This window comes from Delphinus delphis, chromosome 2 (genome assembly GCF_949987515.2).
Source record: "Delphinus delphis chromosome 2, mDelDel1.2, whole genome shotgun sequence".
NCBI lineage: Eukaryota > Metazoa > Chordata > Mammalia > Artiodactyla > Delphinidae > Delphinus > Delphinus delphis.
In genome coordinates, this window is record NC_082684.1 from 169,671,530 (window position 1) to 169,808,900 (window position 137,371).

Genomic DNA, 137,371 nt, shown 5'->3' on the forward strand with positions numbered 1-137,371 from the left:
CCAAACATCTAATATCTGCAACTGGGTGAAGGTGGACGATATGCGTTGACATGCAGGACGAAGAGGAAAAATCCACTTGTCCAAGACAGTGAATTCAGGAGTTATAACGCGTTGATTTTGAGATGCTTTAAAGGACTGCCAGCGAGCAGCTGATGACCCAGGCCTGAAGCCTGGGGAGGGTGTGAGCAGGACACTGAGAGCAAGTAAGATGGTCCAGGGTCAGGAAGGAGAGCATGACAGCGTGCTGAGGAGAAATGTCGGGAACACAAAGACTTCAGCTGAGACGGAGGCCAGAAGGAGCGCTCAGAGCAGCCTGAAAAGCACATAAAGCCAAGCGCGTGATCACAGGTGTCAGACGCAGCCGGGGGGTCCGTACGATAACTCGAAGTATTTACAAGTGATACACCCCACTCCACCGTCTTGGGGTGCAAAAATGGTGTTTCTTTAGTGTTCAAACCACAGTCACACTGAGTACCCAGCTCTCTAATTGCTGGCAGCCCATCCTAACGTGCTTAGGGCTCCTGTGTCATGTGAGGCTGAGGGCCCCAGTGTGAATACACTGTGCAGATGTCTGTCCCAGGAAATGTCATCTTACAGAGAAGGGGCAGGAAGGTGGTGAGTCCTCCATGTGTCTCCGCTAAAAGCCCCCAGTTCTGTGCCGGGAGACACTCGAAAGCAAGCATTGCTGAGGCTGCAGCCCCACCATATGGGATGCAGGAGGCAAGGATGCCTGTGTCCTTGGTGATTCCATGAGCCACGGTGCTACACGCCAAAGCAGGCCATAGCTCCAAGGTGCCACTCTGCACCCGCACACACACACACACACACACACACACACACAGACACACACACAGGCACAGACACAAAGACACACACAGACACACACAGACACGCACAGACACACACACAGACACACACAGACACACACACACAGGCACAGACACAAAGACACACACAGACACACACACACAGACACAGACACGCACAGACACACACAGACACACACAGACATGCACACAGGCACAGACACAAAGACACACACACACACACACACACACACACACAGGCACAGACACAAAGACACACACAGACACACACACACACACACACAGATACACAGGCACAGACACAAAGACACACACAGACACACACACACAGACACACACAGACATGCACAGACACACACACAGACACACACAGACACACACAGACATGCACACACACACAGACAGGCACACACACACAGACAGGCACAGACACACACAGACATGCACACACACAGACACACACAGACATGCACAGACACACACAGACACACACAGACATGCACACAGACACACACAGACGTGCACACACACAGACATGCACAGACACACACAGACGTGCACACAGGCACAGACACACACAGACACACACAGACATGCACACACACACAGACATGCGCGCACACACAGACATGCACACAGGCACATACATACACACAGACAGACAGACACACACACCCAGACACACACAGACATGCACACACACAGAGACATGCACAAACATGCACAAACACACATAGATATACACACAAACACACACAGGCACACACACAGATATGCATACACACAGACACACAGGCACTCACAAATATATACAGACATGCACACACATGCAGACACATACAGACATATACATACAGATACACACAAACACACATACAGACACACAGACATGCACGTACGCAGACAGGCAGACACACACACACAACACACACACACACACACACACACACACACACACACACAGCCATTCCCTCAAGGACCCCCACAGTGCTGAGTCGTCTGGAAGGAGAGCAGTCACAGCATCAGTTACCTGCTCTGCGTGGAAAGCTCTCCCGCCCGGGGAGCCCCAGGATCCCCTCCCAGCAGCTGACCTTAGTCCAGGTCTACCTGCTTCATTAGTGGCGCTAATACATTGCAAGGGGACTCATCTTCCCCTTACGGGTGTTTCCTCCAGGGAGGGGAGGCAGGGCTCACTGGGGCTACCCTCCTACCTCTCTCTGCCCCTTCACTTACATTTGGGGGGACTTATGTGACTGGTACATTTGGGAAGGATCAACTGGGCACATGTATTCCCCCCTCACTTTCCTATTGGGAATGACCTGTCCCAAAGAGCATGAGGTCCTCTTGGCCGGGGCCCTGCCTGGGTGGATAGTCGGTAAAATACTCGAGCTGGACTTTAGCTCCCCAGTGGGTAAGCCACACCCCTCCAGGCAAGCCTTCATCAATCTTAAAGGAAAATGGTCATCTTCCATCTGCCTTTCTCTTTTGTCTTTTTTCTCAATTTGTTCAGAAGCCATGCAGAAAAGGAAGAGGGCTATTTTCTGAGCCCCCTCTAAGACCCTGACAGAACGACAAAGAGAAAGTTTGAAGTGTCAGTTTCCTCCACCGCCACAGAGCTCTCTGACCGCCAGGCAAAGTGCCATGACCATGTCACAACCACAAGACATGGATCAAAGCAGAGGCCTGCCTCGAGCCAGCGTCCCAGCCCTCGCCAAGGAAAAATCCATGAAGGTGTGCTTGTGCACACCCACCCCAAAACACTACAGTGAGGGGCCCTGAAGTGGCTCTTCCCAGAACAAAGAAGGTCTGCTCCAAGATGACTTGGGGCCCCCATGCTACAAAGAGAAATGGCCAGCAACTTTGACTTGTCAGCATCTTGTGCTAAAAACAAGTCTACACCATGTGACACATCCACTGAATTTAGCAACGGGAGGTCTTTAGTGATCTTGGACAGAGCAAAGCGTTCTCAGCCAAAAGCATTCAGGAAGCGCCGACCTCCGTGTGAATCACGCAGATTCTAAAGGCCTCGGAAAGCAGAGATTCTCCTAAATGTTGCTGCATGGAGACTTTTTGACCCACAACCCCCATTTTCAGTCTAAAAATCTATGGACAGTCCGTAAAATATTGGAAATTCAAGGAGTCAAATATCACCTAAGACATCTGAGGGCAAAGGAAATGAACTAGAACAGATGATTGTAAAGAGAAAAGAAGAACCAAGGAAAGGTTTATGTATCTAGTGATGGAGTTATTTTTAGAATGGTAGGGACTTCCTTATGTTTCTAGGTCAAAGGAGGGTGGCCCAGGAAAGGGAAAGTGACCAACAGGAGAAGCAGAGAGTAATTTTTGGAGCAAATCCCTCAAGGAGTTTATAATCAAGTAGCTTTTACTTGGTAAATACATCCTATATCAATGATAAATGAAAGAAAGTGAAACCCAAAACTTGTAAGCTTTTTTTTCTTTTTCTTTTTTGATTTGAAGTATAGTTGATGTACAACATTATATGTTCTAGGTATACGACAGTGATTCACAGTTTTTAAAGGTTACACTCCATTTATAGTTATTATACATGTTGGCCATACTCCCCGTGTTGTCCAATATATACTTGTAGTTTATTTATTTTATACATAGTAGTTTGTACGACTTCATCCCCACCCCATCTTGCCCCTCCCCCATTTCCCTCTCCCACTAGTAACCACGAGTTCGTTCTCTATGTCTCTGAATCTGTTTCTTTTTTGTTCTATTCACTAGTCTGTTGTATTTTTTAGATTCCACATATAAGTGATATCATACACTATCTATCTTTCTCTGTCTGACTTTAAGCAAAACTTGTAAGTTTTAAATACAGCATAGATGGGTAATCATGCTTTTAAGATATTTCCAAAGAAGTTGGCATAACAATTCCAAGTCACTCTTATTGTCAATATTAAAACTTACCCAAAAAAGGGGGTGGGGACTTCCCTGGCGGTCCAGTGGTTAGGACTCCATGCTTCCACAGCAGGGGACCTGTGTTCGATCCTTGGTTGGAGAACTAAGACTCTACAAGCCACACAGGATGGCCCAAAAAACCCCAAAAAACAAAAGCAAACAAACAAAACTTACAGCATTTGTTCTTAATATTTGGGGAATTATGGATAAAACTCTGAATCTCTACAAAAGGCTCTACAACGAGCACATGGAGGTTCACCACTAGCTCTCAGGTTTCTCTCTAGAGCTGTGGTCCAAGGTATCAGAAGCTGCAGCTTCCACCCAGAGGTCAGTAAAATGCAGAAAACCACTGCCGATGGTCACAGATGCCCACAGTCCTGGGCTGAGAATGGTCCAGGGAACACGAGAGGGGCTGCAAATCCATCTGCTGAAGCCCTTGCTGCAGCCATGGCACAGGTGCCCCTTCTCAGCCCTGTCCTGGAGCCTCAGAAATCTAGTCCCCAGGCTGCTGCCTCTGTGACATCAGGGAGTAGGGGCTGTGCTGACAGTCTCTGACACTGCCTCTTTGGTCCTCTGCCTTCTCCATGCCCACCTCTGCTCCTCTACCTATCAGGAATCAAGAACAGGGCACCCAGTAACAGAAGACCAGATGGAAAGCCTGAGAACCAGCACAAGACGAGTCAAGACCCTGGAAGTGGGGTGGGTGAGAGAAAGGCACAGAAGGTTTATGTGCAGTGGGAGGGGAAAACAGGAGGTCCAAAGGGGAGAGCCTTTCCTCCTTCTTATAAGATAGCGGCCATGTTGGAGACAGAAGTATGGTTTGGTGCCAGTGGAGAATCTGGAGCAGGGAACTAGTCCTGTAGAGCAGAGGATCTGTGGCTGCAAGTCCCTTATGAATGAACTCTGTGGTGGGCTGGGATGTACAGCTGGGACCTGAAGATAAGATTTATATGTTTTCCAGACTTTCTAGGTGTGCTCCCATTAAGACCGTTTGGGCAAGGTCTGTACTGCTCCCTCCCTTTCGTGATAGCATTGTAGGCTGAGGAGCTGTGTAAAACGATAAGATTCAGGACTCTGCTGGTCGATAAAGGGCCTTTGTGTGAACTAGAATAAGGAGTTGTGTCCCTGGAAAGATCCAGCCCCACACCAAAGCATGTGGCTTAATGAGTGTACTGCCAGCTGCACCTCAGCCCGTATTCATCCCCATTGTGCAGTGAGTAGCCTGCACAACCGTACATAGCAGCCTCAATCAAATCCTAGCAAGAGGAAACCATAGTAAATTCATGTTAGCAAATATATATACAGGAAGTCTGGGCAGTCTTATTCACCATTTAGTCATCTTAATTGGCTTTTTTTATTGGTTCTTAGTTATCATAAAAAGACTCAACAGTTTAGAAATAGTGCTGTGGAGGATAGAAAGGATCTACATGCATCTCCAAAGACAGAAAGATTCCAATTCCATAGGAGAGAGACAAATCTTAGAATAAATGGAGGAGAGATATGAATTGACTAAACCAGTGTTTACAAACAAGAAAGAGACAACATAAGATGACATCCCCTAAAAGCCAGCAATGTCCGTATCAACTATAATTAGCACAAGCCTCCAGGTAGAATGAATAACATTGAGAAATAGATTGTTGATCTTGAAAGATCTCAAAAAGGAATCAGGGATGAAAACTAAGCTGCAGATCTCCCAGAGATGACATATTACCAATAATCGGGGACTTCTCTGGTGGTCCAGTGGGTAAGACTCTGCGCTCTCAATGCAGGGGTCCGGGTTCGATCCCTGGTCGGGGAACTAGATCCCACATGCGTGCCGCAACTAAGAGTCCGCATGCTGCAACTAAAGATCCCACATGCCGCAACAAAGATCCCGTGTGCTGCAACTAAGACCAGGCACAGCCTAAATAAATAAATAAATAAATATTTTTAAAAATAATAATGATAATAATCGAAGCCACCGAGTGAATGATTCAGACAGGTTGCCTGTCACCTGCTTGCCCTCATCTCCAAAAAATTAGGCAAAAGAAGGAAATGATGCATTAAACAGCATCAGGGAGACAAGATGGGAAGGAGGGAAGAAATGTTTTAGCAACTGTAAAAATTGTAGAATTAGGTTTAGAACAAATTTGCCCCTCAAATTCTCCAGGGTCTGGTTCAGGTCCAAGAAATACATAGCTGACCATATAAAACTCAGTATACAATGGCCAACTCTTTGGAAAGTCATTTTTCACATAATGAGTATATTATTTAACACTTGGTTATGGACATATTTAGTCACATAAAGAACACAAGTAAACAACTTTGTGTTATTGTTTTGTTCTTTTGAAGTCGATGGGAACTGATTGCCTGAAGTCTTCAAATCTCAAATCTACTCTTCTGCTCCTGCCTTTATGATGGCTCTGTGGCCTTTGAAAATTTCAATGGCTCCTTCTTCCCTACACTTTTCCTCCCCCGACTTCTGGGACATGGCACAGTTTCCCTTTTTCCCCTCTGTCCGCTCCCTTTGCCTCCTCTTCAACTTTCTATTTCCTTGGAGCACCTCTTAAATGGAGGAACTTTCTAGAATTCAACCTTTGCTGATGAGATCTCTGAGGATGACTCCTAAGGCCATATTTCCAAGCCTAATCTCTCTCCTGAGGTTCAGACCCATTTTCCCAAATGGTTGGACATCACACACCTGGCCCACATGTACTTCATTCAGCTGTCCAACAGGTACTTCAAATTCCTCAGACAGGACGAATGATCTTCCCACCAGCACTGCTGCCCATCCTGTGTCTCTCTTCTCAGCTAATGGTCCTACCATCTGTCCAGTCACCCAGGCAGAAATTCTTAATACTCTTCAATAACTTCTTTTTCTCACCTGTCATATCTAGTCATCCTGAAATTCTGTCCACTCCACCTGTATAAAACCTCCCAAATGTATCTCCTTTTTTTCTGACAGAGTCCAATATATGGCTTCTTTTGAAGCTGAGATGGAGGTTCCCTATATGTCTGATTTCAAGATTACTGGGAAGGGCCCAACCCCCAAAAAAATTCCTCCCTGAAATGGTGGATCCCTGAAATTCCTCTAACAGACAAGGTTTTTATTACAGAATTAGAAATCATCTTAAATGCAAAAGGCTCTGGAAAGGTGACATCTTATATTGAAAACACACGAAAGTGTCACTGCTGTATCATACAGCCTTCCAGTGGGAAAGTTGATGCGACACACAGAGAGTAAGGGTGTAAATTGGAGGGTGAGGGATAAGAGCAGGGAAGAAAATGTGCAGGGGGCAGAGAGTAGTCACTGGGGTGACAGTTCATGAACATACAGACAAAGAAACTATGCTTGACCAACCAAGGCAGAATCAACTAAAATATACTTTTGCACTGAAAGGTAAATTTAAAAACTCACAAGGATGGGAGCCAAGGTAGATAGGAAATTGTTTTATAAAAAGATTCACAGACACTCTTCTCCTGTTTCTACAATAAACAGAATGGAGCAGTTTCCCATTATTGGGTCTTGTTACAATAAGACCCAATGAATGTGAAAGTTCTAAATTTATGTGAGATCTCTGAAATTACTGCAGTGGGAAATACTGCCGAAGCACTTCCAAGTTCACAAATAGATCTTCCTCTTGGAGTTTTCACAGCCAGCTCTTCGAAACTTGGCCACCTTTGCCGTAATATTCCATGAAAATCCAGTCGTCAAGAAATGTATTTTGGCTGGGACTTTTTCCAGCTCCCTGGGGTCGGATCAAATTAATTTAGGTGAGAATTTCTTTATGTGAATTCCACACTGGAATAACTACTATATATTCCATTCCTAACTCATTTTCCTTCCTTAGTTCCCAGTGGAACCAGAAAGAGAAATTAATGAGGTCAAGAATAACAATGGGGTAACAGGCTGTAAATTGTTTTTTCTAGGTTTCTTTTTTATTATTTTTCTTTAAACAATTGCCAAGACTGGAATCAAAGATAAAGAGAAGGCACAACAGTTTTGCTCTGGTTTTGTGTCATTCAGATTTTAAAATTTTTTTTGTTTTTTTTTTCTTTTTTACAAATACAAATTAAACATGAAAAAACTCTACTTCAGAAAGAATCTAACAGGGTTTCCCTGGTGGCGCAGTGGTTGAGAGTCCGCCTGCCGATGCAGGGGACATGGGTTCGTGCCCCGGTCCGGGAAGATCCCACATGCCACGGAGCGGCTGGGCCCGTGAGCCATGGCTGCTGAGCCTGCGCGTCCGGAGCCTGTGCTCCGCAACGGGATAGGCCACAACAGTGAGAGGGCCACATACCGCAAAAAAAAACAAAACAAAAAACAAAAAAAAAGAATCTAACAGTTCAGGAAAAGCTTATCAGTTGCATACTAGACATTTAAAACCTATCTCACAATTTAAATTTCAGTGGTAAAAACAGTAGGTTTTGGAACTGTTTTGTGATCACGTATCCAAAGAAAAGCTCCACTAGCACTCCTTTTATTCAGGTTTTAAACATACCAGAGAGAATCTAAACTGTCAATTTTTCCAACAGCAAATTTTCCACACCAGAAGGTAGTCATGACTCTCAAAGAAGAGACAATTTGGGGTTTTCCTGCCTTCAAAATATTTATCAAATCCTGTTAATTCTCACAGTCTTTTGAAACATGTAGAAAATAAGTAAGAAATATTCCAGCCTTCCCTGGTGGTGCAGCGGTTAAGAATCCACCTGCCAATGCAGGGGACACGGGTTCGAGCCCTGGTCCGGGAAGATCCCACATGCTGCAGAGCAGCTAGGCCTGGGGGCTACAACTACTGAGCCTGCGCTCTAGGGCCCGCAAGCCACAGCTACTGAGCCCATGCACCACAACTAGTGAAGCCTGCACGCCTACAGCCCATGCTCCACAACAAGAGAAGCCACTGCAATGAGAAGCCCGTCAACACAACTAGAGAAAGCCCACACGCAGCAATGAAGACTCAACACAGCCAAAAATAAATAAATAAAATAAATAAAATTTTTAAAAAAAGAAATATTCCAATGAATGAAACATACCAAATGTCAGTAATAAGCAAGACACATTCCTTTGGGGAAACTGTTAAAAAAAAAATCCAGTCTGTATATGCAAATAAAGCAAGGAAATGCAGTCTTTTTTTTTTCCTTCTTCTTTAAAAATCCATTTCTCCTAAAATATCATTCCACAAAATTGGAAGTGAAGGACTAAAATGGGGTGAGGGGGGAGGAAGGAGCACACACCATTAACACAAAAAGTAAAACTGTACAAACTTAAGCAGTTTATGATAGACTAGGATCAGATTCCAAGATACCAAAAGTTGGCTGAAGAAATTCACCATTCTGTGGGAGCTAGGGTTTGTACTGCTGCCTGAAGATCGGTGAAGAGCAATTCACTGCCTCGGAGCACTGCCCTGGAGCATTGCCCCTTCCCACTCCAAATCCTGGGTTTTGCACCATGCCTCCGCGGGGGGGCGCCTCTCATCCCACCACCCAACCCGCCTTGAGGGCCTCTAGGTCCCTGCAGGCGGTTATCTCGGCGGTCCCCTTCCTGGGCGGCTCCAGTCTTCTTTTCTTCCACATTCAGGCAGACCTCACCTCTGAACATGATGGGCCTGTTGCGAAGCACCTTCTGAACAGGCTCAGAATCATCAAACAAAACGAACCCAAATTGGGTAATTTCCCACCACTGTTAATATGCAGCTCCACCACATTCCCATAATTTTGAAAAAAATCTTTAAGTTCTACTCCACCTCATGAGGCAGGTTGCCAATAAAGAGCTGGTGGCCGTCAGGGTGTCTCACGGGGTTCAACATCACCTGCTCACCAGCCTCACAGACTGCTCTAGGTTCCCTCTGGGGAGGAACATTTATTCACTGTTCTCGCACCCTTTGATCCCTCTGAGGCCTCTGTGGTGGAATCTGAGATTCAGGCTTAGACTCTGGACGAGGCTGTGAAGCTGGTAGTTTAACAGCATGAGGTGGTATCCCAGTAACTGGAACAGCTCCACTGGGTGGAAGGCTCTTGCTGGTCACAGATGCCCAAGAAAAGCTTCTCAAGTCCTCCTGCACTGTCTGGGCTATGTCTGCAGGCGCTGGAGAAGAACTCTTCTGAGCATTCTTAGGAGTAGTTTCTTCCAATACACTCAGGCATTTCCTCTTGGACCACAGACGCAGGTTCTTGCTCCGGTTCTGGTTCAGGATCAGGCTCTGGTTCAGCAACAGGTTCTTCTAAATGTCCTTCTAAGTCATTGCTGACAGTTGGATCATAGAAAGTTCCAGAATCATCAGGTACCACCTCAGTGGTCTGCTGTCTTTCTTCAGGTTCCTCTGCTTCTTCTTCAGATTCTTCCTGAGGCTCAGTGACTAAGCCACCAAAGACCTCATCTTGGTATCTGAAGATATCATTGTGAACATAAAAATTATTTGCAGCAGAGCCCTCAGGAGCAAGGACAAAGGTCTCATGAATGTCCTCAAAGCCTGGTTGTTATTAGAGAGCAAGCCTATCACCTGGACCACCACACCGTCATTCAGAGTGGCATGAGTGTCGACATGACGGATCTTAGTGCGGCAATTCGTGAAGTTTTGTGACATCACTTTCCTATGGATTTCTTTCTGTCCGTAGACCACATCTGCTGGCTTTCCATTTGAATCCAATCCCCCATGGACATAAGAAGAGTTCTTTCCATAAAATTTGTGTAGCATGTCTGCGGCCTGGTTCAGCAGTGTGTAATACTGTCTCACAAATTCTCACCTGACCAGCAGGGGACTAGGCTTCTCCATAAGCATAGCTTTGGTCAATTCAACCTGCATGGCTGAGCGGGAGAGGAACGAGCTCTGCTCCACACACGGCAAAAAGCAAAAAACCCCTCACTCAACTGCATCAGCACCAGTTGCAAAACTTAAAGCTATATCAGCTGGAGAATTGAACCATGGACCTTAGAAAAGAAAGAGGTATGCTCCTGGTATCCAGTTGTGAAGAGCGGAGGGGACCAGCCCCAGAGAAACCTGTATTACTGCTCATCAGGGCATTATGTCTATAAATCTAATAACTGTCTATTGGTCTGTGACAAGAGAAATGGGAACTGTGTCCACAAAATCAGAAAAGGGGTAACGTAGTCTGGTGAGGGGAACACTGAGGTTTTGTGGGACAAAAGATCATGGGCAATCCAGCTAAGGTTTTGTATCCAGTTTTATAATAGTCTATTTGAAAGCCATATATGAATACATTTTCTCATGAAAACAGGGGACTTGTAACTTTTCAAATTGCAAAATCACTTCTGATAATTTAACTAGCCACGCCTTAAGTCAGGGTCTATAGAAGTACAATGGTTAATTTTATGTGTCAACTTGAATGGGCCATGGGGGACCCAGACATTTGGAAAAACATTATTCTGGGTATTTCCATAAAGGAGTTTTTGGATCAGTTTAAAATTTAATTTCATAAGGCTGAATAAAGCAGATTGTTCTCCCTAATGTGGGTGGGCCTCATCCAATCAGTTGAAGGCCTGAATAGAACTGGAGGCTGACTCTCCCCCAAATAAGAGGAAATTCTTCCTGTTTGGCTGCCTTGAGCTGGGACATCAGATTTTTTCCTGCCTTCAGGTTCAAACTGAAACATTGACTTCATGGTTCTCAAGCCTGCCAGCTTTTGGCCTGGGACCACAGCTTCAGCTCTCCATCACACCCAATCCTGCCTCTCAAGCTGGCCAGTGGCAGCCTCCATGATCATATGAGCCAATTTTTCATAATAAATCCATCATTCTCTCTCTTCCTCTCTCTCTCTCTCGATATATATATATATATATATGTATTTCAAACTGTAAAATCAAGATAAAATTATATATAATACATAATTATATCATATAAATATAATCTATAATATAAATATATTATATAATATAATTATATATTAATATAGCATAATATATAATATCGATATATAAAGCATATAAAGTATAATATAATTATATAGTATAAATATAATATGATATATAACATATATAATAATATACAAAAATATATAAGATATATAAAATATATAGTCTGACACCCAGGCCTGTGCCCCCCCATTCCCCCATGCACTTCTGAGAAGTGAGACATCTCATTTTGGAAGAATAAGGGAGATGAGAAAAGGAGAAATCATGTCCTTCAACACTGACAGATGAATTATTTAATCAGAAGCAAGAAACTGTGTAGAAAGTGAGACACCGAGGCAATTTCTCACTCCTCAGGCACACAAAGAAGAGGATGGCAATGCTTTTCAGACCATGACGACGAAGAATTGTGGTGTCTCATTGTGATAATTTTCCCAAATCAATGGGCACCGGCTAATTAATACTTCAACAGGAAATTTTGCTCCAGGAACTGTTAACACTTTTAAAGTAAAACAAAGAAACAAGAATTTTTTTTAACATCTTTATTGGAGTATAATTGCTTTACAATGGTGTGTTAGTTTCTGCTGTATAACGAAGTGAATCAGCTATACATATACATATATCCCCATTTCTCCTCCCTGTCTCCCTCCCACCCTCCTTATCCCACTCCTCTAGGTGATCACAAAGCACCGAGCTGATCTCCCTGTGCTATGCGGCTGCTTCCCACTAGCTATCTATTTTACATTTGCTAGTATATATAAGTCCATGCCACTCTCTCACTTCGTCCCAGCTCACCTTTCCCCGTCCCCGTGTCCTCAAGTCCATTCTCTATGTCTGTGTCTTTGTTCCTGTCCTGCCCCTAGGTTCTTCAAAAGCATTTTTTTTTTAGATTCCATATGTATGTGTTCGCATATGGTATTTGTTTTTCTCTTTCTGACTTACTTCACTCTGTATGACAGAGTCTAGGTCCATCCACCTCACTACAAATAACTCAATTCCGTTTCTTTTTATGGCTGAGTAATAGTCCATTGTATATACGTGCCACATCAAGAAACAAGAATTCAGTGTTCCTCCATGCTCTGCTTTGACTTGATGGAAAAGGTGGCAGGGAGTATGACAGCGTCTGTGTTCACACAATGGGAAGCAGCAGGAAGTAGCAGTATTATTGTGGTCTTCTTATTCAATGTTCACAGAGGACTGAAGATCACCTAAAAGATAAACACCCAGCTTCTCCCCAATGAGTTTACTGTTTCAAGGTCTAGAGCTGGGGGGCAAAGGAGAGGAAGGAAGTAGAGACCACATACACACGCACACACAAACACACACACACTTGCTCCGGCTTTTCTCAAAGCGGAGGCATTGTTCCTGGGACTCCAGATACTTGTCTGAGGCTGCTGCTAAATGGGCGACAGAGTAGCCCCTAATGCCAGAGCCTGGCTCTGACGGAAGCCTCACTCCTCATCCAGGGAGTTGCTGCAACACCAGGTATCAGTAAGAGGGAAGCGACCTATTAGAGGCATTTACACGCACTCGCCTGAGTCCCTGTTTCCAGTTCTTCGGGGTGTATACCTAGGAGTAGAATTGCTGGGTTATATGGTAATTCTGTTGAACTTTTTTTGAGGAAGCCATCCTCAGAATATTTGGAGCCAATCGGGAACTGAATCTAACTAAAGCTCAAACGAAGCCCAGACCCAGCTCAGCTACAGAGTAGATGACTGACACAGCCACTTCACCGCCGGCCCAACAGAAGAAGGGGCGTACGCTTTACTGGATAGCATGGTGATTTACTTCTGGTATTATTTTTGGTGGTTTTTTGTGTTGTTGTTATTTTGGTTTTCTGGGGGTGGGGGTGGGCGGGCGGGCTGCGCCACGCAGCCTGTGGGATCTTAGTTCCCTGACCAGGGATCGAACCCATGCCCTCAGCAGTGAAAGCGTGGAGTCCTAACCACTGGACCGCCAGGGAATTCCCTCGGTGTTGTTTTTGCAGCTCTACTGAGATATGATTTACATACCTTAAAATTCACCCATTGTAAGTGTACAATTCAATAATCTTTATGCTGAGAGAGTTGTGCAATCCTCACTACAAACCAGTTTTAGAATATTTTCCTCAATCCCCCAAAATTCCCGCGAGCTTGTTTGCAGTCCAAGCCACTCCCAGCCCCAGGCAACCACAAGTGTGCTTTCCGTCTATGCTTTCCTTTTCTAGGCATTTCATATATATGGAGTCATAGTATAGGTAGATCATAGTTTAGGTAGTCTTTGGATCTGGTATCCCAAGCGTGTATCTTTTTCTACCAGTAGCTCAGATATGCACAAATATGTTACATATCTTTACTTTCTGTGCACCCAGCCCTTGCCCTGTAGGAGTGTAGTGAAATCCACTCTTGAGCATCACTGAGGCCTTGAGTGGAGGCTCTCCTTCCCTGGGGTCATGGAAAAATCCAGGAGGGCTTTTGGCATCCACTGGAGTTAGGGCCATTTATTCCTCAGCCCGTTAAGTTGATCAGTCCATTGATGCTGGTATCCTCACCATCTACCGTAAAGCTTCTTCTAAGGAGAGGGCAGGTTGCTCTGTTATTTCCAGTGACAAGCCAGCATTCCAGAATCTGCAGAAGCTGTGAGAACAAGTCCCCAAGGTCCAATAGATGTCTCATATAGCTGTGTCACTCCAAGAGCTGGCCACGTGTCCTGCTGCTGCAGGGGCTGAGGCTTGGGTCCTTGATGCTCAGGAGATCGCCAACCTCCACCCCCTTCCCATTCGCCCAAATGCTGTGAAAGCCCCCCACCCCACCTGGGTTCTCAGCTCTCTCCCTCCAGGACATCTGGGGTAGATGATGATTGGGCTTTCTCAAGAGATAAGAAGAAAGGTTGGTCTTCCAAGAATCTTGCAAATACCCTTGTGATAGGAAACACAAAGGGATTAGCTGTATTCTCCAAACAAAGCGGGTGGGTAGGGAGGGGCACAGAAAGCACGACACAAATGAGTATCTCACTAAATAGCCTACCACGCTGCTTTGCATTAACCTACCGCAAAACCACATCAGTGAACAGCAGAGAGCATGTCATAATTTCAGTTTCCTTAGCTGCACTTAGATTCTATCTACTAATGGAAGTGTGAGAGAGGAAGGAGGCACCCCGCTGGACTATTCAGGCTAAGAAACAGAATTGGTTCTTTTTATTATTATTATTTTATTTTTTTATTTATTTTGGGCTGCATTGGGTCTTCGTTGCGGTGCGCAGGCTTCTCCCCGTGGTGGCTTCTCTTGTTGCGGAGCACAGGCTGGCCTGTGGGCTTCAGTAGTTGTGGCTCTCAGGCTCTAGAGCACGGGCTCAGTAGTCGTGGTGCACTGGCTTATGGGATCTTCCTGGACCAGGGCTTGAACCTGTGTCCCCTGCATTGGCAGGAGGACTCTTAACCACTGTGCCACCAGGGAAGTCCCCAGAGTTGGTTCTAACACTAGCAGTAAGAAGAGCAACTAACATTGTGCATCAGGCATTGTTCTGAGTGTTTTACATGTATTATCCCTTAATCATCACAGTGACCTTAGGCAGTAAGCTCTGTATTTCCAAATCCTTTATTTAAAGCCTTTGGCATGAACTCTATTTCAGAACTCAGAATGTTTTGGATTTCAGGAAGGTAATAAGGTGCATGTAATTTACATAATATAACTCCCCAAGAGGGTCTGAAACAGATCTCATGCAATCTAATTAAGGTGGCTTCAGTGAAACAAATAATCATATTAAGTGATGTAAATAAAGAATGTAAATAACTTTGCATCGGTTTGGGTCTGGTTCTGCCACCAAATGAACCGAGAAAGGCTTTGGATTCTCAGACCTTTGGAATTTTGGACCTGTATTAGAGGCCCCATTTTACAGATAAAGAGAATGAGGCTCATCGAGATTAGGTAACTTGTCCAAGGTCACACAGCTAAGAAGTGGTGGGAGTGCTCAACGTTTCAGGAGCAAGTGGGTCTGGAGAAAACGACCCTGACCACTTTCTCTACCAGAAGCTCACCCACCCTCAACCTTCTCACTCTACAGCTGGTGGCAGCCTTGTGTATGACGCCTCCCCCCACCCCTAACTATCCCACCCCATCCCATCCCATCCCTGCTCCGAGCTTCTCTAATACTCATTTAAGCTCTCCTTTAACATGGTTTAAAATACCGGAAGTGAGCCCGTAGAGTTGACTCGCCCCAGGCACCCCTAACAAGCCCAGGAGGGGCCCTCCAGAATTGGGTCTGGGGCACGTACTGACTTGCTAGCCCTCTTTGCCTTGAGCAGGGGGTTAGTCTCTGGGTGGTGTTAAGGGTCGGGCAGGAAGAGCTGGCCTGGAGCAGGCGGTCTAAATAGAGGAGTTGAATCCTTCAGGATACCAGGAGAGGGCGCGTCCCCCCTTTCCTATTTCGATTAGGGTTTTTTTTTTCCGTTTCCGTCTAACCAGCAAGCAGTTCGGGTGAGCAGCAACGTGCTTGGTATCCCGCTGATTTGAGCAGCGTCAGCCTCTTCATTCGTAAATCAAGCTTCTTCCCACGTGCGACGCGTCCTTCTTACTCTTCAGCACAAACCTGCTCCCAGACTCTCTCTCCCCCACCTCCTGGGACGCCGCCCAAATTTGTTTTATCTTACACGAGTGGCCTGTTACCCGGAGAACCGGCCGCACCGGCTTCGCCGAGACCTGGACCTCGCGATCAGACGCCTTGTGTGTCCTGTGTCTGCGTCCTTGCTTATCCCTCTTCGCGGTGCTTAGGATGCAAACTAGGGCGGCTCTCCCTCCTTCCTCGTCTTGTTTCCTCACTTTTCACGCTGTCTAGTCTGGAGGCAACCACCCTCCTCCGGTCCAGTAGATCAATACTTCTGCCTTCCAGGTACAGTCCAGGTCGATCTAGTAATCCCACCTGCCTGGAGCACCTGAAACCTCCGAGTGTCAACGGCTGGCCTGTTCCCCGGGAACAAGAGCCCCGGAAGCATCCGGCAGGCTTTGTGTTTTTAATTAAAGGTCTATTTCAAGGGCAAAATCGGGTGGAAAGCCGTGAGTGCTCAATTAACTCTATCTAAATGTAAGGCCTTTAACAGAGGTTGAGGTCTCGTCCCAAGGATGCCTGGGACCGTCGCCCTCTTTCGGTGGGGCGCAGCGGCCCCCGTGGCTCTGGACTGCTACAGGCACCCCCTGCGGCGAAGACCGACACCTCACACTCCATTTAATTAACAGTGTTTTAATTAACGCCGTCCGTCAGAGCAGTCACACTGGCTTAATGCGCAACCCGCATTAACCCGCGTCCGGGTCTGCACCCTGGGAGAACTGCGGGGCTAGCAGGGAGGCTGTGGGCTGGCCCACGAGACAGGCAGGGAAGAGAGTTGGGGCGGGGCCTGCGGGGGGAGCGGCCTGCCGAGGGGCGGGCGTTGGCGTGGGGCCTGCGGCGGGCGGGGCCCGGGAAATTCCCGGGCGGAGGTGAGGAGGCTGGCGCGACTGTCAGCTGAGCAGCGCTGGGTGGGGTCGCGAGGCCGCGCGTCCGCCAGAGGCTCCCCAGTCCCCGCCGCCGCCGCCGCCGCCCCCGGCCGGTCCCCTGGTCGGCGTCTGCATCCGGGTCCAGAGCCCTCTCCCAGCGGTAACGATGCCGAGGAGGCAGTGACCCCGAGGGAGGCCAGAACCCGGGCGGCGGGTGAGCCGGGGCAGGGGGCGGGTAGGGGCTCCCTCTCCGCCCTGGAAGCGGTTCCCGTAGCCGCCTTCCCTGCGACCCGGAGCCAGTAGGGACGTGGGTGGAGAGGGTGGGGCGTCCCCTCGGGTGGGTCGGCTGAGCTCGCTGGGAGGGTTTCCGGGCCCTGGCGATCCTGACCTGGTGCGGAAGGGCAGCGGGGGCGTCCAGCCCAAAACGCCCCTTCCCCCTTTTTTACCCTCCAGGCTGGCCGCAGGTGCCTTCCCCTGTAGGTCATGAAGGTGGTCTGAGGCTGACATCCTTCCGCAGGTTGGGAATGATTGTACAGCCAGTTCCTCATTATTAAGGGAAGGGGTTAAGGACACACCTTTGGAAGACGTGCAAACTACTCTAGCTTTACGAGATGGCCCAGGACACTGAAGAACCGGTGACCGCTCTCTAAGGTGGCGGTATTACTGAACAGCTGAAAAGAATCTTCATAAACCGTTGTGTCTAGGAGGGCATGTATGTATGTATGTGTTTGTGTGTGTTTATAGATACATAGAGAATATGAATATGTGATGAGGCCGAGAACCCCAAAGGGATTGTTTCTATCGTGTAAGCTGCAAGCAATGAGCATCGCTAAGAGAAAATGTAACCCAGGTTCCGTCTAGCCTCCTTCCTCCACCAGGAAGACTGCTGTATGGAAATTATATGCCACAGCACTGCTTAAGGATGAAACGGAAAACCAAAACTTAAAACATCAAAAGCCTGGGATCTGGTTAAGCAAACGCACTGTTAACAGAAGAACCCCTCACCCTTGCTCTTTGCCGGAAGGAGAGAAGAGCTAGGGGGCCCTGGCCACCCCGCCCAGGATATGCCCAGTTTGGAGTGGGCTGGGGAGGTCCAGTAGCAGAGGCCAGTCCAGGGACTGCCCCGTAATGCCCTGGGCAAGACAAGTCGAAATGTAGCCTGTAGAGAGGACAGTAATTAGAGTCTTCCGGGTGATTGGCCAGTTCTTCTACTGGGCCAATTTTAGTTTTTCATTATAAAAGTAGTATTTTTTTTTTTTTTGGTAACTGACCTCAAGTTGCATATTAATGTTATGGGTTCCAACTAAACTCTCCGAAAAAACAAAAACAAACATTCTTGAAAGGAATTGGTCACTGTTTTACCCTCCCATGGAATCCCCACCCTTAGGTAGGGGCACATGGGTATTCTCTTCTCCAAGCCTCACTTTTTCTGAATTTTATAGAGACTTGGACTGTGTGATATGTTCTTTGGAATCTATGGAATAGTAAATCCAAAGGAAAAGGAAGAAATTAAACTGTGTTTTGAAAATAAAATCTGTTTCACTGAGAAAGAAAAAAATTATATTGAAAGTTCTTGTTTTCACTTTGACCTATTATGTGGGTTGAGTAATAGAATATGTGTTATGAAATGACATCCAGATACCTTTGTAGTAGTGATATTTTAAAAGTGGTACTAATTTTCAAAATAAATTGAGTTCAAGAATCCGGAAATGAGTGCCACTGAACTGTAGAAAAACTCATAATACTAGTATGTCGGGTTTGTGTTTTACAAGTGTATGACTTTACCTCTTACACTATAGCTTCATTTCATTTCAGCAGACATTTCCTGAGAGCCTGCTCTCAGTGTGCCAGTCTGCAGGAAGAATAAAATAGAGACCTTGACTTAGGTTTGATGGGAACATAGACTGGCATGGTGTGATCACAGTACTTTACATAAAAGGACCAAGGGGGTGGAACACACAAAGCGCTGTTGGGTGCTCAGAGGAAAGAACAGGTCATTTTACACAGGACATCTGTTCGAGCTGGCATTGAACTGTCCAGTGGGAGTTTGCCAGGGTAAAAGCAGATCCAGGCATCTCGGGGAAGGGTAGAAGAGCAAAAGAAGGCCAAGAACTGTGAGCTCTTTAATGTGCCTCCGGCATGAGTGGCATTGGTGACAGGAGATGATACTCCTGGGTAAGTGGGGGCCAGTCTCTGAAAGGCCATGTTTGTCTTGCTCGGGAGCTGGAACTCTGTCTGTGTGGGAGGGGTTTAAGCAGGGGGATGCCCTGGTATTAGGAAAGAAACCATGGAGGTAGTGGGGCTGCAGTGGAAGGAGATGAGTCCAGCCATGGAGGAAGCTATGCAAATTCATTCAGCAAGTATTTGTTGAACCCCTATATATGTCGCGTAATGTTCTAGGTGCTAGGGACACGGCAGTGGACAAAACAGACGAAAGTCCCGTACTCTGTGGGCCAGACAAGACAAGAAGGGCCTGACCTAAGCTGGTGGGGATTGAGAGGAGGTGGGAGTGACAGGACTCGGTGACCCATTAGACTTGGGGGAAGAGCAAATAGGAAGAATCAAGCATAACTCTCAGGTTCCTGCCTTGGGTGATGAGGCTGTCTATTTCCATTTTCTGTATGTTTGCACTTACGAAAGTCAGAGTACCATTTCTGGCATAAAAGCTAAGTCTTCTTTTACCCCCTTAATAGGATATGTACTTTGAGTTCTTTTTCCGGGATGGTGATGAGTTTAGTTGATGCAATCTTGGAATGTTACTCAATCCCCTTGAAAACCCAAACCAGGATTTGCCAATAGCCAGCAATTGTCTCTGATCAGGAAATAGGTTTTCACTGTTTAAAACTAATGTATCCATGTGGGGATTGAACCTGTGAATACTTAATCAGCAGGTTCGGAGAATCAGCCACACCAGGGTAAGGACCTGGGTTTATTCTGTATTATTCTTGATGGTCCAACGACCAATGGAGAGAAGTCAGTGTAAGGCAGATTTCTGTTGGATACAAAACAGCTTTCTGGCAGTCAGAGCCATCCTGGAATAGAATGGGCAGTTGCCTGCTAAGGTCATGTGCTCATTTTTTCTGTCATTGAAGTCATTCGAGCCTGGTCTATATGACCATCTGCCATGGAAACCGGACAGGACATTCCTGCATTGAATAAGTTCGGCTGGGTCATTTTTAAGGCCAACTCAGAAACAAGATTTAAGCTCCTGCCTACGAAGTCAAGTCACTGCTGTAATTACTTGACCTCTGGAATTAAGAACAATAATTATAATCAGGAATTTGAATAGCAGATCCAGGGATAAAATCTAGGAGATTTTGCTTTTGATCTTCCACCTTCCAGGTGGTTCCTATTTTTCCTCATTGGTGAAATCTTGACAAATCCTGTGCTAAATTAATTCACCCTTCTGTAGTTAAAAATAAAACACCTTTGTTTAGAAATGATGCATTTCTGATCATTGGTTGGATTTTTATGAGAAATTCTGTTATTAGACAGAATCTTGGAGTAAATGGCTTAGTTCCTTCGTTCATAACCTTTGAGGATGTGTGCAAGGATTTATAATACATCCCTGCATTTTCTCAATTGAAAATATTTCAAGGTGATGCTAAACATTTAGAGAGTTCAGCTTTCTCTACCTGGCATTCTACCAGTAGACATCTCATATACGCACTGTACTGTGATAGGTTGTAATGACGCCCCCCAAATATTCTAAAATCATAAAATGCACTTTGAGTCACCAAAAATCAATTAAATCGCTTTTGGTAAAATTTTGTTTATAAGTATTTATGTGCTTATGTTTGGCATTTATGTTAACTTCTTATATACTATGACATTTGAATTACCAAATAGTTTTCCTAACAATGCTGCGTAGCAAAGAGCTCACTATAATCGGGACGGGCGTATGTATTAGTGAGAGAGGGCAGCATGGCTATGAGGGTGCTGGGGTGTACGTGCTGGACAGTGCGGGTTGGACTGTGATCTTGCTAGAAGCTTAATACTTTTCATAGGGCTTTTGAGCTGAAAGCAGCTATAGTGATCATCATTTGCTAGGCAAGTCAGTAAATCATCACAGAGGTCAGATGAGTTCTCAAGGTCACGTGTCTGGTTAGTGGCACCCGGTTTATTTTTCTACCGTCTCCCTCAGCATAACCCTGTTTGTTTTTTTTTTCTCTCATGTCCTTCTAAAATCTGGGCAACCAGAAAAAGTTGATAAGTAGAATCGGTTTTAACTGTTACAGTTGTGCCTCAAGTCTTGGTGGAGATATAACGGAAAGTCAAGGAGGAAAAATACCGGAAGGAACAGTCTCTCTTTTCTCCCCTCCCCCTTCCCTTCTCTCCCCTCCCCCTTCCCCTACTCTTCCCTCCCTCTGCTTTAGATACTTTAAAAACAAATCTGTTAAAGGTCTCCAAAGTATAGTCTAATCCTTGAATACCTGAGGAAATTTAATATTGACAAGTGAATGACACACGTTACAAGGATTTTATCTTTGTCAATTACTTAGAATTTTAGTATTCTTTGCAAAATAGATAGGAGCACTGTTATTTAGTAAAAACCCATTTTTATGAAATTTTAGCGCCAACATAGTACTATGCAAAAATGAGTTTTATGGAAAGTCAGAAACTGGCTTTATCCAAATTATTTTATGCAAAATAATCCAAATTACTTTATTGGGGAAAACAAGAGCAGTCTATTCTGGTCACCTAATGCTAAGAGATAGCACACTTTAGCAGTGTACTTCTTTCTAAATGAATCAGGATATGCTTTCAAAAGGCTCAAAATGCTTTATCCGTGTTTTTCACTTCACAGACTTGCCGTCCTCATTAAAGAATTCCATGAGGATGCCTTTCCTGTGCCAGCGGCTCTAGAGGAATCACACAGGCCACAGTGCTGGGGGCCGGCTGTCCCCTCAGCAGCACTGTCTCTGATTTCCTACAGGTCCTTTATTTTATTTATTTTTTAAACATCTTTATTGGAGTATAATTGCTTTACAGTGGTGTGTTAGTTTCTGCTGTATAACAAAGTGAATCAGCTACACATATACATATATCCCCATATCTCCTCCCTCTTGCGTCTCCCACCCTCCCAATCCCACCCCTCTAGGTGGTCACAAAGCACTGAGCTGATCTCCCTGTGCTATGCGGCTGCTTCCCACTAGCTATTTTACATTTGCTAGTATTTGTAAGTCCATGCCGCTCTCTCACTTCATCCCAGCTCACCTTACAGGTCCTTTAGACCAAAAGCAGGTCACCAGGCTCTCAGTTCCAGGAGACCTCCAGAGAGCCGAGGGATTGCCTCCTGCCAGTGGGAAAGAAGCACCGCTCTGCACCCCAAGGGTTTGGTGCATTAATATACGGGCGTTAATACATGGTGGTTTCCCCAGCTTCTGCCCTAACATGCGCAGGGACTTAACAACAAAAACCATAACTGAAGCTTCCCTTGCAGCCTCTTAGAGAGAGAGTCATTTGTTCTCTGCCTTCCTGTCGGCAGTGGCAGGTTCTATCGGCACACGTGGGAACTTCTCACAGGGACGAGGTTCTTTGGACGCAGTGAAAATTTGTTAGTAACTTGTTTGTAAGCAGTTCGTTGACTGTTATTGCTAAGAAGTAAGAAGAAAAAATCCTTCCGGCAGCCTTGGTTATTTCTTTAAGATTTCTGGCAGTGTGCGATGGATGGGTGAAGTGGAATCTGAACTCTGGGTGAGGTGAATGGGCCCGCCTTCCATGTTTATCTATAGAGCACACCCAGAGGTTATACAGCAATAGATCAGAGAGCACTTCTCTCTCCTCAGCTTCCAGTGACTGATGCCGTAACTCTGCAATTCCTCATGAAAAGGTATATCATCATCTTTGTGAAATGTGTAAAGGAAAATGTTTGCCCACAGCATTTGATTTCTGTGTTTGCCCAGGTGGTAGGCCATACAGAAGTACAGTTGGGATACGCCCATCTATCTTATTTATGGTCACACTGACCCCTCGACAAATAAAGTGGTATGCTTAAAGTATTCTCAGAATATGCAACAACTAAGCAAGACTTTCTTAGTCTTTTAGAACGCTTTGCAAAAGTATCGACTATGGAAGCCTAAGTATTCAGTGCTGCCTTCACTGTATGACAGGGCTGGGTTTTGGAATCATCCTTAATGCTCGGTTGTGCCCTTCATTGAGTGACCTTGGATGAGCTATAAAACCTCTGTGAACTCAGCTCTGTCACCAGGAAAATGGCTGTCTAGTTGAGTTTTAGTGAGGATTAGAAACTGACAGTCTGGTGCAGTGATCAAGAGCATAGTAAGCATTCGAAATATGTTAGTTCTCCCTTTCCTCTCAGCCAAATATACAAGAAATAAAGAGATTTTGTAACAATTAATTATTGAGATATAATTCACATACCATACAATTGCACCCAAAATAGGAAGATTTGAGCTTAAAGATTTTTCTGGGGAAAAATCCATTTAATAATACTTTGCCAACATCTACAAATGTATACATGGAAAGCCTCTTGAACTCCCCACGTTAGGATTCCTGATCATCGTGGTATCATGTCCGTCTCTCCCTCCTCTATCCCCCATCTCCTCGCTGTACCCCTTTATACACACTTATACACAGACATACACATACAAACTAAAGCTAGGATGTACCTTTTTTGTTTAAAAAGGAAGAATCAAGGTTGTTCAAAATATAATGGGAGAGGGCTGCCCTGGTGGCGCGGTGGTTGAGAGTCTGCCTGCCAATGCAGGGGACGTGGGTTCGTGCCCCGGTCCGGGAGAATCCCACATGCCGCGGAGCGGCTGGGCCCGTGAGCCATGGCCGCTGAGCCTGCACGTCCGGAGCCTGTGCTCCGCAACGGGAGAGGCCACAACAGTGAGAGGCCCGCGTACGGCAAAAAAAAAAAAAAAAAAAAAAAAAAAAAAAAAATATATATATATATATATATATATATGTAATGGGAGAGAAAGCACCTTGTAGAATACTTATTAGCACTTGCACATGGGCTTGTGGGACTCATGAGGACGCCATGCAGAGGGGAACAGTTATATTTTTGGTTTGTGACTTTTCCATAGGAACTGCTGCCATGTCCCACCAACCAGTTAGCTGCCTGACTGAAAAGGGGGACAGCCCCAACGAAACCACAGGAAATGGACCCCCCAGTCTGGCTCACCCGAACCTGGACACGTTCACCCCGCATGAGCTGCTGCAGCAGATGAGAGAGCTTCTAATTGAGAACCATCAGCTGAAAGGTGAGCAGCACCGGCCCCATGTTTCTTCATTCACGCTGGGCCTTCGGGAATGCCATCCTTTGGTAATAGCTTATAGGTGAATCCCTGTCTCTGCGCCTGGTTCCTTGGGGGAAGAAAGAGCACAGAATTAGCTCTGAGTAAGGCTAAAGCTGTTTCCATTGTTTACTTTTGGATACAGGTAAAAATAAAGAGTATGCATCTCTGGGAAATGGTATAATGACATTTAGCCCATTTAAAAGGAAAAAGAAAACAAGGCTGCTATTATTACAGAGTTAGTCCTAAATATTACCTTAAAAGAAAGCATTCTAATATCTCCAGCCATGGTTTTTGGGAGAACCAGTGTTCGAATCCAGGAGTGATGGACCTCAGTCTATGTAGTTATTAATAGACATTTTGTTATAATAAGTCAATAAAATCAATTTTATTTTCTTGAGACTCTTCAGGACTAGAGACGACATTAGACTCTGCTAGTCCTGTCTGGAAGTGGAAACCACTCACTCATCTTGCTTCGCAGTCTTTCCGGCTGACCCCGGGGCCCAGGTGGGTTCCATTCATGTCCCCAAGTCCAGTCCCCTGGTGTGACACTCTCCCTCTGCACCCCATGCAGAAGCCATGAAGCTGAACAATCAAGCTATGAAAGGGCGATTTGAGGAGCTTTCAGCCTGGACAGAAAAGCAGAAGGAAGAACGCCTTTTTTTTGAGACCCAGAGCAAAGAAGCCAAAGAGCGCCTAACGGCACTGAGTCTTGAAAATGAAAAACTGAAGCAGGACCTCGGAAAACTAAAAGGGAAAACTGAAAGGTCATTCGAGGTGAGCAGACTGACCACTTGTGATTTTACTCTGTTCGTATCTGTAGTGCAGTCTTACTTGACCAGACGTCTAGATCAAAACCTTTCACGGTGCAGGCTAGATGGGTGCTTTGCATTATCTTGAAAGAAGTGTGCTTGATGAGAACATTGGTTACAATTTTAAGGGTCATGGATAATCTCTGGTGAAGGAAAGAAATGGGTGAAGCTTTGACCATATTGATTATAGTCAAAAGAGTGTTACGGTTATAAGTCAGTATTTTGTATTCATTATAGATGGTACGGAAGGACCTCTGCCTAGAACCATCCAAGTGTTAGTCGTCAGTTTATGTCTTTGGTGTAGAATTACACTTTAGAAATCTGTCACTCAGAATTTTCACTCATTGACCTTGTCCTTTCTCTCCATCTAAAATAGATTCCTCGCTTTATGTTTTACATTTACTTCTGAAAACTGGTTTGACAAATGTCATGTGATATGAGGCTGTAGGGTTGCCACATTTCCACTGACCCAAAGAACCCAAGAAGTGTGCTCACACCTGAGAACGAGTATCAAAGATGTGAGTGAAAAAGAAAATCAGAGCACATTTGAAGCCTCTGCCCATATTCTAAGGCTCACTGGGTATTATTTGTTTAGATGGACATCTGCAGTTCATTTTCTTCCAAACCTAGAACTTAACAGCTTTAGGGAGGATGGAACACTGGGTTAATTCTTGGATATCAGTGATTTTCTTTCCTTATTTTTTTTTTCAGTTCATTTACAATATTGTGTTAGTTCAGGTATGCAGCAAAGTGATTCAGTTATATAAATTTTTTTCAGTTTCTTTTCCATTATAGGTTATTACAAGATACATACTATAGTTCCACGTGCTAAACAGTAAATCCTTGTTGCTTATCTATTTTATGTACAGTAGTTTGTATCTGTTCCCTTATTTTTTTTCTTTTCCATCATGGTTTATTACAGGAAGTAGTTTGTATCTGTCAATTCCATACTCCTCATTTATCCCTCCCCTCATCAGTGATTTTTCTTGAGACTTTACCTTGAACTTTGTTGATGTCTAATTTCTTAAATAGGTAAAGAATACAAACAAAGAAATAAAATAAGGAAAAGAGAAATATGGAATAATCTAAAGAATGAAAAGTTGTTTAGAAAAATATCATAGTTTATATCAATGATCTTACTCATCGACTCCTGCTCATGGGACAATGAAAACATTCAGCTTTAATAAATTTGTATTTGCATTGCAAATGTTTCATTATTGATAAGAGTTATCATGTCTGATGCTTCAGTTTGTCTTACAGTTCAAAGGGCATTAAGTCACTTCTTTGGGCGAAACCTCTCATTGTCTAAATATTTTTGAGGTAGAATACTCTGAAGAAATGATCACTGGGATATATGGGTAATTTTCTACTTGCTGGAAGAAAATATCTCACTTTGTTTTCCTCCCTTGGCTTTTGGGATGTGGGCTGACAGTTGGCTTCAGCCTGCGGGGGCCTAGCACTTTGAAGCCAAAAAGGAAGCTTCCAGAAGCAGTTTGTCTGCCTGAGATAGTCTGCCTGTAGGTTTTCCAAAAATGTCCCAGTATTGGAAGAAGTTGAGATCAGAAGCTGGAGCTCTGGACAGCTTCTTTCAGACGATCAGCTGAAGCAAACTACAAGCAGGACTCAGAAATGAGTCCTTGGGACAAAGTGACGTTTAGGACTCTTAAAAACCCTTGGTCATCAGCTGTATCCCCCCAAACTGTACCTCCCAGGTCCACCCCTTGCCCCCCCTGCCTCTTCTGTAATGTTTGTCCCCTGGACCACTTGTGTTGTTGTTGTTGTTTTTTGGTTTAAAAAAAATTTTTTTTTAATTTATTTAATTTATTTATTTTTGGATGCACTGGGTCTTCGTTGCTGCGTGCGGGCTTTCTCTAATTGCGGCGAGCGGGGGCAGTGCAATGGGCTTCTCACTGCAGTGGCTTCTCTTGTTGCAGAGCACGGGCTCTAGGCACGCGGGCTCAGTAGTTGTGGCTCGCGGGCTCTAGAGCGCAGGCTCAGTAATTGTGGCACACGGGCTCAGTAGTTGTGACGCACAGGCTTAGTTGCTCCGCGGCATGTGGGATCTTCCCGGACTAGGGCTCAAACTCATGTCCCCTGCATTGGCAGGCGGATCCTTAACCACTGCGCCACCAGGGAAGCCCAGTTGTTTTTAATTTAGACCCTCATCTTCCTGATTTACTAAAGCTCTCAAGGCCTCAGATTTTCCTCACTCATGCTGGCCTGTCTTTGCTGCTGCTTCTGCAGGATGCGCCCCTCCTCCCCACTCACCCACCCCCACAAGCCATCAGGGCCTCTCCTGTGGTCTGTGTCACACAAGGGAAGGGAGCAGGGAATTTCCTTCGGAAATCTGCCTCTGATCTTTAGGGTGAGGCCGAGGCATTACTGGTTCTGTCCAGTTTCACTGAATTATACATCGTAATGATCTCTAAAGAGTACTTTTTAACTTTTAACTACAAATGGCCAGGCAAAGGTCATTAGATAGACTCTTGTTTTTGGATTATAAAATGGCATATCATCCTGGGCACATTTCCAGGACAATATAAGCACAGAAAAAGACAGAGAAATTGTTGTGTCACGAAGGCTAATCAGTGCTAAGTGCTCAAAACTGATGAAACGCATAACAAATAATGGAGCTGGGCTTGAGATCCAGAGAATAAGCCCTGGAAGTTTAGTCCGGGAAGACGATGCACAGAGCCTTAACAGGTGAAATGAAGAGAAATTTAAAGTGTCACCTCATAAGGTGTTTTATAGCCAAATAAGCGGATCCGTAATTTCCCCAGGGTAGTTAAGAGATCCGCACAGTTGCATAAAAGAAAACTAACCTGACATCTGAGATTCTAGAGTCATGGCCTTATATCCCTGGTCGTCAGACCCTTGTTTAAAACTCTTATTTCCTTCCTTAAAAGTCCATTCTTCACAGTGTACTCAGGGAGGGCAAGAGGGTGGATGTGAAAATCCCTCACAGAGCATAGTCTTGCCCTTCCCCGCCTGCTTCCTAGTACCAGGCTAGGCAGTACATTTTCTTTTATGTTTTCGTGCCTTTAAATATACATTTCTTTGGTCTGAGTCATTACCAGGAGAGACTGCACAGGCTTCTAACCTTTCCTTACAGACCTAACCCTTCAGTTTTACAACACGTTGCTTTTTGTAACGCTTGTGGGAGTTTCCTAGCAAGACGATGGTCCAAATGAAGGCAGAGCATGATTCCACTGGTGTGAGGGGCATTTCCATGCTGCCAGTTACTACCAAGCCCTCTCTTCTTAATACTTCATGGACTAGCTGGTTTATGGTCCGTGCACAAGCCTTTCTGATAATTTTTTGGTTTTACTATAAGCCTTTGGGCCTGTTTACCATTCCTTAGGAGATCTGTCATAGGGTGTGTGTGTGTGTGTGTGTGTGTGTGTGTGTGTGTGAGAATTTTCTGTGTGTTGCAATCCTCTGATAATCTCAAGTGTATGTGTTTCTGGTGGTACCATGTCCATAAGAGCAGTGAGGGAAGAAATCAGAGAGGCTAAGAAGGTCACGACTGGAAGAGACCACAGAGACCATGTGGTACCACGTCTTTCTTTCTGAGCCGAGAAAACTGAAGCCAAGACATGGAGTGAATCTGCTCAAGGTGACGCGTGCTCTGATTAGCAGAGTGTGGACTAGAATCTGCTCTCCCTTCTCCCAAGTAAAAACACCACATGTCCACAGGCTCTTTCTCTTATGACTTTGTCATATGTAGTAACTGCAACAGGATGAACACAGCAGGTACTCAGGGAAATATTAATGTTTATTATTAATTTTTATAGAGGCAGAAATTTAATTTTTCCACCCTTGGTACCAGCCTCTGAATTTTCAGTTTTCTTATTTCTCACCAGACTTATTTTTAGCAACCTTAAAACATGAGCATAGAGTACTGTAGCAACCAGACTACATACCTGGGAGAATTTCGTTGTGTTTTGTTATTACTATAACATTATGCCCTTGGTGCTCTGGCTTCTGAGTAGACATGACAAGAATGGGGAGAGTAGGGGTGGGTATGCATTTGTAGGGGGGAGAAAAAGGCAAGAGGTTGAGTTGTGGCAGTTCTTTGTGGAATTCGGGACTAGAATTTACAAGTCTACCATTGCCAAAGTCTGGCTGGTTACTTTCATGGCATCAGATTATTTCAGCATGCTGAGGAAGCCTTTCTTGTCATGAGGTTATTTTAACTTCCACTTGTTTGCATATGATAAAATAATGTAAGCTTTTCCATTTTAATTGGCATGTCAAAATAAATGGCTAAGGATAAGCTAGAATATCCTACTGTAAAGCATAGCTGTCTTGCCAGTGGGTATGGAGACACTCGAGTCTGATGGCCAAGTCCCTAGCGTGATTCATTAATTCACTTTGCTCCTCGTCCCCGAGGTCCCCAAGGCAGAAGCAGAACAGGAAGTGGAACAGCTGAAGACCCAGGTGGCACGCCTTCAAGCTGAAAAGGTCGATCTGCTGGGCATCGTGTCTGAATTACAACTCAAGCTGAACTCAGGTGGCCCCTCCGAAGACTCCTTTGTTGAAATCAGGATGGCCGTAAGTGTGTTGGTTTGGGTTTTGTTTTAAGCAAGTTACAGAAACCTCACCTGGACAGCTGCTACAAATACCACCATTTCCTTTCAACATGAGGTAGCCAGATAGTGGGGAAACTTCAGCGTAGTCAGCGTAAATGTATAACATGATGCTTGTGGCTATCATAGCTGAAATGGAAAATACTGATTACCTTTTATGACCAAAGAGATAGTCCTTTTTCTTCCAGTATGTCCTGACAAGAGATAGTCCTTTTTCTTCCAGTATGTCCTGACAAATTTATGTGACTGACCTAAAAAGAAAAAAAAGGCATAAACTTTTTCAGCCCAGGACTCAAAGCTGTGTTCAGCATTTCACTTAGGTAAGCGGAGTTGTGATCAGATGCGGTAAAATCAAAAGGCTTTAAAACACTTACTAATAACAGAACCCTCTTTTCAAGCAAAGTCTTACGAGGAACGTTGGTATATTAAAACTAAGAAGTGGAGAAAAGAAAGAGCAGAGCGGTTCTGGTTGTACCCTCAGGGAATACCCTGGCTTGTCCCTGCCCTCTAACGGCAGCTGCTAGGGAACCCCCGAGAACAGGGTTTGAAGGCAGGGTGGTCTAACTGGCATGTATGTGCAACCCCAAATGACGCGAGCTGGGCGAGGCAGCATGTGCCGGCCCATCCCTGGTGGGAAGCATGTGTCGGGGTAGCTGGCGTGCAGGCAGTCCTGCTAAAGAGCACAGAAGGTAAGTGAAGCCCAGAGGGACCTCTCCTCTGCTACTAGAAAAAAACTGCATACAGGGTGAGGGAGACAAGCCCAGGAGGAGAAAATCCTCCCTCACACACACAGTCACTCCGGCTTTGTTGGAGTACACGTCTGATACAGGCAGAGAGGTTACCTGTGTCTCTGAAAGAGAAAACTCGACTTTGTAGGTAAGTGGGAGTGGGGTGGGGTGAGGGGCACCTTACGAAAGCTTAATAACTAATGGATGTGTCTGAAATGGTCGAGTGCGACTTTACCTTCTCATTTATTCGCTGTGCACAAGGTGAACAGAGTTGCAGAATGGCTCTTAATAGCCCTACCACCCACGCCCCTCATAAATTTTCGATGAAGGGGGGCTGAAGTCAAGCGAAGTAAAATACTAATCAGGAAGTACACTAATGTCAGAGGACTCTTTCTGCAAGTGAGCAAAGATTATGAAAACACAGCGTTGATCAAAGCGTTAACCTTCTGCAGATAGCTGATAAAATTCAGGAAGCCCAAGGAGCGTATCAGAAGTTTCCAAATGAGGCTTCTTTCTTTGGGATGAATGGTTAGCATAATATTCTCCCTCACTGACGAGTGACAGTTATTTCTAGTGTCAACATGTTTTTCTTGCCTTGCTTCTGTGAACAGAAAAACACTGCCCAAGATTTAGGAATGGTGTGCACACACAGAATTGTCTAGAACCATCTCTGTATTTTTGGAAGATCTTTCTGCTAGCTCACTGGAATAGAAATGTCTTTCAAGGGACTTCCCTGGTGGTCCAGTGGTTAAGAATCTGCCTTCTGATGCCGGGGATGCCGGTTTGTTTCCTGGTCAGGGACCTAAGATCCCACATGCTGCAGGGCAATGAAGCCCACGTGCCACAACTAGAGAGAAGCCCGTACGCTGCAACGAAAGATCCCGCATGCCTCAACTAAGACCCGACGCAGCCAAATAAATATTAAAAAAAAGAAAAAGAAAAAGAAACGTCTTTCAAATCATTTAAGTGTCTGAGTCTTCCTGTTCCCTAAGTGGCCCGACATGCATGCAGATTTCTAATAGGAGCCATCCTATGCTTGTGAGCCTGGCCCGCAGAAAACAGCCTTCTTTTCAACGTGGCTTCAGCAAGTTCTAACATTTTGCATGTTAAAGGACTGTGTGGGAAAGGTATGTGGAACTGTCACTAGCTCTGTGTGACCTTAATCTGGTCGGGGAGAAGGGAACTGCCAAGGAGAAAGAGAAGAAGATAAGCTTTCCTGTGCTGGCGGTCAGGTTGACTGCTGAATGAGAGGAGCCCGACCTTCTCGACCTTCTCGTCTTCGCCTGGATGTTTATAGTCCTGACGGGGAGTGCAGGTTGAGGGAAGGGTAAATTTCCATTACATTTGAGTGACCGAATTTAAACGTCTCACATTTCCACGTTTGATAGTTTCCTTGGGTTGTGTGTCATCCAAATTCCTGCTCTTTTGCCTTTTTCTCTTTTGATAAGGAATTTGTCTTGCAGACATACTATGTTAAATCCCTTTCATTTCTGCTTTTACAGGAGGGAGAAGCAGATGTGGCAACGAAAGAAATCAAGCCAAGTCCTGGGCCCACAAGAACTGATTCCACTGACATGTATGTGAAGACAGACTAGGGCTTTCAGACAGACACGCTGGGCAGTCTTGTCACTTTCAGCTCTCCCCTGGGAGGCCAAACATGGTGGGCTGAAAAAGCCACTTATTAATTTATACCGGGACCTTTCAAGAATGTTCCATTTGAATTGCTATTTAATGTTGCAGCCCCAACTGGTGGAGAAGAAAAACTATGTTTGGTGCCTTTGTCGGTGAACTGACCCCTCACCACTCTGTGTAGAGGTGTTTCGTCTCCATCAGATGGGCAGTGAAAACAAGCTTCTTCTCAATTAAGAGACCCATGTTTCCTGATTTGTTTACCGGTGCAGTCTGATCCGGACCAGGCTGCCCAGCTGATAAGGGGGAAGTTTCCATTTCGTCTTCCCTGTTCATTCCCGAGTACAAGCCAAGGTGACTAATTCAGGATAATCTTCCATAGCAATGACTGTTGTTGCTCTGAGTGACGGTGGCTGTTTTTTGAAAGTGCCCAGATATCTTACCTGGTGAACTGCAAGTAGACTTGTGACAAGTAGATATTAGGAAGCCGACATCTTAAGAGGTGGGGGGACCTTGAGGAGGAGACGGCAGGGGAACTGGGCACCTGAGTCTCTTGCAAGCAGCTCTGACCCAGAATGCGCTGTCAGCTCATCCTCTGTAAGCAGGTTCCTACTGCATGACTCTGCTTAAGAAGAGTTATCTGAAAATTTCCCTAAGGATCTCTTCCCTCATAGGCTTTTAGTATCTTTTTTCTATAACTTGATGAATGTACTTATAAAACATAAAAGTGGGTTATTTTTTTTTTCAGTTATGCTCCCAAGCCTTTGTATAAGGGAGAAAATCAGGATTAGATAATATTTTTTCATCAAACAGGGCAGTTGGCAGAAATGAAAGTTACTCCCTTTTTTAGTTAGAAATTCCTCAGCTTCCCCCTTTCCCCTATTGCTTTTTTTAAAAAATTTATTTATTTATATTTATTTATCTTTGTCTGCATTGGGTCTTTGTTGCTGCGCGCAGGCTTTCTCTAGTTGCAGCGAGCGGGGGCTACTCTTTGTTGTGGTGCAAGGGCTTCTCTCTAGTTGTGGCGTGTGGGTTTTCTCTTCTCTAGCTGTGGCGCGCAGGCTCTAGGGCGTGTGAGTTCTGTAGTTGTGGTGCAGGTCCAGAGCACTTGGGCTCTGTAGTTTGCAGCAGGCGGGCTCTGGTTGAGGTGCGCCAGCTCAGTAGTTGTGGTGCACAGGCTTAGTTGCCCCGCACCATGTGGGATCTTAGTTCCCCGACCAGGGATCGAACCCGCGTCCTCTGCATTGTAAGGCTGATTCTTTACCACTGGACCACCAGGGAAGTCCCCACACAGCTATTTTTTAATAACAGCTTCCTTACCCTGTTTGAAAGTATTTTAAGGAGTCAGAGATGGATTTCTAGGTTCAGAGTTTGAGCTTTGGCGATGGGAACTGGGATTGAATCCTGGCTTTTTGTTAGATGTGTGACCTTGAGTAGGTTACTGAAAGAGCAGCTGCTGTTGGCATCAGCATAGCTGTCCAGAATGTTTAGTTGCTGCAGTGCTCGTTGTGGTTTTCTTCATCATTGAACTGCCTCTTGATTTAATCTGAGTTGGAAATCAAGAAAAATATTTGACATGCCAACAGTGCCTACATTTCTCTTCTCTAATTGTTTGAAACCAGAAACAAAAATGATTTTCTTCTCCTGACTAGAGAACGTGGTGGTTTCAGTCGAGATGGAGAAAGGCCGGTGGTCTGCATGTCACCATGGGCAGCACACATGCTTGTGCCCTTTGTATGACTGTGGTCTTCCTGGAGATTAGTCCTCTAGAAAAGCCGGACACCAAAAACCAGGGCTACCTCTGCCCCACTGTTTCGGTGGGTCCTGTGGTCTGGTGCCGTGGAAATGGTGACCATTTGGAGGAAGCGAGCACGTGCAGTGTAAATCGAGCCTACCCATCAGTCCCCACTCCTTCCCTGGAAAGCATGGAGGAGTGAGGCACTGGTGGTCACTGGGCCAGCTGTGCTTGGTCTGTAAATGAGAATTAACTAGAGAATATTCTGGAAAGCAGTTCCTTTAAACCGGTTCCAGTAATATTCGTAGACTCTGACATTTTTGTTTTCTCATGAAAACCTTTTAACCTCTATGCTGTCCTGATGTAGGAGCAAATCTGCAGAAGGTGCCAGGAATTATTTGGAATTTGAGGAATTAACTGTGAGCCAGCTCCTGCTTTGTCTAAGGGAAGGAAACCAGAAGGTGGAGAGACTTGAACTTGCCCTCAAGGAAGCCAAAGAAAGGTATGAAATAGGCAATGCGAAATATGCATACATTGCTTTTTTTTTTTTTAAGAAGATGTTGGGGGTAGGAGTTTATTAATTAATTTATTTTTGCTGTGTTGTGTCTTCGTTTCTGTGCGAGGGCTTTCTCTAGTTGTGGCGAGCAGGGGCCACTCTTCATCGTGGTGCTCAGGCCTCTCACTGTCGCGGCCTCTCTTGTTGCGGAGCACAGGCTCCAGACACGCAGCCTCAGTAGTTGTGGCTCACGGGCCTAGTTGCTCCGTGGCATGTGGGATCCTCCCAAACCAGGGCTCGAACCCGTGTCCCCTGCATTAGCAGGCAGATTCTCAACCACTGCGCCACCAGGGAAGCCCCATACGTTGCTTTTTTAACAGTTTTATTGAGATATAATTAAGATACCATACAATTCATCCATTTGAAGTGTACGTTTCAATTTTTTTTCTTAGAATATTCACAGAGTTATGTAGCCTTTACCACATTATAATTTTAGAACATTTTTCCTTCCAAATAAGCAACCAATACCTGTTAGCACTCACTCCCCATCCCTCCTAGTAATTCTACTTTCTGTCTCCATAGACTTACCTTTTCTGGACACTTCATACAAATGGAATCATACAACATGTAGTCTTTTGTGATTGGCTTATTTTATTTAGCATAATGTTTTCAAAGTTTATCCATGATGTAGCATGTGTCAGTTCTTTTCTCCTTTTTGTTGCCAAATAATATTCCGTGACGTAACTAGACAACGTTTTGTTTATCTCTTCATCATTTGATGAACATTGGGGTTGTTCCCACTTTTTTCCCATTATGAATAATATTTGCTCTCAACATTCATGCACAATATTTTGTGTGGACATATCTTTTTAATTCTCTGGGTATATCCCTAGGAGCTGAATTGCTGGGTCACATGGTTACTGTTGAATATTTTGAGGAACTACCAAACTGTTTTCCACAGTGGCTGCACCATTTTACATTCTCACCAGCAATGTATGAGGGTTCCACTTATTCCACATCCACATGAACACCACTGTTGTGTATCTTTTTGATTATGACCATCCTCGTGGATGTGAAGTGGTATCTTATTGTGATTTTGATTCTGTTTCCCCAATGGCTAATAATGTTGGGCATCTTTTCATGTTGGCCATTTGTATATCTTCTTCTTTGCCCATTTAAAAAAATTGGATTGTCTTTTAATTATTGAATGGTAAGAGTTCATTAATATTCTGGATACAAGTCCTTTATGAGGTATATGGTTTGCAAATATTTTCTCCCAGTCTGTGACTTATCTTTTCACTTCCTTGTTGCCATCATTTGCCAAAAAAATAAATTTTTTTTATTTTGATCTAGTCCTGTTTATCTGTTTGGTTTTTTGTCCCTTCTGCTTTTGGTGTTGTATCTAAGAAACCATTGCCTAACCCAAGGTTACAAAGATTCACCCCCTGTGTTTTTTCCTAAGAGTTTTATACTTTTAGCTCTTACGTTTAAGTCTGTGATCCATATTGAGTACATTTTTGTGCATGGTGTGAGGTAAGGGTCCAGCTACATTCTTGCATATGTAGATATACTGCTGTCCCACACCATTTGTTGAAAAGATAATTCTTTTCCTCACTGAACTGTCTTGACACCCCTGGTGTAGATCAGTTGACCATAAATGTAAAGATTAATTCCTAAAGGCTCAGTTTTATTCACTTGATCTACATGTCTATCCTTATGTCAGTACTACACAGTCTTGATTACTTTAGTTCTGTAGTAAATTTTGAAATTGGGAAATGCAAGTCCTCCAATTTTGTTATTCTTTTAAAAGATTGTTTTGACTATTCTGGGTCCCTTGTTTTTTTTTTTTATGTAATTCTTAGGATAAGTTTGTTAATTTGGGGGAAAAAGCCAGCTGGGAGTTTGTTAGGGATTGCATTGAATCTGGAGATGGATTTGGGAAGCATTGCCATCTTAACAATATTAAGCCTTCTGATCCATAAACATGGGTGTCTTTCCATTTACTTAGGTCATCCTTAATTTCTTTCAATGATGTGCTGTAGTTTTCAGCATACAGGTCTTGCACTTCTTTTTCAAAATTTATTCCTTTGTATTCTAGTCTTTTTGGTGCTATTATACATGAAATTGTTTTCTTAATTTCATTTTTGGATTATTCATTGCTAGTGTAGAGAAATACAACTGATTTTTTTTTTTTTTTTGCGGTACGCGGGCCTCTCACTGTTGTGGCCTCTCCCGTTGCGGAGCACAGGCTCCGGACGTGCAGGCTCAGCAGCCATGGCTCACAGGCCTAGCCACTCTGCGGCATGTGGGATCTTCCCGGACCGGGGCACGAACCCGTGTCCCCTGCATCGGCAGGCGGACTCTCAACCACTGCACCACCAGGGAAGCCCCTACAACTGATTTTTGTATATTGATCTTGTAGCCTGCAACCTTGCTGAATTCATTTATTAGTGCTAATCATTTTTTTAGTGGATTCCTTAGGATTTTCTGTAAACAAGATCATGTCATTTGCAAAGAAATAGTGTTACTTCTTCCTTACCAACCAGGATTCCTTTTATTTCTTTTTTTTGCATAATTGCCCTGGCTAGACTTCCCGTACAGTGTTAAATAAAAGAGGAGAAAGTAGACATCCTTGTCTTGTTCCTGATCTTGGAAGAGAACGCTTTCAGTCTTTCACCATTAAGCTGGTATTACCTTTGTTTTTCATAGATGCTTTTATCAAGTTGAGAAGCTCCCTTCTATTTCTAGTTGCAATTTTTATCATGAAAGGGTTTTGGATTTTGTTAAATGCTTGTTCTGAGTCTATGAAGATGATTGTATGGGTTTTTTTTTTAATATTTACCTTTATTTATTTGGCTGTGCCAGGTCTTCACTGCAGCATGGGAGATCTTTTTAGTTGCGGCATGCGGGCTCTTAGTTGTGGCATGCAGACTCTTAGCTGTGGCAGGCATATGGGCTCTAGTTCCCTGACCATGGATCGAACCCGAGCCCCCTGCATTGGATCACAGAGTCTTAACCACTGGCCCACCAGGGAAGTCCCTGTATGGGTTTTTTTTAACCTCTATTAATATAATGTATTACATCGATTGATTTTCCAATGTCAAACTAACTTTTCACCCCTGGATAAATCCCACTTGGTCATGACGTATGATCTTTTTTATATGTTGCTGGTTTGGATTGCTAGTCTTTTGTTAAGGATCTTTGCATCTGTATACCTAAGGGGTACTGGTCCGTAGTTTTCTTTTCTTATGTTGTCTTTGTCTGGCTTTGGTATAAGGGAAATACTGGCCTCATAGAATGTGGTATACACACGCACTTTAGGATAAAATTTATTTACCTCATAGAGTTGTGAAGTCAATGAATTTCTACGTGTGAATGAACTTTTTATGAAGGCAAAGTGCGAAATCACATAAGACGGGGGAGATAATGCAACAGTTTTAGGGTTCCATTGATTGCAACATTTAATAATAAATATACTATAAATAGAATATACTATAATATACATAAATATATTATGTCTGAGACATAATTAATTCTCTCAGACATTATAAATGGCTCATTAATCTTAAAATTATAGCACTATAAGAAGCACTTTCTAACTGAAGCAGTTGAAATTTTTAACTATAAGATCTGTTTTTAAAATATGAAGCGTAAGTTATTTATTCAGAATGAGGGTAACCTAGAATATTCAGTGTTTGTCCAATGACTTATTTGATCGTCAGCTCTTTTCAGAGGTGAAAAAGGTATGATAGCTATGAATCGTAGGTTTTTACCCCATATCCTACCACTGTCCCTTAGAAAAGTTCAGAGGTTAACTTCCAGGAAACTAGTACCATGTATTCTAATGGAGTAAAATATTCATCCTGCCTTTTTGACAAGTCCCAAAATCTAGTACTAATGCACAGAAAAATAATTAAGTAAAAGCATTCTTTTTACACCTTAATTATTCCAGCCAATTTTTAAAGGGAAGATGTTTTGCTTTGAAAAAGACCCTTAATAGTCATAAGTAATCAGTGTGTTTCTGTTTCATTGGCACGTTTACCCTCCTGAGTTCTGCACACCATTCTAAGAAGTCAAGTTTAGCCAGTAATTCATCCTTCCTCAGATAACATGATTAGCTTTAATGATAAAAGTATAAACTTAGGAATTTTCTGATTATACGTCCGGATCTTTCATATAATCTAGTATATATTTCCTGCTTTCAAAATAATGATAGCTCTCTGTCTGGAGGTATAGCTTTTCAGATTGCAGCTAGGAAGTCAGGCCTGCCTTTGAGATGGGTTTTTCCCTCTCTCACCCTGAGCTCCCTGTAAAGGATCCCTTTCTCAATAGCATTAAATTTCCATTTTGTGAGTCAGCCTTCTCGCAGTATTTAACACCTGGCAAGTCAGTGACTGGTTGCCAAGAGTAATGTTCCCCGTGTGGGTATATTAGGATGACCTCCTGGCTAAGGTCGGACTGAAATCAAGAAATAAAATCACTGATTCCTGGACAACCTGGCTTGATTTACTATGTGGGATATGATGGAAAGACGTTCCAAGACCTAACATGTCTTCTTCTCAAATACATAAGTCAGTCTTCAACCATTTTCATGAGAAATAGGGGTAACAGACAGTTTAAAATTTACTCTGAAAAGTTTTAGGGATTTGTGGGGACAGCGGACAACAGACTTGCCTTTCTTCCATTGTTTGCCAGGATTCATATTTCGTGCAATTTGTGTCTTCTAAACAAACTTAAACTGATAGCCAGGAAGGAGAGGGAAAGTATACATGAAGTGTGACCCGGGATAATCAAGAGGTAGTAGGGAAAAGTCAGCCGAGATGAAAATTTGCCCTACAAAATTAAGTTGAAATTCAAATGTAGGTCAGAAGCCTGCGTCATATGTGAGTGGCGTGATAACGGCCCATCCTTCAACCCTGCACCAACCAGCTCTTGGCCCATTGATTTGCTTAGCTAGAAACAGTGCCTGTGCACCAGTTAGGTTGGGCAGTTTGCAACAGATACTAATGCTGTTTGTTTATTTGTTATTATCACTAAGTTTTTAATTTTTAAAAAATTTTTTAATTGTTTTTTTTCGGTACGCGGGCCTCTCACTGTTGTGGCCTCTCCTGCTGTGGAGCAGAGGCTCCGGACGTGCAGGCTCAGCGGCCATGGCTCACGGGCCCAGCCGTTCCACGGCATGTGGGATCTTCCCGGACCGGGGCACGAACCCGTGTCCCCTGCATCGGCAGGCGGACTCTCAGCCACTGCACCACCAGGGAAGCCCCTATCACTAAGTTTTTTAAAAATCAGGTTTGAATTCACATAGTTTAAAGAATTGGTTCCACAAGCTTTTTATGGAAAAACAGTAATTCTTTGACCAACCCCCCTCCACCCCCCACCTCCTTTTCCTGCTTCTCAGACAACCACTTGCAACATATTTAGCTGGTTCTTTTGATACATACTCCCATATATCAAGATTAAATTGCTACTTAAATTTTGTTTCCTATTTTAGACATAATCTATTGACCTCCCGCTATGAAGGATGAGGATTTAACTGCCTTTCACCCTCACCGTTGTCACTCCACACACTTCTGGACCCTTCTTCCCACCCCACTCCAAAACTGATTATATTGACATTCAGTTAGGTCACTACTGTTGATTATTATTTTGCGTACATACCCATGCACACATACAGTTCTCTGTTGAGCTGTGCTCTATGCTTTGACCACTTTTCCTTTTTTATACTTTAAAAAAAATCTCTGTGCAGAATTACCTTTACAAAAATTTGCTTAGTTTCACCATACTCTTCTCCAGTGAGGAAATCTCAATTACATTCAAACATGTTAGTAGTCTAATAGTTTTCCCTTGAAGACTTTTCTCCTGGAGTCAGCCTGGTTGTTATCTAGGTCCTGCTGTATTGCAGTCATCTTGGAATCTCCCTTTGTCATTGTCCTGTGGAATTCCTTCATCTCTACTGTGTTGGATCACCTGTTTACTGAATCCAATGCCTTTCTCATTCCCTAAATATCTTTAAATATCTCCACTAACTTACTAAGAAAGAATATATGGGAAGGGTATTTTCTGAGAACTGCATATCTGAAAATGTCTGTTTCTACCTTTTTATACTTAATGGATAATTTGGCTAGATATAGAAATCTGTATTGGATATAATTTTCCCTCCAAATTTTGAAAGCATTACTTCATCGTATTCTAGCTTTTGGTGTTAATGTTGAAAAACTCATTGCCATTCTGATTCTTAATCTTTTGGTTTAAAACTTCTTTTGTTTTTCCTCTCCCCCAAAGGTTCTGTGCTCTGTCCCAAGTTTTCTGACATTTCACATGTGCTTTGGTGTGACCTTGTTTTCATCCATTTGTTCTGGAGATTCTTGGCCTCTTTCTTTCTGCAAACTCATGTCCTTCAGTTCTCAAAAAATGATCTTGAAATAATTCAGGGATAATCTCTTATCCTCAGTTTTCTCTGTTCTCTCATTCTAGCACTACTGTTATTTTTAATTGGACCTCCTGGACCAGTCCTCTGACTTTCTCAACTGGGTGTTCCTCTTTTCCATTTTTCTCTCTCTCCTTATCTCTCTCTTTCTCTCCATCCCCCCTTCACTCTTGCTCTTCCTCTTTTTCTGCTTTCTGATACATTTGATCAACTTTCATCTTCTTTGTGGGGCGGGGGACAGTTCCTTTGAATGTTCCTCTTCCATTTTATTATGGTGGTAATACGTTTCCTTCTGTCCCTATTAATGATAGGTTTTTTGTGTTTTATTTGAAGTTCTTCCCCTTGGCATATTCTAATTTCAGTAAGTTGTTTTACTTTCTGGTTTACTTTGTCTGTTTCATTTTAAGGTTTTCCTGAAATGTCTGGTAATCTTTACTGTTTGATTGGATTTAAGACTGGGGGGTTAGATGCTGATCAAAGTGCTGTGTGGGGCTTCCCTGGTGGTGCAGTGGTTGAGAATCCGCCTGCCAATGCAGGGGACACGGGTTTGAGCCCTGGTCCAGGAAGATCCCACATGCCGCGGAGCAACTAAGCCCATGCGCCACAACTACTGAGTCTGCGCTCTAGAACCTGTGAGCCACGACTGCTGAAGCCCGCACACCTAGAGCCCATGCTCTGCAACAAGAGAAGCCACCGCCATGAGAAGCCCGCACACCTAACAAAGAGTAGCCCCCGCTCGCCGCAACTAGAGAAAAGCCCGCACGCAGCAACGAAGACCCAACACAGCCTAAAATAAATAAATAAATAAATTTATTTAAAAACAAAGTGCTGTGTGCATGTGTAGGGAGATCTGGCCGGGAGGTTTCCTTGGGGAAGTCTTAGGTCAGAAACTTTAAATCTTTTCCTTTTCCTGATCAAATTCTCCAGAGGAGACTTTTCCAGTCTCCTGTCTGAAGGGTACTTTTCTAGATGCCAGCATTCTGGAGATGAGTAGGAACAGAAGGCTGAGGGTCTTAGTATTCTGTAAGTTCCCCTCTTTTCAGTAGGGAACCCAACCCCTCTACTCTGATTAATGACTCTGAGTCAAGAGACCCTTTATTTTATGACCTTCTAGTCATTCTTAAACAGGTCCCAACTTTATCCCCACGTCCAGAGGTACCTGGTGTCACTGATTCCTGAGCCTTTGGGGTCCCACAGTATGAAGTGGGTTCCATCTTGGCTCTCCCTACTGGTGGCTCAGATCCAGTCCTCTTGGGCTATCTAGTCAGTTCCCACTCATACCTAATGCTTCCCAAATCTTCTTGCTATTATCTCCTCTCCCTTTCTCTTTGTTCTTGTAGGTATGTGGTTTTTAAAAGTCATTTTAGTGGCATTCAAGGTGGGAGAAAAATTACACGCGTATATTTAAATCTACCGTCTTTAACCACAAGTCTCTTTATTTCATTTGTATCGGGATGGCTTTCATATGATTATGATTCAGTGTAAGAATGTTGCTATATTTGTTTGTTTTCAGGACCTCATAAACTTATATGGGTCCCAAAAAACAAGTCTTTCCCTCTCTGCCGGATCCTTATAAAGGGACACCCACTCTCATGTAGCACATATGCATGCACATGTGTACAAACATAAAAACACAAATTTAAAAAATATTTCTGTGCATGACAATGACGTGAAAAGAGGCAGTATTTTTCAGTGTTCAAGATAAATTATACATATCTTATACCTCCATGTGCATTCATCCCTTAAATCAATTCTAGCCAATATCAGATTGAAAGCAAAACCAGAGCTAATATAGAGAATGCGAAGAGATTTTGAAAACATTGATCTTTTATCCAGATTTTGAACAGTGTTCTTTTCAGTGCTTCCGCAATTGTTTTTCCTCTGGAAGCCAAAGAGAAAGTAACTTTTCTATATTCTTTAATTTTTCAGAATTTCTGATTTTGAAAAGAAAGCGAAGGATCATTGTGAGATTGAGACCCAGACAGAGGGGCGCACAGAACAAGAGAAAGAAGAGGAGAAAGGCACGGAAACTGTGGGTACTAAGAGTCTAAGACTGTTACCATACCCCCGGTGGACAGAGAGTAGTGCAGGCGCTGGAGTCGCGTCTTGTGATGTGTTATTGGCTTTAGCAGTAGAGAAATAATTTCCATGTTGAGTATTTTCTATTTCTCTCATATTTCCTTGTCCTGATCTGAATTTCATTCATTGTAAATTGTACTGAGATGTATTCCTGTCCTAGTGATTCTAGGAAATCACGTCTCTCTCTCTTCTTGGCTGATTTTCTCTCCAGAATTCCTAAGTGGACAGGCCCACTAATTGAGAAAGGAATTTTGTCCAATTTATAATAAGATCATTTGAGGATGTGACCCAGAAACGTAAGGTAGCATTGAAAGATCTTGGTTCTATCCCACTACTGGTTTGAACAAAATAGTATGAACAAAAAAGGCTCATTTTTATATACATGCTCTTATACATTTCTGTTCTGTGGCAACTCAGAGACGTGCCTCGTAGCCTGTCCGAAGCTTGGGGAAAGGTGATGAAGGTAGGAAGTTGTAAGACCCATAGTAGCCCGTGAGAAAGGCATTTACATAAAATACTTCGGCTACTTTATTTATTCAGCAAGTATATATCAAATGCCTACTGTATGCCATGCTCTGGGCTGAGTCTCCTACTTTCAAGAGAATGGAGAATATTTTAAAAACTGAGATGAAGAGAACACCTGTGAGTAGTAGTACCCTATTGACTACAACTAATCGCTAACTAATAATAGAGAAGTACTGAGACTTCCATGGCACCATAAAACTCACTGACAAAAATTCTAGAGCTGCCAGGGAAAAGGCAGTACAGTGAAAATAGTTGAGTAAACTAGAAAAATAAATCAGCCAGGGAATATGGGCATGAGTTGCTAGCTGGATAAATTAGATTGTGCTTTGACATCACTGTGATCTATGATCCCTTGAACAATGATCAGGATTCTTTTTTTTTTTTTAATTTATTTATTTTTGGCCGCTTTGGGTCTTTGTTACTGCGTGCGGCCTTTTCTCCAGTTGCGTCGAGCAGGGGCTACTCTTCATTGCAGTGCACGGGCTTCTCATTGTGGTGGCTTCTCTTATTGTGGAGCATGGGCTGTAGGCGCGTGGGCTTCAGTAGTTGTGGCTCACGGCTCTAGAGCACAGGCTCAGTAGTTGTGGTGCACGGGCTTAATTGCTCCATGGCATGTGGGATCTTCCTGGACCAGGGCTCTAACCTGTGTCCCCTGCGTTGGCAGGCAGATTCTTAACCACTGCACAACCAGGGAAGTCCAGGATTCATTTTAATTAAGATAAAGACATTATCACAAGTGCATCCAAACTGATCAGTTAATGATCTATAATGAAACAGAGTTGTACCCAAAGCTTTTTTTTTCCATACAAGATATTTGGGGCGTTAATTGCCAAAAGTTTAATCAATTCAGCAGTCTTATTTAGACACCAGTGGTTCACACTGTTTTCTCACAAAGAGGTTCATTTAGCCTCTGATAAATGCGTGTTTGTGGTTGCCTGGATGACAGGTTGGAAGTGAAGTGGAAACGCTGAACCTTCAGGTGACAACCCTGTTTAAGGAGCTTCAGGAGGCTCACACGAAACTCAGTGAGGCTGACCTGATGAAGAAGAGACTTCAGGAGAAGTAAGAATGAGAGATGAATTTTATCCTCCTTCGAAAAGTGTACAGTTTTACAAAATATGTTAATATACAAAAATATAGTTTTATTACTGTTTTACTGAGTAAAAGAAAAAGAGACCTAATTAAAATATGAATTCAGAAAACACTAATGTTCAGGTTAATATAGAAACATATTAAGAAGTCCTTGTAGTAATATGGGGGAATGGGCCCAAGGGACTCTGATTCTGCTGTCTGGGGACATTTGTTAAGCGTATATGAAGACCTGGAAAAAGCAGTGAGCCAGACTTCCTGTGACTTACGTGAGCTGACAACATTGATGTGAACAAACATAAGAGCTACAAAGGGCAAGAAGAACTTGAGTGAGATTTACTTAGGAAAAAAAAATTGATTTTCAATCAGTTATGAAGTCTAATTTATAAATTGGGAGAATTTTGCATTTGCTTGTTTCTCTTGATGTAAGAAGTTATCCCAAATTTAGGAAAGCTAAGTTGATGTTCTTTTGGATTAGTTAGCAAACATATTTCCAGCCCAATATACAAGTGTATGTTTCCACGGAGTTACACTGACCAAGGTTGTACAGTATTAATGGTTATCTAGTACAGCATAGCAGCTGATGCTAAGGACTTTGGATAAACAGACCTAAGGGTGAAATATGGATCTACGCCTTATTTGTGGTATTACCCTGGACAAGTTATTTATTTAACCTCTCTGAGTCTCAGTTTTATCATTTGTAAACTGTGTGTCATAATTCTGACTTTGTATTAAGTAAGCTAATGTTTAACATGCTTTGCGTTTATATTTGCTGTTATATTGAAATTTTCTCTCTGATCTTTAAGAGGACTGAAAGCATTTCCTTCTCCCCTATTGAATCTTTGTCAGAAGTCATATTTTTTATGCTTAACAGAGCCCATAGTTTTAAAAATACTAAAGATATCCATGGATCACTATATGAGAAGCACCTCTAGCCAATTACTAGTTTGGTCTGTATCTAAATCACAGAAATATATTTGCATGACTAGTTGAAACAATTACTCCAGGTAGACAGTAGCTTGTGTGATCTTAGATCTGTACTTGTTTATGCTAGGCATAACGGTTCAGAAATATGGAAATTTCTTTTACAAAAATCTGTATTTTTTTATATTCAGGCATAATGGTTCAGAAATATTACTTACTTCTAGTAAAGAAGCAGGGAGGATAAAATATTTAATTTTGTACTGTTAAATTTTTGAAAAATGTAATCCTAAAATTCTTTGCATTTGCTACATAATCTGGGGATTCGTTTAAAAGCCACTGAGAAATGAAGTATTGTTTTGTCCTCATGAAATTTTGCTCTTTCTTAGATGTCAGGCCCTTGAAAGGAAAAATTCTCCAAACCCATCAGAGCTGAATGAAAAGCAAGAGCTTGTTTATAATAACAGAAAGTTAGAGCTCCAAGTAGAAAGCATGCGATCAGAAATCAAAATGGAGCAAGCAAAAACAGAAGATGAAAAGTGAGTATGCTGTGACTGAATGGCTACTTGCTAAAAGAAGATAGAATAGCTCTTTTATGCAGATTGGAATCAGGATTTAAGAATAAATTTAAAATTTTTTTCTCTTTTATTTATTTGAAGGCGTACTAGTAGACTTTTCTGAGGAGATAAATGTTAAGTTTTATAATAACAATTATGAAAATTATTTGTAATCTATCTTGACTGGGGAGGGGGGAATTGTTTTCTTTGCAAGTAAGAACATGCTAGTAGGTGGTGGGATGATAAGGGTGGGAGGGAAGATTTTGTCACCTGAGTGTTCAGAAGAGGGTTGGGAGGTAAGACTAAGCTTCTATGATATTTTTCCCAAGATTCCATTTTAAAATTTCTTTCTAAATAGGTCCAAATTAGCCACTCTACAGTTGACACACAACAGGCTTCTTCAAGAATACAATAATGCACTGAAAACAACTGAGGAACTAAAAAGAAGAGAGGTACTCATAGAAAAAAAATTACTTTCATAGCCATTTAACATTTTATGTAAATATCTAAAGTAGTTGTGTTAATCCTTAACTAGGTCTGGTTTCAAGGGTTGTTTTTCCATTTGTAATTGATTTCTTGTGTCTAAGTGTTTATAACATTTTATAACTCCTGATATTCCACACATGTATAATGTGCCTTGTGTACAGAGGTGATGTGCATGTCCTATGGTCGGAGTACAGTTTTAGCATTTTTTAAATAAATTTATTTACTTATTTATTATTTATTTTTGGCTGCATTGGGTCTTTGTTGCTGTGCGCGGGCTTTCTCTAGTTGCAGTGAGTGGGGGCTACTCTTCGTTGCTGTGCACGAGCTTCTCATTGCAGTGGCTTCTCTTGTTGCAGAGTGCGGGCTCTAAGCACGCAGGCTTCAGTAATTGTGGCACACAGGCTCAGTAGTTGTGGCTCGCGGGCTCTAGAGCACGAGCCCTAGAGTACAGGCTCAGTAATTGTGGCGCCTGGGCTTACTTGCTCCGTGGCTAAGCTTTTAGCATTTCTAACAGTGGATGGGTTTGTAGGAGAGCTGAGCCTGGGCTCCTGCATGAGTAATGACTGTATAGTGAGACTGCTGCCTGGAGCTATCACAGGGCTAGCTTGCCTGCTGTCAGTGAACTTGAGGCCTTGGACTTATCCGGCTGCATCTTAAATTATTGTAATAGTAATAGTAATAATGCCCCCAGAATGGTGTGATAATTTAAACACCATGGATAGAGATGTCAGGTGATAGATGTAGTAATTAACCCGATGGTGGGAATCCTTTCACGATGTATATGTATATCAAATCATCACATTGTACACTTTAAATATTTTACAATTTTATTTGGCAGTTTTACCTCAATAAAGCTGGAATAAATAAAGACCACAGGAGCTTTGAATTAGAAGGGGTCTTTGAGTTTATATTCTTAGAAATATATTTTCTGTTTTTCATTTACTTTTACTAGAATATTGTTCCTCTCTAGGACCTAGTAAATTTTTAACTCAAACATTCCACTGACTTCATAAAGTTAAGAGTAATGTGAGTGAAAGAATAGGAGTATCAGCAGCTTACACCCGCCCTGAGATAGGGTTTACTATTTTCTCCCTTATTTTAGTGTTTTCTTTTTATAAATCATTATTTTAAATTAGGAAATTATTATCTTCAAGGTGTAAATTCAGTGCATGAAAGTTGCCGAATAAGTTATCACTGCTGATTACCAGAATAGTTTACAGCCAGTCATTTTTTAAAAAATAAACCTTCATCTAATATTTTACTAAAATAGGTTGAATTATTTCAAAACCATGTCTAGAATAAGTTTGTCTTTTTCAGTCGGAAAAAGTGGATAAGGTGGTGCTGCAGGAACTGAGTGGAAAGCTGGAACTGGCAGAGAAAGCCCTGGCTTCCAAGCAGCTCCAAATGGATGAGATGAAGCAGACCATCGCCAAGCAGGAGAAGGACCTGGAAACCATGGCTGTTCTCAGGGCTCAGGTAGGCTTCGTTCCCAAATGTGAGCCGAGGCAGGCCAACCCCGATTATATTCTCTAACAGGAAAGTGATAGTGCTTAAAATATCTGTTTTGATTTTATACTATTTCCACCAGTATATTTTTAAAAACCTTTTTACTGAAGTATATCACAGGTGGAAAGTGCACCACACTTTTAAGGGTATTACTCACTGAATTTACCCATTCTACAGTTTATAGACAGCTGGATTGTTTCCAGTTTGGGGCTTTGTGTTTAATGTTGCTCTGTCATTCTTACGCGCGTCTCTTTGTTCACCTGTGCATTCGTTTCTGTTGGGTACACACCTAGGAGTGGAACTGCTTGTTCATAGAGTATGCATGTTACCCAGCTTTAACAGATAATGCCAAAGAGGTTTCCAAAGTGGACCAGTTTTCACTCCCACCAACAGAGAGTTCCTGTTGCTCTATATCCTTACCCATACTTGTATTAGAATTTTTAACGATTCTAGTGGGTTTATGATGGTGTCTCATTAAATCTGCATTTCCCTGATGGTATGAGAGTGAGTACTTTTTCAGATGTTTACGGCCTTCTAAGCATCCCCTTTTGTGAAGAGCCTGACCAGGTCTTTGCCCAGTTTTCTTCTGGTTTTCTGGCTTTTTCTTCAATTTATAGGAGTTCTTTATATATTCCACATACAAGCCCTTGCCAGTTATACTTTTTGCAGATTTCTTCACTCTATGATTTGCCTTTCCACTCTCATGAAGGTGTCTGTTGAACGAAAATTCTTAATTTTAATGCAATCCAGTTTATGAGTCTTTATTTATGATTATAGTACTTTTTGTGTCCTGTTTAAAAACTTTCACTATCTCAGGGCCATGAACATATTCTCCTATGTTGTCTTCTAAAAGTTTTATGGTTTTGCCTTTTACATTAAGATCTAGAAACCATCTGGAATTAGCTTTTCTATATGGAGTGAGGTAAGGGTAAAGATTCATATTTTTTTCTGCATGAATATCCTGTTCATTTGGCACCATTTATTTAAAAGGTCATCTTAAGGACTCTGATGCCCTCTTTGTCACATATTGTGTCCAGGTACCCACGGGTCTATTTCTGGATTCTATACTGTTCCATTGGGCTATTTGTACATCCTTGCTCTGGTACCATACTGTCTTATTATAAAGAATCAAATGCTTTGATATCTGGTAGCAAGTCTTCCTACCTCATTGAGATTCTTCAAGAGGACCTTAGGTTTTCCTTTTCTTATAAATTTCAGAATTCGCTTGATATTTTCTACACAGAAAAAAACCCCTGGGATTTTGATTAGAATTTTATTAAATATATAAAAATCAATTTGGAGATGATTGGCAACTTTACATCATTGACTCTTCCAGTCCACAAACATGACATATCTTCTTTAATTATTTTCAGTCATATTTTTAATCTTCTTAGTAAAGGTTTTGCTCATCTTTTATTAGATTATTCCTAGATATTTTCTATTTTTTTGATATTTTCTATTTTTATGATAGTTTTATAAATAGCATTTTTAAAACTTCATTTTCTAATTGTTGCTGCTATATAGAAATACAATTGATTCCTAATATTGACTTTCCATGCAGTAAACTTACTCAACTCACATTTTAATTCTAATAATATTTCTAAATATTCCTTTGGACTTGGTACACTAAGATCAGTTAAATAATGACAGTTTTTTTTTTTTCCTTTCCAGTTCATTATATTTTTTTTCTTTCTTTTTCTTGCCTTATTGCACTGGCTGGGACCCCAGTGCAATGCTGTGTAACAGTGGAGAGAGCAGGCAGCCTTGCCTTGCTCTCAGTCTCAGTGGCAGTGTTTCCAACATTTCACTGTTGAGTGTGTGGTGTTTGGTATAGGCTTTTCATGGGTATCACTTACTAGATTAAGAAAATTCCCTTCTCTTCCTTGTTTGCCAAAAATGTTTATTTTGAGTGGATGTTGAATTTTATTTAGGAAATGTTTTTCTTCGTATAATGATATAATTAGATAATTATATGCCTTTTTCCTTTAATTTGTTAATGTGGTAAATCACACTGATTTTTAAAATATTAAACTTTGCCTTTCTTGAATTATTCTCTGTATATATTGTTGGATTTGGTTTGCTTATATTTTGCTTAGGATTTTTGTATCCATATTCTTGAGTAAGATTGGCCTAGAATTTTCTTTCTGCTCATGTCCTTGTTGGGTTTGGATTTCAGGGTTTTACTGGCCTCATAAAAACAAGTTGGGGCACATTTCTTCTCTCACTGTTCTCTGGAAGAATTTGTGTACAATTGGCTGGTTGTGACTGTTTTGGCCCACTTTTCATACCGGTGGGTGGAGTCCTTAGAGAAGAGTTTTATTAGTGAATATACATCCTGCCTGAGATGTAAAATCACCAAAAAAGTGGGGGGAAACCTTTTTTTGTTTGTTTTTATTTTGTTTGCTTAATTAAAAGTGGGATCATGCCATACATTTTGCACTACTTTTTCATTCATGATATATCTTGGATATCTCTCCATGTTATTACTCACAGCCATATGTAGTTTTTTTTAACAGTTGTATGGTGTCCAAAGTGTACATTGCCATGACAGGTTTAACCAGTCCTCTATTAATGGACCTGTAGGTTGTACCAGTATTTTTGCTATTATCAACAATGCTGAACTGAACATTCTTGTATCTGTGTCTTTGTGCACTTGTGGAATCTCTAGTAAGATACAGAAATGGAATGGTTGGGTCATTGGATATGACTGTTTTTAAGTTAAATAAGTATTACCAAGTTGTCTTCCAAAAATGCATAATGAAAATTATTCTCTTACCCGAAGTAGATGAGAGCTCCTATTTCCCCACATCCTTGCATCACTCTTTTAAATGTTTGCCAATCTGAAGAAGATAAACAGATTATTTGTAGTGTAACAATGCCAGAAGTTTATTATTCCCTATATACATACTCAGTACCAGCTGCCCAGAGTGGCTGGCCCAGTGAAATATGGAAGTGGTTGACTGAACTTATGGTTTTAGTTTTATTTCGACAGGAATAGAATTTCAACCTGAGCTCTTTAAGGCATTTCCTTTGTTTGTGCATGATACTGTAGTCATGTACTTTTGCCATGTTCTGTACAGAGACATTTGTTTTGATGGATACTCTTGTTCATTCATTCAACAACTCTTTTTTGAGCACTTTATGTCAGACACTGTTCTCACTGCTGGGGATATAGGAATGGACAAAACAAAGGCCCAGTTCTTACTGGCTCAAAGCTCATAACTGATGGAGGTGAGACTCTAACTCAGATTTAGGTCTGACTCAAAAAAAAGCCCATAATCTATCAATGATAACCATAAAATGTTGGATTACTCACAAATGGCAGAAGTCCCTTAAAATGATCTATTTCATACTTTTTTGGTAACTACAGTGTGATTAGAATATTTAAATTTTTATTAATTTTACTTTTTAAAGTAATGGATAAAAATTTGTATCCGAAAAAATAAATAATAAATAAATTTGTATCCGAGAACCACTAAATTTGAAATGAAAAACCCAATTTTAAATATAGGAAGTTAAAAACTGGTATTGAAATAATGCTCAATTCACTATTAAGGCATTCATTTTCACTTTATAATTTTTGTAACAGTGAAGAAACTACATATTATGGCATATTTACTTTTTTATAGGTAACAAATTATTCTCCAAACGTAGCAGCTAAAACAACAAGCATTTGTTATCTCACACAGTTGCTATGGATCAGGAATCCAAGAGCAGCTTAGCAGGGTGATTCTGACTCGGGGTCTCTCATGAGGCTGCACTCAGGATGGACTGAAAGATCTATTTCCAAGATGACTCATTCTCATGGCTATGGGCGGGAGGCCTCAGTTCCTGACCATGTGTGCCTCTCCATAGGGCTGCTTGAATACCCTCATGACATGGCAACTAGCTTCCCCCAGAGCAAGTGATCCATGAGAGAACAAGGCAGAAGCCATGGTGTCCTTTATGACCTAGTTTCAGAAGCCACACACCATTACTTCTGTAATATCCTAGTGGTTACACAGGTTGGCCCATTCACTGTGGGAGGGGACCACATGAGGGTATGATTACCAAGAGGTAAGGATCACTGGCGCCATCTTGGAGGCTGGCTACCACTGTGGAAAGCAGTATGGTAAATGGAAGCGTCCATGGTACATGGGCTTCAATCCGGGTTCAAATGCTGGTTTGAGCACTTAACTAATTTCCCCAAGATTAAGAGCTATTAAATTTATAAATGTAAGATGAGCATAGCAATTCTGCCTTCCCAGGAGGAAATAAAATGGTCAATAAGGGCACCAAACATAGGACACTGCAGATGTTTGGAATTCAATAAATAGCATCTATATATTGTTGTTATTTTAAATTTAGCTTAAGGCCAGCCTTCATAAATATACCTGACAGGGTAAATAAACCATTTACCATATTAAGCTAGTACTGAATATTATTTTTAAAAAAGAGACCAGAGAATTTTACTGAACTAATGGTACACACAGTATTTAAACTACCTATATCTATGTAATTGCTGGGCTCTGATAGTTTAAAGCACACACACACACACACACACACACACACACGTAACTTGTGTCTTCTCTTTGAAGGTAGTTGGAAAGTCATGGTGATTACACTGGTTTCTAGCAGGGACAAGTACCTGTTATTTGCAAGACAATGTCACAGGATGCAGCACTACCTCTTCACCTTATCAGCAGGTGAGCTGTAGAGAATCCACATTTGTCTGGGTGGTAACTTCTGTCTCTTTTTTTCCTCTAACAGATGGAGGTTTATTGTTCTGACTTTCATGCAGAAAGAGCAGCAAGAGAGAAGATTCATGAAGAAAAGGAGCAAATGGCATTGCAGCTGGCAATTCTGCTGAAAGAGAATAATGCTTTTGAAGATGAAGGCAGGTGAATGAGGGGAAGACTTAGAGCACATATCACCCGGTCTGTGGGAGAGGTGACCCACAGTGTTTCCTAATTTGAGCTATAAGAATTGCTCTGGGGCTTCCCTGGTGGCGCAGTGCTTGAGAGTCCGCCTGCCGACGCAGGGGACACGCGTTCGTGCCCTGGTCTGGGAAGATCCCACATGCCGCGGAGCGGCTGGCCCCGTGAGCCATGGCCGCGGAGCAGCTGGGCCTGCGTGTCAGGAGCCTGTCCACAACAGTGAGAGAGAGGCCTGCGTACCGCAAAAAAAAAAAAAAAAAAAAGAATCGCTCTGAGCACACTTTGCCTGACGGTGTCCCTAACACTTAGTTTGCCCTGCAAGGCCTGGCAGCATCTTGTGGGAACCTGATCGAGTTCTTTTAGATAAATTGTAAAAACGTGACATTATGTGTTCCGAAGTCATATCCTGCCATTGTCATGGATGAAATATTCCTAACACTTTAAATAATTCTGTAATGTTTTCAAAGAAAATACTGCTAAAATTACTTCTATCTTTAAAATTTTCATTTTGATAAAAAACTGAAATATTGAGGAATAGAAAATAGAAAAATACAGAGAATAAAATAATACACACCAATATGTATCCATCCAGAATCGACAGTTACTAATATTTGTTTTATTTTCTTCAAGTATATATATATATATATTTTTTCCCTTTGCCGTACGTGGGCCTCTCACTGCCGTGACCTCTCCTGTTGCGGAGCACAGGCTCCGGACGCACAGGCTCAGTGGCCATGGCTCACGGGCCCAGCCGCTCCGCGGCACGTGGGATCTTCCTGGACCGGGGCACGAACCCGTGTCCCCTGCATCGGCAGGCGGACTCTCAACCACTGTGCCACCAGGGAAGCCCCAAGTATATTTTTATTAAAAGAAAAAGGAGTTGTAGATGAAGTTGCAGTCTTCTCCCCACACCCCCTGCCATTATAGTCCTCTCTCCCTTCCCCACACTGCCTGCAACAGCATCCCCAGCTGTTTTGTACTTTTGCGTATATACACATCTATATAATATCTTAAAACAAGGTAATATTAATTTCTTAAAACAAGGTGCCTAGGTTATAAAACGGTCACTATAGGTATTATTCTGCAACTTGCTTTACATAACTAATTTTGAACTCTGTGTGTGTGTATATATATATATGTAGATTTACTTCACTCTGTTTAATTGCTCTGTTGTGTCTTGTTTTAGAAATATGCCACTTTTTTCTAATCTTTTCCCCTGTCAATTGACATTTTGTTTGTTTCCTGATTTTTAAAAATCTTATTTACTTTTACTACATTGTGTCCTAGTGCCAGTAATATTTAAAGCTCAAATTACTCTTAAGTTCTGGTTTCTATGAACCTTGGCTTTGTAGTTTAGGTCTTTTTTTCTCGTACTTCTGTTGAGTGCCTGCTCAACGTTGTCGTATTTCAGGGTTTCACATATAGTGCTGCTTTTCATCCCAGCAGGCAGTCCCTGATGGAAATGCAGAGCCGTCATGGGGCGAGAGCAAGTGACGCTGACCAGCAGGCTTATCTCGTTCAAAGAGGTGAGTCACGTGTGATTCTAGGTTGTCAGGGCTCCCGGGGTTAGCTATCCTATGAAGAAGATGCTTGAAGAAAAATTCCACTATACATCTATACAATGGATTCCAAATCAAGCTACCAAAAATGTAGCACCTATCAGTCTTTTTTCCACAGTACCTCAAACTCCATCTACTCTCTACTGAATCCAGACCAGACTCTTCACACTAGCAGTTAAGGCCTGGCATAGCCAAACTTTTGAGCCTTCTCTCACTCTGTTCCCCTATAGATATTAGCCAGTGGAATCACTTCCTGTTCCTTGAACTTATCCTAAGCTTATATAGCTACATATACTTGCTTATGCGGTATCCTTCACGTAGATGCCCTTCCCTCATTCATATCTCTCTTCCTACAGTCTCTTTCCAATGAACTCTTACCCCATTATTTATGTGTTCTAAATATGCATTTAAGTACTCTAATAAATAAGCTCCCTTGGAGCTTATATGCTCACCTGCTTCCTGTTTTGCACATAGTAATGTTACCATTTATTGAGAGTTGACTATGCATGGATGCTGTGCTGATCCCTTCATACATATTATTTCATGTGATCCTCAAAAATTCCACGAGGTATATAGTATCACCATCTTCCAGAAGACAAGGTTAAATAACCCAGGATCACGAGGATTTTTAGGCACAGAACTGGACATGGGACCCAAGGTTATCTGACTGTTCACCACTACATGGTACTGCATGTAATAGACTGGCACTAATTATGTACTACATCCAGATTTTAATTCCCTGAGTGAAATTGATCATGACACTCATTCAAAGTACGGTGCTTTGTTTATTGCGTGGTTTTAATACTCTAGTAATAATGTTCCGTCATTTACAGTAAATTACATCACTGAAAGGGAAGTATTTTCCTTGAGTCTAGACATGAAAAAACATAAAATACACAGGATCAAAGACTGACATAGCTAGATGAAAAGTTAATAGCAATGCCACTAAGAAGAATCAGGGTGTTAGATGTTATCCAAAAAAAAAAAGAGAGAGCGAGAGAGAGATGTTATCCACATTTCACATAACTGGTTCTTTAACTTTTTTTAAATGCTGGCTGAGTCTAAGTCCCTTCCACATACCAACAGACTATTGAAATGGAACTATCACAGTGTTATCAACAGCAAGGAAGCAATATTAGTATGTATAGTTAACTATTAAATCCTAGGGAAATTTCTGAGTATCCCTTTTACCTCCTAACTCCACCGATGCCCCTGCCAGAGTTCTTTTACAGGAAAAATTAGGTTAAAGTAAATATTAGAGGTAGTAATTCAGGTTAAAAATACACATAGAAAAAAAATTCCACAAAAAATAATACACATGGTATTCATGGGGCATATGCAGAAGCAGCACAGGGACTGACATAAATATTAGCCTCAGGCATTTTCTAGCATCAGCAGGTAAAGCTGTGTTCTCTGAAGGCTGCATCTACCCACATGAGCACCACCAGGCCTTGTCTCTAACGTGAATTTAAATATCCTATAGCAACATCCATATACCCCATACCTAGAAGTGCCTCCAAGATTGTTTTGGTTCAAAAAACGGACAATCTCTTGCACCTGGATTTCTTAGGGGAAGATATAAGGCAAATATCTATTTACACTTAAAAAAAAAAAAAAACTGGTCAAACACTCTTTGACTTATAATCTAAAAATTGCCACAGAGGGGCTTCCCTGGTGGCGCAGTGGTTGAGAGTCTGCCTGCCGATGCAGGGGACACGGGTTCGTGCCCCAGTCCGGGAAGATCCCACATGCCGCAGAGTGGCTGGGCCCGTGAGCCATGGCCGCGGGGCCTGTGCTCCGCAACGGGAGAGGCAACAGCAGTGAGAGGCCCGCATACCACAAAAAAAACAAACAAAAAAAATTGCCACAGAGTGCAAGTGTATTCTTAATTATCCTAATAAGCTTTTTTGTCTTATAAAAAACAATATTCCAAACAGATTGTCTTAAGATTTTTTGTTTGTTTCCTAACAAAGCTGCCTTAAACAATAGCTCCCCTCAGTATATTTCATCATGGTTGTCCTCTGCCGTCTGCAGCCGTCTAAGTGTCTACTCTGGTCTGGGCGCTTGACTGAACACGAGGGAACAAAGGGGCATAAGGCATGGTCAGATCCGTGAAGGCCTATGGTTTAGTTGGAGAGACAGGATGTGCACATAAAAAGATGAATTCATAATACAAGATAACAAGTAAGGAATAGAAATAACAGTGCTGGAGATAAGAGGAAAGGATAACCCCTAAGGGCCAGGGGGGTTGAGAAAGGGCTTGGAAAGATGTGACTTTAAGCTTGACCTGGAAGCCAGGATTTAGATAACTTCTGTATGAGAATAAAAGGGCAAAGGCAGAAATGAGTGTGATGTGTTAATAATGAAAACTGACTAAGCTTATTTTATAGTGAAGAGCCAGGAGGCAGAGGGAACCCATTAGCTGACTGATAAAACAGCCCCAGTCTGCATCTTGAAACCTAGACCAGGACAAAAATAAAGGCACAGACAGATGCAATAAAGTTTAAAGGGATGAATTAACAGTCCCTGATAAGTGGCAGATTGTCATCTAGAGCAGGGTTTGGTAAACTGCAGCCCACGGGCCAAATCTGGCCTGTCACATGTTTGCATAAGTAAAGTTTTATTGCAGCATAGTCATGCCCTCTTATTGACATATTGTCTGGCTACTTTCATGCTACAGTGGCAGACTTGAGTAGTTATGACCAAAATTTATGACCTGTAAAGCCTAAAATATTTACTGTCTGGCCCTTTACAGAAAGTTACTGACCCCTGATCTGAAACAATGAGACTGTTAGAAAGCTCCCTGCTTCAGAAATCATGCTTTGCGATCAGTATTTCTGTTCAAGGGTGCTTCTAAAGTTTGCTTAACACAAACTATCCGTAACAGTCTCCCATGTTAGTGAATTCAAATAATATGCTCAGAAGCAAAAAACCATACTAAAAGTTACCTCGGGCTTCCCTGGTGGCGTAGTGGTTAAGAGTCCGCCTGCCAATGCAGGGGACATGGGTTCAAGCCCTGGTCCGGGAAGATCCCACATGCCGCGGAGCAACTAAGCCCGTGCACCACAACTACTGAGCCTGCACTCTAGGGCCCGTGAGTCACAACTCCTGAGCCCACGTGCCACAACTACTGAAGCCCGCGCGCCTAGAGCTCGTGCTCCGCAACAAGAGAAGCCACCGCAATGAGAAGCCCGCGCACCGCAACAAAGAGCAGCCCCTGCTCGCCGCAACTAGAGAAAGCCCACGTGCAGCTACGAAGACCCAACATAGCCAAAAATAAATTAATTAATCAAAAAAAAAGTTACCTCCACTATCATCTGCAAAAACAAACATTTTGGGGGCTGAATAAAAATCTAGAGACCTGGGTGGAGACGCTGAAAAACTAAAATGCTTTGCATCGGTGCAGAAAGATCAGATCAATGAGGTGCTCTGGGAACTAGAAACCATTTCCTGTACTGAGCACGGTCTGCACACAGGGGACCTGCTGAGAGCCCTGACTTCTTCAGAGCGTTCTTTGATTTAAGACTTGAACCTCAGTCCAACTCCAGAATTGGGGGAAACAATAGGACTGATTCTTCAATTCCTTCTCCTCACTTCCTTTATCTGGATAACTCTTGTTCATTCTTAAGACTCCTCTCAAGTGGAGCTGGTCTCATCAGGGGGCCTGTCTGCACCGAGCAGTCTGAGCCAGGCGCCCTTTCCTGCCCTCCCCAACAAAACCACTTTGTGTCTGACACAGCCTCAGTGCTTCCCTCACGTCGTGCCACTGTCTCTTTTTCTTGCCTGATGTCCCCACCACGTCTGTATCCCTCTCTCCCATCTCCCAAGTGCTCAAAAGCATCTACTGAATGGCCGTAATTGTTGTCTCTGCTCCTGAGAAGGTCCCTGCTGTTCCAGGGTCCCTCTCCATGCTCTGCGCACTGTCCAAATTCTCTCCTTCTCCTTAGCTTACATCCTCATCTATCCTTTTCTTCTCTCAAAGATTCTAGTTTTTACTAGAACATGTATCATCCTGTACCTAAAACCAAAACCACATATTTTCACATACCTAGAACCTGGAACAGAGCCTAAATCCTAAAACATGATAGGGAAGCAGGTATTACTTTTGGAGATTTTTTTCTATGTGTGTCGATTACTTCAGTTAAAGACCAAAATAAAACCTGTATTCATTTCCCACGAGGTATTGATTACCAAGTTTAACTGATGTTAAAATTAAAATTTACCATCTGTTTTTAAAAACTGCTTGCAACATGGAAGGAATGGATTAACATTTCATTTAATGCTTATTCCCAGGAGCTGAGGATAGAAACTGGATGCAGCAGGAACAACAGAATATTCCAATTCATTCTTGCCCCAAATGTGGAGAAGTTCTGCCCGACATAGATACACTACTGATTCATGTTACAGACTGCATCATTTAAGTGTTGACCTTTCACCTCCCCCAAACTGTTGGTAAATGTCAGATTTTTTCCTCCAAGAGTTGTACTTTTGTGTCATTTGTTTCACTCAAATATTTTGGCTCATTATTTTAGGAGAAAGAAAACCATTATGTTCTAAAAAGGACATTTTTTGGTGCATTCCCACAAACTCGCAAAATAGAATCCTTAACGTACCACTCTTCTGATAAGAGGTCTGTTTTTTTTTTAATATTGTTGATGTGAGCACTGAACTGTCCATGCGGGTTATGAGTGTGTGACATCGTGGATAGAGTAAATGTGGTAATAAGATGGAAGAAGCCTCACTGATTAAGAACTTTCTAAGGAGGCAGGAAAAATGAAGTGGTCACAGATTTAATCAAGAAGTGTCTTTGAAGTATTTTTAAATAAATTACATTGTTATTTTTCTTTATTCATTTAAGATAGATCTATCTGGGGTTGTGTATGTGTGTATACCTTACAGTTTTATTTCAGCCACAGCACCAAAATTATGATGTGGCTCTTTTCAGATGAGCCCTGTGACCTTTTACTTGATCCTCAGGACAAGTGAAAAAATACTGACCTACATGAAGCGGATATATTAGGTTCACTGGATGTCACGTAATCATCCACAGTGTAAAGTTTTCTTTTTCTTTTGTTGTGCTGCAGGTATATGTTTATCAACTATACAGTAAATAGTGTATAAATTTCTAAAAAGAATAGCTATCTATTAATTTTCTTCCTGGATCAGGCTCTATATTCATAATCACAAAAATAGTTATTGCAAAAAAAAAGTTATTGCAAAATAAAATTTTGCTTATGAATCTTTCACATTGTTCATATATGACTAGCTAATTTCATAGGATGTGTTTTCTGTATTCAGCTTCATATAAGCTTAATACTTATTCAGAACCATTTTGTTAATTCCGTGAATATGAGCAAATCCCTTTACTAGATACCAGTAAGTGGTGTTTGAATTAGAAACTGTTCTTTCTAAGGAGGTGAAAAGATAGGGATTTGCCGTATTTTGTAAACCTACAGTTTACCAGCCATAAAAGTTAGCAATGTCCTTATGTATCTATATCCTAAAATATTTAAGAGAAAAATTTTAAATCTCCTCTGTTTGACTTTGTCATAAGAATCTCTCCTACACAAACTTGACTTGTGTGTGCCTATGTGTGTAGGTATATATATTTTTTAAAACAGGAATCAAAACAGTTAATTACAGCTTCATGCCAGGAGAACACACTGCACAAATTCAACAGTAATTTAGATCCCCCCCCCACCCCAGGGGGTTTGTTAAAGACATTTCTAAAATAACTATGAAATTTTTACTTTTAATTTCTTGTTTATAGTTTCTAGTTTAAATTCTTTTCCCTTACTATCTTATATTGGAGAAGATAGATTTCTACAGTATCCTAAATAAAAAAGCAAACCAAATGGTTCTACACTTATGATATTGGGAATATCCTTTTACTTTGTTCAAGTAAAAATATCAACCTGATCCCAATGTGAAATAGCAGTGTGAATGTGCTGATTAAGCCTGTTACCAAATTGTTTCCTTGCTAATTAGATGGATTGTAAATGAAGGCAAGTTCATATGGTCAATTTAAATTGAGGCTATTGTTTTGGGGGAATCAAACAGTTTGGTAAACAACTTGTAAAGTCTGTGCATGTCTTATCCAGTTAATTTAGTCTTCAAGGCCTTGTTCCATGTTACCAGTTAACTACACCTCATCAGAATTTAGGTCCCTCTTCTAGGGCCAGCCATGCTGTATTCTTGTGTGGCTAATGGGAACAACAGAAAGATGGCAAATGTGAAGAAATATGAGGGAGCAAAAGAAACTTTTACAGCTAATAATTTTACACAATTAAGTCTTTAAATATTATGTTAAAAATAATTTTGGTCTGGCATGTAAGGAGCTTGGACGTCATCACTCCTATCCTTATAATAAGAAAAACGCCGAACAAACTTAAAATCGTCAACTCTTTTAAATCTTTCAGAGAACTGAGGTCACAGGGTAAACCTCTGCCCCCAAACTGGAGAGACAAACAGGGAGATACAGAGAGTCGCTGATGACCAGACCACAGTCTCAGGAGCAGAAACCACAGTAGGAGCCAGTACCTGAGTAGGAAAATGTACACTGTAATTGAAGAATTGCTAAAGTCTCAGTGTGGATGAGCTTGAGAGTTAAAAACTCCAGGGGGAGCCCAGTCTTAGGGGGAACCCTGCACTTTCATGAGTTTTACCTCCACAGATCCTACCAGATTCCCACAGTAAAGATTAGAAAAAACTCCCCCATAATTCCAGCAGGGCTGGGGGGCAGGTGGGAGTAGACATTTTGAAATACACCAGAGCATTCTGTTCTTCTTAAGAAGTTTCCTCAGGGAAACTTTTTTACCAGAGCCTTACTTGCTGGGATATTATCAGAGCCTGACCAACCTGGGGGAACAGATACACCCAACTTATGCCCCCTTATTCTTAGCACCTAAGGAGGAGGGAAAAAACCTGTAAAGGTCACAGCCCAGAGGCACAAGCTCACGAAAAGACTAACCATAGACCTATAGAATGCTTCCCCTCCCCGCTACCCCTCACCACCACATCAACAGGGCTTCTGTATAATAACAAGGGATTACAACGGAAACAACTGCACATCTTAGACTTTCTCTAAGAAGTCTATAGGGAAACCCAAAGACAATAGTGGAGACAAAAACAAGGACACCAGAGGAAATTTCAGCATATGACACAGCTGCAGCAAACACTAATAGTCCAACTCCTAACCAGATAAACAAAAACCCCACACCAAAGGCCTATTTACCACAGTTCCTTTTACCTAGTACATCATGTTCAGTTTTCAACAAAAAATTATAAGGCATACTAAAAGACCAAAAAACAGTTTTTAAAGATAAAGAAAGCATCATAACCAGACTCAGACATAATGGATAGATATAAAATGGAATTTGAAACAACTGTGATTAACATCCTAAGAGCTCTAATGGAAAAAGTGACAATATGCAGGAACAGAGGGGTAATGTAAGCAGAGAGATGGAAACTCTAAGAAAAACTCAAAAGGGAATACTACAAATCAAAAAGCCTGTAACAGAAATAAAGAATGCCTATGATGAGATCATGAGTAGACTGACCATGGCTGAGAAAAGAATCAGTGAGCTTGAAGAAATGGCATGAGAAACTTCCAAAACTGAAAAGCAATTTTAAAAAAAGAATGAAGAAGAACAGAATATTCAAGAACTGTGAGGCAGTTATAGAAAGTGTACAATGAGAATACCAGAAGGAGAGAAGGGGACAGAGGAATGTTTGAAGTAATAATGGCTGAGAATTTTCAAAAATTAATGACAGGTACAAACCACAGATCTGGGAAACTCAGAGAACACCACACAGGATAAATGCCAAAAAAGTCTTCACCTAAGTGTATCATGGGCAAAAAGCAGAAAATCAAAAACAAAAAAAATTTTTTTGAAAGAAGCCAAAAGGGAAAAATAACTTACCTGTAGAAGAGCAAGGATAAGAAATATATCAGACCTCTCTTCAGAAACCATGCAAGCAAGAAGACAGTTGAGAGAGAAGAACCACCAGCCTATAATTCTGTGTCCATGGAAATTATTCTTCAAAAGTGAAGGAGCAGTAGACTATCTTAGACAAACAAAAGTTGATGGAATTTGTTGCCAGTAGACCTGCCTTGCCAGAAATGTAAGCTCCTCAGAGAAGGTCAAAAACTCAGATCTATAAAAAGAAAAGAAAAGCGTTAGAGAAAGGATACATGAAGATAAAGTCTTTTATTTTTCTTATTCTTCATGAACAGATAATAGGTTTTCTCGTTTTTTGTTTTTTGGTGTTTTTTTTTGGCTGTGCTGCATGGCTTGTGGGATCTTAGTTCCCCGACCAGGGATCGAACCCAGGCCCTGGCAGTGAAAGCATGGAGTCCTAACCACTGGACTGCCAGGGAATTCCCAAATAGAATACAGTTTGTTCAAAGTAACAACAGCCACATGTATTTGGTGATTATAGCTAATGGATAAATGAAATAAATGACAACAGTGTTATAAGGGATAGGAGGGAAGAATTGGGGATACTCTGTTACAGGGTATTTTCCCTACCCATGAAGTGATATAGTATTCTTTGAAAGTGAACTTGGATTAGTAGTCGATGTATATTGCAAACTCTAGGGCAACACCACCCCACGCCCCAAAAAAAAGTTTTAGAAAGTATAATTGATACGCTAAGAGAAGTGAGAAAATGGAATAACATAAAATGTTCCATTAAAACCAGGAAAGTCAGAAATAGAATGAAAGACAATAGAAGAAACAAAGAACAAGGGCAGTGAACAGAAAACAGTAACAAATATGGTAGATGTTAATCCAGTTATATCAGTAATCACTTTAAACATCATTGGTCTCAATATACCAATTAAAAGACAGAAACTTTGAGAATGGATAAAAAAGCAAGACTCATCTATATGCTCTCTACCCACTTTAAATATAAAGACACATATAGATAAAATGTAAAGAGATGGAGAAAGATACAGCATGCCAACACTAATCAAAAGAAAGAGTAGCTATGTTAATTTCAGACAAGATTTCAAAGCAAGGGAAATTATCAGGGATAAAGGGGCATTACAAATGATATAGGGATCAATTCTCCAAGAAGACATAAAAATCCCTACTGTATATGTGCCTAAAAACACAGCATCAAAATACGTAAGGCAAAAACTACAGGGAAAAATATACCAATCCACTAGTATAGCTGGAGACTTGAAAATCCCTCTATCAGTGATTAACAGACCCAATAGGCAAAAAACTCATTAAGAACATAGCTGAACTGAACGGCATCAATCAACTACATCTAACTGACATTTATAGAATACTTCATAGTGTACATATGACAGAATACACATTCTTCTCAGGCTCTTAGAGGACATTTACCATGACAGACCACATTCTGAGCCATTAAACACAGAAATTTAAATTTAATTTCAGAAATTTAAAACAACAGAAATCATACACAGTATGTTCTCATACCACAGTGGAACTAAACTAGAAATCAATAACACAAAGATACCTGGAAACCCTCAAAACACTTGGAGATTAAATACACTTTGTAAATTATACATGGATTAAGTAAGTCTCAAGAGAAATTTAAATATATTTTAAACTAAATGAAATAAAATATAACATCAAAATTTGGGGATGAAATGAAAGCAGGGCTTAGCAGGAAATGTGTAGCATTGACTGCATATATAGAAAAGAAGATCTAAAAGCAATAGTTAACGCTTCTTTAAAAAAAATAAAACTAGAAAAAGAATGGCAAGTTAAACGCAAAATAAACAGAAGAAAATAATACAACTGAGGCCAGAAATTGATGAAATTTAAACCAGGAACTCAATAGAGAAAATCAATGAAACCGAAAGCTGGTTCTTTGAAACAATTGATAAAATTGATAAACCTCTACCCATGTTAACTAAGAAAAGAGAAGACACAGATTACCAATATCAGTGTGCCATGAATAATTGGAACTTGAAATTAAAAAAACACGATAACATCTATATTAACACCCCAAAATGAAATGCTTAGTTATAAATCCAATAAAATATGTATAAGATCTGATGAAAGAAATAAAAGAAATAAATGGAGAGATATTCCATGTTTATGTATAGGGAAACTCCATATTGTTAAGGTATCAGTTCTTCCTAACCTGATCTACAGATTCAATGCAATTACAATCAAAATCCCAAGTTATTTTGTGGCTATCAACAAACTGATTCTAAAGTTTATATGGAGAAGCAAAAGACCTAGAATAGCCAACACGCTATTGAATGAAAAGAACAAAGTTGGAAGGTGGACACTACCCAACTTTATGACTTACTATAAAACTACAGTAATCAGGACAGTGTGGTACTGGTGAAAGAATAGACAAATACATGAATGGAACAGAACAGAGAGCCCAGAAATAGACCCAGAGAGTCTTTGACAAAGGGGCAAAAGCAATTCAGTGGAGAAAGGATAGTATTTTCAACAAATGGTGCCGGCACAACTGAACATCCACATTCAAAAAGAAAAATAATAATAATAATCTAGTTGCAGACCTTATTACACCTTTCACAAAAACTAACTCAAGCCACAGACTGGGAATAAATCTTTACAAAACACAGATCTGAGAAAGAACTGGTATCAAAATATCCAAAGAACTCTTAAAATGCAACAATAAGAAAACAACCCAATTTTTTAAAGGTCAAAAGATAATGGATACCTCACCAAAGATGTAGAGTTGGCAAATAAACATATGAAAAGATGCTAAACCGCATATGTCTTTAGGGGATTGCAAATTTCAACGATACCATCTCACACTTATTAGAATGGCTACAATTCAAAACAATAACACCACCAAGTGCTCGGGAGGATGTGGAACAACAGGAATTCTCATTCACTGCTGATGGAAATGCAGAATGGTACTTTGGAAGACAGATTGGCAATTTGTTGCAAAACTAAGCACACAATCCTTGGAATTTACCCAAATGTATTGAAAACTTACATCCATACAAAACCTGCACATGAATGTTCATAATAGCTTTACTCATAACTGCCAAAACTTGGAAGCAACCAAGATGTCCTTCAACAGATAAATGGATAATCAAACTGTGGTGTACATCCATGTGATGGAATATTATTCAGTGCTAAAAAGAAATAAGCTATCAAACCACAAAAAAAAAAAACATGCAGAGACCTTAAATGCATATTGCTAAGTGAAAGAAACCAATCCGAAAAGACTACACACTGTATGACTTGAACTGTATAATGCTCTGGAAAAAGCAAAATTACGGAGACAGTAAAGAAGGTCAGAGGTTGCCAGAGGTTTGGTGGAGGGATGAGGGGTTAAGAGCACAGAAGATTTTTAGGGCAGTGAAACTATTCTGCATAATACTGTAATGGTGGATACCTCTGTCACAACCTATTGAATGTGTAACAAAGAGTGAACCCTAATGTAAACTATAGACTTTAGTTAATAATGTATCAATATTGGCTCATCAATTGTAACAGAAAGTCCCATACTAATGCAAGATGTTAATAATAAAATTGTGTGTGTGCCAAAGAAAACATACAGATGGCCAAGGGGCACATGAAAAGATGCTCAACATCACTAATTATTAGAGAAATGCAAATCAAAACTACAATGAGGTATCACCCCACACCAGTCAGAATGGCCATTATCAAAAAATCTAGAAACAAAAATGCTGGAAAGTGTGTGGTGAAAAAGGGAACCCTCCTACACTGTTGGTGGGAATGTAAATTGGTACAGCCACTATGGAGAACAGTATGAAGGTTCCTTAAAAAACTAAAAACAGAACTACCATATGACCCAGCAATCCCACTATTGGGCATATACCCTGAGAAAACCGTAATTCAGAAAGAGACATGTGCGACTTCCCTGGTGGCGCAGTGGTTAAGAATCTGCCTGCCAATGCAGGGGACATGGGATTGAGCCCTGGTCTGGGAAGATCCCACATGCCGCAGAGCAACTAAGCCCATACACCTCAACTACTGAGCCTGCGCTCTAGAGCCCGCAAGCCACAACTACTGAAGCCCGCGCTCCTAGAGCCTGTGCTCTGCAACAAGAGAAGCCCCCGCTTCCTTAAACTAGAGAAAGCCCGCACACAGCAACGAAGACCCAATGGAGCCAAAAAATAAATAAATTTTAAAAAAGAGGACGTACCACAATGTCCACGGCAGCACTATTTACAATAGCCAGGACATGGAACCAACCTAAATGTCCATCGACAGGTGAATGGATAAAGAAGATGTGGTGTATATATACAATGGAATATTACTCAGCCATAAAAAGAAACGAAACTGAGTTATCTGTAGTGAGGTGGATGGACCTAGAGTCTGTCATACAGAGTGAAGTAAGTCAGAAAGAGAAAAACAAATATCATATGCTAACACATATGTATGGAATCTCAAAAAAAAAAAAAAAGGTACTGATGAACCTAGGGGCAGGACAGGAATAAAGACGCAGATGTAGAGAATGAACTTGAGGACACGGGGAGGGGGAAGCTGGGACGAAGTGAGAGAGTGGCATGGACATATATACACTACAGAATGTAAAACAGATAGCTAGTGGGAAGCAGCTGCATAGCACAGGGAGGTCAGCTCCGTGCTTTGTGTCCACCTAGAGGGGTGGGATAGGGAGGGAGGGAGGAGATATGGGGATATATGTATGCATATGGCTGATTCACTTTGTTGTACAACAGAAACTAACACAGTACTGTGAAGCAATTATACTCCAATAAAGATCTACTAAAAAAAGTTGTGTGTGTGGAAGGGGCTATATGGGAACTCTGTTCTTTCCACACAATTTTTCTGTAATCCTAAAATTGCTCTAAAAAAATAAAGTCTATTATTTTCTTTAAAAATGAAAAAAAAACCTTTTAACTATATATAAGATTATTTAATATGAACACATATAAAATTGTTCACATTAAATCATAAAATCAAGATTATGGTGAAAATTGACCAACAATTTCATTTGACCCATAATGAAAGGGCTAAGTTGGAATTGCTTTTAATGAAATATCAGATTTATTATGCAACCATTAATTCAATGGAAGAAGGCTGATAGAACAGCTAGTTGCAGCTTTGAAGTGTAATAGGAATCAAGTATATGGACCAATATTCAAATGTTTTAGTGAAAGGACAGGTACCAAAACTGCTTTGCTATGAAAGCAAAAAGTAGAAGTAATTTTACCATCTTCTTTGGTATCCTTTGACTTACAGAGTTCGTCATTTTAAAAATTATTGAAATAACATTATGTTCTCTTTGTGAAGATATTGGTCATCACTGAGTATTGCAAGTGTTCTTTTTTTCTAGGTAAGTAATTGCAAAGATATGAAGTATAATACAAAAAAATATTGGCTTAGGAACTCTCAGTAAGCTGATAGGTTTATGTAGCAATTTTGTCCTTTAGACATATGGAGCCATAATCACGGGTAGAATTTATTCTGCATGGAGTATGTATTGTAGTTATTAACTCAGCAATCCAATGAAGAAATGTGTTGAGCATTCTCATGAATTAATTAAAACCAGCAAGGCTAGAGTTTTTTTTATTGGCTTCTCTTTGCAAAGCATCAGTTGAGATGGAGGAACATACCCTGTTGCTTGAAGTAACCTCTAGATTGTTTGAAAAGCAATAGACATTTATTTGGGCAACAAAGACAATATTCTGTTAGGAAAATTAAGGAGGCTGGGTTTTCCTTTCTCAGGAGGGCCATTCATCTTCAAGTAGAGAACTGCCTCTGAGGAAGGATGACAGTTTTCTCAGTAAAGCGTTTTTGTTCAGTTAGTTGGGCAAATTCAAGTTTGGGATAAGACTCTAGAGAATTCTGTGCCATAAAGCATGAGATGTGAAGGCAGATGTAAACAGATGTCTACAGGGAGGTGGTGTGGGTGCTTTGGAAACCGGCTGTTAATTCCAACAAAAGATCTGATTTTCTGATTTTTTTTTTTTTTTTTTTTTTTTGCGGTACGCGGGCCTCTCACTGTTGTGGCCTCTCCCGTTGCGGAGCACAGGATCCGGACGCGCAGGCTCAGCGGCCATGGCTCACGGGCCCAGCCGCTCCGCGGCATGTGGGATCTTCCCGGACCGGGGCACGAGCCCGTGTCCACTGTATCGGCAGGCGGACTCTCAACCACTGCGCCACCATGGAAGCCCTGATTTTCTGATTTTGAATAGCATTGTTTCCTGCTGGGCCGAAAGGTGGAAGCATCGATTTAATCTTCTGGTGCATTAACCCTGGAAACATACTCAAAGATATTCTGCTTCTACAATCTCTACTTTAGAGAACTCAACTGCACTCACTAAGCCTACACCTGCAGCCCTGATATGTCCCCTTGGCTTGGGTCACATATCTAAAAGTAGCGCTGAAATCTCCCCACCATCGCCTCAGGCTGAACTCACATCTCTACCCTGTCCAAAGCAAGCTCCTCCTCTGTAAGTCAGCCGTCTCTCAGCTGTTGCAACCTGGCCATCGTCCTCTCCTTTTCCTGCCAAAGGTAACTTTCCTCTGGTCAGTTACCAAAGCAGATAAGTTTCCCTCGTAAAGTGCTTCCAATTCGTCCCTTCCCTTCAGCTCTCACAGTCTGGGACTATCACGATCTATCAAGCTTCTTTGTCTTCAATTTCTGGTGTATCCAGTTCCTGAGCACCTATCTTTTGAATTTTTTTTCTTTTTGGCCGCACTGTGCGGCTTGCAGAATCTTAGTTCCCTGACCAGGGACTGAACCTGGGGCCACGGCAGAGAAAGCACCAAGTCCTAACCACTGGGCCGCCAGGGAATTCTCCCGAGCACCTATCTTTGTTAGCTTAATCGTCCTAAGCATTGCCTTATAAAGTAGTAAGAATAAAAGTTATTACACTTTTAATGCTTACATGTGCTGGGCACACTCTGCATATTTTCAAGTTTTTCTCATGAATCCTCACAATACCCTATGAAATAACTATGACTGTCCTTGTTTTGAACATGAGTAAGTTGAGGCTCAGAGAGGTTAAGTAACTTAGCCGAGGTTGCACAGTTAGCATGTGGCAATTAAAAATCATGCAGTCTTAACTGCATAGTCTGGGCACTTAGCCACACCTTTCTCTATCCATCTACCTTCCTCCCCCACCTGCTCAAACGGGGTCTCTTTACCGCTTACAGAATATTCATCATCTGCCACCCTATTTGTTTTACCTACATTTTAAAATGTTTCCACCTCATCTTTCCACCTATCTTTTACCTCCTCATCAGCAAGACTGGTGCTCCCTGGTAGTCACCTTATGTTATTTGTCTTTTATGCATAGATCACATCTCCCAAACTAGACTAAATGCCTACAATATGGACCTTGTCTTTGTCCAAACATGTACACCTGAGGCACTAAGATTATGGCTGATAACCAGTGTGTGAAAAGGTACTGGAAATTCTCATTTGATCCTTCCTGAAACCCTCTAGTTATCGCTATTATCAGCACTTTACGGATGAAGAAATTGACCCCCCGCCCCGCCCCCGCCAAAGCTAAGTGCCTTGTTCAGGAGCACATACTCTATTCTACTTTTTCTCTCTGTAAACATTTATTGTGTGCCAGGCACCAACAGCAAGAGAAAAGACAGAGGAAGAGCTAGGAAGATGAAAAAGACACGGTCCCCTGGTCTCCCGATGCTGACATTTTGGTGGGAAGAAGCAGAAAACAGTTATTCCCAACTCTGACGCAATTAAAGTCCACGGACCACGAACTCCTCCGCAAACAGTGGTTTCTACTGGGTCTAAGAATCTCATCTAGTCTTTCCTTCTCATTTTACAGACGGTGACGACGGTCAGAGAGAGGTAAAAGTGGACCAGATTTTTGGTTTGTTTTTCAGTCCCATTATCTCAACTGAAAACGAGGTTGTAAAATAACCAACCGAGCGAAATTATCAACAAGCCTGTTCAGACCTCTATACAGTCAACCCAGCCAGAGGCAATCTGTGAGGGCAGGGGGAAGGTCTGCAGTGGGTTCCGCGGTTTGAGCCTCAGTGTGCAGGCTTCTCCGCGTCAAGCGTAAGAGAAAACGAGGCTCAGAACTGGATGACACGGTCAGTGCCGGAAAGTGTCAGGAACTAACTTCTGACCTCCTATGAACATACCGTACAGGGACAGTTCTACTTCCCGGCGCCTGTGGGGACGCTAGAACACCTACCGGAGGAAGCCAGGGCTGCACCGACCGGAAGTTCCCTTGCCTCCAACAAAGAGGGCGCCGGTCACGTGAGCCAATCAGATTGCTCTACGCAAGGGTCACCTTCTTCCCGCCCCCTCACGGTCGTTTCCGCCAAGACCTCTGAAGTAGCCAATCAGTGCAGCCCCGAGCCGCGTGCGTCTGACGTCAGAGGCGTGGGGGCGGAGTCGAGTTGGAATTTTGGCGGTCTGGCTGTGGAAAGAGAAGGAGTTCGGAGCCGGTTAAGGTGCGGGTCTGCGACTGTTGAGGGGCAGGGTGAGGGACTGCCCGCGCGCGTCTGTGGGAGAGTTTAGCGAGCTCCGAGGGCGGGAGGCGCGGAGTCCGGGGGCGCTCAGGTGGGCGAGACTGGAATTGGGCGAGCGCGGGGGCGACCTGGGCCGAGCGCGGGGCCGGGCGCGGGGGTGGGCGCTGAGTGCTGAGCGGCGGAGGTTCCGGGGCTGGGGGATTGCGGGCAGTTTCGAAATGCACCGAGAGGTGCCAGGTGTTCGGCCGTCCAGGCTATTTAAGGGTCCAGTTTTTTCTTTTTAAAGGTAACCTTTTAAGACGCTTGCTAAACGGGTGCCGTCTGTACTGTGTCTTATTCATTCATTCATTTGTTCAAATTGATGATTTGCTAATAGTTACTGAATGCGTCACCCATCACTTCAGCCTTCGTGAAGTTTACACTTTAAAGTGGCTAACAGGTAACAGACAGGTACACCATAGTGGAATGTGCAATAAAGTCATGAAAAGGAGGAGGTGAGAGGGTTCCAGGGGCCTGGTCAGATAGGGTGGTCTGGAAAGGCTTAGAAAAGTGGAGAGTTAAGCAGAGACTGAGGGATGAGAAGGAACTAGGGGAGAGCTTTTCAAAGAACCTGAGGCCCCAAAGCACTTGTGTGTTCAAGAAGTTGAAAGCAGGCTAGTCTGGCTGGAGCATCCTCCGTGGGGGGGGGGGGGGGGGGGGGCGGAGTGGTTTCAGAAGAAACTGAGGAAGTGGAAGTAGGCGGGAGAGAGAGTAGACATTGCCTCGCAGGAACTTTTGTAAATTTTGTTCTAAGGGCAATGGAAAAACCATTAAAGAAATTTTATCAAGGGAATGCTGCCATCTGACTTAACGTTCCTAAAAGACTACTAAGGAAAGAAAAGATTACTGTAGCTTTTGTACAGAGGATAAATTACAGAGACAGGGAGACCAATACAGGAAGCTAACACGGTAGTCCAGGCAAAAGATTGATGGTGGCTTGGACTAGGCTCTTTGGCAGTGAAATTGGGGAGAAGTAAAAGATTTGAGCAATATACTGGAGATAGAACCCCTAGCACTTGTCGGATGGTCCTAGGTGTGAGGGTGAGGAAGGGTGCGTGGGTTTGTTCGGGGGAAAACAGGGTTGGTTATACAAATAAACAAGAACAGTTTGCTCCTACCTAGCTCTCAGGAAGCTTACAATCCCGCAGATTCCCCAGTAGACAACACAGTGCAGGGTCCATAGAACCTGCATGATGGGTCCATAGAAATGTTTGTTGAATAAATGAAAAGAAAGCACCATAATTAATATTTGACATCGGACTTAGCATGGTCATATATATTATAGGGCCCATGTAAGTTAAGCAGTAGCCTAGAAAAATTTATATTTTCTTCTTGCAGTTCTAAAAACCATTTTAAATGAAAAAAGGAAAGTGCACAGAATTATATGACTTTATCCTAATTAACTATGCCAACTATTCCTCTGAGCTTTGCTAACTAGTACTGAATGGAAATCTTGATGTGACTAAGGCTGCAACTAAGCAGAACCACACAATAGGCTCTTATGGACAATGTAGATCTCAGATGTGTTACAAGAAATATAACATAATAGCCCTACTATTTAGACCAGCCTTCATAATACCTGTTCACAATTTGTCTCATCTGTGTAACCTAATATCAAACAAACTATACCTCAACCAAGTTTCTGTAACCATAGATTGGAGACAAGAAAAGGAACTGCTTCCATACTAGGAGGCAGATGGTGTTGGTGGTGGGGTGAGAAATAGCCAGAGTCTGGATGAATTCTGAGCTCAAGCCCCTACAATTTGTAGGCTTCTGGGTTTGCTGGATACACGTGCGATGTGAGAGAGAAGACTCAAGGGTGTCTTTTCTTACGTTCATTTCACACAGCCAAGGTCCTGCATCTCCTGCCGTCTCCTGGGCACCTGATCCTGCCGCACAGCTCTCCATCTCCACTGTTCTCTTGACAGCATGGATGGTGAGTCCTAGCCGTTTTCTCAGTTCCTCTTTGTTTCATGGAAAATCACTCTTGTGTTCATGGGCTTGTTGTTACTTATTCCACTTATAAAATAGTGAAAATCGCTGCCCTCCCCTCAAGCACTGTCTGAGTGTTTCGAAAGAAATCTCACTTCAGTCAGTGAATGTTATTTGTTTTAATCAGGTGAGATTTCTGTTCCTGACAGCACTGATTGTCTTTCATAATAACGGTAGTTGACATGTACTTACAATATGCCAAGCACTGCTCGGAGATCTTACGTATACAGTTGGCCTTCCATATCTGCGGATTCAACCAACTGCACATAGAAAACATTCGAGAAAAAAAATCCAGAAAGTACCAAAAAACAAAACTTGAATTTGCTGAGAGCCGGCAAGTATTTACATAGCATTTTCATTGTATTAGGTATTACAAATCACCTAGAGGTGATTTAAAGTGTACGGGAGGATGTGCATAGCTTATGTGCAAATACTACGCTGTTTTATATAAGGGACTTGAGCATCTGTGGATTTTGGTATCCATGCGGGATCCTGGAACACATGCCCTGTGGATACCAGAGATGACTGTATTAACTGATTTTACCCTCACAGCAACTATTTTATAGACCGGAAGACAGATGTCTGAGTGACTTGTCACAAGTGAAACTGTCAGAGGCAGGGATTTGAACCCAGGCAGCCCACGTCGGAGTTCACATTTGATATTGAAATCTGTTGAAATGGTTTCAGTCTAGCTCTCACTTAAATTCTTATAGTGCTTTTAAATTTTGTTCATCTTGCAGGGATGTGTGCAAAATATTTACCTAGCAAAGTGATGTTGCTCTAATTAGCAGAGCTTAGCCTGAGAGCAGCACAAAAATGATTGTGCTGGCTGTGAAGAGACCCTAACAAGTAAAATGCATTATTTTTCTGGTTGTGTAATTTTGTTTATTATTTTTCAAAATTTTTATTGGGGTATAGTTGATGTACAGTGTTGTGTTAGTTTCAGGTGTACTCTGGCTGGTAATTTTAAAGCCCAACTTTGTTACACTTTGACTTTTAAAAAAATTAAAACCAAATGTTGAAATTCATCGCACTGTGATAATATGTGAGATTGATTGTACCATTGGTATAATGATAGTTTCCTATTTCTTAAAATCACCAAATTACCTACAGAGCCATTGATGTAATACAAAGTGTAACTTTTTGCTGTGAGGTGGTCATGAGAAGAAGTGGTGAATGGGTCCATGTTCTCTCAGAAATCACTGTATCTAAAAAAAGTCTCATTTGGCTGGCATGGCTTTACAATTTGGTCCAGTACAGACGAAATCAAAAAGTTTCCTGGTGCTAGGTGCTGTTGAACAACATCCATGTTTACTTGCTAGTAGAGAGAGCAAGATAATAAAAAAACAAGTAGGGAAATATCAGGTAGTTGGTAAGATGGAAGGCGCTGGAACGAGCTTGGATGCTGAGAGGAATGCGCCAGGAGACAGGGAAGAACCGGTGATGTGGGAGAGAGCTGGTGATTGTCACCCGAAGTCCTGGAGAAGCTGAAAGTGGGAACCAGTGTCTAAATGGAGAAATGGGCCAGAAATAGGACTCGACACTTCATGTATCATCGCTGGAGGAAAAGCAGAGCATACAGGTTCAGGTTTGGTAGTGAAAGATGATGAAGTCTGATTGCTTCTATGTTTTTTCCTATAAAATACGAAACAACATCAGTCAGCCAAGATTAAAGTGGGAGGAGAGGGCATCAGAGGTTTAAGGAGAGACGTGTGAAGGAGTTAGAGAACAGGAAAGCAAGTGTATCAGGGAAGTGTGAGGATTTTTAAGCAGTATTGACTGCCCGTTTGTTATTGGCGGGTGTATATTTAAAGTTAAACCAGTCATGGTGCTGGGTCTTTGTTCAGGAAAGTTCACCAGGTGGAGTGCAGGCAGGGAGGTGGTGGCCTCTCGGATTTCATCAGGGTTAAGAACCATGAGGGCAAGAGAGACAAGCAGGGGAGTTAAGAAGCTTTAGAAGGCAGTGATTATAATGATAGAACATGGATCCAAAGTGAGGAGATGGGGTATGAGGGTGGTAAAAACACTGTAGGAGGGTCGATGGATTTGGACATCTTTTTTTTTTTTTAACTTTTATTGGAGAATAGTTGATTTATAATGTTGTTTAGTTTCAGGTATACTGCAAAGTGAATCAGTTAAACATATATCCACTCTTTTTATTTTTTTTTTCTTAAGATTCTTTTCCCATATAGGCCATTACAGAATATTGAGTAGAGTTCCCTGTACTATACAGCAAGTTCTTATTAGTTATCTATTTTATATATAGCAACGTGTATATGTCAGTCCCAATCTCCCAATTTATCCCTCCACCCACCCCCATTATCCCTGGCAACCATAAGATGAGGGGAGGACAGGACCATTGAAGGTGAGGTCAGGAAACAGAGACAAAGGCATTGGCTGGATCATCCTTGTGCAGGTTGTAGTGACTGAGAATGGTGACAGCAGTAGAGATGGAGGGGAAGAGGGAGGCATCCAAAGGGAAATCAGTCGGTGACAGCAACCAGGAGGGGATCTTGATGAAAAAAATCTTCTGTCATGAACTGTGGCTTGAAGAAAGTTAAGAGGGGGCTTCCCTGGTGGCGCAGTGGTTGAGAGTCCGCCTGCCGATGCAGGGGACACGGGTTCGTGCCCCGGTCCGGGAAGATCCCACATGCCGCAGAGCGGCTGCGCCCGTGAGCCATGGCCGCTGAGCCTGCGCGTCCAGAGCCTGTGCTCTGCAACGGGAGAGGCCGCAACAGTGAGAGGCCCGCGTACTGCAAAAAAAATAAATAAATAAATAAAAAGTTAAGAGTTTCCAGAGTGAACAGGGATAAGCAAAGAAGACATCAGAACCCTGGAGTTGATCTCCAGATATCTATTGCATGCTTAGTGCGTGCTGGACACCGTTCCAGCATTTGCAGTGTGGATGATTAAAGAACTTCCACTCAAGAGGGTCACAGGGCAGCCAGATTTTTGTTGTAAGAGCAACTGAAGATATAGGAAATGGGCTGGTAGTAGATTCTGTTGGGTCCAGAGAGCAGATTCCAGGAGTTTGGGAGCAAGGATGGTGGAAGATGGAGTAGTATAACTTGGAGAAGACAGATGATTTGGGGTGGTGACCGAGGTAAACTGGGATGGAAGGCATCACGGGATCAGCCCTGGTCCTCATGAAAAGATGGGTTCAAGGCCCAGAGTGTGGAGCCACTAGGCAACCTTTTTCACCTGTGGCTCCCAGTGGTGTGGGCCCAGGCCTCTTCCAGGGTGTGCTCTTTACAGCAGCTTGGAACGGGAGAGAGAGGAGGGCCTCTTGGCTCCGTTTGGGGGTGTGGTGATCTCAGCTGGCGCCTAGGGAGTCTCATGGGCTCTTCTCTCTTGCTGCACCCTGCTGTCTTGGAGTCTTTGTTGACTAAGCAATTCAGACTAATCGTTAGGCAACCCCTGACTTTAAGCTTTAGACTCTTTCATCAGATTCTAGGCCTTGAGTTTGGCTATTGGCTCATTTCCTTCTGGTAAGGGAGCATAGAGCAGTGGAAAGGATATTGGTTTACTGATCTAGAGATCTCCATCCTAACCCAGGCTCCTGTGCTGACCTGTTTCACCATGTGATCCTGAACAGACCCTTAACCTTTCTAGGTTTCAGCCCCTGTCTTTCGAGCGAGGGGGTGCATCACATATTCTTAATGATTTTGCTTTAAATGCCTTTGATTTTATAAAGGAATCATGCCCAAATAGGGGAAAAAATGAGCAAACAAAATAAACAGATAAATCAAGAAAGAAGAAATCCAACTGGCCAGTAAACATAAGCAGTTCTCTACCTCACCAGTAATCCTGGAAATGCCAATCAAAGCAGCAAGCTACCTTTTAAAATCATTCATCAGATTAGCAGAACATCTTAGATGATGTACCAGATGTTGGTGAGGTAGTAGGGAGAAACTCTCACAAATGTACAGGAAGGTAGATACATGCTTGCAGCCTAGTTTGTAGTGGGAAAAAATTAGAACTAGCCCGTTTATTGGAAAATGGCCTTTATTGGAAAATGGGTGAGTAAAACGTGATACAGTCTTACCGTGGAATACTATACAGCAGTTGAAAGAAATAAACTACAACTATATTTTGATTTGGATGAATCTTACATGCAATGTTGAATGAAACCAGGATAGGAATAACACGTACAGTATGAAATAATCTATATAAATATTTTTAAAGCAACCGAATACTATGTTAATGAATACTTATATATTTATGTTAAAAGTATGAAGAATGGCCTCGAGTGATATAGCAAAATTATGACAGTGATTGCAATGGGGCCTGGAGCCAGCCAGTGGTAAGGAGTTGGGACAAGATTTGACGTGATAAACCTTTTAAACTTTTTTTTTCCCCAACCATTTAATGTACAAGCTAAAAGCAAACATGATAAAATGTTAGTGATGGCTAATTCTGGGTGACAGGATATGAATACATTTAATATAATGCTTTGTAACTTTCTATAGTTTTTAAAAATTGCTCAGACGATTAAAAAGTGAGGGAATATGTCCATCTAGAACCTAAATGTATACTTAGCATGTTTTTCAGTTATTCCCTTGTGGGTTGAATTTCGTTTGCAGGAAGTGTCTGATTAGCTGAAGTAGCACAGGTAAACAGGTCTAGCCCAGTGGCTGCCCCACGGTGGTCACTAAGCAGATACTGGCTCCTGCTTTCTTAGCCCAGTGCCCTCCAAGAAGCACTTGGGGAGAGGAGAGGTAGAAACAAGAACAATACTTACACCAGGCAAAATGGTGAATCTGCCGAGTCATTTTAACTGCCTTATGAATGTTGAATGTTTTAACTCTGCTTGTCAACGGCTGTTTTTCACAGGTAGGCTTTCTTTCTTTGCTTTTTCTTCTTTTTCCCATAGTGGAGGAGGATGATTTGTCTCTGCTGACCGCACTGCTGGAGGAGAATGAGTCGGCCTTGGACTGTAATTCAGAAGAGAGTCAGCCCTTGACCCAGCAAGATGGTGAACCTGATGCATTCGATGAGCTCTTTGATGCTGACGGTGATGGTGAATCTTACACAGAGGAGGCTGATGAGGGTGAAGTGGAAAAGGCTGAAGACCAAAAGGTGAATTTGGATGCTCTCTTTGGAGACATGGATGACTTACCAGATGAGGAAGAAGCTCCTACATCGCGATCAACGCACAGCAGGGTCCTCCCTGGTCCTGCCCCCAGTCAAGGGAAAACGAATCAGGAACTGCAAGGTGCCCTACTACTTGCTTTCTCTAATTCCTTTACAGTAGCCCTGATGCAGACCGCCCGTCTTACAGCTTTCCTCAAAGTAGCTGCCGAGTCAGGGGTAGAGATGAAGGACTTTGCCAAGGACATTGGACGAGTTAGTGGAGCGAGCATTTAAAGCCAGCATCGGAGGGTACAGAGGCCCCCTTATATCAGGGTCAGCCAGGTGTGACTGATCCTTCGCAGAATGGCTCTAACATTTCTCACGCTCGTTACAGAAAAATAATACTTCAGGATTTAGCAAAGGGGGCCAGGGACAAGACTACAAAGCAGCTACACGTTCTACTTCAGCAGAAGACCATTTCTGAACACTCACATTGAGGACTGCCATTTCCTTATTCCTGGCGTCTTTCTTATATATTTTTAAATTACAGTAAAATTCTGCTCTAATCAATGGGCTATTTCTTCTAATACAGGAGCCAGCATTTATTATATTAATTATGGTACTTGATTTACGAAATAAATATAATCATTTCTTGACTTAAGAAACTGTCAACCATGGACATGTATCTGTGATTATCTGTCAGTAGTACAAATTCATAACCAGCTTTGGTATTAGAGATTTGATTACTGGAAATAATCATGTTTCTTTCTCTGAGGGGACCCCTTCGAAGTGCAAAAGTTAATTGTGAGTTTTCGGTATGTGATTCTATTGTGGGTCTCAAGGTTGTGGAGGTGATGGGTGGACATCAAAAATCATTTCAGCACTTTCATCATGTATACTATTTCCTCTGGTCTGGTTCTTAAATCAATATATTTTTCTTCCCTAGATGAATTAAGGAAGTTGCAAGAGCAAATGAAGTCCTTACAAGAACAGCTGAAACTAACTACAATTAAACAGCCTGCAAGTCCAGCCCGTCTGCATAAAACCCCAGGTAATCAGACTAATTCTAAGGATAGTATGCATTTCTCTTACGAAGAAATTATAACATTACTTCTGCATCCAACTCCTGGTAAAACGGTTTTTGAGCCCCTTTCTAAATTTTCTTCACTAATTTCTTTTACTTTTAATCGAGTAGATAAGTCTCCACGTCCCCCTCTTAAGGAGAAGAAAGTTCAGAGAATTCAGGAGTCGTCGCGCTTTTCTGCAGAGCTTGATGTCCCTACTCTACCAAAACCCAAGCGCGTGGCTCGGACACCCAAAGTTTCACCTGCAGGTGTAGTACTTGAGGCCTCCCTGGTTTCTCACTGCTTGGGTTCTGTTTGCAATATATTTTGGCAACGTCATGTGTGTGTGTGTGTGTGTGTGTGTGTGTGTGTGTGTTTTGGTGTATCTTACCTGCCCATTGAGAAAAGTAAGCTTCCTGGGAATGGAAACCATATGCTATACTTCCTAATCTTTCTCTACATCTCAAAGTGCTTAGAAAATCCTTAGGTAGAGAATAGATATTTAACTAAATGCTTAGTGGATTCAATATTTTTTTAGCTCTTATAGTCCTATAGTTGACTTGAATTATAGTCAGGTATAACCACTGGGTTGAGTTTTTATGCTAGCAATCCAGAGATTTAATCTTCAGACTGTGAGACTGATCCCCTTATAAAATGATCAAGTTTTATTTGAAGCCAGGTTGTTTTAAACCAGAAGGTCCATTCTTTAGAAAAGACTTCTTTGCCAGGAGTATAGAATGGTACTCAAAATCCTATTTCAGCACGTACATATATACACACAAAATAAAATGAAAAGGATTTATAAGCTCTATGTATTGGTTTTGTCGTACTGCCTTTTTGCCCAAAGTGATTCTTTGGAAGATCTAAGACAAAATGGTCTGGAGATAACATAGTTTAGAGTAAGCAACATTTTATTGATCACATGTTCAGAGAGGCCCTTTTCATTACAATATGATACATATGGCTCAATAGGACGGAATACCTGTAGGCTCCTAGTGTTCGTATTTATTTGACAAAAATTATATATTCCATGTATCCACTTATTAATAGTGTTTATCCCCTTAGGACCTTTGGTATATTACTAAGCTGTTTTATTAGGCAATGTCCAAAGTTAGGTTTTGAAGGGATGGGTCAAGGGCATGGTTTCTGGAGATTCTAAAGTTCTAGGGTTGTCCTGGCCCCTGGCTTGCGAGAAGTGATCCAAAGTCGCTTTGAAGGTAAACAACAATCTTACTTAAGAGAGAGAGAGATTGTATTAAGGAGAGTACCCAAGCTTTCTGACCCTCAGGAGCATTATCAGATGCTTCTAAAATATGAGAAGTAACCATGTCAGAATACCCTGGGCCCCCTAATTACGCCCCCCCCAAGTAAAATGGGATTGAAATGAAATGAAACAAGAGATAAGAAAACAAAGGGGAGCTAACTTTGGATGTTTTTCAGGTAGAATTTGACCCTGTGCATACATCTCCACTAATTACTGATTTCTGTAGGAGGTCTCTACCTCCCTTATGGAATCTTCTGCAGTGCTCTGTATATGGTGAATACTCAGTAAATGGCTTTGCCCAGAGGAACAGTGTTTTAGAGCAGCACTGCTGCAGCAGCCACTGGCTACATGTGGCTAAGTAGATTAAACTAGGCATCATTTCCTTAGCTACACCAGTCAGTTTCAAGTGGTCAGTGTCCACCTGTGGCTGGTGGCCGCCACACTGGACAGCGGCGCTATAAAACATTTTCATACACGGCAAGCTCTTTGGACCACACTGCAGATCTGGGGGTAGTACAGAAATGGTCCTGTGGGCTTGCTTTGTTCTCTCAAGATTTGATTATTGCATATGTTGATTAAAAAAAGAAGCAATTCCATTTAATGTTTAGTTATCAGTGTGGTTTTCTTTTTAATTTTTATGTTCATTTTTTAGAGCCCCAAAGCTCATCTTTCAAGATGACAAGTGCACCTTCCCAACCACTCCGAACAACTCCTGGGAACAAACCTGGTGGGATGACGAGGGATCAGAGTGCAGGGACCCCCAGGAGCTCTGGGGAAACAACTCAGACAGTCTCCGTGGAAGCCTTCTCCGGCCTGAGGCTCAGGTCAGTAACTGTAACGGGCCTCTCACTCTGCTCATAGGACCCACTAGATGCCTCTTCCTCCTTCCTAGGGACCTGGCATTCCAGAAATAGTGTGTTTGTACCGCAGATCCGCATAAGACCTACAGCTCTTGAACTTGACCGTACTAGCCATCAGCACTGGGTTTGAACCATATATTTACATATGAATGAGGAAAACTTTCTCTTGCTTGTGTAAAGAATAAAAGATATATGTTCATAAAAAGAGGTCAGTAAATAATAAGTACTGTATTTAACCAGAAACTGATGGAAACAGTGATAGAGACTATTTTTAAACACCTAAAGGTATATACAGTTTAACCAGGATAGTAGTATCTTCTTACAGTTGATGTTAAGAGAAATAGCTGTGCTCTTTTTCTTCCTGATAACTTTTAAGGCCAATTTATACTCTGTGTATCTGTTCCATGGAGAAATTAAGATATTCAGTTAAAATAGGAATAAATCCCAGGATCAGTTCAGGAAAAAGCGGACTTTTAAACCTTCTGTGCTCTGCATCACTACTGCCTTGCATCTCCATTATTACTGCTCTTGAAGCCCAAGGCAGAGCAGTAACCCTTAACTCTGAAACCTGATTGCCTTTAGTACTGTCTAGCTGAGTAGCCAGGTGCAACCCCTCTAGAAGACCTGAGCTGTCAATCAAAAATAAAACTGCTAAGCTCTTAAATAGTTTATTATTAAGCAGGGGGAGAACAAGTGACTGCTAACATGCAGTAGAAGTTTATTGTAAAGACTCTGTACTCTCCAAAATTGGGGGGAAGATCAGTATCTTAATTACATTTGAGACAGTGTCGGAGGGACAGAATACAGTAAAAGCTCATTGAGGGGGGTCAGGGTTCTTTTTCAAGGTAAACATGGCCCTCCTGAGATGATACTGCCTTTCCCAGTTGAAACTCCCTACAGATAATGAAAGACGTTGCTGATGTGAGCGTGCTGAACGTTTGAACTGTATGGAAGTAGATGAAGTTGAAACACTCAGCCAAAGCTTCTGAGGGGCCTACAAATTTAGCGGATTGCAGAATTGTTTGAGTCTCTGTAATTGTTCTACTTGAACCACAGAACCTAGAAATACTCCGAAGGATCACTGCCTGATAGTAACCTATTAACTTACAGAAATAAGGCAAAGAAAGGATTTCTTCACCTATGTCACTGTTTCCCTCCTGAATATTCTTCATTGTTCAGAGGTAGCTCTTGTACTTTCTATTCTAGAAGCCTTCTGAAAGAGTCAGAAAGCATGTTTTTTCCTGTTTTCTCTTGTCCTTGAATATGTAATATGATCAAACATGGAACAGATGTTAATATTCTACTAGAGAAAAACAATTTGCAAATTCATGAGTTTTTAGCCACTCATTAGGAAAAAGAATATATTAATTGAAGCTAGGTTCAAAGCTTTTATTTATTATGTGAAAAGGTTGGCTTAAAGAAAACTAATTAGAAATAGTAGAACTTCTGAAATTCTTACAGAATTGATGGAATTGAAATATCTTATTTACTTTTTTCATGATTTTGTATTAAAGTCAAGAGATTATTTTTAAAAGGATATTATAACTTTATATTAGAATTCATAAGAACTTAAAGAATTTGTGATCTTTATTTTCTACAGAGGTCCCAGTTCTAGATCCAAGGAAAAGCAAACCTAGCTTTTAAAATTATCTCTCTCTATCTCTCTTTTTTTTTTTTTTTCCCGCACTGTGCACCATGTGGGATCTTAGTTCCCTGACCAGAGATCAAACCCGTACCCCCTGCAGTGGAAGCACAGAGTCTTAACCACTGGACCGCCAGGGAAGTCCCAATATTATCTCATTTTTATCTGCTGTAAAAATATGTGCCTTGTCCATTACTACATAACTACACCTCCCTGAAAACAGGTGCTTTAGAGATTTCTGCCAACTACATCTGTGCTAACCAATTTGCTACAGTGCCAGATAATCTCTTCTTAGAATAGTAATCTACCAATCGCTGGTTTCTTGACCCAGGAAGCCTCGAGTATCCTCCACAGAAATGAACAAGAAAATGACTGGCCGAAGACTGATCAGACTATCTCAGCTCAAGGAAAAGATGGCAAGTGAGAAGTTGGAAGAAATAGACTGGGTGACATTTGGGGTCATATTGAAGAAAATCACTCCACAGAGTTCTAACAGCGTAAGCCATTTTATTGATTTCTCAGCTGTTTCATCACAGATTGACAGTGGGGACTCATATGTTCTTGATTTGCTACCCAGAGGCCATCAGTATTTCATTTTGAAGTCATTGCTAATAAGTTCCCAAGTTGCCACACCATCGTTGGGTTGGTACCCGAGGGGGAGATGTGTAAGGAGGGCCTTACACATCTGGTTGTACAGGCTTCTTGGGCTTTTTACTGTCCATGTCATTCTTTCTTATGTCACTTGTCATTGTTTGTTGATGCATGTAGATGCCCCTATGACACTGCAGTCCCTTTTGTGCAAGGGAAGCAGGTCCTCAGAGAGGCTGAGTTCACAGATCCTTTGGAAGCTTTACTAGGTGTAAGATGTCAATTGCAACAGTCCTGAAATTGCTGACTTGTGCCAGTACAGTATGGTATATTTAATTTGATGGATATTGCAAAAGATGTAGCAAGTTTTAAAATAACAGTTGACTGAGGCATAACAGGAAAATTATTTTATGGCCTGACAAGTCAGAAAACCTGGGTGCTAAGCCTCGTTCTCCACTTAGCAGGAGTTGTGGCCTTAGGGTGGCCCTGAATCTTTCTTTGAGGACCTCCATTTCCTTACCTGTAAAATGAAGGAACTGGCTTTTGATTCAAAGGCTCTCTCTAAAATACTGCAAGTAATCTTGCTCAAAACTAATTCATTCTCCAGTTTAGATCTTGGCCAACCTTAGATTTTTTTATGAGCTCTGACACGAGGGCTTGAGTTTCAGATTCTGAATCCTGCTCTAGCCCTGTTCTATCTCGCTGAATGTGAACAAGTCTGGTTTTCATTTGGTTAAGTTCCTAATTGCATCACTACTGGCTATAATGACATGGAAATAATAGGTGTGAAATTTTTCTGAACTCCTCTGTACAAATCCTTGGGAGAATAATTAGAATACTTGAGTCTAGGCGATAGCTCACCATAACCTGTAACCATGCCCACTCTGGGCTGCCTCTGAAATAGCTTGATTCAATGTTGTGTGAATTATTTTGTTTAAAAAAAAAATCTGTAAACATGGAAGATGTTCATATTATAAATGGGCAGCATTTTGAGTTGCACTTCTTGATATGTCATAGTATTTCCAAAATTTTACAGTTAAATACAACTAGTTTTCTTTAAATGATGCTTTTTTCTTCTAAGCTAAGCAGAGATTTAGAAACATTAAGCTGAAACCTCCTTATTAATATTAATAACATAATCAGTGATAAATAATATTTACAAAATTTATATTAGTAAGTTCTTTTTTTATTGAAGTATAGTTGATTTACAATGTTGTGTTAGTTTTTGGTATACAGCAAAGTGATCCAGTTATACATATATATATTCTTTTCCATTATGGTTTATTACAGGATATTGAATATAGTTCCCTGTGCTATACAGTAGTGGTCCTTGTTGTTTAAATATTTTATATATCATAGTTTGTATCTGCTAGTAACAAGTTTGCTATTGGCTTGCCTTTCTTCACCTTCATTTCTAAAATGAGAAGAGTCATACCAAAACCTAGAGAAAGGATTAATTTATAATTAACAGACATTCTGATGATTACATATTCAGGGTGGGTTATACTTAGATATTTTTCCACAGTAGAACACTCGAACAGTAAATGGAGACATTGTAACCCATTGTTCAAAATTTATTAAAAATAAGAATAAATGTTTGCTCCAGGGGAAAACATTTAGCATCTGGCGGCTGAATGATCTTCGTGACCTGACGCGGTACGTGTCACTGTTCCTCTTTGGAGAGGTTCACAAAGAACTGTGGAAGACTGAACAGGGTACTGTCGTAGGGCTGCTCAACGCGAACCCCATGAAGCCCAAGGATGGTTCAGAGGAGGTAAGACTCTGTTTCCATGATTTTTTTTTTTTTTTTGGTCTTTATAACTTAGCTGAGTTCTATCAAAAACATTTATATTGGTCTACCTCCAGGTAATAAGTCAAGCTTTTATATTCTTTTGTCTCCATTAAACTGTTTTTTTGTTTATTCATCTACCCCTCACCCACCAATATTCTGAATTTCAGACTACTCTGGAGTATTTCATAACAACTTCTTTCATTATATCTTTTCAAGTTCGTTCCAAGGTTCCTGTAATTCTTTCAACTCTTGGGCTCAGGTTCCCTTAGATCTCCCATGAATTTCCATGATGGCATTGAGAAGCCAAGGGTTTATAGTTGAGGGAACTGTGTTCCATTTGTTAGTACAATCATAGCTGCAGCTTGTGAATTTTCATTTTTAAAGTGAATTTTCATCTTCTCAAGCATCATTAGAGTTTGGATACTACCTACTGATTCTCTAGTAAATTGCAAACTTAGATACAGTATGAATAGCAACAGTTTCTCCACTCAAGCCAGCAAGAAGCTACTGCTTCTGTTGTAGGCAGATTATTATATCACGAGGAGTGAGAGACTAAGTTATTTCATTCCTTGCTTTCACAGAGAAGGGCAGCAAGTCTTCATTTATTTGTTAAGAAGGTGTTTGGCTACAAATAACAGAAGAACTTCGCTACAGTTTCTTTTTCATAGTAAACCCTGGGGTTTGTTTTTCTTATATAGTAAAAAATCCAGACATAGGCAGTGTGGTGATGCCAGGGCTGGTGTCCATGAGTCTCTCAGCCTTTTCCTCTTAGTCACAAGATGGCCGTGAAGCTCTAGCCATCATATTTCCATTCAAGGCAGGAAGTGAGCCAGGCTCCTTGCTCTGCTTTTAAAGGAAAGCAGAAGCTTTCCCAGCTACCTTCCCTGCTGACTCCTGCTGAGTGGAGTCACATGACCACCACTAGCTACAAAGAATGCTGGGAAAACTGGGAACTGGATCCATCATCTAAGGCTGAGCATTTGGATTCTGATAGCAAAGACACGGGAGAAAATAGATAGTGGGTGGAGAACTAAATGTGTCTTCTACACCTCCCATTTCTACAGCTGCCTTATGGAACACTGGCTTCAAATTCCAGTGCACTGATAAAAAGGATAAAAAGCTTCTTAACTCACGCCAACTGTTGTTATATCCATTCTTGCTGTTGAAAGGCCGTACCTTTGTCTGCTTTTAGCTCCAACTCCCCGTTTTTTCTACAGGTGTGCTTATCTATTGATCATCCTCAAAAGGTCTTAATTATGGGGGAAGCTCTTGACCTGGGAACCTGTAAAGCAAAGAAGAAGAATGGAGAACCGTGTACACAGACTGTGAATTTGGTAGGTTTCAGCTTTGTTGGGGTGGTTTTTGCTAAAGACAGAAACTAATAGGAATAAATTATAGGTACTTTACCTGTAATGACCTGTTTGGAACTGAGTTTCCTACATAACAGGAAGCATCAAAGTGAGAAAATTGAATGTGTGGTTAATAATGGCCAGTTTACAAAGCTGAGGGTGGGGGAAAGATTTAACCTCTTAGGAAAGTGATCTTTTATTGCTAGCTGACTAGGAGGTATAAGAAAGATAGAATTTTAATTTGCCCTCAATTCTTTCTAGTGGTGGAGATTAAACACTAATGATGAAATATACCGAAACCTTATTTTAGTCAATACTTAACTCTATTATACCTTTTCTTAGAGCTTTCTTTTTAAAAAAATAAATAAAAGCTTTATTGAGATAGAATTCACATACCAGACAATTCACAATTCTAAAGTGCACAATTTAGTAACTTTTAATATATTCAGAGAGTTGTGCAACCATCACCACTATGTAATTTCAGAACATTTTCAGGACCCTTCCAAAAAACCCATGTCCATTAGCAGTCATTCCCCACTCTTCTCTCTCCCCAAGCCCTGGCAACCACTAATCTACTTTCTGTCTCTATAGATTTGCCTATTCTGGACATTTCATACAATGGAATTGTATAATATGCGCCTTTTGTGTCTGGCTTCTTTCACTTAGCATAATGCTTTTAAGATTCATCTGTGCTATATCCATGCTACAAAGCCATTTATTAGCGCTTCATTCCTTTTTATGGTTGAATAATATTTCATTGATGACCACACTCTTTTTATCCATTCATTGGTTGATGGACGTTTGGGTTGTTTCGCATTTGACTGTTACGGGCAATGCTGCTGTGAACATTCACGTACAGGTTTTTGTGTGGATGTCCATTTTCAGTTCCCTCGGGTATATATAAGCCTAGGATGGAATTGCTGGGTCTTATGGTAACTCTATGCTTAGGCTTTTGAGGAAACACCAAACTGGTTTGCAAAGTGACTTTTACATTCTCCCCAGCAGTATTGTAAGTGTTCTAGTTCCTCCACGTCCCGGCCAGCACTTGTTATTGTCTGTCTTTGACTGCAGCCATCCCAGTGGATACTATCCATCTAAGTGGTACTTCTTAGAGCTCTTTGAAAGGATTAAATGACAGATTTTGGTTTCATCTCTTTTTGTTTCCCTCATTCTTGTCTAACAGATGAACTAGTGAGCAGGACATAGGAAGGAGGGAGATGGTTGGAAAAAGAGGTCTCAGGGGGAGTACTTGACAAATCACTTAAAACGCCACTGCCACCATCTCTGAGGTTCACCCAATAGGGTAATACTTCGGAGTTTCTCTTTGTTTCTTTCACTGAAAGGGTAGCATTCGTCCAAGAGTCAACCAGAGAAACAGAAAACCTCACTAGAAACTGATTTTGTTTTATTTTTAACTTTTATTGAGGTAAAATTCACATTATGTATAATTGACGATTTAAAAATGTACACGTCAGTAATATTTAGTGTGTTCGCTTTGTTGTGCAACCACCAGCTTCTTCTAACTTCCAAACCTTTTCTTCACCCCATAAAAACACACCCTACCTATTAAGTAATCACTTGCCTGGTGACCTGTAATCTGCTTTCTGTCTCTAGATATATGCCCTAAAAGGAATCATACAACATGGGACCTTTGTGTCTGACTTCTTTCGCTTAGCATAACCTTTTATTTTATTTCCTTTTTTTTAAATAAATTTATTTATTTTATTTTTGGCTGCGTTGGGTCTTCGTTGCTGCGCGTGGGCTTTCTCTAGTTGCAGCGAGCAGGGGCTACTCTTCGTTGTGGTGCACGGGCTTCTCATTGCGGTGGCTTCTCTTGTTGTGGAGCACGGGCTCTAGGTGCGTGGCTTCAGTAGTTGCAGCACGCGGGCTCAGTATTTGTGGCTCTTGGGCTCTAGAGCGCAGGCTCAGTAGTTGAGGCACACAGGCTTAGTTGCTCCGCGGCATGTGGGATCGTCCCGGACCAGGGCTCGAATCCATGTCCCCTGCACTGGCAGACGGATTCTTAACCACTGCGCCACCAGGGAAGTCCCTAGCATAACCTTTTCAAGGTTCATCCTAGAAGCTGATTTTACTTCCATTGTAGAAAGAGGGCAAAGGCGGTGAATGATGCCACTTTTTCACCCAAGTAGTGTGTTCAGAGGAGTTTAGGGGAAGAACTTCTCCCACCAACCCTGCTTTTTGTTTTTAATTTTTATTGGCGTAGAGTTGATTTACAGTGTTGTGTTGGTTTCGGGTGTACAGCAAAGTGAATCAGTTATACATATATCAGTACATATATCCACTGTTTTTAGATTCTTTTCCCGTATAGGCCCTTACAGAGTATTAAGTAGAGTTCCCTGTGCTCTACAGCAGGTTCTTATAGTTATGTATTTTATATGTAGTAGTGTGTATATGTCAGTCCCAATCTCCCAATTCATCCCCGCCCCCCCATCCTTACCTAGGAAAAGAACTTCAAGTTGCTGCTTAGCTGTGCATCAAGAATGGTCTCAGAGGTCAGCAGGGAGGCTTCTTCTCGCAGAACAGCTCTCTGTGAGACTGGGAGAAAGGATCTGTGTCTCTTAACGTTGTCCCCGGCCTGTCTCCCTAATGCTGATGCAGCCGCTCTTCCTTTTTACAGAATGACTGTGAATACTGTCAGTATCACATCCAGGCCCAGTACAAGAGGCTCAGCGCCAGGCGAGCAGACCTGCAGTCCACCTTCTCCGGCGGCCGAATTCCAAAGAAGTTTGCCCGCAAAGGCATCAGCCTGAAAGAAAGGCTGTGTCAGGATGGTTTTTACTACGGAGGAGTTTCTTCAGCCTCGTATGCAGCCTCAATGTGAGACATTCTCAGGGCTTCCTTGGGGTCAGCGGTCTTGCTTGTCTTCTTTTAAGAGTAAAAAGAGTGGTTGTACGTTTCTATCCCGGTCCTGGAAGACTTGTACAGGTTTTATCTTTCATAGCGTGCTGCCTGGAACAAGACGGCTGAGGGCCTCTTTCGTTCCTGGGAAGAGAGGAAAACACTCAGAAGGCGGGGAAGCTAAGTCAGGTCATGGTGGTCTTTAACAGGGAACCCACACTTCCTCTTTGGCTTCTAATGTGAATAGTGCTGCTTTGTCAGGGCTGATGGGCCGTTAAAAGTGTTAATCATAGTGTTGACATACTTGAAATCATTTCCCTGACTACTATTAGTGCGAGGTTGCCCACCTCGTGGAACCCACATTTAATTTAGTGAATGAATATGCAGAGAAGCCTCACGGGGGAGGGGGCGCTGCTGAGGCTGGCATGCGTGGCCTCCCCTCTGGGGATCTCATTCTCTCCCTGGAGTCCCTGAGTAGATGATGGATGGCCTCGTCCCTGTTCTCTAGAAAGTACATCTGAGGATGCGGCAGGTGGGGACCTGGCTCAAGGGAGCTACACTTGGTCCAAGAACGAAACAGATTTTGTCCTCGATCCAACAGAAATTGGGCTAGAGGACTCTCACTTCCTGTATATTTTGTGATATCAAGCACATTTTTATGATTTAAAATAATTTCTGTATTTTACCAAATTGCAAAAAGCAACACACATGTTATTTTTAAAAAATGTATGTACAGTTTAGCCAGAAGGAGACAGTAAAAACCATCTATAATCCCACCACCTAGATAACTGTTAGTTTTGGTATATATGGTTCTAGGGGTCCTTTTTTCTCAAATGTATAACGTTTTAATAGTATAAAATGAGATCATAATATACCTATACTTTGCCAACGTTCTTTTTTCTCACATAAAATAATGAATTTTACTTTGTGGAACATTCACTTATGGCATTATTTTTAGTGGCTACATGGTGTTCTTTTACATGGCTCTGTGATAATTTAAATAAGTCTCCATGGATAAACATTTATAGCATTTCCAACTTTTAACAATACAAACAAAGCTTCCGTTAATATCCTAAATTTTTGCATAGGTCTTAGGTAAATCCTAGACTACTTGGTGAGTCCTAGTCTACTTGATCAAAGTGATGGCATATTTTTTATTTCTCTTGCCAACTTGCTCTTCCAGAACGGCCTTCAATCAAATTTGTAGGTCGCCTGTTGTTTTATATCTGTGACATAATGCACGCACCAGTTAGGCTGTAGGGCCATGGTATTAAGAAAGTCTACTTACATGGTGATTTGAGAAACGTTGACAGTTTGTAATAAATGACTACTTCTGCGCCTTCTTTACCTCACAGAGCATTGAAGTTCAGTGATTTTCCTTTTTTGAGGGGGTGACTCTTGTCATTTCAGTGCAGCTGCTGTCGCACCTAAAAAGAAGATTCAAACCACTCTGACTAATCTGGTGGTTAAGGGCACAGACTTGATCCTTCAGGAAACTCAACAAAAACTCGGTAACTTTGTTTCTAGATACTATTTTTCTTTCTCAGGTTTAAACGTGTAGCCTTCAGGATTGAAACTGGTTAGATCCTAACACTAAGTTATACTTGGTGAGTGATGTGGCCTCAGCAGAACGAACCAAGCTTGGTTGGCAGCATCTTAAGAAAAAACAGCATATTAATCTTAGCTGTGTCTTAGCTTTTTAAAATGTCTTGATGGGGACTTCCCTGGTGGTGCAGTGGTTAAGAATCTGCCTGCCAATGCAGGGGACACAGGTTTGTTCCCTGGTCCAGGAAGACCCCATGTGCCGCGGAGCAACTAAGCCCGTGTGCCACAACTACTGAGCCTGCGCTCTAGAGCCCGTGCACCACAACTACTGAAGCCCCCACACCTAGAGCCCGTGCTCCACAACAAGAGAAGCCACCGCAATGAGAAGCCTGCACACCGCAACGAAGATTAGCCCCCGCTCACTGCAACTAGAGAAAGCCAGTGTGCAACGAAGACCCAGTGCAGCCAAAAAAATAAATAATAAAATAAAATGTCTTGATGTATCTGAGTCTAACTCTTTTTTTTTTTTTTTTTTTTTTTTATTTTGCGGTACGCGGGCCTCTCACTGTTGTGGCCTCTCCCGTTTGCGGAGCACAGGCTCTGGACGCGCAGGCTCAGCGGCCATGGCTCACGGGCCCAGCCGCTGCGCGGCACGTGGGATCTTCCCGGACCGGGGCACGAACCCGTGTCCTCTGCATCGGCAGGCGGACTCTCAACCACTGCACCACCAGGGAAGCCCTGAGTCTAACTCTTAGTGTCCAGCACTAGAATCAGTAGTATCAGGTTCCTAGTCAAACTTGTCGGTTATCTTTCATTAAAACAGGTCTAGGTTGGAGAATGCCACCTCCACCCTGTCCTTGGGGCTCTGTTCATAACAGTGGTCCAGGTCTAGCATGGATCCTTATGCATAGTGCATATTCCAGGAATAGTGTATGAAATGACCCTGCAGGTATTAGTATTCTAATCATTTTTCAAAAATAAGATACATTTGTCTTACCCTTGCAGTCCTACTCGTCTGAGGTTAGAGGTGAAAGATTCTCTTTTCTCTTGATATTCCATCTACTTCATTTACAAATAACTAAAGTTATGAAAGCAGAGTTTAAAAAGGGATAAGTCACACAACATAAAATACTCTGAATTTTGAATCCTCTAATGCTGATATTTGTATATTCCAGGAGTACGCCAGAAGAGCTTGTCTTGCTCTGAGGAATTCAGGGAACTGATGGACTTGCCTACAGCTGGAGCCAGAAACTTGAAACATCATTTAGCCAAAGTCAAGTCATCAGGTAGAGTCAGCCTGTACCTGCTCTAGTGTCTGCGCGTGGGTCCCCACAGCCTCTCAGAACCCCCTCAGCCTGTGCCTTGTGTTTCAGGGATCATGGGGAGCCCGAAACCTGCTTTCCAGTCTATCTCGGCATCAGCCTTCTTGAAGCAACAGAAGCAGCATATGTTAGAGTTGCGGAAAAAGAAATCAGAAGAAATACAGAAACGGTAGGAGTCACAGATTTAATGTTCCCTGTTTAGGTAGCTCATCTCAGGAATTCTGAGGATGTCTTAATAGATTTCAAAAGTGTGACTTTGGATTTGGGGTGGTTGGCTACCTTTTTAACTTTGGAAGTTTTTAAAAAATTAATTTTAACATAACCTTTAAAATTATAAAGCATTTAAAATTATGTATTTCTGACTTATGCTAGTAAATCCTGAGACCTGGTGGTACAGGCTGCAGTAATTAATATCACTGTGGAAACGAGAAAGGAGTAACATATAAAGACAGTTTTGTGAAAAGGGAAAGTAGGTGTTGAGCTGTTTGGTGCCCATTTCTCAGTTTTGCCACAGTTCGGTTTTTAATTACAGGCTGGGCCAATGCGTAGATTCTGCATTTGTTCAGGTCAGTGATAAAAATGAGGCACTGAGAATGGAGAGTCATTTCAGAGGCAAAAGCAAGTGGAGATGGGTGTGGAAGGTAAACAAATCAAAGACTTGAACTCAAGTTATGCAGTGGTAGTAAGAGCTACTGCTTACAGTCACCCAGCATGCGCTGAGCCACCCTGCTTTACACTGTACACACATCTCATTGGGCCTTACCATAATCTGCGAGGTGTTATTAGCCTTGTTTTATGGCTGATGTAACTGAAGACCAGAGTTAGTAAGTGGTGGAGCCAAGTTTGAACTCACACCTACCTGTTCTACTCCAGTGTTGAACCATTATGCTGTCCCAGATCTAGGCTCCTGTAGGGTACCTAGTTCCATGCAAAAGGACACCTATTACGAGTCAGGAGGAAATGCTTTGGAAAAATAAGAGAATGGATTTGGCCTCAGGCAGGTTAGTTTGAGGTGCTGGTGGGATATCTATAGAGGTATTCATCAGGGGCCTACAGGTGACGTAAATGTATATATATGGACATAAAAATGTATATGGAGTTGTGAACCTTGTAGGGAGTAGAAAGCACCCGTCAGTTTAAAGGCATTAGTCTGAAGTTTTTCAGAATTTTGCTGGGCAAACAAAACATACCTTTGGGCAGGATCTGCTAGGCAATTTGCAAACTCAGCCTAGAGCCTACAGAAGTGGGGATGTGGTAGGGGAGAGAAGACTGGCCCAGGATTACCTGGTACTACTAGTCCCGGGCCTCTCACTTATGAGCAGTTGGCTCTTGGGCCTCAATTTCTTTATCCCTACAATGAGAGGTTTGGCCTAGATGATTTCTGACCTTTGTTGTTTTTTTTGTTTTTTTTTTGTTTGTTTGTTTGTTTTTTGTTGCGGTACGTGGGCCTCTCACTGTTGTGGCATCCCCCATTGCGGAGCACAGGCTCCAGACGCACAGGCTCAGCGGCCATGGCTCACGGGCCCAGCCGCTTCGCGGCATGCGGGATCTTCCCGGACCGGGGCACGAACCTGTGTCCCCTGCATCAGCAGGCGGACTCTCAATCACTGCGCCACCAGGGAAGCCCCCCTTTGTTGTTTTTAAATAGTCCTTAAAGCCATATATAAAATAATCACTGTGTGAATTATAGCACCTTTCTGTTAGGACTTCCAAATGTAACAAATGTGTTATCTCTTCCCAGTAGAGGAAATAAAGTAGAGAGATTCGGTGAGTTCCTGAAGGATCTCAGCTAACCAGAGGGCTAGGAATACAGTCCACAGCTTGCCTTCAGGGCTGAAGGTGCTCCATAGTCTGCACCCACTGGGAAGCGAGTTGATAAGAATAGTAATCAGTTCTAAACTGGTGAAACAGTTAGCACTTATTCAATGAAAAACCAGTTAGCTTAAGAGTTAGTGAGGCTAGTATTGTTTCTACTGTGCACTAATCTGAATTAATAACCAAGAAGGGAAAATTATTTTACTGACGACTGCTTATCAGCTGGTGGCCTGCCTGCGGTCTCCCAGTCTGCATGTTTTGTGCTCGTGTGCATAGTTTGTGACTGCCTATTTCTTTAAAGATTTCTCCAAAGTGCGAGTGAAGTTGAGAGCCCAGCTGTGCCATCCTCTTCTCGGCAGCCCCCTTCTTGGTCTCCACCAGCAGGGGCTGAGTTCCCCAAGCTGAAAGGAACCCCAGCCATACAGATGCCAAAGCTTGGAAGAGACATCTCAGAAGGAGATGATGTCCTATTTTTTGATGAGTCACCACCACCAAGACCAAAACTGAATAAGTTAGCAGAAGCCAAAAAGGTAACTGGCATCTCTTTTCTTCACCACTTGAATTTGTATTCTGTGACACACAGCTGGTATTTCAAACTTTATATACCTGTGACCAGGAAAGACAGTCCCCTCATACCTATTTATTGATCATGATAACTAGTCAAAGGAATTTTAAATGATAATGGGTATCAACATAATGCCATTAATTTAATCCAAGAGAACTAGCTACTGTCTCCATACTAGTTCTTGTTGGGCTGCAGGAGATAACCTAGAAGAAGATACTGTTTTACAGCTGGAGACCCTAGTATTAGGGGGAAACATTCTTGGAATTGTTGAGGCAATTGAATTGTCAAATAGTGGTTTAAAGAATCCTTCTTTAAAAGAAATCTTACACAGAAGCCCAGTCTGTAGACAGATAAAAGCTAAGCTGCTCTGATTGAATTGGGAATTGGGGGTGGTCAGAACCCCACCACCTCAGCAAGCTCTGTCTCTCCTCTTCCTGAGTCACCCTGAGCCCCCGACTTGAGCCTGTCTTCTCTTTATTCTAGTTAGCAGCTAGAACCACATGAAGGGCAAAGGCTAGCTGCAAGCCAAAGCCATACCTACAGTAATAGTAATAGCAATTATGCACATATGTTACTGTGATATGTGCATACATGCTATTTACTATGTACAAGTACATGCTTGGCTTGCATTGTCTCATTTTATCCTTAAAACCACAACCCTAAAAGGTAGGTTAGTGCTGTCATCCCCATTTCGTAAATGTAGAAACTGAAGCTGAACAATTAAGTCAGGTTATAAACTAGTAAGTGGCAGGGCTGGAATCTTTTCCTAATCTGTCTATTCTGAAACAAACTTCCAAAATGTTTATGTGGTTCCTCTGTGGGTCTAAAAGCCTACACACTAGCTGAAGGACTAGCTGAAGTTTAACTATTGATATTTAAATAAGCTGAGATTTGTTTTACTAACTTAGAGACCTGTCTTCCATTCTTTGAAATTTTAATAATTGTGTTAATGATGCTAAGTAAAATGAAGATATATTTTGCTAATGTATGTTTGAGAACAGCCAGAATTCCCTGGCTAATCACTGGAAAGGGATACAGAGCTACAGATGCCTATCTCATCTTTTAGATTTTTATCTCCCTCTCTTTCCTTTTTTTTTTAGTTGGCTGCTATAACCAAATTAAGGGTAAAAGGCCAGATTCTTACAAAAACAGACCCAAACAGCATTAAGAAGCTAAAGGAACCCCAGGATGTCCTGGAAGTGAAGGAACGTGTAGAAAAGAACAACACATTTTCTCCTCAAGGTACTGCGAATGGGAAACTTAGTAGTAGGAAAGAGACACTGCTTATAAAGGAAATGGTCCAAAACATAACCAGCCTCTCTGACATCAAAAGACATTATTTTATTTCCATTTACCTCTATGGAGAGTACCTAAGTAGAATTTCTGCAGTTGGAACTGATTGTTTTTTATAGTTACATTAAATTAAAATGAAATTATGCACAATTTGAAAACTTGAGATTACTCATTGAATCTTTGCACATACATATTAGTAGATAGATTTGTTTTGAAAGAAGTAGAATTCCTTTGTTTTAAATTGCCCTATTTTTATTTTTAAAACTCTGAAGCTGGCCGTGTCCTTTTAACATGAGTTTGTAAATAGGAATTTTGTTGTTGTTGTTGTTACCTGTTTTCATAATTGGCTCTTATTTTAAGGTGAAAACTATTCTAATTTAGTGGTCAAGTCTGCCATCCCCTCCCGCATATTCTAGTTTGTACTTCTCAACTCAGTTCTCTAAGAGCCATCCTTTGCTCATACCAAGTGGGGGTAAATGCAGTTTGAAGGGTCTTGTAGGGGGAGACGCAGCTGAGTTGGCGAGGCCCACTGGCCCTCTGAGGTTCCTCTGTTCATTCTTTTTCTTTCTGCTCTAGCTGAGGATGAATTGGAGCCTGCCAGGAAAAAAAGGAGAGAACAGCTTGCCTACCTGGAATCTGAGGATTTTCAGAAAATTCTAAAAGCAAAATCGAGGCACACAGGGATCCTAAAAGAGGTAAAAAAGAGCCCAGAAGGTCAAAGGTGACAGAGATGTCCTCAGATTCGGGCTAGTATTGTTAAGAATCTCTTCCTAAAAAAAAAAAAAAAAAAAAAAAAAAGAATCTCTTCCTGTTTCCTTAGCCGAGATGTTAGTTGTATGTCAGTTTGTTTGATTTTGTTTTGAAGAACAGGAATATTGCTAATAGATTTTAGCTTTGCCTTTGTTGCATTGAAGAATATCATTCAACATTATTTAAATTGACTTCAGTATTATAAAATGTTTCGGTCAATATTTTATAACTTTGAAGTATATTCTATAAAAATGTCAAATTAATGTGTTGTACACCTAAAACTAACTAAGGTGTTCTACACCTTAACTAAGTTAAGTCAACTATACTTCAATTTTAAATGATTAATTAACTCTTTAAAACGTTTACCTGTAGTTATGGCTGTGAAGTTATGTTTTAATGGCTCTCCACTATCTACTATTTTCTGCCTTGCAATATGGGAAGGGATTCTTCCATTCATACATTTTTATATGGACCCTGCAAATGCTCTAAATCAGTAGTTCTCAACTCAGCACTCACAATGCCCCTTTTTAATAACAAGTGTTTTGTATTGTTCTCTTATTCTGAAATTAAATCGTGGATAATGTAAATTACCTAGCTAGTAATTTCAAAAATACCAATATAATATCCTAGCTGTAATATAAAGAGGAAAAAAGGAAAATGTTTATAATAAAAATATGTATTTCATTATGTAAAATACATGGGCACAACTACCCTTGAAGAAGTAATAAAATAGAGGCTTGGATTTGTAAGTATATATAAGTGGATTTATCAGGCAGCTAGCAATGAATACTCAGTAGATGTGTTTTCTTCGAAACTTGAATACCGTGGGCCTATTTCTTTGACAATGTGGTTTATTTTTTTAAACTTTTGAAGACATCAAAGCACAGTTGTCTCTCCACATCCACAGGGCTTGGGGAACAGTCAGTGTATGTGAAAACCGTGCACAAGTATTGTGGTGTTGTATATAATGCTTTTAGGTTTGAGGGTTACAATCGGGTTTTTCGTCCACATGGATGCCCTGTAGAACATTGAGAACAATCCTTTGATGTGTAAGGGACTGTTCCATGCATTGCAGAAGGTGTAGTGTCCGTGGTCCCTGCCAGTAGCAAAGGTTATGGTCACTGGGATAACAAAAAAAGTACTCCCACAGATTTTCAAAATGTCCCCCACTTAGTGCCAATATGCCAAATGATCTGCCTTTCTTTTGATTAACGAAGGGCTAACGAGACAATGATATAACTTTCTACTGGACTTGAAAGTCAGTCAGGAGAGGTGCTCAAGCAGACCCCAAAAGACTGCAGAGCTGAGTTCCTTGGTGCTTGTGGCCACCAAAGACCTTGCGCCTTTTGCCTGGTGCAGCTGCACTGACTCGAGCTGTGACCACATCCTGCCCTGAATATCTCTCTCCCCTCACACCTCCTACCTGTGTTCCAGACAAGCAGGGATTGTTCCTGCCAAGTGCTTGGTCTGGAGAATAGTATCGAATAGAATGGGTGTCATCACTGGGGAAGCATCCAGCACCTCTCCCATAGCTGAATCTATATTGGAACAGTGGAAACAGTTCCCTTCTGGTGCGCACTTGATCTGATGATGCTGTTAATCACATCAGTAGTTTAAATTTGTATTTAGTGTCTCACACATCACCAAATGCTTTCATACCCTCTTTTTGCCCATTAAGGGCTTGTTTCTACTTACCGTCTGGGGTTGCAGTTCATTGATCCTCATACAGTTAGCTTGTCTGTTCAGTTCAGATTTGATTATTATTAAGCAGCTGCCTGAGTCTATATCAGATTTGGTACAAGGTCTTCTGGATGTCTTGTCATTCCAGGCTGAGGCTGAGCTGCAGGAACACTATTTTGAGCCCCTGGTGAAAAAAGAACAAATAGAAGAAAAGATGAGAAACACCCGGGAAGTGAAATGTCGAGTCGTGACGTGCAGGACGGTGAGTGCGGGAGACAGTTCTCCCCACGACCTGTCTGGGGTTGCTGGGACTCAGCAGGATGTGGAGAGTCTGGGGTGTGGGCCCACGTCTTATGACCAGAGTCCTGCCCGGGCCATTTAATTAGGCTACAAACCAAATGGCGTCCGATAGCCCAGCACCGGGCTTCTCGTGACCCATCCACTGAGCTCTGATGGTAGAGCCTTTGTATTGAGATGTTCCTCATTTGGCCACAGCTCCTGGTTCTGTGGAAGAGCCTCTTCCCATCTGACCACTGGACTGAGTATTCTTATCTCTCCTCCTCAAGTTTTAGCACGCCCTCAGTCCATAGTACCTAAGACCCTGGGGCCTTGGTTGAACAACTTGATTTGGCATCAGATGTCATGATCAACTACTGTTGTTCCCTTCTGCTCAGGTCCTAACCTACTAGATTGAATCTCAGGGCAGAGTGTGAATTGTATTATTGTCTCTGTTTGTGGAATTTTTACCCTGAGTCTATTAGAAAATTCAAAATCCTCTACTCCTCAACATTAATCAAAAATGGCCAAAAAAAAAAGTTATTGCTGAATACTACTTCCATTACCATTTCTTTGAAATAAGTCTGCATGGCTAATCCGCTTCGTGAACACATGTAAGAGGAGAAAGAGGTTTAGCTTACCCAGTGCAATTTTCTCTATCTTTATTCTCTTTAAAACCTTAGATTCTCCTTTACATTTAGGGGATGGGCCAAAAGGTGGAGCTTCCTTGAGAAAGTTCAGACTGTGGAGAATCAGTAAAGCTTTTACTTCATAGGACAGCTTTTCCTCTGACAGCGTGGCTGTATTAGGACAAAGCTGGTGTATTCATTTCCTGTTGCTGCTGTAACAAATGACCACCAACTGGGTGGCTTAGAACAACACAAATTTATTATCTCACAGTTTTGCAGGTCAGAAGTGGGTCTCGCTGGGGTAAAATCCAGATGTCAGTAGGGTGCGTTCCTTTCTGGAGGCTCTAGGGGACAGTCCATGTCCTTGCCTTTCCCGACTTCTAGAGCTCACCTGCATCCCTTGGATCGTGGCTCCTTCCTCCATCATTGAAACCAGCAATGGGAGGTGGGGTCCTCTCGTCACAAATCAACTGATTAGCAACTGTAATTGCATCTGTAACCTGAATTCCCCTTTGCCATGTAACATAACATGCTTGTAAGTTCCAGGGAATAGGGTATGCACATCTTGGGGGGATTATTTTGCCTGCCCCAATTGGCATACCACTCTCCTCTGCCCTCTTTGAGGCTGCCAAGGCCAAAAGTTACTTATCTAGACTCAGTGTGGTTACCCGAAATTACATTGCACACTGTCTGGCTCTGTTTCAACCTTCACCCATCATTTCTTGTTCTTTTCAGTCCTTTGAAGGATCAAAATTAAAAGTAAATTAATATCTGTCTTGGTTTTGCTGTGTATGAAATAGGAGTAGTAATAAGTTTATAATCCTTTCCAGTGGCCTTATAAGAGAAAATGAAAGAGCAGCTCATCATCCTTCCTGAATAGGCCCCATGGGTGTAATCTGTTGTCTTACAATAAGGGACTACAGTGAATACAGGGCAGACCAATCAAAGCTACTTAGAGATTTCCAATCCTTTTCTTCCTTCGCCCTAGCTATTGTCTTGATGTCACAGAAGATTATTGTGTATTTTACACCTGACATTGGGGCAAACATGAGAAGTGGTATCAGTAGGGGGAAAGTCAAGAAATCACATGATCACTGCAGCCAGAAGATAGTAGCTCCACCGGCACCTGCCTGGTGGCGACGAAAGAACAGAAGTTCTCAGGACAGGCTGCCCTTGTGGCGGGTGGCTCATTTCTCCTTCGGAGCTCTTGACATGACATATGCCTTCTTTCTGCTGTTCTGTGCAGTGCGCTTACACCCACTTCAAGCCTCTGGAGACCTGCGTCAGCGAGCAGCACAACTACCACTGGCACGACAGTGTGAAGAGGTTTTTCAAGTGTCCCTGTGGAAACAGAACTGTCTCCCTCGGCAGGCTCCCCCAAAAGCACTGCAGGTTTGAGAATTGCTGGGGTTCTTGGTCTCATCCAGGCTTCCTGAACCTTTTTCCAATTCCCATGTGTTGCTGTTCCCTTGGAATTGTGGACAGTCCGTGACCCCGGGAGGGTCACCCTTGCTCTGTGCTACCTTACGGCTCCTGGGTATCCCCAAATGCTCCTGGAGGGAAGGGACCCTGCCCCTTTCACAGCTGTATCCCCAATACTAAATATAGGGCCCAGTGCATAGTAGGTTATCAGAAATGTTTGTTGAATAAATAAATGGAGCCTGCGTATGGTGGGTTGGTGAAATATGTGTGTTTGTGGGGGGCTTGGATAGGGAATTTTTTTTCTCTGCTGTAAAGAGTTATTTGTTTAAATTTTTATAATATGTGAGTATGTGTGTTTTAAGGGACTTTTGATTTTACTTTGGGGGGGAATTTTGGATACAGAGGCAGAGCTGCTGTGTTTGACTACTCAGGGGGCATGCTTCATGTAGAACAGCCTGAGGAATACCTGTGCAGTTCGGGGTGCAGTTTGTAGAACATTGTCCTTGGTGCGTTCAGTGCTCTCCTAATTTATGTATTTCTCTGTCCCCTTCTTCACTCACTATGAGTGTTGTTAGATATCTTTTCTTATTTTCCTTTGATTTATCAATGTGGTACATCACATTGTTAAGTTTTTCTGAAGTTGAACTTTCCTTTTTTATTCCTTGGATAAGCACGACTTATCCTGATGACTTTTTTTATTTCAGCACACTGTTATAATCAATTAGCTAATGTTTCATATGTGATTTTTATATCTATTCATAAGTGAATTAGACCTTTTTTTTCCTTTTCTTATATAGACCTATCTCGTTTTCAAACCAAGATTATGTGAGCCTTATAAAACGAATTGGGCAGCTTCCTGAAATAACCTATCAACTAGCAATTATTTCTTGAAAGTTTAGTAAATCTCAGCTATAAAATTATTTAGGCCGTGTTCTTGGAAGAAAGGGGTGGCTTTGATTACCATTTCAATTTCATGGTCTCTTTTCTACCAATTTCAGCTTTTTATATTTTTCTAGGAATCCATTTCATTTAGATTTTCAAACTTATTAATATTTAGTTGTCCCTAATGTACTTTTTTCAGTCTGTTACTTGCTATATTTTATTAATAGGTATTTGCTGTATTTTGTTCTGTTGTTTTTGTTCTTCTGTTTTTCAGAGTCAACCTTGATAGAAGTCTCTGCGTTCTGTTAACCTTTTCAGAAAACCATCTTGTAGTTTTCTAAACATTTATTGATTTTCTTTCTGTTTTCCTGATTTCCACCCTTATCCTTATGTACTTATTGTTTCTTTGGGTTTGCTTTGTACCGTTTTGTGTACATTCTTCAGTTAAAAGCTTAAACTCAACTTATTAGTACGTAACCTTTCTTGTTGCCTCATAAATCAGTTTTTTTAAATGAATTGAAGGTTTGTGGCAACCCTGAGTTGAGCAAGTCTATTGGCACCATTTTTCCAACAGCGTTTTATTTATTTATTTATGGCCACGTTGGGTCTTTGTTGCTGCACGTGGGCTTTCTCTAGTTGCAGCGAGTGGGGACTACTCTTCGTTGAGGTGCGCGGGCTTCTCACTGCTGTGGCTTCTCTTGTTGCGGAGCACGGGCTCAAGTGCGTGGGCTTCAGTAGTTGTGGCTCGCAGGCTCTAGAGCGCAGGCTCAGTAGTTGTGGCACACGGGCTTAGTTGCTCCGTGGCATGTGGGATCTTCCCAGACCAGGGCTTGAACCCGTGTCCTCTGCATTGGCAGGTGGATTCTTAACCACTGTGCTACCAGGGAAGTCCCCTCATAAATCAGTTTAAAGCTCCTATTTCCCCCTAAGTAGTTCTGCTTTATCAGTCACCTGCAAAGTTTGATACTTAGTTAAAATTATTTCTTAATGTCTTGGATGATTTCCTTTTTGACCCAAGAGTTAGTAATATATATGGGATTGATTTTATCTTTTTTATTATTAATTTCTAACTTTATTGCATTATTCTTGAAGGACATAATTTGTATGATGTTGATTCTTTGGAATTTGAGGCAATCTCACTATCACCTCTTCACCAGGATATTCTCACTACCTTTTTGTTTGCTCATTTCGTTTTGGTTGTTGTTTATTTCCTGGACCCCTAACTCCACTCATTTCCAGTTTCTCCAAAGCTGATTTGGGATGAGGGTGGGGGCTAGTTCATCACCTTGTCAGGAGTTGGTTTATGCATCTTTTTACAATCTAGGTTAGCATTGTTCTAAGTAGCTATTTGTATACTGATATCTGACTTCTCTCCAAAATATTGTAACAGCAAGAGCTTGTGTAAAACATTTGATTATCAGAGAAATGTGTTCATTGAGGATAAGCAGTAAGTACAACTCAAATGGAAGAACACGATGCCTTTCAGCCTCCAGGTGGCACTGTTATTTTTGTTAACATCTGCTTTCTCTGGTCTCTCTCTTGTCAATTCTTGATCTCGAGCAGAAATGGGCAAACTGTTTCTGTGAAAGGCAGATAGTAAATATCTTAGGCAGGCACTGTGGTTTGTTTCACCGCTCTTGTGGCAGCCATAGGTGATGCTCAAACAAGGAGGCTTGGCTGTGTTCAGCAAAACCTCACGAAAACTGTGGCAGGCTGGATTTGGCCCTTGTGTTGTAATTGCCAACCCCTGACAGTAAGCTGTGCGTAATATCATCACTGATCTGGTCGTAGGCCACGAAAGTCTCTCAGTAGACATTCAGTTGGTCTCTAGCTGGGGAAGGTGGTGGAGAGGCTCGGGGCTAAGTCCTCGGGCAGCTGATGCTCAGGGCGGGAGTGGAGTCTAAGCCAGATGGGGAGGAAGGATGAGGCTGGTGGGGTGACCCCTACAGCCCGGACCCTCTCAGATCCAAAGCTGCTGGGAGACATAGTCCCACGGCTTCACCATATTTCTTTTCTGTTTCTCTCTCTCTTCTCCAGAGTAAACTTCATAGACAATGAGCTGTCCCCATAGCATCCCAGTGCCTCCTCGGGGCTGGATTCACTTACCATGTTAAAAAGTGAGAATGAGAGTCTGCAGGCCCTTTGAGTGAAGAGAGTGAAAAATCTCTGGGTTATGAAAAGATTTCCTTCCTGTTGTGTTGGTTTCACACCAAATTTAACATTGACCTTTGAGTGGAAAATCAAGATAGCACTGTCTTCCCTGTTCTTAACTACTGAAAAAGGGGGAGGGGGGAGGATTGTTCAAACCAGAAGGAAGAGTAATCCTTTCTTATCACAGCCTTTTAGTTCCAGAACAGGAGAAAAAGGGGCAAGCCATAGGCTGCACGTAGCTGTAGGCTGGCTTCCTCGATCCAAGGGTCTTCCCAGTGACCAGCACTGGAAACCAAGCTTGCACTCACCACCTATAGCGTGTGTAGCCCTGTTATACTACCATTTGAAATTCCTTCTCTGAAGTATCTAGCTTACTGCAGAGTTGAAGACCGTTTCTCAAATCACTGGAGTATTTTCAGTAGCAATAGAGCATAGCCTGGAATATGAATGTCACCTTGATCAGCTTCTGCTTAAATGGGGGAGATCTTCCCCCAAGTGCAGGGAGTGCTATTACCTTCATGTCTATGGGCCCATAACCTCACTGCTGAGTCAATCCCATCTTTTCTGTTTCAGTAATTGTGGCCTCTTCAAGTGGGAACGGGACGGAATGTTAAAGGTATGTCATCTGCAAGGTGATGGGTTTTAGTGACCCATGCAAATAATATTGACCCATTTCTTATTAAACTATTTTTATTTTTCTAGGAAAAGACAGGTCCAAAGATAGGAGGAGAAACCCTGTTACCAAGAGGAGAAGAACACGCCAAATTCCTGAATAGCCTTAAATAGCCCCGACTTCAAACAGGTACCCACAGCCTACATTGCTTCTTGTGGTTCTGGAAAAGCAAGAGTATTGGCTCTGAATTGCCCCTGTTCCTGATTGACACAGTCAGAACGAATACTTGCTAAGCCTACAGCTTTGCCTCCTTCCTCGGTTGTGTTGGTTTAACATCAAATTTAACGTTGACCTTTAAGTGGAAATTCAAGGTATCATTGTCTTCCCTGTTCTCAGTACTGATGGCAGAATTCACAGTTTTTATGCCCCAAACTGGAAGGTAGATAGAGAGTTGTGTTTCTCTCTCTTGGGTTGTAGAGAATGCAGTGTTGCTTCTTGATCACAATAAGGTTCTGGTATTTATGTGGACACCCAGAGACAAAAGAATGAATTTAGCTCAGGTAACCTGCCTAACTTCTGGGCTTCAGTTTCCTCACATGTAAAATGAGGAAGGTTGGACTAAATTATCTTGAAATGTGTCTTTGAGCACTCAAAGTCTAAAAATAATACAATGTTTTGCCATCTAGAAAATTATGACCGTCACCCTTGATAGTCTTGCTGTATTGATATTAAAAGCTGGGTTCCTTCTGTTGATTCCACTGTTACCTCTCTTTTGTTCTTGGAAATCAAGTCACTGACCCACTTGGCATTTCAATTCATATCTATATGGTCTCTGTGCTGTTAGAATATCGTGGAGCTCTGTAATGGAAATGCCTAAAATCTCATCATTTTAAAATGTGGCTTTATTTAAATATGGCTTAAAGAAAGTGAAACCTCTAACCAAAACAAACATAAAATTTGAGAAGCCATGAAGCCCAATTGGAGAACAGAAACATCCCCCAAGGAGAATCCTCTGGAGTTTGGGATTTGCAGATATGCTTTATCATACATGTTAAGAATTATAGGTCGGGGATCGCTGCATGTTGCAGGGTGAGGGGCAGCCTGGGACTCGTGGTTACGCCCGAGTTTCAGCCCTTCCGCTCGCTAGTTCTGTGTCCTCAGCCGAGGTGCCCGTCCTCACTTTCCCCGTCTGCAAAACGAAGGCGATGGTGTCTTGGTGGCGCGGACTCATGTGAGATAGCGCGTATGCGCAAGGGCTCAGTAGGTGCGGCTTTTGTTACGCTTCCCAGGTAAAAGCACAGAGACCCGAGAAAGCAGGCCCTGAAAGGAGAGTTTGGTTGCGGGTCGGGAGGCGGTGTCGCAGGTGAGGCTGGAGAAGGAGGCGGTGGCAGACCTTGAACTTTGCAGTGCCTCCTTGGCTGTGGTGAGGACATGGGTCTTGGTCCTGTGTGTGCTGGGACCCACGAGAGGGTTTTCAGCAGGGGACTCTCTCATACCACTCAGCTGCTGCGTGGAGAATGAGGCGGGGGCAGGGGTGCTAAAGGCAGAACGATGCTGGCAGATCGCAGCACCTGAGGGAAAGGAACGGCAGCCTGAACGGAAGGGTGATGATGGAGGTGGACAGTGGTGGATGGCCTTAAAGGAACAGACAGATTGTGCTGGAGAGGGAGTCCAGGGTAGTGTTCCGGGTTAGGTAACTAACTGCATGGATGTTGAGGGGAAACTCTGAAGAGGTGGGAGACAGACAGCCCAGACGTTCAGCTGCACCAGGCTTCCCACCCAAGGGAGATCAAGGCCGTGGCAGGAAGCAACTCTGGGGCAGCTTGGCCCACAGGGCAAGACCCATACTGTCTGGGGTTCCCCCAGAGGTTGCTAAGGGCACATGGGAATGTGGACTGTAGCCACCATTTGGTACAAACATTAGGTGCTCAATATGCTTCTGAAGAAATAGCAATTTTATGAGGACCAAGGGCCAGAAGAATGCGGTCAGCATTCGAGATAAGGCACGATGGGGTTTCACCGGGTCAGCTCCGTCTTGTCCTTCAGCCAACTCAGAGGCACCCATAATGTCTTGGGTCTTTGCCCTGAACCAGCCCAGGCTTGGGAGTCACCGTCAGGAATCAGGGTGTATGACTCTGTTAGAGTGACTGGCAGAAGAATAGATGGGGAGATGAATGTTACTCATGGAAGATCCTTTCCAGGTCATTCCTCAAACACAGCTCAGTATTTATGGGTGAAATGATAAAATTGTCGAGGATTGGCTTTCAAAGCAAAGTAAAGGGATGGAAGGCAGCAACGGGGCTTTTGGTGAACCACAAGTGGCTGAGTTACCAACTGTTAAAGCCGGGTCATGGGGACATGGAGACTACTGCTCATCTCTATATTGTCACTTATGTTGTAAGATGTCATGATGAAAAGGAAAAAAACAAGATAAGCAGCTTGAGCATGCTTTCTCTGTGACGCCTGCCCAGTGTCCCTGGGAGCAGTCGGCGCTCCTTCCTCCAGATTGTTGCTGTATTTTGAATGTTGCTCTGGCAGGGAACTTATTGTAATGGGTTTGTTTATCCATGTCACCTGCTAGCTTGTATATTTTAGTGTGGTTCAATTTCCAGGTGCCAAACATAGTGCTGACCTACTGGTGCTCAGTGAATGTTGGGTGGGTGGAGGGATTTTACAAACTGTGAATACAAGGAACTTAATATTTTCTGAATTGTTCAAACAAACAAACAAAAAAATAGAAGTATAGGTCAAACCTCACGCAGGTTACCACCAGAAAATTCCATTTAGGAGAGTCCTCTGCCTGGGCGACCTGATTTTCCAAATACCGTTTGACCCAAGTGAATGCCACTTAAAGATTGGGTCAATTGGTAGGATTATTATATTGGGATTTAAACTCTAGCTAGGAATAATTTAGGTTTCCCCCAAGATGGTATTATAGTAGGGACATAGGTGGTTGTGAGAGATGGTTGCTTTAGGTTTCCGAGAGCCAGAAATAAATTTCACATGCCTTAGATTTCATCGAAGTCTGCTCTCTGTGCATAGAAGGTGCTGTGTCTGATGCTTGCGTTCCCCCTAAGGTCACATCCTTATAGCTATATCTTTAGGAGTATTTCGCTTTCCAGGAGGTGTGTGTGTGGTTTTTTTCTTTAATTTTTAACAGAGAAAATGTTTAAGTTTCAAAAAGAACCAAAAGCCCTTGAAATTCTGATATTTTTGATGGCTCATCTTGAGTAGATGTGTTTGTCCCATAAACCTAAAAGAGAGCTATGGATCTGAAGTAGGTGACTACTGAGCAGCTGCCTGGACACTGAATGCCAGGTTGCTCTTTGAGGAGCCCCTTCCTATGTAAGCAACTTGTTCTTGTTTGAACCAAGGGTGTTGTCAGAGTCCGGATTCACTTGTATATTGTGTATAAGTCATGTAGTAACTTTCTTATAAAGGTTAATGGGTGAGCTGAACCTAGATGCCCTCTGTTTTTAAATTTGATTTTTACATTTTAAATAATTAAAAATATAATTGAGTTACTTCTCAGTTACTCTAGGTGTTGGGGGGCTTCCACTGGGTTGCCTTGTGTGTGTGTGTGTGTGTGTGTGTGTGTGTGTGTGAGAGAGAGAATATTCAGGGATGGGAAGGGATGGGTGGGCTGGAGGGGGCACGCACTTGTTTGCATTGAAAACGTGATTCATCGTGAGGCAAGTCTTTAATCCTGCCACCTTCTTTATCAATGTGTATTAAATGCTTTCATATAAATCCAAAATGTGTGTTTTTTTCTTACGCTGTCTTTGACAACATAGAGATTATTGTATAATCACGGGCCATCAGAAGAGAGTAAGCACACGGTGGTCTAAGTTAGTACACAAAAACTGGCCATGTCCTTCGTGGTTGATCACAATGTTCTGATCTTTACAATAGATTTTTTTTTCTATGCCTTTTTCCTTTATTTTCTTTTTTGGTTTATTTTATTTATTTATTTGGCCGTGCCACAGGGCTTGCAGGATCTCAGTTCCCTGACCAGCGATTGAAACTGGGCCACGGCACTGAAAGCCCAGAATCCTAACCAGTAGGCCACCAGGGAACTCCCTATGCTTTTTTCTGTTTAGAGGAATTAAGTGGCTTTTTAAAGAAAATCATCTATTTCTTGAGTTTTGTTAAACCATACTTTCCCTTTCCAAACAACAAAAGGAAAACTGAACTAATGTAGATAACAGTGATCCAGAATAGCAAATAAGAAGCTTCTGAATGATTGGTGTGGAATTGTCCCCAAAGGGAACTTAAAACATTTAAAGTTTCCACTTTTAAAATTTTTCCAGTTTTCAACTTCTAAAAACGTTTCAAGTTGATATATAGCTAAGTTGACAGGCAGTGATTGAACGATTGGGTTCTTGTGTAAAAGTTGATGATAGAAGTAAAGCTTGATGTTCATAAGAGATTAAATGTGTCTGACAACATTAATTTTTTAAAATCAGGAGAGTAAGTCTGTTTGCCTAAGTTGTCACTGCTAGCAGCCCATCAGAGCCTCTGCTCTTACACGTAAAACAGACATCTCAGATGCCACGAGGAGAGATTTGCAAACAGCACCACTCAAAAGAAGGATGACTGACCCCCAAAATGAGATTCTGTATTTGCCAATATTGAAGAAAGAAACGGTGATATATCTAAAGAAAATAACAGAGAGGCACAAAAGGTGGAAGAAATCAGTTGGCATAAGTCGACAGCAGTTTGTGAAAAAGCTGTGGAATTTTAGAAAATTAAAGAAAGACAGTATAGCCACACAGCTGAACTCTCCAGATCAAAATGGGGGAGAGGCCTGCCATGTCCTGCACAGTCAGACCATGTATCCAGTAAGACTGACCTGCATTTTGGAGAAAAGCAGGACATCAGTAATCACGGTGGTGAAAACTCAAAGCCATTTCACCAAAGAAAGGAAGAAAGAACTAGAAATACATAGAGAGTGGATTTTTGTTATTCACAGTAATTATGTTTTATAAAGTCACCAGCTGAACTAGCAGATACCCAATCACTGCTCCTAGAGGAAATACAGGCTTAGGTTCCCTTGAGCCTCTGGTCACGTCTTCTTCACCGGATCAATACATAACCTTGTATTATGTGTGTTTCTGTTTAAAAACACCTTATTTGATATGTATCGTCGATTCATTAACATGGAACTCACAGCCGACAGCAGTGTATCTCCTAATGGAACAAAGCTGATCTCATCACACGCTTTTTCTCCAGAGGGTGCATCCCAGCCTTCTTGCCCTCAGGAACACTTAAGCACTATGCCTGTGGGCCATTTTCAGCAGCAAAAGTACACCAAAGAAGCACAAAAATGTGATGAACGTGGCATGAAAACGACATCTTTTTACAGCATCAGAGCTGAAACCAGCAAAAGTTGTTCTACCTCAGCTGAGAACAACTTAGATTTCTTGTTGGTCTGCACATGTGCATGTCCGTAAGTGACCACAAAAACACCACATTTATTGCTTTTATAAATTTTAGCAATTAGGTGAATTTGGAAAAACATGGCATCCACAAATAATGAGGAGCAACTGTATAATATTTCCCAAAACAGGGCCAGATCGGGAGTGTCCCCATTTTGCAGATTAGAAAATTCAGTGATTTGAAACTATGGGAAGAAACCAGGATTGCAATCAAGTCTGTGGTAATGTTGCTTGAGCAGAGACTTCTCTATTGGTATTTTTTTAAGTCAACTTTATTAAGGGCTAAATTTCACACAGCAAAAGGCACGCATCTTAAGTGTACAGTTTGGTAAATTTTGATGAATTTATACATCCACATGACCACCACCACAAGCAAGATAGAGAACATTCCCACCACCCCAAAAAGTTGCCTCTGCCACTTCCCAGTCAGGCCTCATGCCCTGGTCCCATCCGTCACTGATCCGTTTACAATCTGCTTAGATCTGTCTTTCCTAGAGTTTCATATAAATGGAATCATACAGAATGTACTCTTATACTTCACTCTGCATATTTTGAAATAAATCCATGTTATTGCCTGTGTCCATAGTTCATTTTTTATTGTTGAGTATTTCAACTGTATGGATATGTCACTGTTTATTCGCCTGTAGATGGACATTTGGGTTGGCTTGTTTCCAGTTTGGGGCTGTTACGAATAAAGCCATTAGCAATATTCAGGTATAAGTCTTTCTATGGATATGTTTTTGTTTCTCTTAGGTAAATATCTAGGAGTGGGATTCCTGGTAAGTATGTTTAGCTTTATAAGAAACTGCTGGGGCTTCCCTGGTGGCGCAGTGGTTGAGAGTCCGCCTGCCGATGCAGGGGACACGAGTTCGTGCCCCGGTCTGGGAAGATCCCACATGCCGTGGAGCGGCTGGGCCCGTGAGCCGTGGCCGCTGAGCCTGCACGTCCAGAGCCTGTGCTCCATGGCGGGAGAGGCCACAACAGTGAGAGGCCCGCTACTGCAAAACAAACAAACAAACAAAACTGCTGAACTGTTTTCCGAAGTGGCCTTTTACATGCCCACTGATGATGCACCAGAGTTCCATTTGCTCCACACCCTCAACAGTACTCGGTGTTGTCAGTCTTCTCAGTTTTAGCCATTCCTGATGGGTGTGTGGTGGTATCTCATTGTGGTTTTAATTTGCATTTCCCTCATGACATCTTTTCCTGTGCAATTGGCCGTTGGTATATCTCTTTTGGTGACATATCTGTTTACTTATTTACTGGGTTGAGTTGTAAGAATTCTTTCTATGTTCTGGATACAAGTGCTTTTTGTGGATATATGTATGGTGAATATTTTCTCCCAATTTGTGGCTTGCCTTTTCATTTTTTTAAGTGTCTTTCAAAGAGCATTTTTGTCATTTTGGTGGAGCCCATTTTATCACTTTATGGTTCATGTGTTTTGTATTCTAGCTAAGAAATCTTTACCTGCCTTAAGATCACAAAGATTTTCTTCTAGAATTTTTTAATATGGTTTTAGCTTTTACTATTAGGTCTATGATCCATTTCAGGTTAATTTCTGTATAAGCTGTGAGGTAAGGGTTGTGGGTCCTTGTTTTCCAAATGGACATTTAGTTGTTACGGCACCACTCAGTGAAAAGATTATAATTTCCTCATTGGATTATTTTCACTCCTTTGTCAAAAATCAGTTGACCATACATTTTGGGGGTCTACTTCTGGACTTAGTGCTGTTAAATTAATCTGGATGTCATTCCTTATGCCAGTACCATTGTCTTAATTACCGAAGCTATATAGTAAGTCTTGGAATCAGGTAGTGTTAGTTCTCCAGCTTTGTTCTTTTTAAAATTTGTTTTGGCAATTCTAGGTCCTTTGCGTTTCAGTGTAAATTTCTGAATCAGCTTATCAATTTCTACCCCAGAAACCCTGCTGAAATTTTTATTAGGATTGTGTTTAGTCTTTAATATTAAGATTTTGTATCTATGAATATGCCTCTCCATTTATTTGGGTCTTCTTTAATTTTCTCAGCAATGTTTAGTGGTTTCAGTGTACAGATTGTATATATATTTTGTCTTTATTTTTAAATAGTTTTGATGGTGTCATAAACGGTATTTTTTTCCATTTTAATTTCCAATTATTATTCTGCATACATGCTAGTATACAGAAATACAATGCATATTTGTCTATTGGCCTTGTGTTCTGGGACCATGCCAAACTTACCTACTAGTATAGCAGCTTTTTTATACATTCCTTAGGATTTTCATATGGGATCTTGTTGCCTGAGAAGTTTTAACATTTCATTTCCTGTATGACTTTTTTTTCTTGTTCCCAGTCTGAGGAGGAAAGCATTTTCCTTCACCATTAAGTGTCAAGGAAGTATTTTGAGTAAGGTTGGATGAGATCTCTAAATAATGGTGTGGTTTTTCTGTTTGTCTTCTCTTATATTCCCTGGAATGATGTTATCAATTGACCGTTAGTGGGCTCAACCTTGAGAGGAGGAAGTGGATTCAAGTCCTGAGCTAAGTACATTTTCAGGTGGTGATGCTGACTTTATTACATAATTATTAATCTTGCCCAAACAAAAGTAGTGTCCAGTTGTGTGTCATTCGTGCACTTTGAGTTAAAGGTTCAAGAAAAGCTGTCTTCAGTGACTTACTAAAGGAATGTACTATTCTCTCTTTTTCAGCAGTGATTTCAAGGGACCAATCTAACGGTATATTTGGGTTTTTTATTATCTAAATCCGCTTACAAAATAGAAAATATCTTGCACCTTGTTACTACAATTCTGTGCTGGGTACATGATAAACAAACCAAACATGAGCTAATAAAACCATACTCGAAGGCTCCCGGACCTCACTGCCTCATATTAATGACGTTGTCATTTTATTTAGAAAGTTTTTAATTTGGGAGCCTACACACTAAACGGTTCAGGCTCACTAGTGTGTTATTTGAAACTCATTATTACAGGGTCTAAATTAATGAGAAATTATCTAGAAAAATATTTTTCACTTTTCGCTTTATTAAAGCAGTGTTCTTTTCAGTCATGTCTCCTCAAATATCGCCGTTCCCATAGGAAGCTTTTTCTTTAAAAGGCTTTATGAAAACTACTTAGCTATAAATTACTATACAGATTTTCAGTGGTAGAAAATTAGTTTAATGTGTAAAGTAGGCATCACTGGTCAAAAATGAATTTTAAAGTTTAAAAATAAAAGTGGAAAAGAAGTATAGCTGGATACTTAGATGTACACAGGTCACTTGAAGGATGCTCAGGACTTGGGGATGATGGTTTTCTTTGGGAGACAGGGAAAGGATATTGAATTCTTTTTTGTCCTGTGAAAAATTTAAATCATGTGTATACATTGCCTATGCACAATATTTTTAATTAAAAAAATCAAAATAACGTGGAAAGTGGACAAAACTTTTTTTACAGTGGTAGTACACTGTAAGATCACAGAGTATACCAGTTAAAATTGTGAACTAGAATATCCAGACTTAACCAATTTGCTTTTGGACAAATCCCTTAAGAACTTTTAAATTATGAAAAACTTGCCAAAGAATTAGAACGTAATGGTTGAAAAGGAATTAGAAATGAATTTTCCCAACTAAATATTTTTAAAAAGCATATGACACTTTTTTAAAAAAAATTTAAAATCATTTTGGGTCTTAGGAAAATTACCACCTCCTTCCAGAAATCTAAGTAAACAAAGGCACATGATAATAAGTTACAAAATCTCCCCTGGAGCACACACACTCTCAAAAAAATAAAAGAAGAAGAAGATGAAGAAGAAAATAAAATGACAACATACAGAATTAGTGGAAAAAAATAATGAGTTTTCACCAATTCATCGTTTGACAAAATTTGTTTTCAACCACTTACCTGGAACCCCTAAAGGACTTGGGGATGGTAAGGAAAGAACAGAGAAGAGTTAGAAGAATGTCCCAAAGGCCACCCTTTTGACAAAGCCTATCTCTGAAAATATAGATCCTCCGTTACTAATTCCTGTGAAATTCAGCTACCCCGATTCCGGTCATGTTTCCTTTGGCATCCTTCTTACCCTACCCAGGAAATGGCTGCAATTGGTTCTGAGAGAAGGAATTCTAAAACCCTGAGGTATAATGGGGCTCTTGTTAAGGATGGGGTAGAACAAGGTAATAGAATTCTTCCTTCTGCCAGAATTCTTTATCTAGAGCTGACATGCCAAGCCTGGCTCTTGAACAAACAAGGAAAGGCTGCTTTTCTTTTTTTTTTTTTTTGCGGTACGCGGGCCTCTCAGTGCTGTGGCCTCTCCCGTTGCGGAGCACAGGCTCCGGACGCGCACAGGCTCAGCGGCCATGGCTCACGGGCCCAGCTGCTCCGCGGCATGCGGGATCCTCCCAGACCGGGGCACGAACCCGCGTCCCCTGCATCAGCAGGCGGACTCTCAACCACTGCGCCACCAGGGAAGCCCGCTGCTTGTCTTTTAAACTGGCAACTCACCGAGACCATTCTTGGTATTTGACATCTATATGGGCCCGGCGTTCCCTCCTGTGTAAGCAGCAGGCTTTTTGAGCCAGGTGGCTGCAGAGTATGGCCTTGAGTCAGACTCCATCGCCTGCCGTACACCTGGTTCCTGGCCCTCCGGTCAGAAGGCGTTGGGTGTGTGATTGTCACCATATGAGCCAGACTGTGGCTCCTTTGTTTCCTGGCTGAGGTGAGAGAGCAGTGCTTTGCCTTTTCTCTGTTGTACATCTGGGTGTGTGAAAACACATGCACACCTTCGTCAGTTGGGGTTACCAACCTAAAGGGTCAGGGGCTGGATCTTCTGGCTTGGCATCTGGCTCCTGGTCAACCAAGAGGGCATTTCATGCGGGTAGAGCACAGGCCCACTTGGATCGCTGGCCCAGCAGCTGGCAACCCTGACTCAGGACCTGAGCTAGCAGTCAGCAGAACTTGCACCTGCCCCATGACAACCCTGTCTCTCGCTTCCCTGAGTAACCGAGCTGAGCAGAGGCACTGTGGTTCCTACATGCCTGTAGCAAGAATTTCTCATCTGTGTGTGTGGCTGGGTACCATGAGGGGCCCTGCCCCCGAGAGCACAGACCCTGGACCAGGGGGTCTGTCTGGCCCGTTTGCTAAGGCTCCCTGTCCTGCTCTTTTCAAGGGTGCAGTAGGAAGCGGGTGGGATGCGTGTGTGAGGCTCCTGCCCTGTAGTTCAGAGAGGACCATCTCTGACCTATGTTCCCCTCAAGCTGACTGATTTCTCCAGTGTACATCAGAGATCGCAGAGATGGAGGACAAACAGCAGAGCTCCCTTTTGGTCTGTTCAGCTTTACGCTCCGAAACTTTGGAATACTCATTCCTCCGAAATAATTTCAGTCTCATCAGGTAATAAGAAAAAACAGTAATGAAATATTGAGGCACCTGCAGAGTTTTCATTTCATGCCAGTTTCTTCCACTGCTATCACCTTCTAAGTTGAAGCTCCTGGTACTTGTAGTGGGAGCCGTGGGGGGCAGCGGGCTTCCTGAAGAGCCTGTCTGTTGAAGACAGGCCCAAAGGCGGGTGGGTGGCCAGTGGGAAAACGTAGATCGTGTAGGTGGGGTGTTCACCGACAACCTGGTTTCGGATAAAGTGCTGGCTCTACATGAGGCGGCTTGGAGTGTGCGTAATTGCTTGATCACTAAATATTTTTAAAGATTTTATCCCAGGCTTTTAAAAATTCCTTTGCATTCATTGCACAGTGTCCAGATCTAGTTAATTGTTCCACCTCTGGTGGGGGATTTTACTACAGTTGAGCAGCTTTTCCTCGAAACAAAGTTGCCCTTTACTGTTCTGGAAACCCAGCCTCCAAAGCAGGCTGGACCAGCCAGCCTGGGACCCAAGTCAAGGCGGCGGAGGCACAAGGCCCAGGAGCGGGGCGGGGAGGTGGCCAGGAGTGGGTGCTCATTCTTCACCCACAGTCCGCTTTGTCTTCGAGAGCTGACCCCACAGGGGTGCCCACTTAGGCTGTTCCTGAGTTTTCTGCATTCTTAGTGTGGAATTCCTGAAGGCAGTTGGGAGCAAGGCTGGAAGCAGCCTCGTGCAGAGTCTGGGGCAGGAAGGCAGAGCCCTTGGGACAGAAGAAAGGGCACTGCTGTGGGCGGAATTGTTTCCCCAGAAAGATATGTGGAAGTCTAACCCCTGAGACCTGTGAGTGTTGACCTTATTTAGAAATAGGGTCTTTGCAGATATAATCAAGTTAGTGAGGCTGGTAGGGTGGGCCCTTAACTCAATGACTGTTGTCCTTATAAGAAGAGACACAGAAACACAGAGGGGAGAGTGTGTGGAGACATGGGGAGAAAAGGCCAAGTGACAGTGACGACAGAGACTGGAGTGACGCTGCCACAAGCCAGGGAACAACTGAGCCCCCGGAAGCTGGAAGAGGCAAGGGAGGACCCTCACCCGGAGCCTTAGGAGGGCGTGTGGCCCTGCCCACACCTTGACTTCAGACTTCTAATCTCCAGAACTGTGAGAGGATAAATGTTCATTGTTTTAAGCCTCCCAGTTCTGGCACTTGGCTGTGCAGCTCTAGCAAATTAATACTATGAGGAAAAAGGAGGTGATACTAAAACTAAACCTTATCTGCTGTCTAGTTTTGGTTACCGCCGGCCTTGCTCGTACCCTGGCCTCTGAGTGATGCCATTAAGAAACCACCGTTGAACCTTAAGACTTTTTTCTGAGACATGAGAAGCACCTGGGCTTTGGAGAATGGTTTTCCCAAACAGTTGCATTAGCAGGTCCCTTCCAGTCACGTGACTGCTGAGACAGGCTGCGGAAATAGTGAGCAGTGCTCCTGAGTCCAAGCTTCCCGACACCCAAGTCGGGAGAGGCCCAGTGTCACCTGGGAGGGACAAGCTGTTGCGGCTCAGCGTGAGATTCAAGAGGATGGTACAGAGTGTTGACTCAGCGTTTTTATTCATAAGACTATAAGCAGACACGTGGTCTTTTCTCTCTACTGTGATTCTTTCATTGTTCTATGGGCCAGGAGTCTCACTGTGGGAACCATGGCGAAGCAGTGGGAAACCACCATAGGGGTGATGCCCCACAGGCCTTGGCTCACCTCAGAAATTCACCTGCCCAGAAGCGCAAGCCAGGGCGTTTCCATCCAGGAGAACAGAAGGCCCCAGGCTGAGGCCCTGGGAAGGGGCCTGTTTGTATGCAAAAGAGGTGCCTGAATGCCGAGGGTGGGCGCGTTTGTCAGGTGCCGTCTTCTGGGTGCATCGGGCTGAGGTCAGATATGGTGGCGGTTGTAGAGATAGGGTGGGTACAGGCCGTCACTGTGCCACTGGCGCCACTGCTCGATGGCCTCCCGGCTTCTCTCTTCCTGTTCTGGGGACGAGAGATGAAGTCGTCGTGTGAGGATGGAGGGCTCTGATCTGGGGGCAGCCACCGAGTCCGCCCAAACCCCCCCCCCCGCCTGTGACACGTGACATGAACCACTGTGCCTGCGTGCATGGATGACAGACAGAATCCCTGCTGGAAGGGCCTGAGAGGATGCCGAATCTGAAGGCCTCGTTTTAATACAGATCAGGCCCAGATAGGTGAGCGTCACAGAGCTGATTGCCAAGAGAGCGGAGACCGGGGCCCTGCCTTCAGTTCAGTGTTCCTTCCCTGTACAGCCAGCGAAGGGCGAAGAGCCGCGTGCAGAAACTGGCCCAGAGACACACCAACTAAGACAGAATCCAAAATCACAGCAGCAGAAAAACAGACTGCAAACCATACTGTTGAAAAACTCATGGAAATGATTGTCAGTTCCGAGTGATGGGCTTATGAGTAAGGTGTTCCTTCTTACTGTTTCTTAGCTTTAAAAATAAGGTTATGTTTTTAAAGCTAACTGGGGAAAGGGGTGGGTGAAGCAAGTGCAGGAAGATCTTGATAATCCCTGATTCTGGGTGATGGTTATATGAGAATTTGTTATACTATATACTTTTCCATGTGTTTGAAATGTTTCATAGTAAAGGCTAAAAAGAGCAGAAGGGAGTTTTTAATGAGTAAGAAAGTCCTGATTTTTCTGTCTTTGATAAGACATGTTTCTGAATAACGCCTTTGTGAAGCTATAGAATTAGGCTCCTGTTGCCAGTTCAAGACTGCCTGTCACTCACTGTTAGGTACACTCACTGTCGCGTTAAAGCGCGAGCAGATATCCCAAGGCTCTCGGTGTTTAAAAAGCACCCTCAGAAAGCTAAACAGAATTACCATTAACCCAACCGTTCTTAAAACAAGAATAGATGAATCGATAAAATGTGAGATGATAGATAGACAGACAGACAGACAGACAGGAATATATAGATATGTCTGTATGTATTATTCAGCCATAAAAAGGAATGAAATTCTGATATGTGCTATAACATGAATGAGCCTTGAAGCATGCCCAGTGAAATACACCAGACACAAAAGGACAAATATTATGTGATCTCTCTTCTGTGAAATACGTAGTATAGGCAAATTCGTACGGACAGAGAATATATTAGAGGTTTCCAGGGCTGTGGGGAGAGGGGAGTTAATGCATAATGGATACACAGTTAGTTTGAGGTGATTAAAGGGGTTTGGAAATAAATAATGGTGATGGTTGTGGATGTACTAAATGCCACTGAATTGTACACTTAAAAATAGGTAAGGTGGCAAATTTTGTGTTCTAGATATTTTACCACAATTTTTTTTTTTTGAGTATTTGGAGAAAACGTTGAGAGGATAGAAAGTTAATAGAAGGTAATAGCAAGGATTCAAAACTCAAAATGTCTTCCTTGCCTATTTTCTCAAATGTGGGCTTCACCAAAAAGCCTGTGACCCTGCCTTGGTGCTAGTGACACGCATCCTCTGTGGCATTGGGCAAACAGGACAGCCTGGTGGCTTCAGGATATGGAGGAAGTGGGTGTCCCCGTGGTCCTTAGCACCTGTGAGAGCCAGGTGCCCGCAACAGGAAGGGCCCTTGTGACCACGGGGTGTGCAGGAGCCATGTCTGCTGGGTATGTTTCCTTCTATGTGAACTTGGGGTTGGCGCTACCCTGGATGCTGAGAATCCTCTTAGGGACTTGGTTCCTCAGAGGAAACCTGGAGCTCAGAGTCAGCCCAGGCTGTTAGCCTTGGGCCATTCAGACCTTTCTCAGGCCACGTAGAGCAGCTACCCTTGGCCAATCTTGAGAGCATGATTCTGACATAAAAGTTGATTTTTTCTTCCCAGATCATGCTGAACTCTTCTTAGACCATTTCATTTAGACAAAGGGAAGGTCTCGCTGGTAAAGACCCAAGGCCTGGACACTGTAGCCTTCGTGTAGGGACCACTTGTGGCCAGGCGTCGTGCAGCCAGCCTGGGATAGCCTGACCCAGGCTTCCGGCTTTGAAGGTGGAAGCAGACCTGGGCTGCTACCACGTAGGCCTTAGAAGTGGGAGTTCAACACTGTTTATCCTGAGCTTTTGGAGGCAGAACTCAGCTATTTTTGCCTTGAAGTTGGTGGTTTTGAGTAGAGTTACAAGCTGGAGCCGTGACAGAGCCGAGTGAGACTCTAACCACGCCCCTCCCACTTCCCCAGACAAGGGCCAGTATCCTGGGTGGGTTGGTAGAGGGGCCTTTGACTAAGGTGGGGTTTTCAGGCCCTCAGCAAGGTCACCGGTGTCCAGAAATCTCCCTTCAGACCACCTGCCTAAAATTCCTCCACTGGAAACCCAAGTCCTTCCCGTCCCCCGTGGCATCTCTCAGCATTCGCTTTTATGCAGCAAGTACCTCGGGGAGAGAGCATCATCCGCTGCTCTCCAGTATTCTGAGACTAGGTGACGTTGTCAATCAAGAGAGCTAACCGAACCCGGGGTCCTGACCGACGGGGAACGTGGGCGCCTCAGAGAAGGGCTCTGAGCGCTGCTCACGGTGGAGGTTTCCGGCAACCTGGCCTCTGTGCATGGTCTGTTCCGGGGCAGAGGCAAGGGAAGGGGGGAAGCGGAAGCGAGTTTCACCTTTGTCAGTGTTTACCCTCGGCCAGGCTGGGCCCCCTGCACCTCTTTGCCTCTCCTTCTTTCATCAAGCTCGTGGGGGGGGGCGACCCCCGCTGAGCTGCTCTGCGTTGCCCCCTCCCTCCCTCCATCCTCACGGGCCACGCTGAGCTGCTCTGCGTTGCCCCCTCCCTCCCTCCATCCTCACGGGCCCCGCTGAGCTGCTCTGCGTTGCCCCCTCCCTCCCTCCATCCTCACGGGCCCCGCTGAGCTGCTCTGCGTTGCCCCCTCCCTCCCTCCCTCCCTCCCTCCATCCTTGGGTTGAAGAACCTCTCCAAGACCTCTACGCATTTGGTCTTCCTTCGGTACAAAAACATGGGCTTTGCTGGCAAACTCGCCTTCATTTAAATCCTTCACTACCTGCGTCACCTTGGTTATTCATGTATCCTTTCTAAGCCTGAGCTTTTAAAACTGTAAAGTGGCAATTGTAAGACCTGAGATGCTGGTCGTAAGCATTAGGTGGTTCAGTACAGTGTCTGGCAGGGCAAGTGCTCAACCAGTGACAACGGCTGCTGTCACTACAGTCCCCGAAGGCCTGTGCCCTGCCCTGCAGCCTCTTCCTCTATGGGCAAGGCCTGAGGCCCCTGACCTTAGTCTCCTCTGGCTTTGGTGGAGGACCTGGCATCCCTCAGGTGCCTAACCCCTCATCCTAATCCATCGTGGGAGGGAAAACAGGGAATGGTTTTCATCCAGATGCTAGGGATTTGGACCTGAAACATTTCAAAATGCACAAAATAAAATGCTGCTATTAATACTGTGAGTTAGGGGCTTCCCTGGTGGCACAGTGGTTGAGAGTCCGCCTGCCGATACAGGGGACGCGTGTTCGTGCCCCGGTCTGGGAAGATCCCACATGCCGCGGAGCGGCTGGGCCCATGAGCCATGGCCGCTGAGCCTGCACCTCCGGAGCCTGTGCTCCGCAACGGGAGAGGCCACAACAGTGAGAGGCCCACGTACCGCAAAAAAAAAAAAAAAAAAATACTGTGAGTTAAAAAAAAAAAACACTGAAGGAATTTTAGAGGCCACATCCTCATTTTTTAAATGCTTCTCCCCAAGCTGTCCACCAAGGTAAACAGATCTTTAACAGGAGTATTTGCCTCTGAATTACTACAGTCTGAGCTTTCCCCAGAATGTTTGATTTGCTGGGATCCTGCCCAACACCTGTCTGCAGGGCTCAGCCAGGTGCCACCCGCAAGGCCATGGGCATGGCCTGCAGCCCCCTGATACCTGGTGATGGTGTCCTTTCCACTAAGAGGTGCCCTAAGGGCATATTACCTCCCAAATCCACCAGAGCAGGCAAGCAAGAGGTTGACAACTTGGGAACTGAAATTGCAGACTTTCTCTAACAAAGGTCACCTTAACTGGGGTCTTATGTCCAAGCTCACCTGCATCCAGGAACTTACTTGGAAGCATTTAAATCTTGAAGTTTTGGAAGAGACCGAAAAAGGAATAAAAACACACATTGGCCTGCCTGGTCTGATCCCTATTACCCTGTTCTATGGATTTTTTGCTATAGGTGACCCTTGAGGGCACTTAATAGATACCAAGTCCAATCCCATCCCCCATGGGAGGCTAGGATTCAAAGGCAGAGCCTCCCTCCCCCTCCACCCTCCCCCACACCCAGAGGCCTGGTTGAAACCAGCATTCCTGGGAGGAGGCTGGAGCCCTGTCTCCCAAGGCCAGAGGGTGGGGATGAGGTGTGCTGACTGTCTGGTGAGAGACACAGAGGCAAAGGTCAAGGCTTTGCAAACTAGACGCTCGGGGCCCCCTGGGTGAGGGAACACGCAAACCCCATAAAAACTTGCTCTGGGTGAGGGGAGCCGCCCCATGGGCTGTAGATGTTGACGCTGGAGGTGGGGAGGGTACAGAGCTCCCGTGACCAGAGCCATCTGAGTTCACTTGTCCTGGTTTGCTTCCACTGGTCACCCGATGCTGATGATAATAACTAGGTAAATGAAGGCCTAGGTTTTCCAGGATGGGCAGTTCCTAGAGCCATGACATTGATGGAAATCCAAGGCCCTTGAAAGTGAGTTTGAAATCCTCCCAATTCAGCTCTAACGGGAACTAAGCCAGGAGTGCAGCTGCTAAGACAGAACACACAAGTAGGAGGAGAAAATACGATCAACCAAAAACTCCTCCAGCCCCACAGTCTCCAAGCCAGTGGTGTTCTGTCTTCCATTTCTTCTCAAGTTCTGTAGCCACTTTTGTGACTTTCTCCCTGTTTTCCGAGACTCCCATAGATATGAATTGAAAGTAGACCTCCTCTTACCTCCCTCCTCTAGTTAAAATTTAGGGATAAGTACAGGCAAATCACATGGTTCTCCTGCAGAGGTCCACTTCCCCGAAGTCACTGGCTGACGAGCTCTTACCATCGTTTTGCTCCTCCACGAAGTTCTCAAACTCGTTCCTTTGTTCCTCGTAATGTTCTTTCCGTAGCTCATCCGCCTGCAGCTTCTGCCTGTTCTCCGCTGGGGGAGGGGAAGAGGTGAGAGTTGCCCCCAAGCATAGGGGCAGCCGCACGCATTTAGGGGGACACTAATCATTCTGCCTGAGAAACTTAATCAGGTGCAAAAGGGGCTGTTTGTGAGGGGCTAAGAGTGGGGCTTCACTGAAATGGTTCACTCCTGACACAGACTTTAAAACCTGAGGGACCTGGGGGAGTGTCCCACCCAACTGCCTCGTTTTGTGAGTGAGAGGACAGACCCGCAAAAGGTGAAGCCATCTAGCTCCAGGTGCAAAATGAATGGTGTATCCAAGCATGCTTGTCCTCTTAGAAGCTAGGAATTTGATGATAGAAATGAATTCTATGAGGGAATAATCCAACTTAATTTCACATTAATTAACCTGCAAGTCCATTCAGCATCTTTGCGCTCCTCTCATGGCCAGAATATATACTAAGCACTGGGATTAAAAGGTCAAGTAAGAAAGATTCTGTCCCTCTGCCTAAGGGGCCTGTGATCCACTTAAGGAGAAAGATATGAAAATAAATTACACCCAGCATTATGGCTGCTGTGATAGAAATTGCCACGGGGTGTAAGGCTGCGGTCCAGGGAATCTAAGATGATCCTGATATTCATGCCCTTAGGTGATTCTCTCCCCTTGTGTGGACTGGCCTAGTGGCTCACTTCTAATGGGCAAAATATGACAGAAGTGACGGGTTATGACTTCTGAGATTAGGTTACAAACAAGACTGGCTTCCATCTTGGGTTCCTCGGTCTGTCTATCTATCTGTCTATCTCTCACTTTTGCTCTTGCTCGGAGGGAAGCCAGCTGCCATGTTGTAAGCTGTCCTGTGGAGAGGCCCACTCATGGCAGGAACTGGTGTCCTTGACCAGTAGTCCGCAGGACTTGAGGTTTGCCAACGGCCATGTGCGTGAGCTTGAAAGCGAATCTTCTCTCAATCAGGCCTTGAAATGAATGCAGCCCCAGCCAATACCTTGACTACAGCCCATAGAGACCCTGAGCCTGAGGCCACCAGCTAAGCTGGACCTAGACCCCAGAAGCTGGGACAATAAATGTTTGTTGTTTTAAGCTGCTCAATTTGGGGCTCATTTGTTACACAGCAGTAGATAACTAGTACAGGATATGGGGTGATCAGGTAAACTCCCTGATGATGAAAATACCAACCTCAGGTATCCCTTAGTTTGTGAGGCAATGCATTCCAGTAAAGTTGGCTGTAAACTCTTTTATGAGGAGTCCCAGTTTCACATTATAAAGCTGAAGGTACGCCTCTGGTTGGAGAAATACCCCCAGTGATAACTGAAAACTGCCACTGAGAACACGTAAACACTCCTTGGCTGTTGAACATGAAGCTTACCAGAGGGAACCTTACCTGAGCTGCCAGGTCACATCTCACCAGCAGGTACAGCTGTCCCTCATCTGCTCTAATGCAGCCCCCTCAAAAAACCTCTCTAGATTTTAGATTTTCCAACGTCAAATAAGTTTCTAGGTTCATCCATTTCTGCCCTCACACCTTTACATCTTTAGTCTGGCAGAAGCTTAGAGATAGGAATTGCCTGTTTTCTGGTTCCAGATTCAAGTTTATCAAAGTGTTGCCTGCCTTTACTGAACCTCAGACATAACTGGGCATTGTTCTACCCATCACCGGAGTTGACCAGGTAACAATAGATTAACTCAGGTGCATCCTAGGTGTTCACCGGGCTGTCCTGGGTTCCCACGACTGAAACCCCGAGCTTCCAACCTGGGTGACAGACCTCTGGCTTAATCATACATCTCATTGTTCTGAATCCACTTAGAGAATGGAAACTATTTGCCTCTTAAATTCCTGCACGTTCCCCGCTGGGAGTCTGCCAAAAGTTTGCTTCTCTCATTTCCGTCAAGAACTGCCCAAACTCCATCAGTCTTTTCAGTGTTTCTTGACATTTGCTAACCTTTAAATCCCAAATTGTGCGAGGCCTGGAGATTTTCCCAGTGTGGTTGTACTTCTCCACTTAAAAAAAAAAAAGGGAATTTCATCTCCAAGCATTTTCATCTCACTTCTTGCCCATCATTTGAAAACAGTCCTGTTATTTTCACTGAGCAAGTTACCTTGCTGAGTGTGCTGAGAGGCACAAAGAGTTTATTCAGACAGACACATAAGTAACGAATCTAGCCTTGGACTCAGAGTCTGTCAGACCTGAGTCCTTGGAAGAATCTAGTTCAAGGACAGAGAACTCAAATCCCTTCAAGGGTCGGCAGGTCATGGAAATGAGGGTCTCTGCCAAGCAGGGGATCCCAGGGCCTACTTCAGGCTGAGAAGGAGACATACTTCTGAGCTCAAAAGCCTCCCAAATGCATTGGAAGTGAAGACTTTTAAAAACACTGCTGGCAGATGTAGAGAATGGACTTGAGGACACGGGGAGGGGGAATGGGAAGGTGGGACGAAGTGAGAGAGTGGCATGGACATATATACACTACCAAATGTAAAATAGATAGCGAGTGGGAAGCAGCCGCGTAGCACAGGGAGATCAGCTCGGTGCTTTGTGACCACCTAGAGGGGTGGGACAGGGAGGGTGGGAGGGAGACACAAGAGGGAGGAGAAATGGGGATATATGTATATGTAGCTGATTCACTTTGTTATGAAGCAGAAACTAACACACCATGGTAAGGCAATTATACTCCAATAAAGATGTTTAAAAAAAGTAACTAGAAAAAAAAAAAACACTGCTGGCTGAACACCACTCTTTCAGGGGCTTGTAAATAAGGAAACGGGCCCAGGGAGAATAAGTGGTCAAGGCCACTTAGCAGCAAATCTGTCACCAAGCCCACATTTCCAGTTCCCGGTCCCATGTGCCCTCCTCCCTGCTTACAGTGCCCGTAGGGTGCACCATGAGTACCCGGAAAGCACACACTGAGCTATTGTGTCCCCTCTCCACTGAACATAGATTTTCCCCTTAACATTTCTTTTTTTGGCCTCGCTACACGGCATGCAGGGTCTTAGTCCCCCGACCAGGGATGGAACCCGTGCCCCCTGCAGTGGAAGCAGGGAGTCCTAACCGCTGGACCGCCAGGGAAGTGCTGCCCGTCCCCGACGTTAACATTTTTAACTTTCAGAAACTGAGATGCAATTCAACACTTAAGTGCATTCAGTGTGGCCCTATCCTCTTTGTTTCTTACCCCTGCAGCATAGCCAATCAAAGAGTGACCTACAATCGAGGGAATGTGATGTAACTTCTAATTCAGAGCTGCAGTCACTGAGACCCGAGGGCCTAGGTTGAGCCCTTGGTCCCTGGCCCAGCTGACCGTGGGAGAGAGAAGGAACACGAGGCAAGAGCAGAAGGCAGGCCACCGGCATCCTTACCATTGACCTCTTCTCGGGATTTGGAGGACCGCTTGCCTCGCTTCTTGAGGAAATTCAAGGCATCTGATTCCTGCATGAAGATCTTCCCTTCCACGCCTGAAACCCGAGAGAAGCCGGTCACAACCGGCACATGCTCACCAGGGCTACCTCGGGAGCCCCCTGGGTGGCCCCGGCACTCACCTTCCTGCACCTCATGTCCTGCCAACTGCCTGGAGCCCACCGCCACAGCAGTCCCCTCCCGCAGGGCTGTGGGACGAGAGCACAGCGTGAGGGCTGCCGCACCCCGACAGGAGCCCTCACCCTGAGCCAGGCCGGGACAGTCCTTCCCAGGGCTGGACTTGCCCTGGAGACTGGATGCCTCAGATACCAGCCACACAGCCAACTTCCCCAAGAAACCACCAGGCGTGCTGGTTTCTCTGTACTGTGTTGTATTATACACACAGACACACACAAACACACACACCCAGGTACAGCCTTCTGAACAGAAGGTACACCCTCTACCTGGCCACCTGAGCAGCCTCACCTAACACCAAGGCCATCCTGGGGCCTCGCATACTCACTGGACAGGAGCACAACGGCCGAGAGACAGCAGATCAGGAACAGCTGTCTCCAGGCCATCTTTGCAAAGGCCGAGGCTCTGTCTGGGAACTGCAGACACAGGGTTCTACAGATCCTGAGGCTGCCAGGTCCTCACTACTGTGTCAGGCAGATCAGGAAGGAGAGAGAGAGGCAGGAGGCTGGGATGCCACTGAGGGGGGTGGGGGGTGGGGAGTGGGAGGGGTCCCGGCCACGACTTCCATTGGCCGCGCCTGCCAGAGTACCGGAGATGTTTTTGGCACCTTGCAAACCACACAGAAGCAGAGTCTGTCATCGGAGCCTCAGCCAGGACAGTTCTGAAGTGGCCTCTCCAAGATCCGCACCCAAGGAGTTGCCTCAGAGTCAGGATTCCAAAGACCAAGGGCAAATTTCAAAGAGCCCCTGGCATCTGCTTCAGGGGAGGTGGGGACTCTAGTCCTGGAAGCTGAAGCATGTGGGGGGCTCAATGGGGGACTTTGACTCAGCTGTCAGGCCAGGAGGGACCGTAAGGCTGGAAGAGCCCCCCTTAGTGTGACTCTGGCATGGACACGTGGGCCATTCTGACAGTAGCCCCCGACTTGACATGTCCCCAGCTGATGCTCACTGTCAAGCAAAGCAAAGACCCCTTGGCCTGGGGCCCTCGAGCCCTTTCAAGACATCGAGAAAGAGGCAGTCAGCCTTCCACGGGAGAGAGGCGGAGCACAGTGTGTAAAGAGCCCCTCCTCTGGGCACGCTTCTCACGGCACACCCCGTGTAGGGGAGGAAATGCATTCCCAGAAATGGAAATGCTGATGGAATCCGAGCCCTACGGGGCCATCAGAGCCCAGTCCCTTAGGAGCTTTGTTCTTGACACTGTCATGTAGTTTGAACCGTCCAAAGAGTTGCCTTTGGGCATTGTTTAGAATCATCCTAATAGTGACCATCCCTAGACCCACCCACATGAAGCTCCCCTTTCATCAGACACGTAGTAACATCCCACATGTACTTGGACCATTGGCAGGAAAAGAATGTTAATAGCGGAAAAATAAGCAAGGCACAGCCAACAAAATAAATGGGTTGTTTTCCAGTGGAGGGAAGTGCGACTGACACCTCTGCCAGCTCTCGGTGGCTGTGAGCACACAGAGGGCTCCCCTTCAACACTGGCTGACCTCACTTAACCAGGTGCGGGTGGGTTCTGCATGATCAACCCAGGAGGGGCAATACCCATGAGGACACATCGGCAAGGATTCATCTGTCAGGTTGACTAGCTGTCACTTGAAAGAGAGAAGGGCCAGGAGACAGAGCGATGTTGATGGGACTTGTGGGTGAGAAAGTGGGTGTGTGAAATACCTGTGACATCCTTGATACACTAATTCTTCTTGCTGCCTTTTTTAGTTCCATTCATTTCAACCATGAATATTTATCGAACACCTACTCTAAACCAGGCACCTGTGCTAGTCACATGCTCACCAGCTTTTAGTAAATCTGCCCAACGTTTCCAAAGTACCTTCCACCTCAGGTCGGACACTGTGCATCCACTGTCCACGCAGAAAGGCTTAGGGAAGAATCTCAAGCCCTAGGAAGTTCTCTCAGACCCAGCCTGGAAGAAAAGGGCAGGAGATCCAGAATTCACTGAATGGAGGATGGAGGCTTGCAATGGGATGTAAGCTTTGTTCTGGAAAAACAAGCTTACATTTCTTACATACCAAGGCTGGTGGCCTGAGATTTCTATCGGCTACACTGATGTGCTCCAAGGAATGGTCTGGCCACGGCTGGTCTCAAAGTATAATCTCTCAGTTCTTCCAGAGCTTTCTCTCCCTCTAGACCCTTTGGTGTCTACACTTCCCACCCTCTTTCATTTTGCACCTTCAGCTCGCCCACCTCTGGGGCTGCTCACTGCACCTGGCTGTGCTGCAGAGGTGGCCTCCTCGTGACATCATACCCCAGAGTATAACAAGCCACCCACTGCAAGGCAAAAGCATGATTCTAATGCAACTATAATTTTATGAATATACTAAAACCCATTGAATTGTACACTTTACGTGGATGAATTGCATGGTATGTGATCAACATCTCAAAAAAGCTATTACAAAAACACGTGTATAGGGTACTTCCCTGGTGGTGCAGTGGTTGAGACTCCACGCTCCCAATGCAGGGGGCCCGGGTTCGATCCCTGGTCAGGGAACTAGATCCTACACGCATGCCGCAACTAAGAGTTCGCATGCCACTACTAAGGAGCCCGCCTGCCGTAACTAAGACCCAGTGCAACCAAATAAATATTAAACAACAACAAAAACATGTATATACACATATATTACACAATATGGAAACAGCTTCAGGATACTCATCTGTAGGGGTCATGGGGGTTGGGGGAAGGTCAGGAAGACTTTAAAGAAGCACTGATGGCTGAGATGAAGCCTGAAAGATGAGGGTTTCCAGAGCCCAGTTAGACGGAAGGCATTGTCAAAGGGCCCAGAGAAATGAAGCCCTTTTGAGAAATTGCAGGCAATGAGCAATAGCAGAGCACGGGAGCACACGGAGGGGCTGGAGGTAGCCAGGGCCTAGGTCACGGTGTAAGGGGTCTGGCCTCCATCCTTGTGAGACTAGTATGGCAGCTGTAAGCACATATCCCAGGGCCAGTCCCCCAGTTCAGCCCCAGCTCTGGACTGAACCAGCTGCATGGCCTTGGGCAAGTCATTTTACCTCTCTGTGCCCAATTCCCTCCTCTGTCACACAGATTGATGTGAGGATTGGAGACAATGCATCCATGGTTCTTACAGCAGTGCCTGGCATGCACAGACCATTGTATATGTGTTTGCTCTCATGACACAATAACGAACCATTGAATGATTTTGAGCAGGGAAGTGACATGAGGGTTTTTTTAGGAACACCACGCCTGTGATGTGGAGGGTGAGAGGGATTAGACTAAAGTGGAGACAATGAGAGAAGGCTGTTGCATTCGTCCAGGTGAAGCTCAGGAATGGAGAGGAGAGATATTTAAAAAGATTGAAGAAATAGAATCAGTGAGACTTGATGACTTATTAGCTCAAGGGAGTGACGGATTGGGAGGTGTGCATTTCAGGTGGCTCCTGAGTTTTTAGTTTGGATAACTGGGTGGATGGATGGTAAGATCATTCTGTGAGGTGGAGAAAACAGAGGAAGTTCAAGGGGTGTGTCATTGGACAAATCAAGTCCAGTGATCTGTGGATTCAAACCAGGTCTTCTGATGTCAAATCCAGTGTTCTTCCCATCTTCCCACAACCGTAATTTTGTGAATATACTATCCCATCCCCACGGTCAATTTTAGAACACTTTCATCACTCCCCAAAAAGAAATTCCATACGCATTAGCACTCACTCCTCATTTTCCCCAACCCTCAAAGCCCTGGGCCACCACTACCCTGCTTTCTGTCTCTGTGGATTTGCCTCTTCTGAATATTTCACCTAGATGGAATCATACCCTGTGCGGCTTTTGTGACTGACTTCTTTCACTTCAAATACAGTGTTCAAGGGTCATCCATGTTGTAGCATGCATGCAGACTTCACTCCTTCTTATTGCTAAATAATGCCGTGTTGTACAGATATACCATATTTTATTTATCCATTCATTGGTTGATGGACATTTGGGTTGTTTCTACCTTTTGGCTATTATAAATAATGGTGCTGTGAACATTCTTGTGCATGTTTTTGTGTGGCCATAGGTTTTCATTTCTGTTGGGTGGATACCTAGATGTAGAATTGTTGGGACATATGGTAACTCCATGTTTAGCTTCTGAGGAACTCTCACGTTATAACTAAGATGTTCATTTACTTGTCTGTCTCCTTCAATGCTGTGAGGTCTCTTTGAGGAGGAGTTTCCACCTTGTTCATACCTGAGATGGTCTCTGGCACCGAACTGACGCATAAATGTTTCAATAAACATTAATCAAGGAAAATACTCTGGGTGAGGGCATTAAAGGGAAACATTTATGAGCTCACTTCAATGGGCTATTCATAAGAAGGTACCTCCCCAGGGACCTGAAATTTCCAAGTTTATGTATCACTGGGTTCAGGGTCCTTCTCAAGCAGCAGACATGAATTCTGTGGTTCATTTGTGGGTTGTCTTAGAGGGCAACCAAGATGGCCTTCATGTTCCCCTCAGTTTGACTGAACTTTAGACAGGTTTCTTTCTGACTGTAAGCCCCTGACCTCCCTTTTGTAAGAACATTTAATTTAGAAAACGTGCGCTTGTAAATGCTTACCCTGCACCTTTGAAATGTATGCAAATCTTCTAACCTCTTGCCAGACATTCAAGCCAGGAAGTGTCTTTCTCAAGGACCTGGGAATCATGTTTTTGAAATGAAAACACCAAAGGAGATAGCACTTCTATCTCACACCAGAGGAGATAGCATTTTTGCCCTCTGTGGGAGGGTAGGCACCTGACTTTGATGGGCACTTTATTCCAATTGTGACGGCCAATTAGCAAACACAGGTGGCCTGTGATTCCCCCTACCCTAGCTCTTAAAACCTCTCCACGTCTACCATACCATCCAGCAATTCCACTCCTGGTTATTTATCCAAAGAAAACAAAAACACTAATTCAAAAAGATACATGCACCCCAATGTTCATAGCAGCATGATTTACAATAGCCAAGATATGGAAACAACCTAAATGCCCATCAACAGATGAATGGGAAACAAGATGGGGTATATATACACAATGGGGTATTACTTAGCCATAAAAAAGAACGAAATGTTGCCATTGGTAGCAACATAGGTGGACCTGGAGGGTATTCTGCTTAGTGAAATAAGTCAGGCAGAGAAAGACAAATACTGTATGTTTTCACTAATATGTAGAATCTGAAAAGTAAAACAAATGAACAAATATAACAAAACAGAAACAGACTTACAGATACGGAGAACAAACTAGTGGTTTCCAGAGGGGAGGGTATAGGGGGAGGAACAAGATAGGGGAAGGAAATTTAGAGGCACAAACTACTAGGTATAAGGCTGTAATGTACAGTGCAGGGAATATAGTCGATATTTTATAATAACTTTGTATGGAGTATATTCTATAAAAGTATAAATTACTATGTGGTACACCTGAAACTAATATAATATTCTAAGTCAACTATACTTCAATTGGAAAAAAAAATCTCCAGCCCTTTGTTTCAGTAGAGTTGAGATCAGTCTCTCTCCTCTATTGCAATAGGCTTTTTATGTTTTATTTTTAAATTTATTTGGCTGTGTCGGGTCTTAGTTGCGGCACGCGGGATCTTCATTGCGGCATGCGAGATCTTTCATTGCAGCGTGCGAGCTCTTCACTGCGGCACGCGGACTTCTCTCTAGTTGTGGCATGGGGACGGGGCGCTCCCGAGCATGTGGGCTCGGTAGCTGTGGCATGCAGGCTTAGTTGTCCCTCAGCATGTGAGATCTTAGTTCCCCGACCAGGGATCGAACCTGCATCACCTGCATTGGAAGGCAGATTCTTAACCACTGGACCACCAGGGAAGTCCCTACTGCAATAGTCTTGAATAAATTCTCCCTTGCTTTTTCTGGTGCAGTTTTAACTTTGACAAGGGCACTGACTCAGCATCTCATTTGATCCACCAGGGAAAGAGGGCATAACTCATGTAAGTGGAAATGATCCTTAGGGAGTGGGTCCGTGCAGGTGAGGTCACCAGATGCCATGGCCCAACTGTAAGTGTTATCCTGAACTAAATATAGAAAAACCCGTTGTCTATAGCTAATACTAAGAATATATTATGTTCTTTCGTTTCACTTCATTTTCAATGGACTAATTCTACCCCTGAGCACCTCCCCGTGTGGTAGAGGTGAGTTAAGGATTGTACCAAAAAGGGGACTCATGACCCTTGGAAGCAGGAGGTCCTCAGAGCTCGGCCCCCTCAGGAGCCGTCACAGAGCACGTAGATGGACACCTTTCCTGCCGCCTCCTCAGTGAGAAGGAAACACCCTATAGATGTGAATGTGAAGGCTTATTTGTTGGGCAAGAGAGTGATAGTTTGCAAAATATAAAGTTTCAACTCATTTGAAGTGCCTCTGGATCTGACTGTGTTGACACAGGTGGGTGTGGAAAGTGAGGACTTCGTGAGTCAGGACAACATTTCTAAAACCTTCCTGGTTTCTTATTTTCCTGTGAAAGACATTCATTTCTCTAAGCACCTAGCCAGCGTGTCATAGAGCTTCTTTATAGCTCTTTCCCTCATGTACCATGGAAATATTATCAGTCCCTATGAAAATGGTGTCTAGAAGTCTCCTCCTGAAATTAAGTCTGGCAGGAGATGTCTCCATTCAGTGCAATCGGCATCACTAGGCTAATGTTCTGTTCTCAGTGTGACCAACGACGTCCTTGAGTTTATAGAGAAAATTATAACCCTTTCTCTGTGTCTTGCTTTCCCCACATGCCATGCAAGGAAGCCAAGAAGCATTTGCCTTCCACCATCACCACTAGGCTATATGACACATTAGCGGAGAAAGCTCTGAAAAGGGCATGGGGTATTCTGCAGCTGCATGGAGTACTGCTGTGAATATCTGAGTTGATATTCAGCAGGCAAGCACTGTTATGGCTAAAACAAGTTACTAAAATATCAAAATACTTCCTTATCAATTGTTCAGTATCCACTTTCCTGAGCCATCTCTCACCCACTGTTGCCCCAGGTACCCCAGGCTACCTCACAGGACTCCTACTTTCCATAGTCCATTATCCAAGGGGACGATGCTTGGCCCAGCGGGGAACCCTGCTCTGCTCCCACAGCTGGCCTTGATTCTGATTGGTCAATGTCTGTCCTGTGTCAGCTAAATATATTAATATCCCTCTGAATTCAGAGATTTCTAATTACTCACGAGTCATCTAAAATTACATTATATTTTTTCCCACCTCTCCTCTTTGCCACCTTTTGTGTTTCTCACACCGAAGTACTATCCCTAACCCTCACCAAAAATCCCACATCTATTACAAAGACTCATGCGCACCGAGGCTTAAAGTATCTATACTTACAAAAGTGAAAAGTGGAAACAGTCTAAATAAAACAGCAGGGCACACATGATGGTGTATGTGTGAGAGAAGAGTGTGTACCTATTGGAAATGTTATGAACGATGGAGAACATGATGGTGTAATCATTGCTGATGAGAAGCCACAACAGTGTAGGTAGCCAGAAAGGTGTTCCACCGTGACAGGTTCTCCTGGTTTGCTGAGGAATCCCTTTAGAGTTGGGGTGAGTAAAGTAAGTTAGTGATGTAAGGGAAAGGTGAGTTGGGCCCATTTTTCTGGAAGGAGATCAATCACCTGGAATGGGTAGATCTTCACTGTTGTGAAAATTAGTCACTTTGGCAGGTCTTATGGGACGGGGAGGGGTTGGAGGGGTAGAGGAGGAAGAAGAGGGGCTGGAGGGATGTTTCAGGTCAGTGAAGGGGGGTCTTGGGCAGGTCCTCACCCAGCATCCCTTGGGCTTCTTGTCAGTGGAAACAGCAAGAGCTGATCATTAAGACTGCTGAGACTTGTCATAGCTTGGGCTTAAGACCCTAGACTGAGAGTCACCTGGGGCTCATCTCCCCGCAAAGAAGCAAAGTGAAGGACGTTTGTTCTACTACCCGTGGCAGCAACTAGAGCAGAGCACGTAGCTTCCACCTCTGGAGCGCCCTGTGCCGCCACGGTCACCTGTGCCCTAACCGTACGAGCCTGAGCCTTGTGACCCAGACTCTCTGGCTCCCACCTTCCTCAACAGCCTCTTGCCTTTGACCCATGAGACTGAACCCCTGCCCACTTTCCAAGCTGCCCCAGGCTTTGGGAGTAGCCTCTTGGTGCCTGGGTTACTGGTACACCACACCCCTAGCCTTCACTGCTCAGAAGTTGACCCGTCAGGGATTTAAAAAGCCTCCCAGTCAGAGTGGCTTGAAGCCCCTGTCCTGAAGGTGACACTTGAAGGTGGGAAGCCCACCCCCAAGGGTTTACTGCTCTACATGGTGACAACAGCTTAGCAATTACAACCACTTTAGGAACTGAAGACTTGACCCAGCCTGCTGACAGACCCAACTCACCGAGGCCAGGTTCCAGCGCAAACCCTAATCTCACTAGGCCATGGTCCCAAGATTAACCTCCCAAAGATGCAAGCAAGGCAGACTGTACGGCTGCCTACAGGACCCGTGACGTACGATGGGAAAGAGCCTGGACTTCTGTCAGATGGAGAGACTTGAACGCTCTCACTCTTGGGATGGATGGATATACATTAGCTTTACTCTAGAGGGTTTAGAGATGTGGTTCGCAGACTTGACTATGAATTCAGATCTCCCTGGTGCTTTAAAAATACCAGCACTGGGGACTCCCCTGGCGGTCCAGCGGTTAAGACGCCACAATTCCACTGCAGGGGGCACCGGTCCGATCCCTGGTTGGGGAACTAAGATCCCGAATGCCGCATGGTGTGGCCAAAATAAATAAGTAAAATAAATTATTTTAAATAATACCAACATTGGGCCTCAATCTCTAAGAGTCTTTGTGTGTGTAATTTGAAAAATTCATGTCTTTCACAAATGAACGTATCTATGAAACAGAAACAGAATCAGGGACCTAGAGAATAGACTGGTGATTGCCAAGGGGGAGGGGGGCTTGGAGAGGGATGGATTGGGAGTCTGGGATTAGCAGATGCAGACTGCTTTATGTAGAATGGATAAACAACAAGGTCCTACTGTATAGCCCAGGGAACTATATTCAATATCCTGTGATGAACCATAATGGAAAAGAAGGTGAAAAAGAATGTATGTATATGTATAACTGCATCACTTTTCTGTAAAGCAGTAATTAACACAACGTTATAATTCAACTATACTTCAATTAAAAAATTTGTTTTTTAATTTTGCAAGGACAGAGGTATTATCGATAACCTAGGTCTGCAGTGGCACCTAGAAAGTTGTGCATTTTTCTCAACAAAGGCGCGCTATCTCTCTGGAGATGAAATACAGAGCTGCTTTCTGGTTTCAGGATGGGCTCTCTGGGGCAACAGAAAGGCAAGGCCCATGGAAGAGCATACAGACAAGGTCTATGGGACAAGAAGTGTGGGCCAAGCTGACTGGAGTCCCTGGCCATCCAGGAATCCTGTGAATATAAGGCTTGTATCCTGGGTTCTCCACAGTCTGGACAGCTCGGCACGACATAAGGCAGGCCCAGGGAGGAGAGAAACTAAGTCACATCAAGAAGCTTGGGCCAGGGCTGAGCTGTGTTAAAGGAAAACAGGCACACAGTCCCCCCCAACTTGTCTTGCCCAGCTTGTGGGGACAGCTTTGCAGGCAAGACTCGGGTGCGAGGGGACTCTGTTAGGCTAAGTCCTACATGACAGGCCTGGGGAGCCAAAAGGACTGGTAAATAGCAGGCAAGACCCCTGACCCTATTCCTCCCACCAGATGCCAAAATGCATCTCACCGGAGGGAGAGGGCATCATCCTGTCACTCCCAGTAACAGCCCAGCACTGGGGAATATTTTAGGGTGTAGGTTCCCCAAAGTTTGGACACCCTCTACTACAAGATACTCCAAGATGAAAGGCTTCCAGGGTCAAATAAATTTGGGGAGTACTATATAGACTCTGTTCTCCTCCTTTGTGCCAGATTCACAATGCACAGGAGCATATTAAAGGCTCTGACAAGGCCTGCAGCTGGAAAATCTGTTTTTATTTAGCATTCCCCAAATTTAATTGACCATGCCATCTTTATCCCCCGGGATAAGGGAAAGAGTCAGCAGTTAAATTGCTCCATTGCTGCCCCACACCATCCTCCGACGGCAGAAGTTCCCCAGGCCCTCTCTGTAGATGTCCCTGTGACCAAGCTGCAGGCTGTTTTGTTGTGAAGCTGTGGCTGGTTCAGTGTCACACCAGCCATCTGACCACTGCTCCCTCTCCTTCCCAGCCTCCCCTCCTCTCCCTCACTCTCGTCTCCTGGGGTTTCACTCCCCAACAGAGTCAGTGCAGAAGTTTTTGCGTCCAGTTCTGAGACTTAAGGAATCAGAGCTCACATAGACACTTTCTCTACATTCTACCAAGGAAAATAAACCACAACCATGATTTTCTTTGTGATTATAAGTAAACACCATCAGCAGGTATTCTGAGTGTGGTGTGATAGAAAGCGTCTGATCTAGGAATTAGAACTCCGGGATTTTCCAGTCTCATCTCTTGCACAAACCAGCTAAATTACTCTTCAGAGAATGGATTACCAAAAATGGGGCAACACATGTTTGTCCTCATATCTCACGTTTGTGAGGATTAATAAGCATTATAGGGACTTCCCTGGTGGTGCAGTGGATAAGAATCCACCTGCCAGTGCAGGGGACACGGGTTCGATCCCTGGTCTGAGAAGATCCCACATGCCACAGAGCAACTAAGCCACAACTACTGAAGCCCGCACGCCTAGAGCCCATGCTTCGCAACAAGAGAATCCACCGCAAAGAGAAGCCCGTGCACCACAACGAAGAGTAGCCCCCGCTCGCCACAACTAGAGAAAGCCCACACGCAGCAATGAAGACCCAATGCAGCCAAAAATAAATAAAATTAAATATTAAAAAAAAAAGCATTGGGCTTCCCTGGTGGCGCAGTGGTTGAGAGTCCGCCTGCCGATGCAGGGGACGCGGGTTCGTGCCCTGGTCCGGGAAGATCCCACATGCCGCCGAGCGGCTGGGCCCGTGAGCCATGGCCGCTGAGCCTGCGCGTCCGGAGCCTGTGCTCTGCAATGGGCAGAGGCCACAACAGTGAGAGGCCTGTGTACCGCAAAAAAAAAAAAAAAAGGCATTATAACTAACACTTGTTGAATGCCTACTACACTGTATGATCTCTTTTGATATTCCACCAACAAGCTGGATACTTTTACTTTCAAAGACAGGCCTTATTAACTCCCATTTTTCAAATGAGCATTCTGAGACCCAGAGAGGTTAAGTAACTTACCCAAGGTCACACAGCTATTTAATATCAGAGCCAGGAATTAAATGCAAGTTTGTCTGACCTCCAAGCTCATCTTTCCACCGTACCGTCCTGCTTGTCCAGTGAGGAAATGCATATGAAAATATGTTAAACTCCACAAAACATAGATAGTAAAATGTACTCTGTCAGAGACTTCCCTGGTGGTCCAGCAGTTGGGACTCCATGCTCCCAATGCGGGGGCGCCCAGGTTTGATCCCTGGTCAGGGAGCTGGATCCCGCATGCCACAACTGGGGATCCCGCACGCCGTGGCTGAAGATCCTGCACACCGCAGCAAAGACCTGGCACAGCCAAATAAACAAATAAATACTAAAAGAGAAATGGTAGCATCAAAAAGTTTTAAAAAAATGTATTCTGGGAGTTGAAGACACCGCTGACCA

The 137,371-nt window shown here is 43.1% G+C and overlaps 3 protein-coding genes and 1 pseudogene across 10 annotated transcripts; 2 read left to right on the top strand and 2 right to left on the bottom strand.

The window, feature by feature from the left end:
- Nucleotides 1-9,057: 9,057 nt before the first annotated feature.
- Nucleotides 9,058-10,513, bottom strand: LOC132421203 (ras GTPase-activating protein-binding protein 1 pseudogene; annotated as a pseudogene).
- A 6,546-nt stretch (nt 10,514-17,059) lies between these two features.
- Nucleotides 17,060-60,899, top strand: OPTN (optineurin). Of its 7 annotated transcripts, none has more exons than XM_060006251.1 (16): nt 17,060-17,259; nt 21,853-21,981; nt 22,835-22,878; nt 24,101-24,277; nt 24,885-25,087; nt 29,515-29,676; nt 31,942-32,015; nt 34,171-34,305; nt 42,659-42,761; nt 44,280-44,395; nt 45,733-45,882; nt 46,259-46,352; nt 47,704-47,862; nt 52,642-52,772; nt 54,255-54,334; nt 58,661-60,899. In XM_060006251.1, the coding sequence occupies exons 4-16, from the start codon at nt 24,112-24,114 to the stop codon at nt 58,786-58,788; spliced, it is 1,701 nt and encodes a 566-aa protein (XP_059862234.1). In that variant the 5' UTR covers nt 17,060-17,259; nt 21,853-21,981; nt 22,835-22,878; nt 24,101-24,111; the 3' UTR covers nt 58,789-60,899. The 7 variants fall into 7 exon arrangements, with proteins under 7 accessions (XP_059862234.1, XP_059862225.1, XP_059862227.1 ...); XM_060006242.1 differs by having other exon boundaries at nt 17,061-17,259; nt 54,252-54,334; nt 58,661-60,896; XM_060006249.1 differs by having other exon boundaries at nt 17,072-17,205; nt 54,252-54,334; nt 58,661-60,896.
- An 11,854-nt stretch (nt 60,900-72,753) lies between these two features.
- MCM10 (minichromosome maintenance 10 replication initiation factor) lies at nt 72,754-105,330 on the top strand. Its single transcript, XM_060006400.1, has 19 exons — nt 72,754-72,760; nt 77,690-78,031; nt 78,836-78,940; nt 79,085-79,222; nt 80,870-81,041; nt 83,051-83,216; nt 84,914-85,081; nt 86,317-86,433; nt 89,087-89,286; nt 90,718-90,818; nt 92,028-92,138; nt 92,226-92,343; nt 94,291-94,519; nt 95,655-95,796; nt 96,424-96,542; nt 98,426-98,539; nt 100,429-100,574; nt 104,211-104,253; nt 104,340-105,330. Exons 1-19 carry the CDS (start codon nt 72,754-72,756, stop codon nt 104,421-104,423), a joined length of 2,622 nt encoding a protein of 873 aa, XP_059862383.1. The 3' UTR covers nt 104,424-105,330.
- Nucleotides 105,331-116,598: 11,268 nt separating this feature from the next.
- On the bottom strand, nt 116,599-126,186 carry UCMA (upper zone of growth plate and cartilage matrix associated). 2 transcript variants are annotated; one of them, XM_060003781.1, is made up of 5 exons: nt 126,044-126,186; nt 125,664-125,729; nt 125,484-125,579; nt 122,053-122,151; nt 116,599-117,031 (listed from the first exon to the last, which is right to left on the bottom strand). In XM_060003781.1, the coding sequence occupies exons 1-5, from the start codon at nt 126,099-126,101 to the stop codon at nt 116,934-116,936; spliced, it is 417 nt and encodes a 138-aa protein (XP_059859764.1). In that variant the 5' UTR covers nt 126,102-126,186; the 3' UTR covers nt 116,599-116,933. The 2 variants fall into 2 exon arrangements, with proteins under 2 accessions (XP_059859764.1, XP_059859765.1); XM_060003782.1 differs by lacking the exon at nt 125,664-125,729.
- Nucleotides 126,187-137,371: the final 11,185 nt, after the last annotated feature.

Excerpts from the sequence above, each read along its gene's own strand:
- OPTN (XM_060006242.1), top strand. The coding sequence starts at position 24,112 with ATGTCCCACCAACCAGTTAGCTGCCTGACTGAAAAGGGGGACAGCCCC. Across the intron at positions 29,677-31,941 it reads TTGTTGAAATCAGGATGGCC|GAGGGAGAAGCAGATGTGGC; the intron begins GTAAGTGTGTTG and ends CTGCTTTTACAG. Across the intron at positions 42,762-44,279 it reads AGGAGAAAGGCACGGAAACT|GTTGGAAGTGAAGTGGAAAC; the intron begins GTGGGTACTAAG and ends CCTGGATGACAG.
- MCM10 (XM_060006400.1), top strand. Across the intron at positions 83,217-84,913 it reads CTCCACAGAGTTCTAACAGC|GGGAAAACATTTAGCATCTG; the intron begins GTAAGCCATTTT and ends TGTTTGCTCCAG. Across the intron at positions 95,797-96,423 it reads CAACACATTTTCTCCTCAAG|CTGAGGATGAATTGGAGCCT; the intron begins GTACTGCGAATG and ends TTTCTGCTCTAG.
- UCMA (XM_060003781.1), bottom strand. The coding sequence starts at position 126,101 with ATGGCCTGGAGACAGCTGTTCCTGATCTGCTGTCTCTCGGCCGTTGTG. Across the intron at positions 125,730-126,043 it reads GGCCGTTGTGCTCCTGTCCA|CCCTGCGGGAGGGGACTGCT; the intron begins GTGAGTATGCGA and ends CTCGTCCCACAG. Across the intron at positions 122,152-125,483 it reads ATCCCGAGAAGAGGTCAATG|CGGAGAACAGGCAGAAGCTG; the intron begins GTAAGGATGCCG and ends CCCCTCCCCCAG.